The 144,179-nt window shown below is 37.9% G+C and overlaps 1 long non-coding RNA gene across 1 annotated transcript; it reads right to left on the bottom strand.

The window, feature by feature from the left end:
* Nucleotides 1-25,580: 25,580 nt before the first annotated feature.
* Nucleotides 25,581-138,819, bottom strand: LOC129135689 (uncharacterized). The gene is made up of 4 exons (XR_008536693.2): nt 138,636-138,819; nt 135,580-135,686; nt 33,789-33,945; nt 25,581-26,149 (listed from the first exon to the last, which is right to left on the bottom strand). It is a non-coding gene; the product is annotated as an uncharacterized LOC129135689 (long non-coding RNA).
* Nucleotides 138,820-144,179: the final 5,360 nt, after the last annotated feature.

Genomic DNA, 144,179 nt, shown 5'->3' with positions numbered 1-144,179 from the left:
TGAAACAGAATGATTATATAGCAATCACATAAATTCAGAATTACACATTAAACCTTTGTGATTGCTTCCTTGATTCTTCCAGCAAAATGAATTACTCCTTTCTCTGCCCTCTAACAGTCTTGTTTCTCTATTCAGCATCTACTTCTGTCTGCCTTTTGCTATGAATTGGCTAAATATGTTTTCTTTTTTCTTTTGTTTATTATACTCATATGTTTTCATTAGACTACAATCTACTCAATAATAAGGGCCAGGACAGGTGCAGTGGCTCATACCTGTAATCCCAGCACTTTGGGAGGGCAAAATGGGAGGATCACTAGAGGCCAGCAGTTTGACACCAGCCTGGTAAACATAGTGAGACTCTATCTCTACAAAAATGTTTTTAAAAAGTTATCTGGGCATGGTGACCATATGCCTGTAGTCCCAGTTACTCAGAAGGCTGAGGTAGGAAGATTGTTTGAGCCCAGGAGTTCAAGCCTGCAGTGAACTATGTTCGAGGCACTGCACTTCAGCCTGTGCAACAGAATGAGATACTGTCTCTGAAAAAAAATAAAATAAGGGCAATATCTTACATGTGTGATACCCACCTCCAACTTCCCTCTCTCACTAAATATGCTGTGCAATTTTAGAAATAAAAGCTAACCCATTTACTTGTTTGTGTGTGTTGGGGGATGGGGGAGAGGGAGAGGTGTCAAAACCCTTTCATTTTATTTCTTAGTGCCTCTATTTATATACTGGAGCTAAGAATTTATCAGTGATCCCTTTGGGACATTGTAACTCCAAAGATGAAACAGCAATCCTCAATATAAAGGCAACAGGATATAATAACCTCTGAGAGACAGAGCAATTGGCCCAAAGGCATAACCATTTATATGGGAAAAGGAACAATTTTATTGGAACTAAGGGCCTAAAATTGGATCAATGCTGGTTGATATTCATATCCCATCTTTGATTAAAGGAGAAGATAAAAGTAAAGCAGTGCTTTTTTAATTGCTAAATTTATCCAACTTATATTGTGAGTATCCTTCCTAAAATACCTCTTTTTATGGAATAATGATGACAATGGATGGTAGTTTTTAAAAAGTGTTAAAATGTAAAAAGTGGTAGTGTGTAGATGGCAGTTTTTCAAAAGTGTTAAAATTTAAAGAGAAGGCAATATATCAGCCTCTTCATTTTGCTCCTGGAGATTTTATTATCCCATAAAACCTAAATGTCTGGGAACACTGGCCTAAGGTATCTACTTTCATTGGCTGGAACAGCTAGCAGCAAAAGTCAACCAGATATCTGAGCTGATGTCAGGAGGCAGCTATTGGCTGGTGTGCTTCACGAAGACTGCAAGATCTAAGGAGTTTCAGAATATAATTTTCTTGGCAGGAAGCATTCCAAATTCAAAGATAGATACTGAAGACAGATATATTCAGCTTCTCCCCTGTTTTTTTTTTTTCTTTCAGATGGAGATGATGAAACTAGTGTTTTCCATGGTGCTTATAGCTGATGACATAATAACAGGTCAGATGAAAAGAGTAGAAACAAAAGGGGCATAGAATAGAAAAACTAAGAGATGAAGGCAACAGAACATAAAGAAGGATTAAAAGGTCCGGAGGTGAGGGGAAAAGAGAGAACAAAAATGAGAAATGAATCGAATGTTCACGCACTCACATGTATGTACACATTCACACATGTACATATACACAAACCACAATTGACATCATCAGGATTTGAAGCCACAGAGGCAGTTAGAGGAGCCAGTGGTTCATAAATGCTACATTGCTTCTGATTTCTCTTTACTTCCATTGCCAAAGGACAGAAACCCAAGCCTGCAATTTAACCAAAGACTTCCTAGCGTGAAATGAAACAGCTCAGCTTTGTCAATTAAGTAACAGTGAAACTCAAGGGCCAAGAATCCGAAAATGAATGATATTCCTAACGTACCAGTGTTTCCACCTTTGCAAGTTATGTCTGTTTTCTTCCTGGGCAGAGCGGGTAAATTAAGAAGGAGTAGTTAAACACTTTAGGCATCAATTGAAGACTATGACCCCATTCTTAGGGATAAAAAACATAAGATAACATTTCTGAAACTCTCTTTCCAAAGCTACTGGTGGGAGGTGTAGGCAGTGAGCAAGTAAAAGACAATAAAACTCAAACCATGTTTGCGCCTGACTCTTTTCCCCACGTTCTTTTTCTTCTTGCCAAGGATGAAAGCAGTTATTAATATAGCAACATTGATGCTTGTGTTTTTTGCAGGTTTTATACCCACAGAAAGCCTCCCAATAACTTAGAAACAAAAGTCTGCCCACACTTGGAGAGCCAGCTCATCAAAGACTGTGTCGTAGTCTTGTGGGCTCCTGCCAATCTTTAGCAAACAGTTCCCTTGAGGGCTGGAAACTCATTTCTGTTTCTGAAGTCAGTGCTCTCACACATACAAAGGAGGCTTGAGGAAGGGTGTATGCAGGGTATTCAATGATGAAGGCCAAGTTCCTGCCACATGGGTCTCTAGGCTGGAAAACCAGAGCTGAGGACCACTCTGCCTGGAAGGGTTCCCTTCCTGTCTCGCTCTTGTAATTGTTGAACCACTTATTGGATAAATATGATTCATTGATCCTTCCACATCTTTCTACATTTAATTTTCTTTTAAGGAGCTAAATCTCCCTTGGTTCATAGGATACACATTGGTTCACAGTTTCCAGTCAAAGTTGTATCACATTTGGAAGCTGGAAAGAAGTGTCAGGAGACACCATAGAGGAAGGATGTTCACAAGCCTTGTGGTGTGGTTGGTTCATATTGCACCCCTCCTCACCCCTCGATGGGAATGAAGTCTAATGCCCATGTAATAAAGATTTTACCCAGCAGGTGGGAGTAATTACACACAGCTCATATCTCTAGGCAGCACATTTCCTTCAAGCTTATAATCCACAAGAAAACAGCAGTAGATAGCACAAATTTGGGGAACTATGAATTTGCTAACCCACTCTCCAATTTTCAAGACACACAGCATTAATCACAAATTTAAGAGTCTTGAGTTTACATTATAACTCAAGTTTTGCTGAAGATAGGAGTGGCTGGCAAATATTTCCCCTGGATGGGGGTAAGGGGTCTGAGGCCTTTCCTTGCCATCTCTACTATGCCTCCAAGTTTTGTCTGTTTAATTTAATTAAATGGAGTAATTTTGTTCTTAGAGGTTTTTATTTTTCATTCTTTGTTTTTAGTTTGAAAAAAACAATGATTACACCATGAGTCTGAGTTTTGTTGCAATGCCATTCTGTATTTTAGGCAAATTTATAACTGTGCCTATAAAATGCCAACACAACTGAATCCAAGGTGAAAAATGTACGCATGCTTTCACAAAATTAAGATGATCGATCTAACTATTCCTTTTTACTCCAATATTTCAGCAATTTTTAGGTATACATTTGGCTGCCAGCATTCCATCACGATAGATAAAATTCTTTCTGAGATCAAATATTTCTTTCATATCAATTTAGTGACAGATGTATGAAGTTTATAAAGAGAAGTCTTGCCATGACTAGCTCAATTAATATGTTTTTCACATTGCTTCACTACGTAAAGAGAAAAGTGATGCATACATATTTGTCTTTAATCAGTTCATTTTCTGGAATTTAATGAACAGGATTATTTTTATTTTTACTGGTACATTTTTTGAACCAATCTCATCACAGACATTGCCTAGATGATCATCAAATCTATTTCCTCTTCCTGAGCACTAAGCCAGGTGGGGACTGTGTGAGGAATTCTGGCCAATGGAATGTGAGCAGAAGGTTTATGTCACTTTCAAACCAAAGCAGTTAAGTGTATGTGTGTTGGAAGGAATTGTATGTACCTGCTTTTTTCTCTCACTCTTCCCACAGAACACTGTCTGAACAACGTCAGCGTGACCTTGAAGCCATGTATTGAAAATGGAGGAGCCATCTTCCTCTGGAACAGTATAGGAAGAGAATGGATTCCTGAGTATCCTCTTTAAGGAACAACCCAACCAAGAACAATGCAGTGGAATTTATACCAACAAGATACAACTGTTTGTTGCATTAAAACACTGAGATTGGGAGGGTTGTTACTAGAGTTAGCATGGTTTGGCTAAATCACAAAAACAGTGGTTTTTTTTTTTCATTTGCATGAGACACCAACAAAATGTTAAATGCAGATAAAATGTGTTATGTTGCATATTTTTATAATATAGACACAATTATTTTTCACCTGAGGATGCTCCAATATTCTATAACTGCCGTAATTAATTGTATCATTTCAGGTTTATGAGTAGCTCTATTATTACACACATAAGGATGGGTTCTTGACCCATGTAGGTGATATTGATAGCTTGTACTCTGGCTCTTTCTCTTTCCTTAATTAACTGATTCAATGAGTCTCTCTCTGCCAAAGGCTTTCCCATTTCTCATTGTTTATTCATTCGGAATTTGAGATGAGAATTCATCAAATGACTTATCAATTTTAAGTCATGTCAGCTAATTGATTACAGATATATTACCAGTTTTAATCCTTTCTAAGAAAACAATGCTTAATGAGGGAATGAGGGGTGGGGCTAGGTTAGAACTCCCTGCTTGAGAATTCTGGACAAAATGTGGATTTAAATATCTATATATTAGTCTTCATTACTTGTGGCTACAACATTCCCCACCTGTAAAGTGAGCATCACCTTATACATATATGATCAATTTTCAGGATGAGTCAGGAACATCATTAAGAAAAGGCAATAATTTTAGTAGAGTGTAGGTATTCAAGTCCATAAATGCAGCTAGTTGAGTTTTCTTTTTAAAGGCTTTTCTATGGGAATTTAGAAATCACTTACCAGAGGAAAAATAAGGATTCATCTCTCTTTAAGTGCTTGTAAGCAGAGGGCTTCTATAAAAATCAGGGGGATAAAAGTCTTGGATGTTTTGATCTGGTTTTAATACATTTTAATAATGTTCACACAAGAAATTAAATTACAATTAAAAGCTGACAATGTCAAACTATCTTGCTTAAAAAGGAAGTGTCCCTAAGCACTCTGGCATTAGGACCCACCCAGACTTAGGATCCTGTTGGCTTCAAATATTTTATTTTGTACACACACACATGCGTGTGCACACACATCACATGTCCTGAACATGAAGATGTTCACTTATTTCACTTAATGGTTAAGGTCATAGACTCTGGAGTTAGGCTGAATTCAAACCCCAGGCCCACAATAACTACTGTAGTGACCTTGAGCAAGTTTCTTAGCATCACTGACTGTCAGTTTCCTCATCAGAAGAATGAAAATAACAACAATGGTTTGCTTCATGAGTGGTGCGAGAATAAATAAGAATGATCTCTGGGGAAGCATTTAGTTCAGTTCCTAGTCACACAGTAAGTGCTCATCAATTATCAATCAATATCAAATATCAAATATTCTCAATCATTCAATCAATATCAAATATGCTCTTTGTATTTTCCCTCACGCTGCATATTTGAACGTGTCTGCCTTATTCTCATCCCTTTCAATGAAGCCAGCACACTCACAGTGGGGCACGGAGGCCTGAACAACAAACACCTGCACTCGGGATCTGAATTTTGCTTCCAGAAGTAACCTGCCCCATCCTTCATCATCCCACTATTTCTCCCCACTAGGCTTTCACAAGGTGCCTTGCAGGGGAAGAAACCCTCTCTTCCTATGTCAGACTCACATACTTATTTATTTTCCCCAAGATCCTTCTTAGGACGTTTCTTCTCAATAAGACAATAGAGAAAATAATTTCTGCTGTTGTGCCAAATTGACTCAGAATACCTAATGTGTTAGCCAAAATCACTGCTCTCCTATTACCACATCCCATTCCAGCACATCATGAAATGGTTGATCTCTAAAAATATATATTATTTGAATCATAATTATAATATAGGGTGATTCATTCCATTATAATTACTAAGACTATTATACTAATACTACTCAGATTAATTTACCTCCTTCCCATTATAATAATGTAAGCCTTTTTCACAAAGGACATTATGTAATGTATTCAATTATTATAATTACCACACATATTCTATACTTTTCATCGACCAAATGTTTCTTTATTTTAAAAATACTGGGATAAATGTTAGAGGAAATAATCCTATTCCCAACAGCCACATAAAGCCTTTTTCTTAAAACAAAAACTAAAACAATCAATGTACTTTAGAAATTAACCAACATTTATTGTTTTATACAATCGTGGCTAAGCTACTGGTTTTGTTACTAAAGGTAATAATGCTGACTAGTGGATGATCCATTGTGATTTTTACTCTTTAGTCAACTCAAAAGTCCATCCCAAGGGTGGCCTCTATGTGTATGGGGCATTCTTTTCCTCACAATAAGTGTGGTTGATGGCAGATGACATGTCGATGACTCCCTCTAATCCATAGCTAGGCAGCACTGACCCCTGCCAGACAGACTCTGGTGGGAGGAGCCTGTGTGGTGGCTCAGGGGCTATCTCTCAGATGCACGGATTTTACATCGGGATGATGTGACAAAGCAGCTTTTATCTGGGTCCAAATCCCAGTACCGTAATTTTGCTCCCCTCCCTTCCCTCACCCTTACCTCCCAACCCTTCAGAAGGACTAGCCTCTCACATTTCCTCCTTCCCAAATCTATTAAGTCAGACATAATTGAACTATTTATATGTATGTCCCTGGGGAGGGAAGCAGAGGTAGGGGCTGGCCTCTTATTAACTTACTCTCTATGAAGATCCATTCAGTATAGTGTGTATGTATGTGTTTGTGGTGGTGAGGGGCAGCTATTTTCTTATCTCTTGGCCAAATTATTCTATTTTACTTAGGGAAACAAGTTTAATTCTACCAGCTAGCTTGTAATAGTCAGTTTCAAGTGACCTCAGCTTTGTGATCTGTTTTGAGGTAAATCATATATATATACATGATATATATATATATATATCATGTAAACCAAACAAAGAGAAACGAACAACTTTATTTTTGGGGGTGGGAGGAATCCCCATTGACAGGCTGATAGTATTATTTTAATCTTTTTTTAAAAAATTCCTATTCCCTCATTCTTGGCAAATAACACATGGCACCCCAGACGGATAAGTAGAGAGTTTAAAAGTACCCTGGGTGATCACAGCATCAGAAAGCCATGACCAACCCTAGTTGTGAAGGGGGAACCCACTGAGAAGCTCAGTTGTAAGTGAGAAGGGGGCTTCCAACAGGAGCTGTGGCCTTCAGAAGAGGAATTAGCTACTACCCACTGCAGCCAGGCAGGGAGGGAGCAGGGAAATGAATGCCTGCAAATCTCTCCTTCCATCCTACAACCTCCTGCCTGAGGCCTCTCTCTGGGCAAATGCTACTTGAAGACAGCATGTGAGGGAGTCCTGTTGACGTGGTTCATGTCAGCATCCCAGGACACAGAGTTTGGGAAAGTGGAAAGTGTATAAGGAAGAGCTAATGGAGAATAGTCAGAATAATCAATCTTTAAGAAAGAAGCCATGCCGTTTCCTGTCCCAATTGTAATTACCTTTCAAAGCACAGGTCAAATTTGGCCTCTAGGGAGTGTTTCCTAGTTACCCTAGGTTTTACTGACTTCTCTCTTATTTGAATTTATAGCAGTTATAAGTTTGTCTTGGTATCTCTCTCCCTCTCTCTGTGGATACATATTTATTCTCTCTATATATAGATATGTATATAAAATATTTATATATTTATAAACATATATTTAAAAATATATAAAAATATATGTATTTTGAGATGGAGTTTCACTCTATTATGCAATGGCACAATCTCTGCTTACTGCAACCTCCACCTTCCAGGTTCAAGCAATTCTCCTGCCTCAGCCTACCGAGTAGCTGCGATTACAGGCATGTACCACCACGCCCGGCTAATTTTGTATTTTTAGTAGAGACAGGGTTTCACCATGTTGGCCAGGCTGGTCTGGGACTCCTGACATTGTGATCCGCCTGCCTCGGCCTCCCAAAATACTGCGATTACAGGCGTGAGCCGCCATGCCTGGCCTTTTTTTTTTTTTTTTTTTTTTTTTTGAGACAGAGTCTCACTCCGTTTCTGAAGTGCGGTGGCACCATCTCAGCTCACTGCAACCTCTGCCTCCCAGGTTCAAGTGATTCTCATGCCTCAGCCTCCCGAGTAGCTGGGACTACAGGCGCATGCCAGCACGCTAATTTTTGTATTTTTAGTAGAGACGGAGCTTCACCATGTTGGCCAGCTGGTCTTGAACTTCTGACTTCAAGTGATCCGCCTGCCTTGGCTTCCCAAAGTGCTGGGATTACAGGTATGAGCCACCTCTCCTTAGACACACACACACACACACACACACACACACACACACACACACACGAGTTTTAATTTGAAGTATTTCTTTTTGGAGCATATTGAGACTTGGTTGGAGGCAATATTAGCATTGATCTTTACAAACATTATCAACTCCAATATCCTAGAACTTTTTTTAAGAGATAGGGTCTCACTCTGTTGACCAGGCTGGACTACAGTGGTGTGATCACAGCTCACTGAAGCCTTCAGCCTCCTAGGCTCATGCAGTCCTCTCACCTCAGCCTCCAGAGTAGCGGAGAATACAGGCCCATGCCACCATGCCTGAGTAATTTTTAAATGTTTGTAGAGACTGGGTCTCATGATGTTAGCCAGGCACTTCTGGGCCCTTGAACACTTTTAAAAAAGAATTCTGAACTTCCTATCCTGTTAGGCACATCAGTGCTTGCCAGCTTTATTCTTTTAACACCAAATTTTGCCTTCTATGGTTCCAACCACATATATGAGGGAATGGGGATACAGGGCCTGAACTCAGGCACTTCTATTCTTTCTTTTCATTCATTATTTATTCAACAGAATTTTAGCCTGCACCTTCTATGCATTAGATATTATGCCAGGCACTGGAATTACAATGGTGACATAAAAATAGACATAGTATCATAGAGTTTACACTCTGGTGAAGGAGAAGAAAGCAAAGCATAATCTAAAAAGTATGACTTGAGCAAATGTAAAATTACGACTCTGATAAGTATAACAACAGCAAGGATACAAGGCACAATGATGGTGCATGATGGAGGGAACTGACCCAGGGAGGCTGAGAAGGCTGCTCTGAGAACATGACCATCAGTACAAAACCAGAAGAATAAGCAGCAACTAGGTAAATCATGGAGGAGCATTCTAACCCCAGGGAACTGCAAAACCTGAATCTCCAGGAAAGGATAGTGAGGAGGAGGAACTCAAAGAGGGCAAAAGGTCAGGAGCATGTACTATGACACTAGAAACACAGTTAAGGGCCAGGAGCTGCCTACCATGTAAGTTTTGTTCTGGAATCGGGTCTTTAAGACCAGAAGAAAGCCATTCAGTGGGGTGACATTGCCAAATTTAGCACCTGAAACAATCCTTTTGACTGCTGTGTGGAAATAACCCTTTTGACTGCTGTAGTTCAGTTGAGGGGTGATGGTAGCTTAGATTAGGATATCATGGAAGAGAGAAAAGTGGATAAATTTGAAAGACATCAGGCAGATAAAATCAATAATAACTTGGTGAATTATTCAAAAGAAAAGTAAGAAATAAAAAGGCAGTAAGAAAGTTTCTATATTGCATTGGTAAAATGGGTGAAGAACTAGGCATTGAGATAGGAGATATTAGAATACGATCAAATTCAATGAGAGGAAGAGATATGGTGACATACAGTGCTCCATGTTATAGTCATGTAAGAATTAGAACAGCTTATATAAAAAGGTATGATGGAAGCAAGGATGAACAAGCGTCAATGCAGTGTTTGATAATACAACTAGAGCCAGAGACATTGCCTAATGATATGGCCCATGTCTTATTCTAGCTTTAGTGACTAATCCAAAGTCTATAGATAGAAAGGATTTAATGTGATTTCTAAAGATAGTCAATTTAATGCAAGATTATATAGTGTATATATATATATGCTGGGAAAATAGGGGAATGTGTTATTCTCCCTTTCATCTTGGAAAAAAAATGAGATTTATGGCAGTAAATAACTTGGCCAAGGCTATACGCTCTGAATCAGCAGAAAATTGAAGGAAGAAAACTCAAGATTCAAAGAGTTGAAAGTAAATTTAGAGATCATTTGATCTAGTCTCTTTGTGGAGCAAGAGTATTAATAAAAATTTTTGCTATGAGTTGGGATGGGTAGTTAGTAACAGATTTGTGACTAGAACCCAGTCTTGACTCTTAGTCTCACATTTTTTTTTCACTCCAGTGCATTTACTGAGTTTCAGGTTAATTATCCATTGCTTGGTGATTTGGCCTCTCCCAGTAGCCAAAAGAACCCTTTCTGAAATCAGTGGATAGCAAAAAGTATTGTGGAACAATTGAGGACCAGGCATGTTGGGTGAAAATTTAAGCTGATGTGAATTTTGGCAAGTCGATATGCAGCACATATGAGAACAATTATAACAATTCCCTGCGATCTCAGTTTCTTCATCTATAAAATGTGATAGTTGTGAATAATTATGTTCTTGCTCTGTGAAATTATGGTTCTACAAATGATTCCCCCAACATCCAAGTATCCTTGCAGGACTTGTGAAAATAATCCCCCTCCCCTTCCTTTCATTGTTTGGAATATGTTTCCTGATGAAAGGGGATATGTGCTGGTTTTTATCATGGAACATATTTTCATGTTTAAACTCTAGAGAAAGTGAGAGGAAAGCATAAAACAGGAAGCATCTGTATTTTTAACTGGCAGAGCAAGTGGAATTTGATGTGACTTCAACATTTTTCACTGCCTTGTATTAACAGATGGCTAGAATTCAAAAGTGCTTTACATAGGAAAATGGGTGGAAACTAGTAAGAAGGCCTTGCAGAGGAAGGAAGGAAGGAAAATAAAGAGAGAAGGAGGAAGAGAGAAGGGCGAAGGAAAAGAAAGGAAGGTACTGGAGAACAGAAGGAGGGAAGGGAGTGCTGGGGGGTGCCAGGAAGGAAGAGAGGAAGTGGGACTGGGGAAGGCAGGAAGTGGAAGGGAGGAAGGCAGGAAGTGGGAGAAAGGAAGGCAGGAAGTGGAAGGGAGGAAGGCAGGAAGCACTGGGGTACCATCAGGTACTACTAGCACATTAGTCTCTTGAGAGGAAGAGGGGGAGAGCAAAAGGGGAAGGGGAGGAGGAAAAGGAAAAATGAAGAGGTAGAGAGATCGCAAAACTGCATTGGCCTTCCTCAATATGGCCTAGAGATAGGTCACTTGGTTCAGAGCTTGCAGATCTACTTGGAGGTCTTGACTCTTCCACTGCCTGCTGCTTGAGCACTCTAGTTTATACAAACTTCCATTCTCCTCATCAGAAAAATGAAGTGGAGAAGAGAGGACAGGGAAGAGCTTCAGATGAACAAAGCTTCACCAAAGAATCTGCCTGTTATTTGTCCAAAAGCCAATGTTCAGTAGGACTTGTTCCCAGCACCTGGATGAAACCATGTAGTTTCCATCATGTTGTCTTATCGGGAAGCTCAATAGTCAGGGTGGTTACTTGATCCCTAGAACTAAGCTATTCAATTCTCCCACCTAACTTTTCCGACCACCAATGGTTTTTTGGTTCCACCAATGGATTTTGGTTCTCCTGCTTAGATTTCTTTTGATATCCAACAAAGAATACTATTACTTCATCCCTAGTGTGCCCACAGATTCTCAAGTTTTCTAACCTTGCCACCCTCTGAGATACCAGGAATGTATGGAAATTCAGACCTAAGTAGGATTCTTTCATAGCTTTTCATTGGAATTCTTAGTTTCTAGAAGAAATGTATGCAATATTTTGCAATCAGATGAGATTTGGTGCACTCATGGTGATATGGCCATAGACTAATTTTCTATCATCAAGTGGATTTCAGGGAGTTACTGGTTGACATACAGTTAATACATACTTTCTTTGCATACCAATAATTACCTTGAATTAGGAGTAACAACGTCAGCTAATAGACTAGGGTGGCAGGAACTCCATTTTCCCTCATTCTTCCTCAAGGGGACAACTTAGCATTAATTCTCTTCTTTCTCTCCTTGCTTTCTGTACTGGCCTTCATTCTCTGTATTAAAAAGTCAGTCTAGGGCAGATCACAAAGGGCATAGCTGTCCTTACTGAGAGGAGGGATAAAATATCAAGAGTATGGACCTCCTGGGGTTGCTTCTTCTTCCTCAACTGATGGAGCCAGCTGGAAGCTCGCCCCTGTACTCTATCCTACTCCCATTGGCCTTCTGCTTCTCTTCCACCTCTACCTCTGACCCACTTTGATGAAATCCCCCAAATCCCAGCCACAATTTGGCCCCACTGTAGATTCTGCTGAATTGCTATTTTTTTTAGAATTGGGGGAAGCCCCTGGCTCTCATTCCCAGGCACATGAGAGATGAAAAATCCCCTGTCCTATTAAGCACTAGGCATAATACAGTATGCCTTCTCCAAAAGAATTATTATAGGTGGTTATTAGTATTCTCTACATTTGAGCCTCTAAACTTGAGTTCCTGGACAAGTTCAAATGGGTTTCTATTCCTCTTAAAAATGCATGCCTATTTTTGTGTGCACGTGTATATTTATCACAGCAGGCAAATTTATTAAGAAAGGGGATACACAGGTTTTTATCCAATTTTAAAATTGTTTTTGAGTTGAAAGTGGATGAGCAAATTTGCCTAGTAGATGAATTCATGTGATGCGTTTTTTTGTGGATTTAACCAGTTCAGCAGTCACTCTTTGGGACAATTCTTTCTGTATTACAAACAATTCACTTAAAATCAACTTGTGAAACATAATGCCTTCTTGTAAATTGGAGACTGGCTATATTAATGGAAATAGTTTAGTATATATTGATGTGTGAATTACATGCAGTGAAGGCATTTACTATTTAAAAGTATATTATAGGAAGTTATTTCATAATCATTGATCGTCTCCTGAATTATCTGAGTTATAAGTATTAATTAGTTGTCCTTAAAATAGAGTACTTACAGATGACTAAAATCAAGGTTTTAAATCTTTTTCAAGTATGTTTAGTGTCTAACATATAACTCTAGACATGTTTGAGTCTTTTTCAAATATGATGTATAAACTCTTTAAAAATAAAAGTTAAACTTGGAATATGTGACAAAGCCATCAGGGTTTCTTCAAATAGAAGAACCACAAAGTGTTCTCTACAGCTCTACAGCTTGCAAATGTTCATCACTAACACACAAAGTGAAGAGCTATCTCCCTATGAAGACCACAACTTTTAGAAAACAGCATTTCCATTTTATTCCCATCTAGCAATCTTTCCCCTAAAGGAATAGCTGAACAATACATGCACAGTTAAGATTGCTAAGGCAGAAACAATTATTTAAATCCAGTTGTGGAGCTCTTGTGATGCAACGTGAATAGCTAAAATACAAACAACTAGAGTCTTACTTTTAAATTTTGTGCACTTCGCCTAACTCACTGGTAAGGCATGTCTAGATGGGGCTAGGAATTTTCATTTTTCTCTCTCTCTCTTTCTGAAGCGCTCCCACTTTCCTTACTGTAAATATTGCAAAGGGCTTGATGGATAGAGGAGCTTCACTGACAATCTCTGAAACCCTTTTCAACACTGGAATTTTATGAACAACACCCAAAGGCACTGCGCCTCATAGGTAGAATATTAACGTATGGGGCCAGAGAATACAGCTTGGCTCTAGATCTGATCTGCCCCTGTTCTTCCAGCTCCTCCTCTCTGTTGCCAGGTTCCCCCTGCTCAGATTTCTGCTTCCAGCTGCGTCATCTGGCTCTCTCCCTTTCATTTCTTGCTCATTTCCCCAGCAAGTATAGAGACTTACATTTCCGATCCTCATATATTTTCCCCTTCACCACTCAAGTTTTCCCTTGAAGCCATGCTTTCCAGAATCAAACCTTCCACTGCCCTGACCTTCATAGCCCTGTTCTACACCTAACCCCACCTCACCTCAATCCCAGACTCACTTTCCCAATTCATACCTGCCTTTTGCTTGCAGAATCCTTTGCTAAGAGCTCTGCTACCTGGAAGGTTATTTTATTTTACTTATTACTATGGCTTTTATTTTTGTCCAAAATGAGAGCCCAATTTTTAGCTTCTCTGTTCAGTGAATAAACAGAATCCTCAGGCCCTTTTGCTTTTTATTGGTCTTTATCTCAAACATTTTCCAGAACTTCTATCCAGGTAGCCTCTAGACATGTCAAGAAATAATATTTCTCAATCTCTAATTCCTGGGAATCTCTCTGGGCAATGAACATGACATTATTTTCCCTGGTACATGAATCCGGTGCCCCTCCTGCTAATTTTTTATTTTTTACCAGCTGTCTTACCTCATATTGATATACATTCCATTTCATAGACACCCCTTAGCTATTACATTTCTTCCTGAAACAATTTCAAGTTTATGGTTTTGCTATTTCTGGCCCCTATCCTAGTTGACAGCTGAAAAATGACAAAGATAACACAACATATCTTACCTTCTTTGTTGATGCAAATGTTGACCGTAGGTTGACAAATACTGAACTCTTAAAAGTACACTAAAAATTTATGTAACTTGGGTTTTGACCACAAGGAAACAGTTTAGAGGATAATTTGCAATAAATATGGGTATGTTTATTGGGTATGGGCACTTCTTTACACACATTTTTCTCTTTTACTTGAACATGTGCTGAAAGTGAAGGTCGAGGTCCTTTATAGCCTCAAAGGCACTGAGATGCTCAGGAGCCTGCGGGCCAGGGGTCTTAGTCTGTTTGGGCTGCTATAACAAAACTTCTTAGACTGTGTCATTTAGAAATAAAATAAATTTAATTATCACAGTCTGGAGGCTAGAACGTCCAAGATTAAGGCGCCAGCACATTCAGTGTCTGGCAAGGGCTCACTCTGCTTCATAAAGAGTGCCTCTTGCTACGTCCTCACATGGCAGAAGCAGAAGGGCAAGAGGCCCTAGGGTTCTCTCTTCAACCTCTTTTATAAGAGCATGAACCCATTCATGCATATGGAGAACCCCTCATGACTTAATCACTTCCCTGAAGACCTTATCTCTTGATTATATCACACTGGGTACTAGGATCCAACATATGAATTTTGAAGGGACATCAATGTTCAGACAATTTAGCACCAGGCTTCTTGTCCCTGTAGCTACACCGACTCTTAGTGGGAGATGTTCTCAAATTACAATGTGTATTTTCCACTAAATTGTGGCATTTATCACTCCAGAAGGCTTTCAACCTTTTGGGTTTTTTTTCCTTCATGTACATAAAAATGAATACAAATGCAGTTTGTAAATGCTACGTAGTGTTTGTTGCTCTGCATGGTTTTATTTAATTGTGTTTTGAAACTCATATAGGACACATCAGGGTGCCTTCTTATAAGCAAATGGATATGGTAATAAAGCATTTTAATCAATTCAATCAATACATATATAAGGATGATTTTTAAAAAATTCTAGCCCTTGCTAGTGCTGCCAAGAAAACCAGCATTATTAGATGAAATAATTTTAAAGCTGAACTCAGTATTGATTGAACCTTTTATTTAGTATTCCTCTTGAATTTTATGTTTCTAAAGGTTGTACAACAGCGGACAAAATGTATGACCAAACTCTGTTTTCCAAATTGGGACACTGACATCTAGGGAAGGTAATTTTTTTCTATAAGCTATTGCAACGGCTGAATAAAACTATTTTAATTTATTTCTGGGCAGAGATAATTATATGAAGTTCCTGGCAGATAGTGGCCATTTTACCTCATTCTTCCGCCTTTTTCTTTAAAATCAAAACAATCTGAGTGTCTCCTGGGGATACAAAAGAATGCTCTAGCATCAAGAACTTTATAACTTATTTTTAAAGAAAACATATAAGCCCATAAACACAAATCCTCTGTATAAACTACAGAGAAATTTGTATTAAATGATTTGTTCAGTGCAGTGGACATTTAGAACAGAAGGGCATCCCTTCATGTTGGAGTGTTCAGGAAGGCTGCATGTTGAAGCTGGTTAAGTTCCTGAGGGAGGGGAAGGTATTCCAGACCAGAAGACATGCAGGAGTAAAGGCCAGACATCCGAGGGTGCATGCTTCATTCAGAAAACTGAGAAGAGGCCAACTAAGATAGGAAAGAAACTCCAAATAGAGAAAATTGTCTGCATTTAGCATAAAATAATTTTGAGACAGGTACAGTCCAGGCTTCTTGAATGCTAAGACTTATCTTCTTCTCTGTAATTCCTTGTGAAGGCTTATACTACAATGTTTTTGCAAAAGTCACCAACAGAGTGACTAAAATTATCTTTTGGAGAAGCAGGAAAAATTTCATTAGTCCCACTTTGAGAATGAAAAAAGTGAGGTTCATGGTGTTGCTTGCCCAAGTCCACATAACTGGTAGACTCTGTGATCAGGCTTCATGTCCCCAAATATTTATCTTGTCAAAGTCATTCTTAATTACGTTCCTGCAGCACATAGCTCCTGGATGATAGATGCCCAATGTAAAATAATAGAGGTGATCCAGACCCTGATCTTAGGAGTTTAGATGGGCTCCCAACTCTGCAACTTAATAGCTGTAAAGACCTGAGCAAATGACTTAATACATATCTGAGTTTCCTTATCTATGACTGCAACTTACAATTGAAACAAATAACACATAACTTACTGGGGTGTTGTGAGGATTTATTGAAAGGGTGTCTACATATTGCCCAGAGGATATCAAATGTTCCTCAAATGTTAATTCTTCACCATCTCACCCACCTCTAATATTTAAACACATCTATTACATTACTTCCAACAGAGGTCATTTGGCTTGGGATTACTCCCAAAATCATTCATCAGTGCCTGAAAATCTTTCTAAATTAACTGAGGTAGTATAAAAAATTAGCCGGGCGTGGTGGTGGGCGGCTGTAGTCCCAGCTACTAGGGAGGCTGAGGCAGGAGTATGGTGTGAACCTGGGAGGCAGAGCTTGCAGTGAGCCAAGATCGCGCCACTGCACTCCAGCCTGAGCAACAGAGCTAGACTCCGTCTCAAAAAAGAAAAGAAATTCTCTGTAAGGGCTTCACAGTGGCAAGAGTCTGATATATGGAGCTAAGTTCAACATTTGCCACTTCCTGCAGGTATTATGATTTTGGCACAGTGGTTAGGGCTTGGGTCCTAGGGCCTGATTGTGTGGGGTCAAATCCTGCCTCAGCTCTACTGGCTGTGTCTACCTGGATAAATTATTTCGTCCGTCTCTGCTTCAGTTTCCTCATATTTGAAATGGGTATATTTATAGTATCATAGGCTTATTGTGAGATTTAAATGAGTTAAGACACTCAAAATACTGAGGAAATATATTCAACAAATTTTAGTATCTATAGTTATTATTATTATTATTGCACATAATAACAAAAAAAACTTTGTTTTCACATTATAAAAGACTTTCATGAGTATTTGTTTATTTGACCACTATGTTTATCCAGTGAGAAAGGTAGAATAATAGTTATCATCCCCATTTTATAAGTTTTATTTTTGGAGAGGGGTAAATTACACATTATTATTTAAAAATATTTCAAACAACAAGAGAAATTCAAATAAAAAAATAAAGATAATGCTGAATTCTACCACAGAAGAGGAAATCACCATTAGTAGTTCAGTGAACACCTCTCTAGGCACCTGTGTCTTCACATACATACGTGGATAGGTGTGCTGTTATGAATGGAATCATATTCAGAATCCACTTAACAAGTATTAATTGAATACCAAGCTTGGACCAGAAGACAGTGATAGAGTTAGAGGGAAGTGGATGATCTGAAACACACTTAGGAATGAAAAAGACATCATGGTGGATTAGATATGAGAGATGATGAAAATTAGGGGATAGGGATAATATACAGGTTTTGCCTTGTATAATAGGATTTATTGGTGAGGATTTACTTAGGAGGGAACAGTATTATTCTGTGATACTTTTACTCATTCATTTATACGTTATGGTAATTGCCCAGGGCAATCAATACACCTATACATTTTCATTTTTAGTGACTGCATAGGATTACATTGTATGTACAGTTCTATATGCAATTAAACTATTCCTGTATTGACATTTATTTAGATTGTTTCCAATTTCTAAATAATTTTCAACAAAACTATGGTGAATATCCTTATGAAGACATTTGGTTTTTCACTTATTCAATTATCTACTTAGCGTACATTCCAGGAAGGGGAAATTGCATGGCCAAAGGACATCACAATATAAATTTGACGTATATTGTCAAGCAGTCCTCCAGAAAAGCTACCCCAACTTAAGCTTATATCAACAGAACAAGAGAGTGCCCATTTATCAACACTCATTTACTCTTTCCAATCTTGGATACTGATGATCTAAAGAAAGAAAAGAGTGATCTAGAGGTGAACTATAGAGGGAAGAAAGGAAATTAATGTTTACTACTTCTAAGTATGTACACATTTTTCTAGATATTTAATTCTCTTATTAAATTCTCATGATAATATCTCAATCTCTTCTCTTTAGTTTCTTGCTACTTCTTGGGTACATACCCTTTTCTTTATGGTGTTTTACTTTCCTTAGGCAGCTTTTTGGAGAAATTAAAAGTATCCTATATAACTTAAGAGCTTACACCAATTAATACGTAGAAGGAGTGGCAAATAACACCATTTTCAGGAGACAAATATGTAGTAAGATTAACAATTACAATAAAAAATTGCTTTTTTTTAAAAAAAAGAAAATATTATTTCCAGCAAATTATAAAGCTTGAACATGTTGTCTCATGCCCTTTGTTAATGATACCAAACAATCAAGGTTCAAGGAATGGTCAATTTTTTGATTAATTAAAGGTCTCAACTCTTTTGTGCCAATTCCCTTCAAGAAAAATCTTCCTAATACGTATGTCTGTATTTCTGACAGTAAATACAGCATAAAGAAGAGAAATGATAATTTTTTTACATTGATTAGGGATCATTAATATGCCTTGAGTTTATCATTCTAATCATTTTAATGTAGAGGAGGAAGATCCAGGAGATGAAACCTGGTATCATAACATGCCTTGAAATCTACAGCTATGATTAATTCTCATCGAAACAGTTTTGTCAATGTCTATCTTTTCCCCACAGGAAAGTGAAATCAACAAAGCTATTCAGTAGGAAGTTATTCTTAAGTTCCAATTAAACATTTTACCACCTTTCACAAGGTCTCTTAGGAAGACATCAGTTTTTTTAAGACACTTAAAGGAACCAATGAGAAAAAGTTCCCATATAGTTAAAGAGCTTCCCTCCCTTAGTTTAATACAGAAATGTGCCGGTAAAAAACATTCTGGTTCTGACTCTACACTTTGCTCCAGAGGCACTGGGCAATTAGATTTCCCATTTGCTCACATGTCCTTGATATACATCTAAAATTTCCAGGTACAGAAACTCTTCCCAAGAAATTATTAGACTCTAGCTGCCCCTGCTCTGGAAGAACCAACATGAGATTTACATTAGACTTTTGCTGCTGTACATCACCTCCCATAAAAACTGTGGTCACTAGGAGAGTATGTGGCATCTTATGGTTAGCCCAACTTCACAAAGAACCCAAAGGACCAGTGGTTACACTCCCACTTTCCAAAGCCTGCAGAGAAGTAGTGAATTTTAGAACAGGGCATCAGAATACACATCAAAACATCTGTATTCCCAATGCTGCTGATAATAAACACCCTAACACCATTTACAGAGAGGCAGGCTCTCATGATGGCTAATGTCATCTAAAAGTCATAGGATTCTGTTATCTGTATATCTTCAGGGCTGGCCCATTGCAGTAACTTTACAAAAATTAGAAAAGGCACATCCTCTGGGGTAGACACAGCGCCATGCCTGGATTAATTCCTCATAAGTAGAGCACTAGTTGATTTCAGCCCTTGGCTGGGCACTTTGTACAATGCACAATATACCATGATCATACATGGTGGCCAGCAGGCATCACAGAAAAGGGCATATGTTCTAGACTGAGTATTGGACTTGGGGAACAAAAACTTAGATTTAAGATTAATTAGAATTGTGCTAATATATCTTTATGGGAAATATATTCTTTGTCTATATAAGTGCCCTCTTCATCTTGAAAAAAATTTAAGCCATAAGAATGGCATTCATTCTAATAGGTCATAGAAAGTTACACCTAAATACTCAATTGCTTCTGGTTCAGGTATCTCAGAAAACAACCAAGCAATTTTTTCCTTCTTGATTGTTTTTATGCTTTTTCTGAAAAGTCTCTCTTTGCACCTTTCTGGGCCGTCATTAGATACGGCAAAGCACAGGGGAGAAGGTAAAGGCTGTGGTTGAATGTGGTTATATCTAAACCCTTAGTTTTTTCCACGTGGTTGGCTAAGCCAGGTGTCACTCTGAAGATTAGGATATCTCGCAGAGCTTGTGAAACCTCAGTCAAATATAAGATCTCAGCAGCTTTGCTCTGCAACTCCTCACATACCAACAAAGAGGAAAAGAAAAGATCGAATAACAAATCAACAAGAATAAGGGCAATAGTTTTCCCTCAAACTTCATATTCTATATTAAAAAATGAACACACACATACATACATCAAAACCCAGCAATAAACTTAGAAACTAGAACTGAGTAAAGGAAACAGGCAACCCAGGATCCAGTGGAGGTCTAAGAATCTGCTGCAATTATTACATTATTTTCACTTGTGCTTGTAAAACTATTTTAAGTGTAATGAACTTGTTTAAGCGAGCATCTCCAGGGGTCCATCCCAGCTTGACGTTTTTAGATAAAGGAAAACCGAGACCAAAATAAAAATATATAAACAGCAAAAATGCTGAGAATGGTACCAGCCTGAGTCAATGAAGGGAATTCCTGCATGCACTCCGTGGCAGCTGCCTTGCCTAGTGATAGGTGAATTACCTGGTGAATTATGCAAAACAGGCAGCCTGATTTATAGAAGAACAGTAATGGACTTATGAGAATTTAGGCAAACCTCTGGCCACATTCTAGACGATGAAACAAGAATTTCTGGCTAGTGCTACAACTAGGCATGCAGGTCTTCTCCAACACATACACACACACACACACACACACACACCTCCATAAACACACATACTATATACAGCTGGTCTTCAGATTCAGATACTTCACTACCAGAAATCACCATTTGTGACATCCGTAACTAAAAATGATCGTCTGGGCTCAACCATTTTCTTTCTTTCTTCTTTTTTGTTTTCCTACATTGTCATTCAGAATTACTGTCCTTTGCTTTATGACTGAAGAAGCTTCCAGCAGATCATGGTCGGCTTGCAGCTGTGTTGCTTTGTCTCTCTCAGTCTCCAGATGCCTCTGTGTGATAAGGGCCACCCTGTCTCCACTGCCGATTGGCCTGTGATGACTGTCTTGTTCCCCAGCAGGCTCCAACTGGACTCATCATTCTAACTGCTTTTCCCATTTTAGCTCCTTACAAGGCAGATTATAGCCTCATGGGAGGAGAAATTGACGCTAAACATAAATGCACACAAATGACAGGCAGATAATGGGAGCCCTGCATAGCAAGATATGAAATCAAAGTGCGATCAGGTCTGTGTTGATGAGCCAATGCAGCAATTCTCACCAAACTACCACTGCTTCCAAAGAGCCTAACATGTACATATTTTCTGGTAGCACACACATGCCTATGGGCATGAGTGGGTGTGTGTATTTATTTTCAATGGGCATAAACTGTTGACTTTGAAAGAAGAGAAGGTATCTGAAGTGTTGGGTGGAATACTTGTGGAGTGTAAACTTTAGGTAGGGACCAGGCTCAAGTCCTTGCCCTCACTGCTTCTCACATTTCATCACCCTGTTCTTATGTTGATCCCAGAGAAGTTGCCTGAGAATCATGCTTGTCCAGCATTTGATGAAGAACATAGTTTATGTCACTGTAATTTATTTCAACTCAATGGGGCACTGAGAGCTGGATACATGTTCAGCTTGGTAGAAACACTGGGGAGGGGCAGTAAACCAACCAAATAAGGTCACTGCCTCCATGGAGCTCATGGTCTGGGGAAGAACAGACATTTTTTGTACAACTTTTATTATTCTTGCTGTTAGTGCAAGATATTTATGTATAGAATCATCCAGTATCAGGAGATTTCTGGTTCTAATTGACTTTGATTTTTTCATACATTCTATATTATATTATTAGTGAAACATCCAGGAATATTAGCACATGTGAATTATTTCTTCCCCCCCCAAAAAAAAGCCTTAACACCTTGTATTCTAGACACAGGCCACCTGCTCTGTGATCTGCCCAATCAAGGGCAGTAGCAGGCAAGTCACATGGATCCCACTGTCCCCAAGCTGACAGAGGCTGCAGCTTAGAGGCCTGGTGGGCCAACAGTTGACTTCAGCTGCTGACTGACATCTGAAATTCTGCACATCACATAATGGGAAGAAACCTCCGTCTGGAGGCTTTAATGATATGACAAAAGAAGTAACAGGACTTTGGTTTGGCTCATGTTTACCACACTAAGACCTTTCTTAAAGTGTACATACAACTTTGTTTTCTGAAGACGAAGGCAGACATAAGTATACCTTTAGAAACCTAATCCATATTCTAACACGTATTCTTTTCACTGGACTCTATCTTTAAAAAAATACATGCCTGACATAATTCTGTATTTGTACCTATGTATTAGCACTATTTTTAAAACATTTATTTCTTTGTCAGAGACCAAATTCTCACAATGTCATTGGTCTAATGAATCATTTGTAAGTTCAAGGGAACAAATCCCAAAGCTGGATTTTCCTTTTGCTCTGTGCTTCAATCCTGTGTGTAAGAAAAAAGAATTGTTGAGTGGTTCTCAATAGCATTTGAGCTTCTGGCCCCTTCCAATTTGCTAGGCAGATTTTCTCCCTACCAGTAGTTGGCATACCTCAGCTAGAAAACACAATTTCTCCTGACTAAACAATATGTTTAGAAACCTAATGCCTGTAGATTTGGCCTATTGGTGGTCTTCAAAGTTTGATTACACATGAAAGAAGGAATAATCACGCCGAATATTGATTTTCCAAAGCAATGCTCTGTCATGCTCTTCAGGGAGATCATATAGCATAGGAAGTCTAAAAATTAGCATAGCAAAGTTATTAACACTCACACTAACAAGCACAGTCAACTATCTCTGCAATCTGTGACTGGAAATAGTGAAAAAGCAGGATTATGTATACACATACAAATTACTTTCACCATCCTCAGGCAAGGGTCATTTGGACTTTCAACATGCTGAGATGAGCTGACTGAAGAGACCCACCAGATACCCATCCTTCTATCAGTTCAAAAAATGTCCAGGGTCAGGCAGAATGAGACTCCTGGGGTTTTAGGGTAGGCAAGCTATAAGCGTCTTTACATTAAATTTTGTTTTCATGCAGTGCAAATAGACACTAATAGCTGGTTCGATCCCTTGCCCAGGAAACTGATGGAGAAGAACAGCCACTTTCAGGGATAGCAACAGAGTCCAAAGGCTTCCCACGGAGCTGAAGATTACTAGCAAAACTCCTGCAGTGGGAACTTTCCTGAACAGCTTTACAGCATCAGGAAAATTAGGCATGGAAAGCAAGCAGACATCCTTTATCTTCAAACTGGAAAAGCAATGAGTTCTATTAGTCGGAGTTATAAAAGTTTCTTATTGTTTATTGTGCAGTACCCCTTGAGCTGAGCAAGATTTTGGCACAAGTCTCCGTGGAACGAATGTGTATGCTGATCTTTAGCCAGAAGAGTTGTCAATTTTTCAAATGTTATTCAGATATTAGTGAAAAGTTGTGAATATTTTGGATGCATGGAGAGATATCTCTCCATGCATCATATATATATATATATATATATATATATATATATACACCCACACACATAGGATATGTATATATACATAAAGTATATATATACACACACACACACACACACTTAACTATCTCACATCTGACAAATGCCACATTTGTAGACATCAAAAAGGGATATTGCAAAATGTTTCCCTGGCCAAAATTTCATTTCAGAAACGAAAGACGAGAAACATGGCTTATGTCTCTATAAGGTATTAGCAGTTCTTTATTAGGAATACTAACTAACCTACTAATATTTCTCTAGTGAATTCTATACTGCCAAAGAGTTAGTGGCAAATCTGCATTGAGCCCAAATTCCTCTGTTACATACAATGACTACTTTATCGCCCCTTAGCAAGCTTGTTGCTGCCCTGGTAACACATTCCTTGGTCATGTCCTGAAACAGCCCACTGACCTCAAATCCCTCTTTTATTCATTTACCAGTCAATCCACTACTACATATTTTTTATTCCTATATGAAGTTTCCTAAGAATTAGATGAGAAGGAAAATACACATTTCCTGTTTTGAAAGAGTTTAGGATACTAATAAGATTTCTCATAAGTACCAAATACCAGAATAAAATAATTGACAGAGAAAAAGAGAGAGACAGAAACAGAGAGAGACACAGAGATAGAGAGAGAGAGAGTGAGCGAGAGAGAGAGAGAGAAGGTGCATAAACTTAAGGGCTCAAAGGTCAACAGTACAAATCAGAATGTAAGTTCTAACAAAGTGCAGAGAAAGGATAAGAGGAAATGAAATGCTCTGGAGAAGTCAATGGAGGTGGAGGTTGTCACCCTGAGTTGTGACTTAAAGTACTTAATTAGTTAGAAAAGAAGAGAGAAACCAGGTACATGGGTGGCTCATGTCTGTAATCCCTGCACTTTTGGAGGCTGAAGTGGGAAGATCACTTGAGCCCAGGAGTTCAAGACCAGCTTGGGCAGCATAGCAAGACCCAGTCTCTACAAAAAAATTAAGAAATTAGCCAGATGTGGTGGCACATGCCTGTAGTCCCAGCTACTCAGTAGGCTGAGGAAGGATGATCACTTGACCCAGGAGCTTGAGACTGCATTGAGTTGTGATTATGCCACTGCACTCCAGGATGGGCAACAGAGTGAGGTCTTGTCTCAGAAAAAAAAAAGAAAGAAAGAAGAAAAGCATTTCAGCAGGTGGGGAAGACATGAGCAACAAAGAGAAACCAAGAATGACAGGAAGACAGGAGGACTATCTACCTGACTGAAAGGGAGAATTTATATTATCGAGCAGAAAAACTAAGGTTGGATAGGCAGGAAGGATTCAGATTGTCATAGGTTTTGAGTATCAGTTTAGTCTCTGCATTAAAAAAAAAAAATGATACACCACTGTTTAATGACACTGCAGACATTAAAGAGATGTGCAAGTATGGCTGACAGAAATGCATCATCATGAAGGACTGCCCTGACCTTCAGCATTGTGGCTACAAACTCCAGCACTGTAGTATTCAAGCAATTCCTTTCTAGAGTGAGGGACTAGACATAAATGGCCATAGCTGCTGGGTCCCTAAGGCACCTCTCATCAGTTAGGTCAATGTGCCAGGCAGGGGAAGAAGCCTTACTATTCCACTGCATTTGTGGCCTTGAAACTCATAGCTCCTGAATCCTCAAGTCTTTGAGGCAATGCATTCCAGCTACAGATAAATACCTTACGCAGTCACCTCAGGCAGGGCTAATTAGGAACCTCTTTCAGAAGCTACTTTGTATCCCCAAAGTCAGCTACAAGGGTCTTATTGCCAACAATTTATCATGCATTGTCTACATGGTATAAACATGCATTCTCAACTTGCTATTCATGAATCTTACCTTTTTATTTTGCTTTTTATTTTATTTCATTGATTTTGGAGTACAGGTTGTTTTCGGTTACGTGGATAAGTCCTTTAGTGGTGGCTTCTGAGACTTTAGTGCATCCATCTCCCAAGCATTGAATCTTACCCTTTCAAAGCTAAAGGTACACGTGTGTATACTTCTTAAAAAGCAAATGCACATGTTAATATGCCTGCTATAAGTGGCCTCTACATTTTAAATGCATGCCTCAAATATTTATATTATTTGTCTATATGTAACAGTGATATTTCTTTTCAACACATATTACTTTTTCAGAGATCAAAGGTTCCTAATATCTCATTTTATTTTATGGTAATTTATGACTGGTCAAGTAAAACCAGGCTCCTTTTCAACTTTGTTTCATGACTGTGCAAGGAGAAGGGATGGCTAGGCAGTTCTCGCTCCCATTCCATTCTTTGTCAGTTACGAGGTCCTTAAGCAGATCTTCTCCCCCAGGTGCTTGCCTTCTGAAGGGGAGAAATGGGGGTCAAAGGACTTTCCTCAAAGAGACAGTTGCACTTGATCTTGAATAAAGACTGAAATTTCATCTGGCAAAGAAAGGACATAGAAGAAGAAAGATTTCATACCAAGGTACTGAATTAGAGGACAAGGCTGTGATCTAGAAAACTTGACTCTTTGCATGTACCTGGGTACTCAGTCAAAGGAGCATGGAAGAAGATACGGTCAGAATGGTTGCTTGAGGTCAAAATATTAAGGATTATTTTATGCCATGCTAAAAACAAACAATTTAGTCATTCATTCACTCACTGTTGATTGACTGACTGATTGATTGATTGATTTCTCTTTTGAAAAAGTGCCTGCCTGAGGTTTAAGGGAGGAAATCAAAAAGCCAAAATTAGGTCTGATCATATTGCATTAAAAATTGCTGTGAGCTTGCTGGGCATGGTGGCTCATGCCTATAATCCTAGGGAGGCCGAGGTGGGTGGATCACTTGAGGTCAGGAGTTCAAAAACATTGAAAACAGCCTGGCCAATATGGTGAAACCCTGTTTCTACTAAAAAAAATACAAGAAAGTTAGCTGCGCTTGGTGGTGGGCGCCTATAAACTCAGCTACTTGGGAGGCTGAGGCAGAATAATTGCTTGAACCTGGGAAGCTGAGGTTGCAGTGAGCCAAGACTGCACCACTGCGCACTCCAGTCTGGGCGACAGAGTGAGACCCTGTCTCAAAAAAAAAGAAATCGCTGTGAGCCTCCTGCCAGTCACAGCCTAGGAGTTTGCGTGTGCTCTGAGCCAGCAGAATTGTGCATACCAATGTGTCCTGGTTACCATTTCCAGCTCTAAGAAGGGGGAATGCTGTCTTCTGATTGGCAGCATGTCTTTGACATGAAATCCTAAAACTTGTGTTTTGGGAGAAAAATGCTTTGTTTGTATTCCCCTGCTTGAAGGACCCCATGCTGAGCTTTAGATGTTTGCCTTCCTTGGGTGTTGGGCTTAAATGCAGATCCTCATAGAGAGCACAGACATTCTGTCTGCAGTGAAACAATGATATATTCTATTTATTGCATTGGTACATCGCCCCTGATGTTTAAATCCACTCACTATTGTCCTCACTGACGCTGTGTAGCTGCTGTTAGTGTTTGCCAAATCAGCAGATGTGATTGCTAAATATGTAGAGATGAGATGCAAGGAACAGGCAGTAAGAGGGCTTTAAAGGGGTTCTCTACTCTTCCTCTCTTCTCCAACAAGGACACCTAACATTCTTCCACCATAGGAAAATCCTCTATTGTCTTCTCCAAGACGCTTCAACGTCAAAAGGATCCCAGCAGACATAGGATATATTTTAGGTGACTTGCAAATTTAAGAAAACTTCAATCTTAATACAATCTTAATACAAAGCTGCTTTTGGCAGAAGAACTACATATACAATATACACTTAGGAAAGAGTGAGAGAGGATTCACCCAGAATTGAATCAATACTGACTGGCCTGCAGCAGCGCATAGACTCTCAGAAGGGAGGAAAAACAATTTCCTGAAACCCAAATAGAGAGAAATCAACCACATCTCGAGGGATGAGGATGGCTGGCTGTGTGCATCAGGGGTTATCAAGGAAAGCGGAGGTGGAGAAGAGGAGGTATAAACCTAGAACCAGAGACTGGATTTGCACATGGCTCTCCTTTTATGTACCCAACTGTCTATAGAAGAAGCAGATCGTCAAATACTTGGAATCTCACGACACTTGACATATGCATGCAATTGTGCACACACAGAGAGAAAATATCATCTACATTAAATTGCTTTATAGAAAAATATATACTTAACTGCTCCAGATGGCTAATGTCTTTTATTTATTTTTTTTCTTTTGAGATGGGGTCTCACTCTGTCTCCCAGGCTAGAGTACAGTGGTGCAATCTCGGCTCATTGCAACCTTGGCCTCTCGGGTTCAAGCAATTCTCCTGCCTCAACCTCCCAAGTAGCTAGGACTACAGGCATGCACCACCAGGCCTGACTAATTTTTGTATTTTTAGTAGAGACAGGGTTTCGCCATGTTGGCCAGGCTGGTCTTGAACTCGTGACCTCAAGTGATCCACCCGCCTCGGCCTCCCAAAGTGCTGGGATTACAGACATGAGCCACCATGCCAGGCCATAATGTCTTTATATTATACAAGAAGACACTGGTGACTCAGTGGTAAAGGAGCTTCCTACAATTAAATTAAAAATTCATCATAGAAATCATGTTTAAAGAAAAACCCCATGTTTATTGATTCACAATCGAATAAACCAGATATAGAGTATATGCCTCTGTAAAATGTAATTACCTCCTTATATACCCTGAAAGTATATAATGTATTCAGAACTAGTTTCATTAATTAAGTGTAGTTGATTGTCTGTGCTTAGCCAAGTACTATTAATATTAAGGTGTTACATAAGGCCCAATTCTTTAATATGAATTATGACATCTAAGCATAAGAATAGAGACTTTGGTTGTGACAAATGATTGAGGAAAGTATTCATCATTTTAGAACCTCTTAGAAATATCTAAATATGCGGGCTTACCTATCGGCACTTTACCCCACAACGTTCAAACACTGGTCTTCCTGGATTTGCACACTCCATTAGCGGGGTGCCATTGTCAGTGAAGAAAGAAGACATATGATCATGCGTTAAGGCATTCTTATTAAATATCTAAAGCATAAACCCATCTACCTGTACCATGCTTGCATCAAACCAACTGAATATCGGTACAGAAAGATATGCCACCACAACAACAGAGCTCAAGTAGACCATCATAATGGCCTACTATCTGTGAAGAGTAGTGAAGGATCTGAGATTTTAGCCTATCCTGTTTTCAAAGTTCACCTGCCACTGTTTCATGGATGCTAGCAGGGGACATGAGACTTTGGGTCAGAGACCACGGACTTTATGACAATAGCAGTGGTTGAAGTGTTTGCATTTGTGTAGGTTCTCTGGGCCCCACTCCTCACAGGGTGATATGAAAAGGGTCAGGTGACAACAGTACATGCAAGAGGTTTGTATTATGGGAGAGGAACCATGCGCTTAAGGAATCTGAATATTTTATAATGGGCAGTAAGCTCTCTTGATCTTTGCCTCAGTGGGAGACATTATCTTCATTATCCTGAACAGCAACTGAATCTGCCTTTGCTCTGGAACAGGCCACTGTATCTTCCAACCCCTGAACCAAGAGAGTTAGTGATTCTGATTGTAAGATGAGCAAAAATGCAAAGGGCACCTAGAGAATGATCTCCCTACACCACCCTCGTCTGCACTGTGTTTGATTCCTCACCTTCCTAAATGACTGTCAACCTTCTCTTTTTCAAAACATCTCAACAATCACTCCCGCATGGCTGTTTGGTTTTCTTCTACTTCGCTTTTGATCCTTTAGAGTTTCCTTTGATTTCTTTTTTATGCTCACCTGTAAATGTAAGAGTACCCCTGGGCTCTGTCCTTCTCTTTCATATCTATAAGTACTATTTAGGTGATTTCATATAGACCCTTAGCTCTAAATACTAGCTGTGTGTTACAGGCTCACAAAATTGCATCCATGTCCTAATTTTTCCCATGAACCAAAAACTTGTCCAACAAATTGCCCACTTGAAATTTCTTCTCAGATACTCAGAAGATATCTCAAAAAAATGTAAACATGGCTAAAAAATAACAAGTAATCTTGCCTCCTGATACTCCCCTTCTCTCAATCTCACCCATCTTAGTAAATGCCAGCCTCTACTTAGTTGCTCAGGTTGGAACCTTTGGAATTATCCTTTAATTCTGTATTTCCTTTGCGCCCACCCTGCTAAGCCAGTTCTTTAACAAATCTTGCCTCCTCTACCTCCAAAACCAGCTCAGAAACTCCTATGCATCTTCACTACCACCACTACCCTCCACCAGTCACCAACACTTCCCACAAGGACTCCTATAATAATCTTCTAACTCATCTCCGAACTAGTTTCCATCCTTGTCCCATGCAATTCATTTTCCATACACAGTTAGGTAGTCTTTTAAAAATTTAAGTCAAGTCACATTATTCCTCAGCATAGTCTTCTCCAATGTATTCTGCTATATTTAGAATTAAACGTAAACACCTTAGCCTGGCTATAAAGCTCCCATGATCTGGCCTTGGTTCTCTCTTCACCCTCATCTTATACCAGCCTTCTTCCTACCTTTTCTTCTCCAGCCTGTGGTCTGTTCAACAAACAGAAGGAGGTTCATGCTGACTTTAGCATCATCATGTTAGGTATTTGCCACCTGTGAAATCTGCACACCCTACTCCTTGATTTTTGCATGGCTTTTCTGTCATTCAGATCTCACTTTAAGTGTTATTTTATTCATGAATACCTGATCTAAAATAGCTATCTAGTTATTCTCAGGTCAAATCTTTCTACTTTTTGTTTGTTTGTTTCTTTAGAGACAGGGTCTCACTCTATCACCCAGGCTGGAGTGCAGTGGAGTGATCATAGCTCACTGTATCCTGGAACTCCTGGGCTCAAACTATCCTCCCACCTTAGCCTCTAAAAGGCACTAGGATTACAGGCATGAACCACTGTGCCTGGCCTCATTCTACTTTAATGATCTGAGTAATACTTATTAATATCTGGTATATCTTGCATGTGTGAACTTAATTTCTCACGAATGTGAGCTCCTTGAGAACTAGGTGTCTCATTCACTTTGGTATCTCCACCATTTAAATAGTACTTGGCATGATAAATATTTTTTAAATAAATGAATGAAAAACTAACTTAATGCCTTAATAACGTCTGTAAGAATTGGCAGGAATAGGGGTTCCTTGGAGAATAAAAGAGATAATTAAAACAATAGGATTCTTTTTATTATCTTCTGGTACAGTCTAATTGATGCATGTACATGAAAGGTATCTGGCCATCTGGAGGCCTTTATTTTGAAGATGAACTACTTCAAATTATATTTTTTGTCTATAGGGAAATTTTTAAGCCACTTCCCGGTAAATATAGTTTCTAAGCATCCTATCTACTTAATAAGCAATTATACTTAAAATTAAACAATGTTACAGAAATAATGTATAAGCTTGACCTTGCTGCCTTAAATTAACTGCTTCATTCATATATTTAAAAAAATTTTTAGTGTCTTCTATATGTAGAGTCTTCATGCTGTAAAGACTGAAATTTTGACAGTGAACAGGGCAGAAAAGGGAGTCCTTTCTTCGTAGACCTTACAAGTAACAAAATGTAAGATGCAGAACCAACCACCTATAAGCTGGGCACCACTCCTTGGCAGAGTGTAAAATTCTTTTATCTGGACTTTTGTTTTTAAATTAATAAAGTTACAGACATTAGCTAATATATGTTTTCCAAAAAAAAGTGGCTGAAAAATAATCACTTAAATTATCCTGTGGCCCATAAAAATATTTTCAACCTGTGCTTTAACCCATTTTTGAATAATCTGTGAACAGGCCTAAGAAATGACTACTTTTTAATTTGACGATATCTAGTCTACCAATTTATTGCCTTGAGAAAAACTTTTAATAGCCTGCTGCCTCCATTTCTTAATCAGAAAAACATATTAGCAAAACAAACATTTCATTCTCAAACCAACAGGAGATGATATAATAGATGTAAAATCCATGGGCCTTTTCAGAAATCTAGTTTTCATATGAAGCATTAATAATGAGTGATAAAATAAAAAATGATTATCTCCTAAATTAGGTCATGAATGTCTATTATTATCCCTTTAGGAAAGAATGAAAATATTTCTTGGAAGAAACAATACTAAGGTATCCAAACCAATAGCTATTTGAATTGCATAAATGAAATGCTATCTCAGCTCCTGAGTGAGTATCAGTTGAACCACATGGGTTCCTGTCATTTTCTTCCTTGTAACATCTTGTATGGCCCTGATGAAATGTAGTTGGGAAAAATAACCTTGAAATTGGCTGTGGTGGGAGTATTTGCATCACAGAATTTGGCAAAAACTAGAATTCAGGGACTTCTCCATACCCACTTTTTCTAAACATCCCCTACCCACCCTGCCTCACCCTCTAGGAGCTGATTGTTACACCAGCACACCACTGATTCTAACACACAAATGCGTATATGAATTATTTTTCCTGCCATTATAAAAACATGTGCATAGAACTGGGAGCCCTGGGGTAATGATGTTGGAGAAGCTTCAGACAGCTCTGAATTTGACAGGTGTTCTGAAATAAAATCCAGCTTGTGAAATCACACACCATCAATGAAACGTCCTAGCTTCCTAGTCTCTTCATAGGAAGAAAGAGAGAGAGAGTGGGGGGAAAGGGGGGAGGAGTGGGAAGGAAAGAAGGAAGGAAGAAAGGAAGGAAGGAAGGAAGACTGGCCAATTTCTTCCCCAACAGTGTCTATTTCTCATTTACATACTGCAGAATCTGACAGTATTATAAGCCTGTAAAACTTCCTTAGCTGCAAAGATGGATGATTAAACTGCTTTTTCGTTAATTAAAATAAAAAGAGAGTTTTAAGTGAAAACAGGAAGCGAATTCTCTATTTGAAAGTGCACTGGTGCATAGATTTAAACATTATATTCCGTAAAGACAGCCCATTGTGCTAATGGCAAAGCAGTAAACACTATATTATCTCAGATGTGTTCTTCCATCCATTCACACACAAACACAACTATTTATCATAAACAGCCACTTTCTTACACCCCTTAGCCAGAGAATCAAGACAGGACTTAGCAAATAGGAAAGAAAAAGCCAAGCTAAATATTTATTAGTATTTTAAAGTTACAGCACCCCTTTAGTCGAGGGCCAAGTAGATCTGTCACTGGGTATTTCCTCTGCCTCTTGCCTGGGCTACAGAACATTCTGTTCTCTGGCTTGCTGCATTCACATTTATATAAAGGTACAAGTTTCATATGTCAATCTCACACCTTTTTGGAAATTAGTATGGTGTAGAGCAAAGAGCTTATCCTTAAGAAAAGGGCTGTTCAAATGTTGTGCTAAAATGTTGCTTATTTCAGTCTTTTTATGACATCAGAATGTCAGGCACTTAATCTAAAACTTGCTTTTCTCCTTCAGGAAGAAGTCATAATTCGTACCTCACAAGGTTAGCTTGGAGACAACACACATGAAAGAGGCATGCACAATTCCTAATAAGCCTCCCATTGTAGTCCCTTACCTCTCTCTTGCCATATCATTATTGCTTCTCAAACATGAGTAAGCAATCCTTGACCTGTTATGACAAAAACATAGTGGCTTCAGCCCAATTGCCAAAACTGTCCAAATAGCCAAAAAGAGGAATTTAATTTGAATCTTATACACATAGGAAAAAAAACTCTGCCTTTAAATATATCTTTTAGTGCCCTTTAATCATTGTTTTTGTTTGTCTGTCTGTTTCTAGCTTAGGGAAAAAAATCCAGGAATCTTTTTAATAAGAGGGCTGCAGATACAAGTTTAGAGTTTACAGTTCCTGATTAGTGGCTATGTCAATACTAATGCACAAAGAAGGAAATGATTATCATTGTATACTACTCCTATCACACAGGATACTCATTAGGTGCCTTATCAACATTTAAGTGTCTTATCAACAATCCTCCAATATCCATGGGAGTAAGACAATAGCAATAATAACCACAAAGGCATTAATATACATGGCACACACCTTTAATTTACTTTCATGCCCTTTTCTGTGGGATCACACATTAGTGTACCTACCCTTAGAAGAAGTGAAAATATAATTAGCCACAGGTTTGTACACTCACCAACATGGATATTGATGTAATTAGGCAGAGACATTTGGTAGAACTGAAGATCCTATTCTGAAGCTCCTTTCTATTTGTCACACTTGAGTGATAACTGGGTATTAGATTTTCATGGATTTTCTACTCAACATGAAGATGAAAAATATAACTCTCTGCCCTGCAGTTTAAAGAAGGTAAAGTGGGAGGATAGGTGCTTTAGTATGAGCAGAACATGCAATGACAAAACTACAATCTACTTCATTTTAGTCTGAATTTCCAGTTGTTTAAGGATTTCTATATTATTCCTCACTTACATATTCCTCTGAAAATGAGAGCATAACTGCATTTTCATAAGCATGTTTTATTTTTCAAGATATTAATATTTCATAACTGGGAACCATGCCCAGCAAATACACTTAGTAAGTCCCCACAGCTTTATTAAGGTAGACATTTTTGATAACAAATGTATCTGGAAATTAAGGTATTGTTAGTACCTTGTATAGAATTCAGTTAATTAATTTGCTAATTAACCTTCCTCTTTGTTATTTATGGTTTTAGCAACTCTGCCTTTTGCCATATGGTGGTATGCTTCTACACACATGTATGCCCAAGATAGTTGGTGTTAAAGGGCTGTAATTTAGACTTTAAAAATATGAATGCAAGCTGCAAACTGCCTTGAAGCAATGCAATGACCTGAAACTCATCCTTTTTCAACCCTGCCTTCCTTCCCTCAAAGTCTTCTGCACTCCTAAAGCTAAAAGTATATTCAGCCACAAATATTTAGGAAAATTAGGGAAGGGATAAGGCTGGTATTTGGCTAAATGAATCTGAAACTCTAAGTAAGAAAGCCCAAAGGGATGGGATTTGAAAAGTGCCTTGGTTAATAACCTGTAATCTCCTTTGTCTGAGATAGACATTCACATCCTCTAAAATGTCTATTTCAGCACAGTTAGCTTGCAGTATAGATTCCTACGCCCACCAATCTGAAAGATAATTTATGCCTGGTTCCTTGCAGGGATTGTTTTAAGAACTCTAGGCTTGAAACAAGGCAAACACGGACTTTGGGTAATGCCTGGAATTAAATCCTGACCTCAGTATTACCACCAATTCCAATGAACATTAGTAAGTAGTTTCCCAAATGCACCACTTTCAAAGTTATTAATAATAATAAAAATAAATCTCTATCTCAGTTCCTTTTACCCAATGTTAGTTGGTAAAAATATACTTTATCTGAGAATTTTGTGAAATTCTCTGCTTCATTTTAGCACCGCTGAATGCTAGAAATTAGGACATAATTTAGCAATCATTTGCTTTTTTTCATGTAGCTTTGCTTTTCATAATCTGAGGCTTAGGGAAAAGACCTAATGTGTACGTGAATCATTTGGAAGGAAAAGACATCAATGGACAAATGACAGGCCTGAAGAAAAGGAGAGTGATAACGAAAGGAATGTCTAACCACAGAGATCTCCTTAATTTGGAAATCTGAATAAACGATGATGTTAAACTGCCGTCTTTCAATGGCAACTAAAAACTACCACTAACCTCAGAGTTCTTACTTTTTTAAATGATAGAAGCTTATAGTTTATTTGGTGATGGATTATCATAATTTAGTGTTTTAAAAGCTAGCAAAGAAGTAATCTCTTGTCATCCAAGAAATTTACATATGAAAAAGGCAGATGTCTTTAAAGTGCTTTAGACAAACCACACAATATTTCCTATTTGGGATAAATAGCCTTTGGGGTTTTTGTACAACATAATTAATGCATGTGTACATATGTATATATACACAGATGCATGCATATATATTATACATGTGCCTTATTTAAGCAAGCACGTTGATTAGATCGACACAGCTTTTTATCATGATCTGGGGAAGCTTTTTCCACCCATAATTTATATTAATTAGTAATTAGTTAATTGGTTTAGCAATCTGTTATTGATCTGTATCCTCCTCCAAAAGATATGTTAAAGTCCTAACCTCCAGTATCTGTGAATGTAGCGTTATTTGGAAATAGAGTCTTTGCAGATGTAATCAAGTTAAGATGAGGCCATTAGGATAGGCTCTAATCCAATAGGATTGGTTTCCTTATAAGAAGAAAATGCCATGTGCAAATAGAGACATGCAGGAGGAATGCCATATGACAACAAAGGCAGAGATTAGAGTGATGTAGCAGCAAGCCACAGCATGCGAAGGACTGATCGCCACCAAAGAAGCAAGAGAAGATTCTGTGTAGAATATGAGAGGAAGCACAGCCCTGACAACACCTTGATTTCAGACCCCCACCCTCTAGAAGTACGACAGGATAAATTTCTGTTGTTCTAAGGCACCACGCTAGCGTTAGTTATAGAAGCCCTAGGAAATGAATATGCCATCTAATTGGTCATTCAACAAATATTTGTTGAGCTCTTTTTATGAACCTGAGATTGTGCTAGCTGCCAGAGTTACAACACTGGGTTATACAGATTATGACTGTGCTCTTATGGAAGAAAAACAATAGGATAAAACATGGTCCAGAGGCAGAACCGACTATTGTGGGAGCATAAATCAGAGGCTGCTAATAGAGGGCCATGGAAGCATTCCCACTGTAAGTGACTTTGTGCTGAAATTTGGAGGATGAGTAGGAGTTAGCCTAGAAAGGAATGGGGGAAGCTTGTTTCAGACACGAGAAAACCACATGGCCAAGCTCTGAAAAGCAAAAGAGAAGGCTTGAACATTCAATGAACTGTTATCCTATCAGAAGAAAGATACCAATGGTCAGAGATAAAAGGCACAGATTAGGAAGGCTTTGACAGTTTCTTAAGGAATTGTGATTTTTATCCTGTGGGAGGGAGAAGATATTTAGGATTTTTTTTTAAAAAGAGGTTGATATGATCAGATTTCCATTGAGAAAAAACACGCTGGCTGCAGTGTGGAAAATGGATTGGAAAGTGAGAAAGACTAAACATGGGCAGCCTGCACCTTGGGAAAGCTGATAGATTTCAACAAGCATTCTGCTATGGATTTGCCCATTGTTTCAATTCTCAAGGACTTTCACATGTAATTTTACGTGAAACTTCCACCAAACTGAAGAGGAAAGTAGACCAGAGATGACTCTCCAGTTTACCTAGTCAAGAACTGTGACACAACAAAATAAAGCAAATTGCCAGGAATCACACAGCTGGTTGACAATGAAACTGGAACTGCAAACGTGTCCTGTTAACTTCCTGCCATGTGTGCACTCCATTATATAGGAATGCACATTGCCCTCTAATTAAAATTTTACTGCCATCAGGGGGAAGGCATCACTGCATAAAGCCAGGATAATGCACTGGAAAGCTCAATCTCCAACAGCTGGAGTAGAGGGCCTGCTGGGACTCTTCTTTTTCTCCGCAAGCACACATGTCCACAGCTCCACCAAGTGGAAGAAAACACCTCATGTTAGTTCCCAGGTTCAGGGAGGAAGAAATCTCATTCTCTTCAGCCAAAAATGGTGCAGCCAAAAATGTTCAGCCAAATACGTTGCAGGGCAGGGATTGGAGAATAATAATAATCTTATTGTGTCATTACATTTGACTATATTAGGTAAAATATATGTACTTTATTAGATGAGCCATCCAGAATTGCTGGGGGAGGAGAAGAGGAGAAGGATGTTTTTGTTTTGTTTTTAAGAAATGGGGTCTAACTATGTTGCTCAGGCTAGAGTACAGTGGCTAGTTACGTGTTACCATGGCACACTACAGTCTTAAACTCTGGGCTCAAGCGATCCTTTTACCTCAGCTTCCCAAGTAGCTGGAATGGAGAGGGTATGTTCTTAAACCATGAATCACCATCCCACTGATAATGTTGTTAGCTCTAGATGTGGCCACTAAGCAGGAAAAGAGTGTCTTCCTGATTTCAACCTAATCAGAGTTCATGTATTTGTGCACAAATGGGAAGATTAGGAGCTACAGGAGCCTTCATCCTCTGCTAAGAAAGACTCTATTGATAATGCAGTCTTCCCTCTATGGAAGACCAAGATCTCCTCATTTTTTTTTGAATTTCTAAACACACACACACACACACACGTGCATATACACACACATTCCACCCAACAGAGTAGGGTTCAAAAATGGATTAAGGACCAACAATTTATGAAAGGGGCTAAACTATTTGTGAGTATTTTCTTTCCTCCTCAGGTTCATGGTGTGATAAGCAAGGTCTGTAGCCAACCTTCTCTTGGAAGGTCTTTTGCAAGACCATGTAGCTTTACTGCTGTGGCCACAGTATAGGAAGGTATAGAGGGCTCAGATTAGGCTAACACTGCTGTAAGCCCTTTGTTTCCATGGTTTTTGGTGCAGTTTAAGAGGTAAAATCCACAAGGCCAAGTTCAGAATGTTAGCCTAGGAAGAAAGTTCTAAAACAGGTTAGCCACTTGTCCTACATCCTAGGCTTTCAGCTAAAGAGTCAAAGGAAACATAAATAGAGCTTATATGGTCTTGTCCTGCTCTCTGGGATAGGAAACTACATACATACAGATTGGAGACTGAACCCAACTACATTAATACAAAATGGAGACCAAACCCAACTAGTCATAAACTTTTCATTGAACTGAAGTGTCTCCACTGGGCATTTCTTCTTGGTGACCTAACAGGAGATGACTGTGGAGGATTTGAAGATATGAGACATAGTCCATATCTTCCTTAGAGCTCTTCCCCCCATGTCAGTTGAGAAGGTCTTCTACAGCTGTTTGTTAATTAAGGAGAAGCAGTGGAAGCTGGCAATGCACAGCTAAGACTCTGGGATGTTGGAAATACAGTAATTTGTATTTGGCAGAGAGAAAATTGAAAAGCTAAACATCTTACTGAAAACAACAATCAGTGTGATGGAAAATCAGGCTCCTTCTCCAAGTCTTCAGCTTCAAGAATCAATGCCACCATGGGCTGGGTCATTGTTTGCATTAATGAAGGGCTTTAGATGAGCTTATGTCACCACTTGGATAGAGACAGCCAGGGCAAGTCTCACCTATACAGGACACACTGGCTTATTAGGGCATCCCTGGGGAAGAGCTTTTTGTGGAAAGTACTGGCATTTGGATGAGAAGAAAGCTCTAAACCCCAACAGCTGTGACAATGAATGATCCCTTGGTACTCTTTGGGAGGTGAGGAGAGACATTAACCTTGTACTGCAGCCAAATTTCATTTTATTGTATCCTTGTTTCTTAAATCTCTGCTCTCTGCCCCAAACAAGAGCAATTGGACATTATATACTATTTGATTTCCAGCCCCTAAAGTCAAGACATTGTTGTTGCCCAATAGCATCTTAAGGTAGATTAAGTGGTTACACATTCTATCATACTATGTCAACAGGGTGAGGTGGTGGGAAGTGGGGTACTAATTCATTAATAGCCATTATCTTTTGCGATACCCAGAGCAATGGTATTAAATCTACAAAACCTCTTGAGTTCGTTTCTCAGCATTTTCTTTATTCACTCAATAAATTGTTGTGGAGTAACTGGAAAGACACAAAGATGAATACTGCATGGCCCCTGCCTTGGAGTCTGCAGTCCAGTGAAGGCATGCATGTGAAGAATTAGAAAGGGCCATACTAGAAGTATATCCAGGTCATGATGGAAGCATAGAGAAAAGAGGGATCACATCTTCCCAACAAACAGTGAACTCCACATGCAAACTGAATAGAATCCCCTAATCAATAAATTACAAAATATTTATGGAGCCCCAAAATCATATTGTGACAAGGTTTTTCAAAAAAATGTGGAAACTAAGTTATGATACAATCACATGTCAGGAAGATATGTTGGAGAGGAGAGAGCAGAGAAATAGTTGTAAAAAGGAGATCTTTCTTATCAAAAGACTTGGGGAAATGATGTGTGCAGACAGAAACAAGAGGTAGTGATGGAGTGGGTGGGAAAGTCCTCCATCAAGGAAGCAATTGAATAAGAATCAACAAACAGGTAAACAAGATAGGTAGAAGCAGAGAGGCTGGATTGGATCAGATTATCAGGCTGTTTAATGTCAGACTAAGGAGTTTGGAATTGATTTTTCATGGTAGATTGTTGCAGATTTTTGAGTAGGATAGTGATATTGACTCTGGACAGCAGCTGGATTAAATAACTTTTATGATATATGCATAATTAATCAGCAGATTACAGAAGTGATTCCTAAAGACTGAGATTTGAAGGAGCAATGACTCAGGGAAAGATAACTCAGCAATTAAAGTCTACAGAGATAAAAGCCAAGTAAGCATAATAGTAAAGACGGCTTGAGAATCAAATCGACCTGTTATGTGACCTCTGCCAAGTGATGAAAACTGTAAATTTTTCTGTCTGGCTTCATGTTGCTATAACACAATACCATAGACTGGGTAACTACAAATAATATACATTTACTTCTCACAGTTCTGAGACTAAGAAGTCAAAGATCAAGGCACCAGCACGTTTGGTGTCTGGTGAGGGCCTTCTTGCTGTGTTCTCACATGGTAGAAGGTGCAAATGCTATGTCCTCACATGTTGGAAGATGGAAAGGCAAAAAGGGCCTAAGTTAGTTTTCTCCAGCCCCTTCATGAGGCCCTAATCCACTCATGAAGGCTGGCCACTCAAAAAGGCCCTGCCTCTTAATACTGCAAAATAGGGATTTAGTTTCAACATAATTTTGGAGGGGGCATATTCAACCCATAGTAGTGTCTATTTTCCCATGTGTATAATGAGGTTAATAATAGAGCTGATGTCATAGGTTATTAAGAGAATTAACTGAGGCAATGCAGGTAAAGCACTTTGCTTGTCCAGCCCATTGTGAACACTCAAGAAATACTAGTTACTTTTGTTGTGATAACTTTTGTTGCCTTTGAAACACTGAGGAAGGGTTTGGAGAAGTTTACTGGAAAGGAAAAGCTAATAGGATGGGGGACATTGAAAATAGGGGCAAAAATTCACGTTATAGATACAGTGAATGGCCTGGTACATCAAAATGACATAGGGAGCACAAGGGGGTATCAGTGGAGTCCTGGACAAGTACTACTCCAATATACCTTCCTGACATGTGATTGTATCATAACTTAGTTTCTACATTTTTTTTTTTTTGAAAAATCTTGTCACAATATGATTTCGGGGCTCCATAAATATTTAGTGATTTATTGATTAGGGGATTCTATTCAGTTTGCATGGTGAGTTCACTGTTTGTTGGGAAGATTTGATCCCTCTTTGTCCTCAGTGAAGTCCTCAGACTTCAACCGAGTGTCAGGCTTGGAGAATCTTCTATGAGAGAATCAAGTATACTGGATGCTCACCAAGAAGTAGCAATTAATTGCATGGAAATATTAGAACATTGTTCTTGGCTCTGAGGATTCGATTCGCCATTGTTCGAACTTGGTGCATGGCTAAAGAATGCTTTGAAAGGAGGAAAAGTAATGAAGGAATAAAATGGAAGAGCTTTGAAGTTAAAGTATTACCAGGTTCCCTGGCTTCCACTAAATTAGGTTGTCACATGTCATTTATGCAAAATTTCATTATATCCAAGTTTTTATTATGGAAGGTTTCTGAAATAAAGGGAAAAGAGAGAAAACGAATTTAAATGATCCAACTTCTCTTCATAAATAATTTCATTTTTTTAGTTTTAGGATGGTTCACAGGTTATTTTATTGAGAACAAAAGAAATAAATTTCCACTACTTTATTTTGCCAGCCAATAGTCAAACTTCCCCCTTGAGTTCAACTCTGAGAAGGTAGTAATTCACTTGTCTCTTTAACAGCATGGTTGTGAATAACTATAAGAATCCAGAATTAGTGGGAATGAATTTTCTTTAGCTAGTAGCATACTAGCAAAGAGACCAAAAAGAATAAAATTTTGACGGAGGGCACATTTCCTAAAGAAACACTGACTTAATAAGTTATAAATTAACTTAAAAATATAATTTTTAGAATAAATTATAAGACAGAATGAAAAATTACATAATATTTATATATATTATGATATATAAATGCACAATGAATATTTTTATATTATTATATATAAGTATATAATAAATAATATTGAAATATGTTAAGATGCAGGATAACTGTTATAGTCTGTTCTCACGCTGCTAATGAAGAAATACCCAAGACTGGGTAATTTATAAAGGAAAGAGGTTTAATTGACTCACAGTTCTACATGGCTGGGGAGGCCTCAAATTCATGGCAGAAGGCAAATGAGGAGCAAAGTCACATCTTACATGGTGGCAGGCAAGAGAGAACTTGTGTAGGGGAACTCCCCTTTATAAAATCATCAGATCTCATGAGACTTACTATCATGAGAACAGCAGGGGAAAGACCTGCTCCCATGATTCAATTACTTCCCATTGGGTCCCTCCCATGACAAATGGGAATTATGAGAGCTACAGTTCAGGATGAGATTTGGGAGGGGACACAGCCAACCCCTATCAATAACTATACAAGGACACATGGTGAAGTAGAGAAAAGCTTATACCTACACATGGAATCACTGTGAATCTGATCATTACAAATGTACACTGATCCAGGTGCATTCTCATGGGGACTTCAATACCATAAACAGCATTGTGGTCTCTAGCTGATTTTCTAAAGTGAAAAATAACTCTTAAAAAAGTTCTTCATTTTTTACGGCTGCATAGTATTCCATGGTGTATATGTGCCACATTTTCTTATGTCCTTTGTAGGGACATGGATGAAAATGGAAATCATCATTCTCAGTAAACTATCGCAAAGACAAAAAACCAAACACCATGTGTTCTCACTCACAGGTGGGAATTGAACAATGAGAACACATGGACACAGGAAGGGGAACATCACACTCTGGGGACTGTTGTGGGGTGGGGGGAGGGGGGAGGGATAGCATTGGGAGATATACCTAATGCTAAATGACGAGTTAATGGGTGCAGCACACCAGCATGGCACATGTATACATATGTAAGTAACCTGCACATTATGCACATGTACCCTAAAACTTAAAGTATAATAATAATAATAAGAAGAAGTTCTTAACCAAATCAAACAACAATCTTCTGTCAATATGTACAGCAATTTCACACACCCTTGGAAAATTCAGTGTATTAAAACCATGAAAATTTTGTGCATGTTTATCTGTAAATGGAGTTATATTTGAGTTCAATCATTACGAATAGGATTCTCACCCATGTGAATATATTGGGGAGACTACATAGTCATGAGGTATACCAAAAAGAAAAAGAAACAGGAAATCCTAACTCTGCCATCTAAATAGCTATTATAGTACCTCTTAACATTGTGACTACCAAAAACCCACCACAAATTCCCAAAGACCCCCTTTTGGGAGCTGTCCCACCCCTACTGAGAACCAGTAGCTTAGAGCAAGAGAGCAGACAATGTGCTTTGAGTTGCCATCTGGTATTTGGCCTGTTGTTTATTTCCCCCCATAACTATTTATATTTGTTTTTGTGAAATTAAGAAAAGCTTTTGAAATTTATTTCCACATGCTGAGTTGAAGAGTACTAAGAAGAGCTCTTAAAACACAGCTCACCTATTTAGAATCAACTTCCCCAAATCTTTGGTCAGTCTTACCCATTGGATATTCTGTTTTTAAAAGAAAAAGACAAATCAATAAAATATACTTTAATAAAGGAAATAAGTAGCAAGAAACTTCCCTGGCCTATAGAGGAACAAAGTTTTTCATGATTTTAATGCACTTTGAATTGTTTTGAATGTAAATGAAAATTTTTGCTAAGTTCCCTTTTCTCTGTCTATATTTTTATTTGGACAAAATTAAATATTTAGAATGATAATGTCAAAACACTCTATGCCAGGAATTCTTAACCTGGGGTCTATTGCTGGGGCCTCAAATGTGGGCTGCAAGGATCTATAAATTTATGCAGAATTCTCTCTCTTTCTCTCTCTGATTTCTGAGAGGATTATCCATTGTTCTTATTACGGTCTCAAAATAGTTTGTTTCAAAAATGTAAGACAAACAAACAAAACAATGCTCCAAAATTTTCAACTATCAAGAATTAAGTCTAACCCAATATTTTTCTTAATGAAGAAGAAAATGGCTCAGTAGTCTTTTGAATGATTTTTCAACACAAAAGTTAAAGGAAATAGGGAATTCAGAGTGACATTCAATAAAGCAGAAAATTAACTGGAACACACCAGGAAATTGAGGTTTTATGATGTCCCTTACAAAGGTAAAGGTAACACACACACACACACACACACACACGATTTCCCAGGTAAATGATCAGCCTACATGGATTCCCAAAGGAAATGCCTGGCAACAAATCAACACTTAAGCCCCAGTGTTTTTCATGCACTCAAAGTGAAGCTGTTGTTGGTTGCTGTTAAGTTAAAAATGCATTAACTTTATATACACACTGAACTGAGTGGAAACAAAACAAAACAAAAACCTTAACTGTAAACACAATTTTCCTTGCTGTTTCTCAATCATTTTTCCTTTCTACTGAAAAGACTATGCAATGACTAACATGCCTTGCCTATTTTTATGCAACAATAGGGTAAGCCAAGGTGTGCATAATCAGTGCAATTTATAACCACTGCATCCCTTCTGTGATACGAATGAGTATGAGAAACTAATTGACCAGCATCTGCAGTTGTGTAATAAGTCAAATCTCAGCAGGCAAAGTGGGTGTGGAGCCTGAATGTTGTTTGCCTACATGTCTTCCAAATGGAACTCCCCTCTTGCAGAGTTTATACCATGCCCTATTTGAGAAGGAACATTCAAAAAGGGACACTGTGCTAGAGAAAATGAGATCAACTACAACATTTCTATCCCTCAACAAAATTAGCATTGTTTTGTTGTGAGATGGACAGTCTGTGACTATCACTTGCCTGGTTAGGCAGGTGACAACCAACATTTGTCCTTGGTCTCTGGTAATACAGCAGGAGGTTAACTTCTTCCCTTATGATGCACTCCAAATCCATAGGCTCCTTGAGAGAATGAGCTGAGCTTCAGCACTATAATAATAAAAAAAACTTCTTTCTAGAGATTCCAAATTGCTAGCTACTACTGTTCAGTTTTAACGTTTGAAGAAAGAAAGGTGATTGCAGTCCAGCAAAAATGACTAAAAGTGCTCCATATGGAAATCTATTTGGGGAGAGAAGGGAAATCATCAGTGTGCAAGGAGATTTCACAGACTTTTAGCACTTTATTTAATCCTAACAATTCTGAAAGTAGGACTACCATTCTTCCAAAATTACTGATGCTGAATTTGAGTCTCACATAGATGATACCACTAGTAAGTGGTCTAACAGGTATTTTTATCCAGGACTGTGGAATGATTCCAAAACTGATATTCTTTCATTTTACTAGTATTATTTTTTTAAAAGGCATGAAGTATAAATTTGAAAGTTTTCTAATATAAATGTAGAAATCTAAGACATATTTCTTTTGAAATGTTTTCATAATACTAAGGCATGTGTGTTTTAAACAGTGGGACAATTAGAATAAGCACAAATTGATTGCTAGAATGGAATAATTAACAAGGAATAGGATTTTTAAGATAAACTAATTTACTTCTTAGAACAACGCTATGATTGAAGATTATTTTAAAGCTGAGAAAACTGAGACTTGGAGAGATTTAATGAATTGCCCAAGGTCTTATCACTAGAAAAAAACAAGTATAGGACTTTGACCCAGGTTGCCAACTTGTTATCCATGACATCATGGTAATCAATTGTATTTTTTAGAGGAAGCTAACTGCTAGAACTAATAGATCAAAAACTTTCAAATGGATCAAACACAGCAGAAGTTTATTTTTGTGGTCACATTTTTTTTTGCTAGGTGGGAAAACAGATTGTTAGGGTAGTTCTCCTCCACAAAATTATTCTAGAATTCAGGGTGAGCAAGCCTTGTCCATTTTGACATATGGCCTTCCAGTTGTCCCGGGTGTCATTTCCAATTCATCTAGCTGGAGGGGAAAGGGCATGGAGGAGCTCATGTCCATGGGAAGTTTTTACAGGCCAAGCCTGGAGGTGGTATACAACAGATCTTCTCACATTGCATTTACTAGACCTTAGTCATATGGTAATACCTAAGAGAAGATGAGAAATATAGTTTAAACATGAGCCCAAGAAAGACAGGAGAACATGGTTTGGGTGAAGAAACTAGAGTCTCTGCCACACTGACTTAGAAGATGGATTGCCTTTAAAGTTAGAAAAGAATAGGTCCAGGAATGGTGGAAACTACTAGAAATTTTCTGGAAAGGCATTGCAACTGTGTGTATCAGCTAAGAACCCAGGCTATGGAATTAGGTAGCATGGTATCAAAACCAAAAGTGAATAGTCGCTACGTGACTTTAGTTTTACTTTCTCTGTATCTTAGTTTTCTCATATTAAAATGAAGACAAAGTACCGATTTCATGGGTTGTAGGTAGGATTTAATGAGGTAAAAACACAGCAGAGAAAGCTAATTGCCTTGTAATACTCATTCTTTCCTTCTACCTATTAAATAATAGAACCTTCTATGTTTCAGGAGAGCAAATGTTCCCCAGTAAGAGACTATTTCTTGGACTTCCTTGTAAGTATGGCCTTACTTCCTGGGTATGGCCATGTCATATTGAGCAATTTATGAGCTCAATAAATTCAGCAATTTATTCAGTTGGACAATGAGCTATGAGCATAATCCAGACCAGATTCTTAACAAGAAGCTGTTTGCCCTTTATTTTCTCTTTTCTCAGGGATGTCTCTTTGGTCTCTTTTCTCAAGGATGGCTCTTTGGTCTCTTTTCTTAGGGATGGGACCAGATGAGGTACAAGGAGCTGGTTTCAACCTATGAAGAAAGGAACACTTCAAAGGACGGTGAAACAACACCACAGAAGGTATCTGATGCCTTGGATGACCCAAAGATTGCTGCCCTAAGTTGCTACACTGCTCACCATTTTAGACTTTCATGTGAGAGAGAAATAATCAATCTTATTTAAAGCAGCCATTTTAGTCTCTGTGAAAGCACCAAAATAAATACCTCGCTATTACAACTGCCAAAATACCTGTAACAGTTCCTCGCACATAGGAAATGCCCAACAAATAATCAGTACTGTCTCCGTCCATTTGTATTGCTATAAAAGAATACCTGAGGCTCAGTTACTTATAAAGAAAAGACGTTTATTTGGCTCATGGTTCTACACAATGTGTAAGAAGCAATGATCTGGCATCTGCATCTGTGAGGGCCTCAGGCTGTTTGCACTCATGGTAGAAGGTGAAGGGGAGCTGGTGTGTGCAGAGATCACATGGAGAGAGAGGAAGCAAGAGAGAGAGGGGGAAGAGGAACCAGGCTCTTTTTAACAACCAGCTCTGCGGGGAGTCGGGGACAACTCTCACAGAAACTAATAGAGCAACAAGTCACTCAGTTCCTACCCACCCCAGGGAGGGCATTAATGTATTCATGAAGGATCTGCCCCCATGACCCAAACACCTCCCATTAAGCCCACCTCCAATGCTAGGGATCAAAGTTCAACAAGAGATTTGGAGAAGTCTAACAAACCATAGCAATTACTATCAATATTTCATAAGGCTAGTATTTCTAGAGTCAATTTCTCAAGTGTATGCAAAGGAAAGGAGAGGTAACAATTCCCAGAATAAAAGCAGGGATTTGAGTAATAGGGTAAAATGATTTTGAGAAATACTGAATTAAAAGTAAATGAATTTCTCTACTACAGGATTTCTTAGTGCTAAATCTGCTAATACTAATGATTGATCCCAAGGAAAAAGAATGTGCAAGGTTTCCTAAACTTATTAGACCATGGCACTTTTTTTCCGGAAGCATATTGGTGAGATAGTAATCTGTGGATACACTTTGGGGAAATATTTCACTAGAGAATGAATTACAAAAATTGTCAAAGAACCAGGTTAAGCTTATTCCATAGGAATGCCTTATACTTATGTGTGTGGCATTTGAGTACATAAAATGATACTAATTTATATTATTATAATTAAAAACCAAGCTTCTACATTCTTCATACTGTTTTTAAAACAAATATTGTGAATCACTAGCTATAACTTTCCGAGTTAATCATGAATTTCAAAGTCAAGTAATTTATATATCCTAGGTAACCATAGAGAAAGAGAATCAGAAATGGAGAAAGACAAAGGAAACCAGTGGGGTGGGTTCAAGTCATGGCTACCCTTATGTTAATGGGGGGCATTTCTGAGACCTTGATATATTTTTCTATCCAAACCATTCTAAGCTGATGAAATAATAAGTATATATTTGGAAATAATGCATGGAAAGTAAATTCGACAACAACCAAACCACAAAATGTAAAGAAGCATGGATTCAACTGTAGCTAACACGTCATGCTGACCACAAAGTCTTTTATTAATAACAAATATCTGCGTAAAATAGTCATACAACTACATATCTCCCTTTGAAACATTCTCATAGATAAATACTACAGTTGGGGGATTTCACAGGTTATTTTGAGTCCACAGTGTTTAGCTAGGGTTTCATATTTTTTTGTTTGTGTGTCTTTTGAGACAGTGTCTCGCTCTGTTGCCTAGGCTGGAGTGCAATGGCATCATCATGGCTCTCTGCAACCTGGACCTCCTGGGCTCAAGCAATCCTCCCGCTTCAGCCTCCTGAGTAGCTAGGACTACAGGCATATACCATCACACCTGACTTTTTTTTTTTTTTTTGTAGAGACAGGGTCTCTATATTGGGTGGTTTCAAACTCCTGGGCTCTAACAATCATCCTACCTCGGCTTCTCAAGGGTTGAGATTACAGGCACAAACCACTGCACCTGGCCTGGAATTCATCTTTAAGAGATAAAATGACCAAAACTTAAATTATAGAATGAATTACAAAATATGGTTCCATTAAGTTTGATGAAGTAGCCAGCTATAGAAGCATGCTTTCACTTTCTTTCTCTCCTATCATATTAATACAAATTGGAGGAAAGAAAACAGGAATTAAAAGATCCTTACTTAACATTGTAAGATGAGTTTATGTTTTTATGAGCCAGCTGTTAGAAGGGAAACACAAAAGATTCTCTCTGACAGGCACTTATGAGGAACATACTAACAGTTGAATGAAGGTGAGCCAATTAAACCACTTACTCTTGCCTAATAGAGTTCTTTAGAGTCCAAGCACCTGGCTTGGAGTAAACATTTACTTTTTGCGGCATGATATTTAATCAGCTCATCAGGTGGTGAAGAGCTCCATCCAGGAGGGAGTTTCTCTCTGACCTTACACTTCTCTTAATTGGAAACATCATTTAGTGCTGTAGCCCCTCTCCTTCCTTAAGTATCTCCTCTGCTTAGACGAATCCCACTTTTTAATTCAGCACTGCTTTAAGGATGGGTGTGACAAATTTAGGGATTTAGAAAGCTTCCCAGAGTTTCTCCCCAAGTGCTGAAAGACAAAAGACAGTTTTAGGTCGTACAAGAGGAAAAGAAGGCGGGAGACAGAGACTCAGCAGCTGAATATGGGGCCCTTTCAGCCTTAATTAGGAAGTGGAGGAATAAAAAAATATCCCCATTGGAGTTGTTTGGAAAAGTAGAAACTGACGTGTTTGAAATATTTAGGACAACGGAATACATTAATATCATCTTTCTCAACACTAAAGCTCTAAATGGGAGGTGGCACTAAGACTTGAAAATATCTCAAGCAATAACCTTATATTACAGATGAAAAGAGGAGATTGCAGTAGGGTTGATGTGCCCCATCAGTCAGATTGGTTAATGATAAAATTAGAATGCAAACCCTCTGGCTCCCAGTCTGGGTAGAGGTCAAGAGCATTGACTTGGCAGCCACACTATTTTGTTTGAATCTGGGCTCTATGATTAATTAACTGTGCAGATTTGAGCAAATTATTTGCCTTCTCTATCTGTTTTCTCAGCTGGAAATGAGGACAATAGTAGTATCCACCTTGTAGGGATGTTGTGAGGATTAAGTAAATTTATATGTATAAAGTACTCAATATAGCATCCCGGACAATGTAAAGTACCCTTGAACAACACGGGTTTGAACTGCATGGTTCCACTTACATGCAGATTTCCTTCTGCCTTTGCCATCCTTGAGACAGCAAGACTAACCCATTCCCTTCCTCCTCCTCCTCAGCTACTCAACCTGAAGACAATAACAATGAGGAAGACTTTATGATGATCAATTTCCACTTCTTAATGAATAGTAAATATATTTTCTCTTTTTTGTGATTTTCTTAATAACATTTTATTTTCCAACTTACTTTATTGTAATAATATAGTGTAATGTATATATATAACATATGCGTTAAAAGACTCAGTAAGATTTCTAGTCAATGATAGGCTATTAATAGTTAAGGCTGTGGGGCGTCAAAAGTTATCTACACAGCTGGGGAGGCCGAGGCGGGTGGATCACCTGAAGTCAGGAGTTTGAGATCAGCCTGGCCAACGTGATGAAACTCCATCTCTGCTAAAAATACAAAATTTAGCCAGGCATGGTGGTATATGCCTGTAATTCCAGCTACTTGGGAGGCTGAGGCAGGAGAATCTCTTTAACCCGGGAGGCAAAGGTTGCAGTGAGCCAAGATCATGCCACTGCACTCCAGCCTGGGCAACAGAGCAAGACTCCATCTGAAAAAAAAAAAAGTTATAAACAGATTTTTGACTGTAAGGGTGGTTGTCACCCCTAATGCCTGCATTATTCAAGAGCCTGCTATATAAGGATACTGTGTAAGTGTTATCAGTTTCTGTTCTTTTTCTCTGTCACCTGACTTTGGTTAAACTCTATCCTCTGCAGTAGTAGAAACAGACATTTGTCTTGTCAACATAGATGCTCAAAACCAGCACCAGTATGAGTGAGCCCACTGTGCTATAAAACCATCATGAGATAGCTTGCAAGGGCTATCTTCAGCTCCAGGGAGAGTTCTGGGCTCTCTGACTGAGCAGAGAAATCCACATGACCTATAGCTCTTTGTTGTTCCTCAGATCTACCATTCTTCAGAGTTGAAAGGATTCAAGTTGAGTTTCCTTACCTGATGAAATAGATAAGAAGTAGCCAAGGGACTAAAAATTCTTCTGCTCTTCCTTTACCCATGTGAGGTCAGCAACACAGAGCTACTAGCACCCATTACAGCTGGGGTGGCTGTGGGCTCATAAAGTCACTTGCGATTTTTTTTTTAGTTCTTCCATCAGCAGGTGCTGAAAGGCTGATAAACATTTGTCATTTACCAATCTCATGGCCATCTGGAGACACAGTTATCTCTGCAGAGCTTTTTGATACTTCTGAAAAAAGAGGAATGCCAGAGGTTGCACTCCTACTAATGCACTGACTGGGAAGCTGTTTTATCGCATCACTTCCTCCCAGTCCCACTTTCCTGGGTGAGACCTGACCATTTTAAAGCATTTAGCTGCAGGAGAAAGATGTTGCAGGGACAGATTTGCTATGACTCACAGAAAAATAAAATGTTATTTTAAAACTGTTTCTTTACTTTGAACCTGGCTGGCTTCTCTTTCAGCCAAGGCTGGTGACTCAAGCTGGGCCTGTCTAGGTGTAAACAAACAAATGTAATAAACGCTTTGGCCATTTTAGTACAAGTTGGCCCAACTACATGAAACTATTCTAATGAGCTAAAGTGAGTTGGAATGGTAAACTCTTTGGGCTGTCTGACTGCCTTTTGTTTAAACGACATGGTCTTGGATGGCAACAATAGTTTCTACAATTTATTGAGTGCTAATTATGTACCAGAAGTCTTAGACCATTGGCCTTTCTTTCTTTCTCCCACCTGCTAGAAAGTAATACATTTTTACAGCATGAAATGGTACACATCACACATACACACAGAGACAACTAAAAGCTTTATTAAATCATATGTACCTTAATACATACAATGCACTACCATGTTTTCTTATTCTGCTCTAAGTTATTTTGTGTTCTAAACTACCGGTCTTGACCCATCAAACTGATTTTATTACTCACAAATGAATTGCAATGTACAGTTAAAACCACTGCCTTAGACAAATTTGTTCCTTGTAATAACCTTTCAAGGTAGACACTTATATCAGATTCTATGAAGAATAAAGAATAGTTAATAAGGGGAACTAGTTAAAGAGGCTTGGAAGAGCTGAAATGCCTCATAGGGAACAGGGAGGTAGTCAAGATATTAGTTATATCAGGAAGCAGCTAGCACCTGTCAGGCTGGAGGAACCAAGGAAATGGTGGTTTTAGAGCATGAGGAGCTGGGCTGCCTGCAGAGAACTGACTAGCAGTGAGTGGGATCAGGAAAGGTGTGACCCCAGAAGGTGGGCTGTCCTAGGTATGCTGGAACTGAAAGAGGAGAGCAGTTACTATTGGAGATACGTTTCAAAGGGAAATAGAGACAGGGGAAAGGAGAAAAGAGGGAAATAACTTGGCTTCCCCGTGCCTCTCACCATCAGTCTCCTACTACTGCCTTCCATTGGCTAAATCTAGCTAGCAGCCAGTGCAAATGCCATTTTCAGGGATCCACTCTCTGAGATACAGAGATACAAAGGGAAAGATATCTGAGACCCAACAGCCAATCCAGCTGCACAGTGAGGTCAACTTCGTGGTATGTGGCCTGCCCAGTGGTACAGCCCCCATGCTCAGAAGGGCCCCACACCTATTTGATGCTCTGCCATTACTGTCTTGAAGTTCATGTTCTTTGAACAAAAGGGTCCCAATTTTCATTTAGTACTGGGCCTACAAATTATGAAGCTGTTCCAGTACACAGCATTGTTATTCCAATTGTATAGAACAGAATACTGTGGCTCAGAGAGTTTAAGTGGCTTACTGTGGATTTCAGAAAAAAGGAAAATTTGAAACCAGCCTGGTGTGTCTGAGGCCAAAGTCCATGGGTCCCTTTCATCCCCCAAACAGTACTAAAAAGCAGAGAGGAGAATTGTGCAGGTAAATCTTCTCCAGTTTATAGAGGGAGGCACTCATATTCTCCACCACTTCTATGAAGAAAATAATTCCTGCTATTCCCTTTTGGCCACTCCAGGCCACAAATAAACATTAACTCAGCCTTTAGGGGCTTGTTAAGAGCAGTGGAAAGGATGCAAATAGGATTTCTCCTGCACCTCCTGCTGAAGAAGCAGAGCAATTCACTATCAAGAATGAAACACTCGTTTTCTCTTAAAAATTAGCTTTGCAAGATGGATGCAAAGAAGGAAATAAGAAAATATACGGAGACTTGACTTCAACAGTCAATTCTCTTATCAACTCTTACTTCTAAATGAATGGAAGTTGCTGGTGCTGACTTCTGCCCATTCACAACAGCATCCAACTCATTTCCCTTTGTCCAACCTCACGGCTTCAGACACAAGATTTTCCTACAATGAAACCTTCATAGCCTCACTTTCTGGAATAATTCTGATTTTCCTAGCAATTAAATCAGGAATGAAGCAAAACCACTTGGCAGGAGTCATCTCAGAGGAAATATTAATTAATTCAAAGGAAGCCCTAATGCAACTAATGTAAATTCTGTATCTGAATATTTCAGTGATCCTTTGCTGTTACATAGAATTTCTCATAAGATCTGTCTTGTGAGCATTGCTTTTAACACTGGAGGCAGCAGTTTAATGCTGCAGCATTCAATATAACAACAAATTATTACTGTTTAACTTCATGTCACACAATAAAACATTGTTAGTCATCAGTATTGCCACCATTTTTCCCCTTTCATTTCTTCATGATTTCTGGCAATCTGAGCACAAAATAACATTCTAAGTATCAGAGACTCATATAGAGAGTAAGAAACCTCAAACTGACCTCGAAGATCAATTCGACACCAATTCCAGACAGATAAGGAAGTGGAAGCTGGTGTCTGGAGGCATGCCTGGATAGAAGGGAAAACTTACGTGAGTCTTTTACCTCCATTTCCTGTTCTTTTCCTGGGATTCGCTCAATTTTCTCACTCCCCATGTAGATCTTCCTGAGTCTATATTGGGTATTCACTTGACAAACCCTGTTTACTAGGCAAAATACTGAGGACTCAAAGATGAATGCAAAATAGTCTCTAAAGGACAGGGAGTCTTGAGAAATATTGGACAATTAATTGTCTCACAATGTGATTGCAATTCATATGTCCAAGCCTGACATGGAACAAGACAGAAGGGACTAGCAAGTCTGCTAGACAAGCAAAATGAAGATGTGACAGAGTGGAGGTACCACTTGAATACTGACAACACAGACCAGAGAGTCATCCATACAATCATCATCATGAGTGGCAAAAAGATAGCTTACAGCAAGTCCGGGAGCAGTGGCTCATGCCTGTAATCCCAGCACTTTGGGAGGCCAAGGTAAGCTCATCACTTGAGGTCAGGAGTTTGAGACCAGCCTGGCCAACATAGTGAAACCCCGTCTCTACTAAAAATACAAAAATTAGCCAGAAACGCTGGCGGGCCCCTGTAATCCCAGCAACTCTGGAAGCTGAGGAACGAAAATTGCTTGAACCCGGGAGGCAGAGGTTGCAGTGAGCCAAGAGCACACCGCGGCACTCCAGCCTGGGTGACAGAGTGAGACTCTGTCTCAAAAATAAAAAGAAAGAAAAAAAATGATAGCTCAGCAAAATGATACCTTAGGGAAAAATACGAATCCTAAGCTTATTTGTCAAAATGTCACCTTCTATTGTTAGGAGAAAGATGGTGTTATATTCAGAACCACCCAGTCCCTTGGTAGGACACGTTGCTTTACTCGAAAGTTTCTTCATTTCTGTACATTTCACTTTCTAATGATAAGAATCACCTTGAGGTAAGAATCCGAATCTCCAGACAGTAATGCTTCTGGGCTTTTGTATAATCAGGCAAGTTTGGGAAACCGCATCATTCTACTTCATCTGCATCTTATGAGATGGATTTTATACTTTCGGGTAGTGAATGTGGGGACTGTGCGGAAAGGGAAAGGTAATTGTGAGTACCATGATTGGCGATCCAGTCTTTGGTTCAGTTCCCAGATGGGGCAGTTCAAAAGGATCTGTCAAGTACATCATTCAACCTTAGATCAGTGACATAAACCAAGGAGACCCTATTTGATTCTATTGTAACAGAGCTTCAAACAGAAGAGATGTTTAAAAGAAGAGCACGGCCTTGTTCAGGGTCATCATTAGAAAAAGAAAGGAGAGATTCTCACCTTACATTCACCAGCACACAAAAGAGCAAAGATCTCTCTTAGAAGGTATTTCCTTTAAGAGATGAATCAGAAGAAAATAACTGGTGATTTCAATCGCTCACTGTGTTCTTTCTTCCTCTGCTCACCTTCTTCAGTTATCACCTTTAAAAAAACACTGCTGGTTTCTCAGTTCTCCTTCCATTCTTCCCTTCTCTCCTTTCCTTTGACTTTCTTCTCTTAGCTCTTTCTTCTCTGACATTTTTTTCTAGCCTGTCCTTTGACTCTTGGGCCCTTGAAGTTCCTCAAGCATTTCTGTTTGTGTTGACAATCATTTCTCTCTCTCTTTTTCTTTCTTTCAAGATCCAAGGGTCTTACTTAGGTTTTTTCTTTTCCCCCACTTAGATAAATACACTCTTAATGATTTCTAGCAGATTTTTTAAAACTAACAATCAAATAGCTACCATTTATTCAGCACCTGTTTTATTCCAAGCAACAGTATGGGGTTTGCAAATATCAGTTCCTTTAATCCTTACAATAGCTCTCTGACATAGAATTGTCAGTTCCATTGAACAGAGGAGAAAACCTAGACTCAGAGAAGTTGAATTTGCCTAAAGTGCCATAACTAGAAAGTTAAAGAGATTTGGCCATGTCCATACCCAAAGGAGCCCAGAGCTTTCTAGCAACCTAGAGGCTGAGACTGCAACTAATAAACCTAGTAAAATATAAGATCATTGTTCTTTATGATGTAATGATTTGGTGATTCTTTAAAAAAGGTCATATTATTAATATCCATGAATGATGTTGGTCTCAATTACTCTTGAATTGAGGGGAACTGAAGGGGAACTTTCATTTTCCCCTTCAGCTTCTTGGTGTTGATGAGAAAGCTTCAGGGAATCTATCTAGGGAACACACACACAACTAACTATGACCTCCTGGATGTAATGCCTCACTTGTGTTTGACTTGATGGTGATTCTAATTGTGGACTAGTCAGGAACTGAATGTGTGGTTCTGGCTGGAATTCACTATGCAGTGCAACAACACAGAACTAGGAAAAAACAAAATACATGGATTCTCTTCTCAGTTTTACCACCTACCAGCTGAGTGATGCTGGGTCTGAATTTGCTTACTGGTAAAACCAAAGTTTTGGACAGATGGTCTCAAAAGTCTTGTCTAGTTCTCATAATCTGTTTAATAAGCTTTTCCTGGACTCTCAAATTAATCTGCTCAGGCAGCTAAACTGTGAACATGCCCAGAGCTAATCATGATCTATTGTGCCTCTACACTAACAGCGAACCTTGGGAAAAAGGAGAATGAATGATATGTGTGCATGAAAGTGGGAAGATGTTTGGGGTTCCACCACACTGCTCATATCATTGGGCCCTTGTCTTCCTAATGTACTTAGTAGAGAGATCATAAGCTTTTCTATTATCATGGCAATTGGCAGGCACTTAAGTATAATTCTCACTCTGATTCATGGAGGATGTTTTAATTACACCAAAGATGTTGCAGCAGTAAGCTGTATTTAATAAGTTGCTAGTTAATAGATGTTCCATGACTGTGTGGTTAAACAGACGTTATTGTCTTTTGCTGCATGGGTTTTTTATTGCTGCCTTGACAAATTATTACAAATGTAGTGCCTTAAAACAACATGAATTTATTATCTTACGGTTCTGCAGCAGTCTGAAACAGGTTGCACAGAGCTAAAATAAAGGTACTGTCAGGGTTGAACTCCTTTCTGAGGGCTTTTGGGTAGTATTATTTGCCATTTCCAGCTTCTAAAGGTTGTCCCCTTCCTTGGCTATTGAAATTCAGGCCTCCTTCTTCAAAGTCAGCGATGGTGTGTTGAGTCCTGTTCGCATTACGTCACTCTCACTTCTCTTGTGTCACCCTCTTCCACTTTTAAGGAAACTTGTAATTACAAGGGGCCCACCGAGATCATCCAGGATTATCTATTTTAAGGTCAACTGATTAGTAATAATATGGTTTGATTATGCCCCCTCTTAAATTCAGGTGTTGCCCACCTAGTAGTTTTAAGAGATAGAGCCTTTAAGAGGTAATTAGGCCATGAGGGCTGCTCCCTCACGAATGCGATTAAGGCCTTTATAAAAGAGGCTTGGCAGTGTTTGGTAGCTTGCTCTTTTGTTCTTCTGCCAGGTGAGAACATACTGTTCCTTTCCCCTCCCCTCTGAAGATGCAGTACTCACCAGATGATGGAACCTGCTGGCACTTTGATCTTGGACTTCCTAGGCTCCAGAACAGAAAACAAATTTCTGTTCTTTATAAATACCCAGTCTCAGGCATTTTGTTATAGCAGCACAAACGGACTAAAATAGTAACTTTAATTCTACCTGCAATGTTAATTGCCCTTAATCATGTTACAGAGCATACTGACAGGTTTCGGGGATGAGGATGAGGACTTCTTTGAGGAGGGTCATGGTTCTGCCTACCAAATTCCAAGTTTTTTCTCTGGGTTTCAATTTTTGATATGAATCTACATTCACCTATATATATATATTCATATAGATATAATCATAGTACTTTATGAATATATAGTGGGATAATTTATTAGATATGGCATCAATCTCTATCAGAAGCTTTTACAAACTCACAGTGTAAACAGACATTAACATAGGGGTGAAGGATCATTCCTTTCATAGCTAATTAAGCTGAGCTGATCAATAAGTTTTTTAAAAAGAAGCACTTATACATATTTCAAAAGAGCCTTCAGGTTGTCTTTATAGGAGAAAGATGCTGATATTTTTTAACACAGTAGGGTTAAGACCATCTTGGGACCACCTCTGAAATTCACAAGATTTACTCTTTTACTAGAATATCAATCAACAGTCTACTAAAGACTACATATTTTACCAGTTACCTGCAAGAATTTCAGTATGTTACTTTGTGAATTTTTTAACATAGCACTGAATGTGAACACAAATAAAACTCAGTAGTATTGCTATTATTCAGTGTTATGAATAAGGGAACTGACTAACAATAAAAAAATCAAGAATGATTAACTCTAACTCTTAATGGCTTTAGAGCAGCTGGAGCCAAAAAATCAATTTACAAAAGTCAAAGAATGTCAATATGCTTATTTTCCCCATGAAAATTCTCTAGGAGTTTTGCTGGGTTTCTTATTGCTCTTGTCTTTCAAATGCCAAGTGAGAAATAGCTATCATTTTTATCTTCATGTCAGGTAAACTGAAAGCAAATGGCAAAATGGGAAACAAATGTCTAATAGTACTTAGAAAACTACTATGTATTATTTTTGTATATGCCTACATTTGAGACTAAAAATAGATCCCAATTGTTTTCTCCGATAAATTTTAGAATTTTTTTTTCTTTTGAGACCGAGTCACACTCTGTTGCACAATCTCGGCTCACTGCGACCTCCGCCTCCCAGGTTCAAGCGACACTCCTGCCTCAGCCTCCTGAGTAGCTGGGATTACAGGCATGCACCACCACTCCTGGCTAATTTTTTGTTTTTGTTGTTGTTGTTGTTGTATTTTTAGTAGAGACAGGGTTTCACCATGTTGGTCAGGCTGGTCTTGAACTCCTGACCTCATGATCTGCCCATCTCGGGCAAAGTACTGGGATTACAGGCGTGAGCCACCGCAGCTGGCCAAAACTTTAGCATTTTAAACACAATATGTAATTAAATTTTAATAAGATAATTATTTTGTTTTCAAGGGCCTTTAAAATAATATTTACAGAGATGAATAAAGGAAGAAAAAGAAAATTGAGTAAAGTATTCTTAATTTGCTTTTGACAAAAGTCTATGTACAACAGAATAGCCCAGTTCCATTTCTTTTAAAAAGGGAGTAAATTATGTATGCATTTTCAACAACTCTAATCATTAGTTCTAGTCTTTCCTTGCTGCTTTCTTCTACATATTTTTAATTGTGAACATTTTATTAAAATAGTCATATTACCAAAGAGATCTCTGTAACATCAACTCTCACATCTGAAGAAGGCGGGACAGCACATATTTTATGAGCTCATCATATTAAGAAACCTAATTTAAGGCACTGATTCCAACTGTATGGGCTTTTCTTCAAGAAATCAGTGTGAGTCCAGAAATGCCAGACTATCAGATTCATGTATTTACTGTAATCTCAGGCTGAATTCACTTGCCTCTATGCTACCTGAGCCTTCCTGAGATGATGTGCCTATGTGCACAGAGTCATATAATCAAAATACATTTCAACTGACTTCCATATGGTTGCCAGTTGGCCACAAAATAAAACTGCATGTAGTTATATGCACAAGCTGTCTGGATGCTATAAAAAGAAAATTTTGACCAGCATGATTAAATCAGCATGTATGTTAAAATATAATGGCTACATTCAAAGAACAAATTGTGTCTCTCCCATGAGCAAAATCTGGAAAAATTAGAGATACAGGCAAGATTCCACAGGTGTTTAAAGACCAAATATGTCTAAAGCAGTCATCTGTTTGTTACATGCACACACAACGTTTGTACTTTTTCCTTCACAACTCTATTTTTCTTCATATAATTCTGTATCCTAAGAGAGTAGTCAAGTCAGCCTATTTGGCAGAATTAGTGGCACATCAAGAATGGCTCTCTATAGTGGGATAACATTAAGTTTCCAGATGAATTTCCACTGCTCAAAAGAAACCCTGGGTGGAACAGAAATAGAAGCATATAATTTGTCATACAAAGTGGCCATGTTTGAATTCACCCAAGGGTTTTATGATATCCCATCACTTTTTTAAATAAATTATTATTAATGATAATACATTTATAATTTGTGCACATTAATGACAAATATAATAAAAACATCAAGAGTTATAATATACTCCTAAGTCATCTTTCTCTTCCAGACAATATTTATAAGCCTTGCAAATATCCACAGGATAGGCTTGAGTGCCATTTTATAGATCATAAGATACTCAAGGGATTTTAAAAAAAACTATTCAACTGCTATAGTACTGTAGTCACTGATATGGTTTAGCTGTGTCCCCACCCAAATCTCATCTTGAATCATAGCTCCCACAATTCCCATGTGTTGTGGGAGAGACCTGGTGGGAGGTAATTGAATCATGGTGGCGGGTCTTTGCCATGCTATTCTTGTGATAGTGAGTAAGTCTCATGAGATCTGATGGTTTCATAAAGGGGAGTTTCCCTGCACAAGTTCTCTTCTCTTGTCTGCTGCCATATGAGAGGTGCCTTTCACCTTCTGCCATGATTGTGAGGCCTCTCTAGCCATGTGGAACTGTGAGTCCATTAAGCCTCTTTTGCAAATTGCCCAGTGTCAGGTATATCTTTATCAGCAGCGTGAAAACGGACTAATACAGTCATGCTCTACATAATGACATTTTGGTCACTGATGGATTGCCTATATGATGTGGACCCATAAGGTTATAACAGAGCTAAAAAATTTCTATCACTTAGTGACATCATAGCCCTCATAACGTCACAGTATTACTCACATGTCTGTGGTGATGCTAGTGTAAACAGACCTACTGCACTACCACTCGTATGAGTCTAGCACATGCAATTATATGGAGTACATATTATCTGATAATGATTAGAAAAACTGTTATTGGCTTATGTATTTACTATACTGCACTTTTATTGTTATTTTAGAGTGTACTGCTTCTACATGTATTTTTTATTAAAAAAAAAAAGTTAACTGTGAAACAGCCTCAGGCAGGTCCTTCAGGAGGAATTCCAGAAGAAGGCATTGTTATAGGAGATGACAGCTTCGTGCTTGTTATTGCCCCTGAAGACCTTCCAGTAGGACAAGATGTGGAGGTGGAAGACAGTGATACTGACAATCCTGACCCTGTGTGGGCCTAGGCTAATGTGTGTGTTTGTGTCTTTGTTTTTAACAAAATTTTAAAAATTATATTAAAAAATTTAAAAATTCAAAAAAGTTTATAGAATAAGGATAAAAAGAAATTATTTTTATACAGCTGTACAATGTGTTTGTATTTCAAGCTATTATTGAAAAAGAGTCAAAAAGTTTTGAAAAATTAAAACATTTATTAAGTCAGAAAGTTACAGTAAGCTAACATTAATTTATTATTGAAGAAAGAAGATTTTTCTATAAATATAGGTAGCCTAAATATAGTGTTTATAAAGTCTACAGTAGTGTACAGTAATGTCTTAGGCCTTCACACTCTCTCACCACTCACTCACTGACCCACCCAGAGCAACATGCAGTCCTGCAAGCTCCATTCATGGGAAGTGCCCTATATAGGTGTACTTTAAATAAAATCTTTTATACCATATTTTACTGTGCCTTTTCTAGGTTTTGATAGTTTAAACAAATACCACTGTATTAACAATTGCCTACAGTGTTAAGTACAGTAACATGCCGTACAGATTTGTAGCCTAGGAGTAAGAGGCTAGACCACATAAGCCTAGTATGTAGCACGTCTGTAGTATGTTTTGCCATCCAGGTTCATGTAAGTGCACTCTGTGATGTTCACACAAGTACAAAATAGTCTAATAATGCATTTATCAAAGTATCCCTGTCGTTAAGCACCACATGTCTATATTTGGAATCCAGAATCGTCTAGTTCCAGAGACTATTTGGACTACAACAGTAATTTTAAAATGTTTTCCTCTTTTAGCAGGTGAATTCTTTGGATAAAATCCTCCCTGTAAGCCTGGTATAATCAACAGATAAAGGAGGGGCATGTCTGAGACAAGTCAGGGGGGGAGATGCCCTGCGCCTCCAACCCTACCTCCTTTGCTCGCTCCTCATCTCCTCTCTATAGCTCTGCAGCAGCCTCGGTGCATCTCTCCTGAGTCTTAGGTCTCAAAACAACAACAAATTAAGAAGCTTGAAAAAACACTGCATTGCATCAAGCTGCCATATTCTCACCTTCAGCAAAATTTCCATATGGCTCCCCAAGAGGAGGTTCTAGAAAGCCACTAGGAATGTAAATGAGTACAACCACAATGAAGAGCAGTTTGGGATTTCCCCAAAAAACTAAATACAGAGCTACCATATGATCCAGCAATCGCACTGCTAGGTATATTCCCAAAAGAAAGGAAATCAGTATGTCAAAGAGATACCTGCACATCCATGTTTGTTGCAGCACTGTTCACAATAGCCAATATTTGGAAGAAACCTAAGTATCCATCAACACATGAATGGACAAAGAAATTGTGGTACATATAAACAATGGAGTACTATTTATTCATGAAAACAATGAAATCCTATTATTTGCAACAATATGGATGGAACTGGTGGTCATCATGTTAAGTGAAATAAGCCAGGAACAGAAAGACAAACATTGTATATTCTTACTCATTTACTGAATGTAAAAATCAAAACAACTGGACCCATGGAGATAGAGAATGGAAGGATGGTTACCAGAGGATAGGAAGGGTACTGGGGGATCAGGGAGAGGTAGAGATGGTTAAAGGGTACAAAAAATAATTAGAAGACCTAGCATTTAATAGCATGACAGTGTGACTATAGCCAAAATAATGTATTTGTACATTTTAAAATAACTTAAAAAACATAATTGAATTGTTTGTAACACAAAGGATAAATGCTTGAGGAGATGGATACCCCATTTTCCACGATGTGATTATTATGCATTGCATGCCTTTATCAAAATATCTCACATACCCCATAAATATAGACACCTACTGTGTACCTACAAAAATTAGAAATTAAAAATTAAAAAAAAAACTTAGAAAGCCACCAAGACATTGTAATTGTGGATGAAGTTCCAGTGAGCATGGAGGGCATTCAATGCTATTACTCAACACTAATATTCGATACTATTACTGCATATACAGAAACTGAAGCCCAGAAACACCCAGCTGGATTCAATGGCAGGGCTTGAATCCAGGTCCTGTGACATTCAATCCAATGTCCTTGGTATACCTGGAAGACTGATGGGTATGATCAATGGCCTTCCTGATGGGTCAGGTGCCCCTAACAGGGAGCACAGAGATAATGCACATCAATTCTTTTCTATCATGGCACTCGGCACAATTTGTAATCATTTACTTATCAGTGTGTTTGTTTATATTTTGTCTCCTTCCCCAGACTGTAAATTCCTTGAGGACAGAAACAGTGGCACTTTTACTTTTGTATTACTTAGCACCTAACATACAAAAGTCTTCAATTAGGCTGGGATCGGTGGCTTACACCTTGTAATCCCAGCACTCTGGGATGCCAAGGAGGGAGGACAGCTTGAGCCCAGGAGTTCAAGACCAGCCTGGGCAACATAGCAAAACCCCAACTCTACAAAACATACAAAAATTAGCCAGATGTGGTGGCACACGCCTGTAGTCCCAGCTACTTGGGAGGCTGAGGTAGGAGGATCACCTGAGCCTGGGAGGTCGAGGCTACAATGAGTCGAAATTGTTCCGCTGCATTCCATCCTGGGCAACAGAGTGAGACTCTGTCTCAAAAGAAAAAGTCTTCAATTATTCTTTTGTATTGTTAAAAATGTATTTGAAAGCAAGAATCACTTTATCTCCAACTCTTCTTATGAAAAGAAAACATTCCAACTAGATCCAGCAGCCAGATTTACCCTCCGACGAAGCCTGCTAAACTGCTCAAGTCTAAATGCAAAGCCCTTCTCTAAAAAAGCCCTACAAACATCATATAGTGAACTGAAAAGCATATTTCAACTGAAAATTGATTTCACCTGCTTTCCATCACAAGAAAGCCTCAACAGACTATATCTGCTCTAGTTACATATTAGTACAAATTATAAAAAATTCAAAATCTCAGTACAGTTGGGAAGGAAAGATGCACATTAGGGCATTTCCTAATTTCTATAACTATAAGGGAAAATCTTTAGAGTTTGTGGGGTTTTAGTTTGTTTTGTTATAATTTACCTTCCACATTAAACGCAACTAGCATGCTGTTTCTTTAGACATACTTCAACTTTGAATCTGCCCCAAACATCACATTTGTTGTTGCCTTGATGACGAATTAAACTTATGATTTAAAATCAATAACTGAAAAGCTCACTTCAGCTAAACTATTTGTAGATACAATAAAAGAAAACAACACAGTCTAGGTCATATTTCTTTCATGCTCCAAATATGCTTTTACTAAAAAAAAAAAAAAAAAAAAAAGTCTGCTTTCTATAAACAAGAAGGTATGAAAAAGACTGCTGGCCTCCTTCTTGTTCTTTAAGGAACAAGCTTTTCCTTTTTATTCCTCATAGTTGTTTCCTATGTTTTGAGCAACGCTGCTTTGTGTGCATGCAAGGCATAAGGAGTCCTGAGTGGAAGATTGCCTTGAAACTCTTCCACTGAGATTGTGAGCCCCAGGTACTGAAACCTGGGGAAAGTGTGAGTCTGGAGAGGGGCTCAGAATCACTTACATCCCAGACAAAAGGCCAAGTAAATCAGATGAATAAAAACAAAATTCTAAATGCTTCTGATTATTTTCAGTTTCTATTTATGCTGCTGCACTTAATGTAGACCAGAATAGGTTGGTTACATGTAGTTACATATTCTATTTGGGGTATAATTTAATAGTCAGAAATGAGATGCCGGAAAATGCCTAGGAAAAAAAAGCAATATGGGAATAAATACAAATTTTGGCACTAATAACCAGACCTGTCCTTTGCACTGCTTATTATGTCCCTAAAATATGCCATTTATAATCATTTGATGCAATTACAGAGTATTTCTTGTGGTGATAAGCTCAAAATACCATGGCGCATTATTATTTCTTTCAGATTCCCTGAAGTTTTTATGACTGAGATGCAGCGTCATCAGATATCACGAACAACCAAGCAACTGCAGCATCTCTGACATCGCCTACTTTGACAGTTTCTGGATTTAGAATACATTTTATCAATTATTCAGGTTCCTTTGTTCTCCCGTCAATGGCCAATTGCCTTTTAGCTTTTAGCATTGTCATTAGAAAATAAAAAAGGACGCAAATTTGCTCCACTTTCTTATATTTAATAAAAATGGCTTTATTGTGTGTGTGTCTAAAGCCATGAACTCTCTGTAAATACATTAAAAAAAAGACTTTCCCATTTTCTAAAAAAATAAGTATTGTGCTGTATAATGAGAAGAGCATGGAATTTGGAACCAGAAGACCACGGGGTCTGGAGACAGACTTGGCTTGCTCTGCCAATTACTAAGCCCAAAGCAACACATTTAACTGATAAGAATTTCAGCTTCTTCATCAGTAACAAGGTTTATAACTATTAGCCTCAGGCATTGTTGTGATGATCAAATCAAAGGAGTTAATTACATGAAAGTGCTTTATGTATTGTAAAGTGCAATATAAATGTTGTCTTGAGTTTACTACCACTTAACAATCCTGCCCACAGTTAAGAAATCTCTCAGTACACTTTGGGTTCTATCAGCACAGTTTTTGTTTTGTTTTGTTTTGTTTTTTAAGACTTTAAAGGAGAAAGTAAAGGCAGAAAGGAGGAAGAAGAGAGGAGGCAGAGGGAAGGAGGAAAAGAGGGGGAAGGGGAAGAGGGGAGGAATAAAGAGGGAGGAGAAGAGCTGGAAGAAGGGTAGAAAGAGAAATTGACCTAAGCCCTTCTCATTCACAGACTCAACCTCGTCATCCCCAGCTATCCTTCCCTTGCACTCCAATCCCACTTGCCCACTACATATACTCTGTTAGCCCCTCCAGTCCATGCTCCCCCCTCCACCTTCATCCACTGAGTTCTAACACAAATATTTACTATGGTAGCAGGTTGTTTCTTTCTGCAACTATGTACAGTTGAAAAATCTCTCAGTACAACTTCATGCTTTTTATCAGTTCTGCTAAGATTTAATCACAATCTTCCCGCTCTATAGCCCAGCTCTAAATAACCCAAGCAAACCTTGTCATCATTTCCCTTGAGCCTTTGAGGTCCTGGCTGGCCTGTGATCAAGGTTCTTCAACAACTGGTTTTGTAAAGCTCTGGACCTCAGACTCTCACCTTTCAATCTTCAAATTGTTTCAGTGTCTCATCTTTCCATCCACCATGTTTTCCTCCATTCCTGCCATCCTTCCTATTCTTCTTAAGTCCTTCTTGCCCTAGGGTGAAGTCATTCATCTCCATCTTCGATCAGATGGTGATTCCTAGGTTTTATATCCAGGGCATGTTCTTTGCTAGACCTGCACATTCAAACCAACTTCCTTAGATGGTCACCATATACTTTAGAATACATGAGATGCCACACTTGTGAAGTCCTAATTAGAGAAAAGGAGTCAGGTTGTTGGGAGCAGGAGAAACCAAAAAGAAAAAGCAGATAAGCTACAAGTCTGCCTTTCTTCATGGTCCAGGACGCATAGCCCTTCTGTGCAAATTACTAACAATCTTCTCATGCCCAACTTACTATCAGACCCTCAGACAATAGAAAACTGCAAGTTAGCTTACTACAACTTTGGCATTATCGGTAAAGCACATAGCCCTCCCCAGCACAAGCGCCATCCCATAAAATCCCCAGCAAGCCTTTGTCTCCTTGCAGTCAGCTCCTATCTTGCTGATTTGCCCATTGCACCCTTGCAACGTATTTTCATGCTTTCTCTAATCAATATGGCTTTCTTTCCTCACAACTGTCTGGGTAAATTCTCTTTACTTCTGTGCCACTGGCCCCAGATAGATGCTACCAGTGACAACAATTGTATATTTAAAATGCAATTCCTGCTCACTGACTTTACAAATGTGAAAACTGAGGGTTAAAGAGGTCCTATGGCTACCCATGGTTATGTGGAAGGTCAGTGCTAAACACCTGCAACAGGCTCCAGGCTCCAGGGTTTTGTGCCCCAGTGCTATGTGTTTTTACCTCATCATCTTCTGCAACAATTTTAACATATTTTGTTCCTGCTGGTCAAACCCCAGGTGCCCTTCTTCCTCAGTTAGCATCAAACAAGATGCAAATTTTGGATGGTTACACTGGTGAAAGGCTTGGAATAAAAAACTGAGAGTTACAAAAGCCAGGCAGTTTAAAATAGAACCCTCTGTGAAACATTTTACACTAAAAGTGGTCCCTGGCACTAAATTAAAGTATTAAAATGTCAGACAATTTAATGGAGTCATATTTCACCTAACAGAGTCAAGGCTTCAAACACTTCCAGGAAACAAGAACTAACAATAAACCTGATGAGCTTAACACTCTGGGATTTCTTGTATCCTGTCAGAATCATCCATTACCAAGCCATTATTTCTGAGACCTTGTTTAACAGCCACGTATATCTAACAGGAGAATCCAAAGGACAAAACCAAAACTTGCGTGCCAGGCACATCATATGCCAGCCTTCTGTGGCTGTTCCTTTGGCCAGAGTGTGTGTCTTTTACCTTGATGTACAACTTAAACTCATTACTCTCTGGAACTATCCCGTCCAGATCACAAATGTGACCTCCATTGCCAAATGCAATGGAAGTTCTTCTTTCTTCTCTTTAATTAAACACTTTCTCTAGCCTGAAATGCTTTTATGACATCAGGCCCTCTTGGTTTCTTCCCACCGTACTGATTGCTTTTTCTGCCTTTGTTGGTTTCTTTCTCTGGCAACTCTTAATACTGGAATTCCCCAAGGCTTGGTTTTGATCCCTCTTATCTTCTCTATCTATAATCTTTACATGGAGGATCTCATCTGGCCAACTGGCTTTAATTAAACCTATATTCCAATGTCTTCTAAATTTATATCTCCAGCCCTGACCTCTTCCTTGAGTTCCAGACTTTTCTAGGCAATTCTTTTCATCTTCAATTGGAAGCATAATAGATTTTAAATTAATAACATTTTCACCTTTTTCCAAAAATACCACATAAAATATTCCCCAAATATTTGCTGTCTCATATCGTCTTACCCCCATTTATTCAGTTACTTAAGCCACAAACAGGTGTTACCCTTAGTTACTTTCCTTGCTTCCTTAACTGCATCTATTTGGTGAGTTCTGTTGACTCTGTTTCTAAAATAGATTCTAACTTCTCCTCATCTTTTGTACTCATCCCCTGGTTCCCCTCTAATCTAACCCAATGTCATCTCTTTCCTGGAATTATTTGGGAAATGCAAATCAAAACCACAATGAGGTATTATCTTACCCTAGTTAGTATGGTTATTATCAAAAAGACAAAAAAAAATTTTACAAATGCTGACAAAGATGCCGAGAAAATGGAACTTTTATACGCTGTTGAATGGAAATTTGCATAGCCATTATGGAAAACAGTCTGGAGACTCCTCAAAGAACTAAAAATAGAACTACCATATGATCCAGCAATCTCAATTTGGGGACTGATCCAAAGAAAAGGAAAAAAGCACATCAAAGGGATAACTTCACACGTATGTTTATTGTTGCACTAATCACAATAACAGTATATGAAAGTAACCTAAATATCCATCAGTGAGTAAATGGATAAAGAAAATGTGGTAAATGTGTACAACAGAATATTATTTAGCCACAAGAAAGAATGAAATCCTGTCATTTGCAGCAACATAGATGGAATTGGAGGTCATTATGTTACATGAAATAAGCCTGACACAAAAGCACAAATATTGCATGTTCTCATTCATATGTGGAAGCTGAAAAGTGAATCTTATGAAGATAAAGAGTAGAAATATAGTACTGAAGGCAGGGAAGCATGAGGGAGTGAGGAATGAAGAGAGTTTGGTTAATGTGCAAAAACATACAGTTAGATAGAAGGAATAAATAAGTCCTAGTGTGCAACAGCACATTCGAGTGACTATAGTGCTACAGTTTGGATGTTTGCCTCTATACACCTCATGTTGAAATTTGATTCCCAGTGTTGAAGGTGGGGCTTAATGGAAGGTGTTTGGGTCATAGATGTGAAACCTTCATAAATAGATTAATGCCTTACCCAGGGAGTGGGGAGATCGGGAGTGAGTTAATTCCTCTTGCAGAAACTAAGAGTGAGTTCTTCCTCTGCTAGTTTCCTCCTGTTCCCTTCTTGTTTCCTCTCTCACCATGTAATCTCTGCACATACTGGCTCTCTATACCTTCCTCCATGAGGGGAAGTGGCCTGTGGCCCTCACCAAATACAGATGCCCAATTTTGAATTTTTCCAGACATCACAAACGTGAACCAAATAAATATTTTTCTTTATAAATTAATTTTATAACAACACAAACAGCCTAAGACATATAATTAACAATAATATATTTTATATTTCAAGATAGCTAGAAGAACAGATCTGAAATGTTCCCAACACAAAGAAATGATAATGTTTGAGGTGACAGATATGTTAAGTGTGTGATTTGATCATTACACATTGTATGTGTGTATCAAAATATCACATGTATCCCATAAATATGTATAGTTATTATGTATCAACGAAAAATTTTTAAAATAGTCACATCTGGTCTCCTTGCTTCTTCTGGTATCTTCTTACAGAACAACCATTGTAATCTTTTGAAACTATAAATCATATCATACCACTTTTTGCTTAATGCTATGTGTTGGTTTCCTCCTGGTGTTCAAATAAAATGCAAACTCCTTTCACTACCACCCCTCCTAGCCCTTGCATCATAGACTCTGGCTACCACAGCTGGAATCATTCGCACCTGAGCCTTTGTGCTTGCTATTCCCTCTGCCCGAAATACTGTTCCCTGCATGGTTGGCTTCTTCTTGTTACTCAGATCTCCAAGCTCAAAGCCTCCTTCTCAGAGAGGCCTTTTCTGGAGATTCAAACTACATAGCCTCAGCTACTTTCTATCACATTACCTTCTTATTATTTTATATTCCTCAGGCTTCTATATCTTTTATTTCCTCCCATTCAGTGAAGAAGAAGGTTCAGGGTCTATAATAATATTTTTCCTTCTTTAAAAACAAAAGATGAAAATTACTTTCTATTTTTTATCTGTACTGAGTCTATATTTGTATAAATGTTGATATTACTATATCCAAGACATAATAGCATGCACAACAATTAATTCATTCTGTTTTGGTGTTCTTTGCCCAGAACAGAGATATAAATAGCAGATATCAGGACAGTCATAAGGCATAGAGTTATTTATTCTTTCCCAAATTCCCCTAAAATACATCTAATCAGCTAGATGTTATTCTTTTCATATGGACAATTAAAAAGATGGTCTATAAATGTTTGCTATGTGTCATGTTTTCTGACTTTACTCCAAGCCAGTGCTTCTTGCCAAAATCATTGTGAAAAGAATTTAGATTCATTTCAATAATTAATATCATGTAGATAAAATATCCAAATGGATGAATTTTTTATATTTATGCTAATATTTGGAGTTACACAGGCATAGATTCAGAGGATATGGGAAACTCTGCTTGACGAGATGATGAGAGGTTGTCAATGAGCCCAGTCTTCACTCTCAATCCCACCTACACAGTCTCTGCTCATGTTATCTTATATTGAAAACAATGAACCCATAACTGATATCAAAAAATGCTGAAAATGGCAAGGCTCAGAGGCTCACGCCTATAATCCCAGCACTTTGGGAGGCAGAGGCAGGCGGATCACGAGGTCAGGAGATTGAGACCATCCTGGCCAACATGGTGAAACCCTGTCTCTACTAAAAATACAAAAATTAGCTGGGCATGATGGCGTGTGCCTGTAATCCCAGCTACTTGGGAGGCTAAGGCAGGAGAATCGCTTGAACCAGGGAGACAGAGGTTGCAGTGAGCCGAGATCACGCCAGTGCACTCCAGCCTGGCGACAGAGCGAGACCCCATCTCAAAAAAAAAAAAAAAATGCTGAAATTAAAAATAAAGTTCAGAAAGCAAGTTTATAAGTAAATGGAATCCTGGGCTATTTTTTTTTCTTTTTAAGTAATTGTGGTTTGGGTTGGTGCTAGAAACGTTTTATTAAAAAATAAACTTTTGCGGGGAGGGTAGAAGGACAAAAAAGAAACACTTTGTCAAGGTGTTAGTTCTGAGGTGACAGAACCAAAGGATAGGGTGGGAGACAAACAATGGACTTGAATTTTCAGGAATAATTTCAGAAATTAGGATAAAACACATACTTGTTTCACTATAGAACTCATTATATCCCTCTTAGCAAAGTAATTTCAAATTGGGAAATAAGCAAATCTTTTCTTAGGGAGGGGTATTAAACCTTATTATTCTCATTGTTAAAATCAAACAACCAGGAAAATATACGACAGCTTGGGAACAACATACAAGCTATATTATCATTTCAAGTGATAACTTGGTGGAAAGATAACAAGGTCCTTGTCAAAATAAGGTGCCATGCTGGGCAGGAGCACTGCACATCACAAAAGCCTGGGCAAAAGTGGTATTTGGTAATGGGGCTGCCCCTCCTTTGCTCTAAGGAAGTCACAGCTCATCCTAGCGAAGTCGCTTACTTCTTCTTCTTTGACCTTGCTGTTGGCAGGGTATTATCTCAATAGGGTTCTGTTAATTCAGGGGCTACGTAAGCAATGCTGGGTTTGGGCTTTCATTCCATTCTGTTCTATGAAAGCCGGGTTTTTCCAAATTCAGCACTTCACAACTCTCATAATTATGTAGCCAACGGTTCCTCTTTCACTGTTTATTCCTGGATACAGGTATATATCAGAACCAAATCCAAACACAAACCCGCTATCTCTTTAAGTGGAAAATATTTCTGCTAGATTGTCCTGCCACTCTGCTGCAGACATCCTCAGGAACCATCAGCCAATAAGAGGGAAGCTCTGCTTTCAAACCTAAATGTGAAGTCACCACTCATGTTTTTGCATCATATCCAGGCTGAAAGATGCAGTGAGTAAGAATTTCAAGAGAGGCACATCCACATCTTGATGACCAGGAAAGGATACCCATAAGCAACCTTTCAAAGATCTTATCCAAACTACTCTCCTTCCCAACTCCACATCCTAAGTCAACTTTATGCCCTTGTACATATAAAACAAAACCAAGCAAAACAAAGACCAACAAACGTTTTTTGCCCCACTAAATGAATTATCTCATGGATTTTGTTTTATAGTTTATGGAAAATGGGGGAGCAACACTTCTGGTAAACAGGAGCCTCACAACAAACAGAAACACCTCTCCTCAAACTCCACCAGATCACAGCCAGATTAGAGGACCCTGCCAGTCTGTCGGTTCCTATATAGTGAAAAAGAACTTGTACCTTGGAAGGCTCTGGCTTGGTACAAGGATATTCCTGCTGCCAGGAGAAGCACTTGCCACATGAAATTTTGACTTAAATACACTTTCCTGTACTATCTTTGATCCTAATTTTAGCACTAGTTTTTTCATTTCACTTTCTAGGATTGAAATATAAAGGGACCTTTGTCCAAAGGCAAGTGACATAGACCTTATACTTGTTGCTATCCTTAATTTCTTCATTCATGACACTTGCCTTTGAAGGGGTGGCCTGCCCCTCCACACCTGTGGGTGTTTCTCGGGCTATGCACATCCTGCATAGCCCTAAATCCATTAAACTTTGAGTCAACACAGCACATGCCTCTGCGAGCACAGGGTTGGGGCTAGGGTTACAGATTAACAGCATCTCAAGGCAGAAGAATTTTTCTTAGTACAAAACAAAATGGAGTCTCTCACGTCTACTTCTTTCTACATAGACACAATAACAGTCTGATCTCTCTTTCTTTTCCCCACATCCTTAAAGACTAAAATTCTCCTTCCTTTTGTTAAACAGATTCCTGTCCTCAGCCCTGATGGTTACTAGCCAAGATACGTATCCCAGTGGATGAGAACATCTCCTTCATCTCCTTGGTCATTGTCAGGGTGACATGCATATGATCAACACTTGGTCACACAACTGTCCAGCTGTCACTTCACCTAAAGATCCTCACTCCCTGCATCTAGTGAATCTCTGGCTTTGTCGTTGCAATGCATGGTGCACTGGGACAGGTGGCATTGGAACTTCTTTATCTCCGTGGTCCTCAAGGCTTGGTCTTGAGCCAGAGGCATGTGGCAGTCCTCTGTGCACTGCCACACCTGCTGCATAAACACCTGCCTGTCCTCAAAACATCTGGTGCTGAACATGAAAAATTACAACTCCCAGATGTACCTCCCTCAAGAGGCTTCTTTATAGAGTCCACCATCTTCTGAGCCCGGAGCTCCCACAGCTCTGCCATGGCAACCAAGAGCTCAAGCAAATCTTTTTAATGTTCTTCACTAAGCTTCCTATCAACATATACTATTTCTATTTTTTTTCTTTTTCTTTTTTTTTTTTTTTTTTTGAGACACGGTCTTGCTCTGTCACCCAGGCTGGAACGCAGTGTCATGATCATAGCTTAGTTTACTGCAGCCTTAAACTCTTGGGCTCAAGCAATCCTCTTGCCTCAGCCTCTTGAGCAGCTGTTACTACAAGCATACACCACCAGGCCCAGCTAAGTTTTTCTATTTTTTGTAGAGACAAGGTTTTGCCATGTTGCCCAGGTTAGTCTAGAACTGGGCTCAAGCGATCCTCTTGCTTCAGCTTCCCAGAGTGCTGGGATTACAGCCATGAGCCACTGCACCCTGCCATATTTCTTTTTTGACACCCCAAAATATGTGTTGGGATGTCAAGGTATTTTAATGGTTTTACATATGTTGTGAAATAACATATATTTTTTAAATGTTACTGTATTTTTTTTTTAATTACTTCTTGAATTTTTGTGAATGGTCTTAGTGTCTTTGTTTTCAAAATATATGTTCATTTTCAATCTCTGGCTGTCTAAGGCAGGCATGAAGCTTCAAGGAGCATGTTTGAAGGAGCACTGGGGACAAGCAGACCCATCAGATCGAGGCCATAGTCCCCCAAAAGTCTCCCCTACAATAAGCTCTCATCATATTTATTTCCAGAATTTCACCTTAGCTTTCTGACCTCCCTTGTTCTGGCTCTGCACCAGCCCTGGTTGGCCTCATTTCACATTCTCACCTCTAAATGTTAGGCAATTTGCTTTCAGATCTCAGTACTTCCTGTCCCTTCTCCCCTTTGGCTCTTCGTTTCCATCCTCTATTAGTTGGTCAATCCTCTCCAATGGGAACTTGACTTTAGCTCCTACTCCAGTCTTGCCCTTGTAGAGCCCATGACACCCGAAATTCACTCTGGCCTTGGATATGGTACAGCAGTGTGAGAAAAACAAAGCCTGGCATACCAGCCTGCGAGCAAGTGTGGCTACCAATTAACTAAAATCTTATTTCAGCTCCTTTACTGCGATTTGGATGAGAGAAAGTAAAAATGTAAAGTTCACAATATCAACACACGGCACTACCATCTTATTTTACTCATTTTATTATTACTTCACAAATGCCCTTTCTCTCTCCCAACTTGCCACCATGATCATTGTAAATGTCATTGAATGTTGCTTTGTTAGCACTGAGAGGTTGTAGGAATTACATAAATCACCTCATCCAATTACTTTTTTTTTTTTTTTTTTTGAGACCAAGTCTCGCTCTGTTGCCCAGGCTGGAGTGCAGTGGCGTGATCTCGGCTCACTGCAAGTTCTGCCTCCCGGGTTCACGCCATTCTCCTGCCTCAGCCACCTGAGTAGCTGGGACTACAGGCACCCGCCACTGTGCCTGGCTAATTTTTTGTATTTTTAGTAGAGACGGGTTTCACCGTGTTAGCCAGGATGGTCTCGATCTCCTGACCTCGTGATCCGCCCACCTCGGCCTCCCAAAGTTCTGGGATTACAGGTGTGAGCCACCGCGCCCGGCCCAATTCCTTCATCTGACAAAAGAGGAAATGGAAGTGAACTGCCTGATCTTTAGCATGAAAATGGAATTACTTGGTGAAAAGTCGTTTAGATTTAATTTTGGTCATAATGATGATGATGGTTGTGGTAGTGACTAATGTAGAGTATGGTGGGTGAAGTGGAAAGATCTCTGGACATAAACTAAGAAGACCTCAGCCCCTAATCTGCTTTCACTTCTTCCTGCTCATCTTACTGTATGCAAGTCATTTCCCTCTGACTTCATGTTGTTGGTAGTGATAAAAGGAAGGAGTTGGCTCAGAAGAACTCAAAGGTCTCTTTCCTTCTGAAGTTTTAATGTCTCTGATGATAAAGCTCATAGTTTCAAAAATATTCTTGTCCTGGACGGGTGCAGTGGCTCACGCCTGTAATCTCAGCACTTTGGGAGGCTGAGGCCGGCAGAACACCTGAGGTCAAGAGTTTGAGAACAACCTGGTCAACATGATAAAACCCCATCTCTACTAAAAATACAAAAATTAGCTGGGTCTGATGGCATGCACCTATAATCCCAGCTTCTGAGGAGGCTGAGGCAGGAGAATCACTTGAACCTGTGAGGCGGAGGCTGCAGGGGGCCAACATCGCGCCACTGTACTTCAACCTGGACTCTTTTCCTAAGACATATTAAAATTTAGTCCATGACAATGATTCAATGTATTTTCAGCTAGATGTAAATTTATCAATATATGAAACAAAATCAAAGTTAATAAGATTTGCACAGAATACTATAATTTCCTGAGCGCTAACTTACGACTATTTTATTTACATCTGATCTATGTAAGGTATGATTCTATCAGCATTTCACAGATGAGGAAACAGGTTTAAAGAAATGAAATGACTTGCCCAGTATCTTATAACCTTTAAGAGGTGGACTCTATGTATGAACCTGGCTGTTGATAGATTTATGCTCTTGTCAATATACAAGAGCTTCCTCATAATTGTCAGGAAAAGAGTTACTAATGTAGCCACTAAAAAATTAATAATAAAGGAGTTCTGTTTCACCACATACATTATACAGCCAGGTCAAAAGACAAATGAGAAACAGAATGACATTACTTGGAACACATATGACAGAAAATGTTCTATTTCCTTTAGTCTCAAAAAGTATTATCAAAATGAAATCTGTGAAGCTTCCTGTCATAGATATGTTCTTTTTTTCTTTCTCTTTTTCCCACCTATATGTGTCCTCACCAAAAGTAATAGGCTCCTCCCACCTATAACCAATTAAGTCTAATTTTTAGTTTTTAATGTATGAGCGTTTCTGTCACTTTGCTGCTGATACTCTTAAACTCAATCTTCCTTCTATATCATTGCATTTGCTCATTGCACACAGTGCCATATTGCTGAAAGGAGGATTTTTCTATCTTTATGTTGCTACAGAGGATTTTAGTGTGAATTCAAAGTTATACAAGATGACTGTTGCCCTAGAGAGAAAAAATCTGGCATTTAAAAAAAAAATTTTCCGTTTGAAATAAGCACTTAAAATATTTTAGCTGGTATTACTAGTAGTGTTATTATTATTGCTATTCCACAGAAGGGAACAAAATATTCATGTTTCATATGCAAGAATTGCATATTTAACTGTCCAGCAGGAAAAACTCCTGTTAAACATATTGTTTCTGTTGACTAAGTGTGGGTAACAGTAAAAGGTTAAGAAGGTGTTCTTTACAGAGGTTTACTCTTGCCATTGCCAAGAGCCTGATGCAAAACACACACCCAAGATGAAAATAGCACACCAACCCTTTGCAGCAGCTGTTCTGTTGCTGTGGAGTATGAACTTACCATGGCAGAGTGCACTGCGTGCAATGACAGAAGTCTGCAGCTACAAATTGCCTTTCTCTCCCCTCCACCAGGGATCCATGCACATGAGCACAGACACAAACACACACATACACACACATACCTTTTCACACCCAGAAATACACAAACATTTTGACAGGGACCTAGCATCTGTTTTCATGACAGTTTAGAAACCAAAATAGGCCATGTGTGGGAGGCAGTGCAGCTTAGTAACAAGAAATGTGAAGCAGGCTTTAAAATACTTGAGTTCTAGTCCTACTTCAGCCACTATCTAGCATTAAAGAAATCATTTTATTTTTTGGATTACTGTTTTCTAACATAGAGGACTGAGAGGCTAAACATGATGACCTGGGCCAGGCGCAGTGGCTCACGCCTGTAATCCCAGCACTTTTGGACGCCGAGGCAGGAGGATCATGAGGACAAGAGATTGAGACCATCCTGGCCAACGTGGTGAAACCCCATCTCTACTAAAAATACAAAAAAATTAGCTGGGCATGGTGGCGTGCACCTGTAGTCCCAGGTACTCAGAAGGCTGAGGCAGAAAAATCGCTTTAACCTGGGAGGCGGAGGTTGCAATGAGCCAAGATCGCGCCACTGCACTCCAGCCTGGCAACAGACTGAGACTTTGTCTCAAAAAAAAAAAAAAAAAAAAAAGTGATGACTTGTAAGTTTTCTTTCAGACCCAAGTTTCTATGAATTCAAGAAAAAGCTCAGGAAAGGTATTTGCTCAGGTAGCCCATTAACTATGATGGACAACTTTTCACCAGTTACAATATTTCGAAAAGCTTACTTTCCACAATGTTTACCCATATAATCCACTTTATCTGACCTCGTCTGGAATTTATTTTCCATGATTATTTATCCATCAACAGATACTTGTTGAATTTTCGTTAAATTATTAAACGCAAGGTCCCGTGGAGAATGAGGAAGTGAGGAAGATATAGTTCCTGGCTTTGGAGCTTTTATTCTCACTGTAGAGAGACGATACACACACAGTCACATTAAAGGGGTTTGTGAAGGGCTATCATGAGGTACTCCAAAGTGTCATTGGTTTTCAGATGGGGTACGATTGAACTCTGCCTTGAAACCAAAGGAAGCCTTCCTAGAGGAGATGGTATTCGCACAGGACCTTGAAGGATGGCTAGAATACCACCCTGGAGAGCAGGGTGGGAATAGGAAATGGCCATAGTCAAGGCCAGGAGATAAGCTATGAGGGAAGTACCAGAAGCATTCCATTTGACTTCAGCTAAGTCTTAGAACAGTTATTAAAACTTCATTATATGCGACAATGTGGATGTGCCTGGAAGACATCACACTAAAGGAAATAACCCAGTCAAGAACGACAAATGCTGCATGATTTCACTTACATGAGTGTGTTAGGCCATTTGCATTACTATAAAGAAATATGGTTAGGCGCAGCGCCTCACGCCTGTAATCCCAGCACTTTGGGAGCCTGAGGCGGGCAGATCACAAGGTCAGAAGTTCAAGAGCAGCCTGGCCAATATGGTGAAACCCTGTCTCTACCAAAAATACAAAAATTAGCTGGGCGTGGGCGCACGCACCTGTAGTCCCAGCTACTCAGGAGGCAGAGGCAGAAGAATTGCTTCAACCCGGGAGGCGAAGGTTGCAGTGAGCCACTACACTCCAGCCTGAGTGACAGAGTGACAGTCCATCTCAAAAAAAAAAAAAAGAAAGAAAGAAAGAAAAGAAATACCTGAGGCTGGGTAATTTAAGAAATAAAAGAGGTTTAATTGATTCACAGTCCCGCATGCTGTACCACCACGGCTCCAGCATCTATTTCCAGTGAGGGCCTCAGGAAGCTCATAATCATGGTGGAAGGCAAAAGGGGAAGAGATTGGTTGGGGAGGTGCTACACACTTTTAAACAACCAGATCTCACATGAACTCAGAGCAAAAACTTACTTATCACCAAGGAGATGGTACTAAGCCATTCATGAGGGATCTGCCTCCACGATCCAATCGCCTCCCATTAGACCCCATCTCCAACAATGGGAATCACGTTTCTACATGCAATTTGGAGAGGACAAACATCCAAACCATTATCAATGAGGTATGTAAAATAGTCAAACTCACAGAAGCAGAGAGTAAAATGAATGGTGGTTGCCTGGGGCTGGGAAGTGGGAGAAATGGGGAGATGCTATTCGATGCATGTAGTTTCAGTTACGTCAGATGCTAAGATCTTCTATGCAACGTCATATCTAGAGTTAACAATGCTATATTGAACACTTAAAATGTAAAGTGTTAAAAGGGTATATCTCATCTTAAATGTTCTTACTATAATAATGTAAAAAACTTCAAGAAGACTGACTCATTATTTCTTCCCATATAAAAATGTAAGTTGCAGAGCTTATTCTTCCTCATAGGCTATCTTGATTTCAACAAGTTAGTTTGACTAAGTGAAATTTATAACACATCTTTTAAACACAGTAAACAATATGTCACCCGTTCCCCATGCCTGAATGTTCCTAATCACTATCCGTATTATGTGTTCTTCGATCTACTTGTGCTGAAGATGCAGAAATTTTGATCTTTGAAAAATGCAGACCCAAGAAAATAAGTTAGAAAAAGCATGTCAACAAGTTAATATAAGTTGTAGTTATCACAATAAACAGATCTACTCATACAAGTTTATATTGGACTGACAGAAAGTGTGCTGTGCACAAACTGAGATGACCTATATTCATAACTGATGCTCACATTCCCAGAGCTTAGGCAAGTTGCTGAATATTCTTCACCAAGCTCAAAGAAACCCTAGTGGATGATCTCTAAGTATGGAACTAAATAGTCTATCTAAATGCGGAGACACTCTCAGAAACACCTTGTCTTGCCTTTTCTAGCAAAGTGCTCTGAATTATTATTATCACAAAGTGATTTGTGTGGACCAAAAATACATATATATTTTTAATTGAGATAAGAAAGTTTCTTATTTTTCTTTATCACTTTAAAATGTTCACTCTAAAATATTAAGCTAGTTAACATTCTTTAAATTGCTAAAACAAAATATCCATGAACAAAATGTCCATTTACAAGAGTCCCAATATACTCAGCATTAAGCTAATGTAATGAGAGCATAATTTCTACTTCACAGAACCCTTGTGACTCTCAGAAATGCCATTAAATTTCTGTGCTTTGTGAGGATTTCACAGAAGTCTACCTGAAGGGTTCTCTCTTCTACTAAGGAGCACGGTGCATGGAATGACTAAGAACTAGCTAAGAGGCAAAGCATAGGCACATCAAGTATCACACCTGACTGTGGCCATGTCTATCTCTGTGTGATCCAATTCACTTCACATCAACAGAACCCAAGCTGATGACTTCAGACTTCTGGCCTGGACTTCTAATCCCTGCCTATGGTATTAGACCTCACTTAAATTCTGAATAGCATCTCAAATTTGAGAAATAGTTGAACCAAAAATCATCAATATAATCCCAGGTGAGGTACGAGTTTAAATTATATGTTGTAGTTAGAGGCATATTTAACTATTGGAGACACCATCATATGTACAATAAAGACCTTAGGAATAATGAAAGAAAAATTGTCCAGTGAACAGTTAGTCTGAAAGTTAATATCTTCCATCTAGATCCAGGAAGATAGGAAACTATTCTTATAGAAATCACAATGTAAAAGACAGAATTATGATCTTTATTCTTCTGAAGGCATTGACAAGATAGCATTCATGTTAGAGAGGAGCTGTAGCTCCTAAATTTCTAGCATTGCCATCAAACGGTGTAATTAAAATACAAAACAAATGCAGCAAAAGCATTTGTGAGGTAACTAAAATAGTCAAACTCATAGAAGCAGAGAGTAGAATGAATGGTGGTTGCCTGGGGCTGGGCTGAAAAATCTTTCTAGCACAAGGCAGAAATGTTTGGTCCCATAAAGACAAGGATTATGAAAGATACTCAACATTCTCTCTGACTAGCAGACCTGTTCTTATACAAGGAAATAAACAATGAAAGAGTTAAAAGAATCCTATGGGCGAGTGGATATAAATTTTAAATGCCAGAGAATCAATTATGTCAAAAGCAAAGGATATAGAGCAATAATTAGAGATATTTCTTTCCCTCCTTCAAACTAAGGGCAAGGGGTTTCTGGCGAACTCCAGAGCAGCCCAGCAGTTACGCTTGTGCATGTGTGTAGTTGTTGTGCTAAAGGTCACTGGATAATAAACTATATGTCATTCACTATCTTGTCTGGGATTAACTTTTCTCTAGGAATTCTTTCACTTTTCCAATATACTTCTGAATTAAAATCACTCCTTCAAATAGAGAAACATTACTCTTTACAGAAAAGTAGCCAAAAGCCAAGATTAGCCTGTGTTGACCTTGACTTTGCACTCAGTCTCATCCCTCATTTCTGATCTCTCCTTGAAGCAGGGCTGTCACTACCCCACCAGCTACCCAGCCATGTTCCAGCTTGGTCCCGTGAAGACTGGATTTTATGATCTCTAGCCCACCTACCACTTTCACCAGGAATTACTGAGAATAGAATATTTCCTACAAAGGGTAAATTTTACAAACATTAGTGGATCTTACCTATCACAAAGTTTCAAAACAAAACATCTTTAAGTAACACATGGCATCTCTTAAGAATTTTTTTTAAAACTCAATTAGACCAGTGTTTGTATGCAAATTCAGACTTAAAATAAACCATGGGAAGATATGCATACAATCCTGGTTGTGAATAGATGGCACAAGCTATAATTTACATATTAATATTCACGGTCCAACCCAGCTACTTCAAATTACTGACAACCAGCTTTGGTTCCTTATTTATAGAACTTTCCTGGAAAGGATCAGCATTTGCTGGGAAACTAAATGACTATGTTCTAATCATGTTTCTGAGACCTCATTTTGAGATCTCAGAAAAGTCTCCAAAAAAAACTCTGTGAGATAACATTTCCATAAATGAACTCATAATGAAAGCCTTTAATAAGGACGATGGAACTAAAAATAGTTATCCCATGTAAGTGGCAGGCAGTTACAGTACAAACTCTGAGCACTCATTCTATTTTTAGTTTCTATAAGGGTAATGGGCAAAATGATACTAAATTGGTATAATGCTTCACATTGGTCTTAATTTAAAATGTCTTTTTCTTTCTAGTACTATCTATGTATTAAATGATATTAGGAAAACTCTAAAAGAGGGATGTAAGAAAAGGTAATTATTTTGTCCAATTTAAACAGGACTGCTTTCAGGTAAATTTTATGCCTCAGTTTCTCTCTATTACTTTCAAAATTTTGTCAGTCATCTTGCTGGGAAAAATTTCCTTTGAAAGTTGCTAAGATTTCTATAATTACCACTACCATTATGGTCTACATGAAATGTAAATATCCAATTGAACTACAATATATGTCACTTTCTTTTATTAAAAAAAATACATATATACTGTATCACATGACATGAAATAAGACTTAATGTTTTCTAATTTCCCCCTCCCATTATTTTGTTGCTGACCTGTTATCTAATGTAAAATTTAGAACAAACCCAGACTATTTCCAACCATGCAGATAGCTCATTATCCAGGTGTCTTAAAGATGAAGGGATTAGTAAGCATAAGGGTGGTGCTATGAAGGAGCTGGAATCCTGGGAATTGAAAACTAGCCTAAGCCAAATCTTGCTCATGATCCAAATCTCCCATTGGGAGATAAGGTTGGGATTTGAGATAAAATATGCCACATTATCCCAGACACAATCCACCATTCATTTTACCTATTGTATTGATATGTCCCACACCCCACCCTGCAACACACATACCCATATACACAATCTCTAACTCTTTGGCCTTTAAATTTGTAACCGAAGTAGAGTTGCAAGGCCAACCCAACACACTTGGCCTAAAGCCTTTTTTCTCCCGATTTTAATAAAACAGTATTTTTGATACTTCATTAAAAAGAAGAGATGCTTCAGGAATTTTCTGTTTCCTAACCATCACCTGGTATTATTCATTCAACTTTGTCTGCATGTATATGTTTTAACAAGCTCTCATAAATTACACATGATACTAAGCTTGGCCTTTTTATGCAGCTGTTGTTTGTGAGTACGTTGGGTTTAGTGCTGTTAATGGTGGAGGCATACTCTTGACTGCGCCCACATCTCCAGCTAGAAAACAGATTCTTGTAACTCACATCACCTTTGTTGACAGGAAGGTCAGCAGTTTAAACATTTTTATTTATTTATTCATTTGCCCTTTATTTAGTTTTTGATGAGGGAGGAATTGGGGATAGGGAGATGTTGACATATGTATTTATTTATTTATAGTGACTATCAACATGCAGTTTGAGCTTTTAAAAACTGAAATATACTTGCATGTGACAGTTAAACATATATTTTATAATATACAGTGTGACTGTACATAGAACTACTGTGAAATTTGGGAAAATTGATTCCTAGAGAACCAAGCTTATTCTATTCTACTATCTGTTCTTAAATAGATCTTAGAGCAGATACTAAAAGTAGGAGTTCAAATGCATGTCTATGAGGTCAGGTAGCAGCAATGTTCTTGCCAGATTGAGGACTGACAATAGATAAAGAATATATTTAAGATATAGTTTTCTGCCACTCTTCTGTTGTTCTTGAACCTCAAGTTCTAGAGGCATGCTCAAGGGTAGTGCTTTATTTTCCTGTTGTTTTTCATGGCAAGAATGGAGGCCAACATCCTTAGCAAACTGACACATGAACAGAAAACCAAATACTACATGTTCTCACTAATAAGCGGGAGCTAAAGGATGAAAACTCATGGACACATAGAGGTGAAAAAGAGACACTGGGGCCTACTTGAGGGTGGAGGGTAGGAGGAGGGAGAGGATCAGAAAAAATACCTATTGGGTAACAGGCTTAATCCCTGGGTGATGAAGTAATCTGTATTACAAATCCCTATGACATTAGTTTACCTATATAACAAATCTGCATATGTACCCTGGAACCTAAAATAAAAATTAAAAAAAAAAACCACTAGGTTGAAAACATACTCCTATTGATGGAGATAGGATGCTCTCAGGATCATCATCCCTCTGCCTAAGCCTGGTTTTTGTCAACAAGCTCAAACTCAATTTGAGAATCTTCAACAAGATCTTAATTAGTTGATCAGTCTCTCACAGTAGCATCTATATTCCCTTTAAGAGTGATTTCTTCTGCCAGCAATACTGTGTCCTTTGTCAAAGCCAGCCCCAGACCTTGCCTAATGTATCCTGTGGTTCCAAGGCAGATTGGCCAGAGGCTTTAAGACTGCAGGGTATCTACAATCCTCAGGTAAAAATAATGCGATATGAAGAATCAAAGAGCCTCCTGGGTTGCAGATGATAACAATCCACAGATCTAAACATCTCTTCTCTTTTCTGAGTGGCATGACCCATTCCTAAGGACTTAAACACCAAGCTCTTCCTGCTTATTGACTTTGGGACCCAAGGGATATGGCCTGGTTACACCTGATCATAAGCTTAGCTTTCCCAAGATTTTAGTAAATATATATCTATTGGAAAAAAGTAAGTGGAGTCTGTCTTTCCAAATATTAGCTTATGACTTAACAACCATGTTTCAGATCTGTTTTTCCACTCTACAATGACCCTATCTTCTGCCAGTTTCAATTCTGTTTACTTCTTTAATCTCTACTACCCCACTAATCTAATGTTCCTTTGCTTTGTTCTGGGGCTACGTGGACTCAAGTCAGTTGCCCTTCAATCCTTGTTTTGTGCCCCAACTCTCATTCTATTCTCTCCTTAAAGATTAGATGTGCAGGAGAGTAAAATAAATGAAAGGGAACTTTCCCTTTTCCTCAATTGTCTCTGCCAATAGGAATGGAAACAAAAAAATTCTAGGGCTACCTCCATGATGTGGACTACACTGTATCTCCTTGAAATGCATATGTTGAAGCTCTAACCACCAGTTCCTCAGAATGTGACCACATTTGGAGATTAAGAATGGCTTAAGGAGATGTATATGGGTGCCAACTAGACTTGTAATGGTCAGTTCAATGTGTCAACTTGGCTGGGCCATGGTCCCTGGTCCCTGGATATTTTGTCAAACGTTATTCTGAATATTTCTAGGAGGGTGTTTTCAGACGAGATTTACATTTAAATCAATGAACTTCGAGTCAAGCAAATTGTCCTCCATAAGGTGAGTGGGGCTGATTCAATCAGTTGAAGATCTGAATAGAACAAAAGACTGACCTCTCCCCAAACAAGAGAGAATTCTGACAACAGAAATCTTATGAACTTAAACTGCAACATCAGCTTTTCCTGAGTCTCTAGACTGCCAACCCAGCCTGAAGATTTTAGATTTGCCAGTCTCCATAATTGTGAGCCAATTCCTTAAACTAAAGCACTCTCTTTCTGTCTCTCTGTCTCTATCACACACACACACACACACGCACACAAAAAAATTGGTTCTGTCCCTCTGGAGAACCCTGACTAATATTCCCTGCCATATCTCACCTAGCACGCCTGTTCCTATCTGCTGAGTCTGGAAATATCATCTCAGAACTTTGCCGCTACAGTTGGTTTTGAAGGACCTACTCTTCACAGATGGTTAAGTTGGAAGCACTGAGAGTGGAAGGAGCCTCTCTTATATAGATTAGTAGTTACTTCTGTAATTAAAAAATACATCTATCCTAATGCACACACTTTTATTCCTATCACTGTTCCTATAAAGCTTTTCTCCCACGACTGTCACTGTCTGAGCTTAGGTGTAGTCACTTTACTTCTGGAAAAGGTTGAGGGATAAATTAAGGGACATGACTGTGGCACCTTCTGCTCAGCAACTTCAGCATTTCTTTAAAAGGAGGGTAAGGGATGCGACACTTCTCTTTCATCTTTTTCCTTAGTCTTTCCTTCAACTGCCAGGACATGTTCTTACACCTTGCATTGATAGAATCCTAAAAACACTAACAGAATCCTAAAACAAAATATGAGACAAATAATCACGTTAAGAATTCTTTTCTCCCACCATGATTGCATAAGAGAAAAATTTTCCTTTAAAAGCAGGATAAACATTATAATTTATGCTCTATATTCTGATAGTGTTAAAAAAGCTATTGTAGACATTGCTAAGTAGATGCATCAAGAGATTTAAGTATTGTTGTCTTTTTTTAATTGAGTTTTTCCTCTCAGTCCTGAGTCTTGTCCCCTTTGCTATAAATATTTTATTATTACTATTTTATTAAAACAAATACTTGTTTAGCCAATTGTATATTTGAATATGGGTTTGTATGCACGTAATATACAACTTCTCAAATGCTGAAATGTGTAGACATCAAAAATGACCTTAAGAATGACCACAGACACATAATAAATCCTTGATATATTATTTCCACATGTGGCATTTCCCTTCTATATCATTCAGATCACCTTGTCTTGTGTGGGGAAAAACCCATTGCCCTGTAATTTTACTGCATTCACTTTGCAATTGAAGGAAAAAAAAATTCTGTACGTGCCAGTTAATCATCCTAGATGTAAGCACCAGCTGCACTTTCTGCTTTGTTTATGAGCATATTTTATTTCAGGTAAACATGGTAATTCTGGCAGAAAATTGATATGAATCCTGCCATTATGTATTCATTTTTAAAGAACATTTACATTTGTACAAGAAAGAATGTTAAATTTGAGGAAGAGAAACTTGAATTCGTGTCTTGGCTCTGCCACCTCGATTCTAGGTAAGTTAATTAGTATTAGTTTCCATATCTGTAAGTTGGGATAATACCATTTACTTCAGAGGGTTGCTGTGAAAATGAATAGGAGTAATTTATGTAAAGTTTTGCAGTACCTGGACATTGCTTTTGTTCAGTTAATTATTGTTTAACTCATTCCCTCCTGTAAAGAAAATAATTATAATATCTGCTTTATCTTTTAAACAAACTATGATGAAAAAAAATGTAGTACTAACCACAAATACTCTTAGGGATACTTTTAGAGGAAAATGCAAACATAAAGTATGACCCCTTGTATGTGCGTGTATGTGTGTGTGTGTGTGTGTGTGTGTGTGTATTTCATTCTACATGCATAAACATTCTGTGTTAAAACCATTAGTCCTAGTTCCAATCAGCATAACTGGGGATCCTTGCTTCTTTCCATATGCCTGTCCCAGCTTTTAAGTTCAGTTCTAAGCAACAGGAAAAATGTTAGTCAAAATGTTTCAGAAATTGTTGACATATAGTCAAGTCATTGTTCTTGCTGTAAATTAATGAATAACTGCCAGTTAACATCTTATTTCAACCCTGCTGACAGAATCCATACACACAGAATAGCGCGAGCCAGCTGGAATAAGCCCTCACTCAACAGAGAGAATGAGTCATTAATTCCTTTTCTCAGGTTTGGGCAGCTGGAGTACAATTCATGGAACTAAACAGGAGGGAGGTTATATCTATCAGGAGAGTGGGCCGGACATAAAAAGAGAAATGGAGATTATTTGTTCTTTAGAAATTGAAAAATGTTAATGAACAAAGCTCAGCCAGGAAAAATTGTTTGGAGAGACACCCATTCATAAAACTAAAGTTCTGTTTCCTTTGGTCCAGTTATATTAACGCAGGCAGAGCTCACGGTCAGAGTCTTCAATGGATACCAGGGGCTACCCTAGAACAATACCTATAGCAAATCAGGTCCTCTCAGCGTTATTTATTCTGATCTGTTGCTCCGGTATTTGCCTGTTTTGTGTTACTATAAAGGAATACCTGGGACTGAATAATTCATAAAGAAAAGTGGTTGATTTGGCTCATGGTTCTAAAGGCTATACACAAAGCGTGGTGCCAGCATCTGCTTCTGGTCAGGAACTCAGGAAGCTTGCAATCATGCTGGAAGGTGAAGGAGGAAGATATGTCACATGGTGAGAGCACAGGCAGGAGAGAGGGGAGAGAATCACCAGACTCTTTTAAACCATCAATTCTTGCATGAACTAACAGAGTAAGAACTCACTCATTACCACTGGGAGGGAACCTATGACCCAATCACCTCCAATGAGGCCCCACCTCCAACATGAGGAGGTCGCATTTCAACATGAGATTTGGAAGGGACAAATATCTAAACTCGATCACTTGCTTAGGAGGATGTGAAGTTGTTTTATTTTTCTCTCTTGTACATATGGAAAAGGACAAGAATAACACTACCAAATATTTTACTATATGGCCAATTACAATTTATTTGTGGAGAGGACCTACTGACTTCTGAGTGTGTTGGAAGAACTACATGATTGCTTCCTGTTGGCCTCTCTGATGGAGAGCCCAAGGGAATTCAGCCAATAGGAAGGAGCTGGTCTGATACTGACAAAGCCTCATCCAAGCCTCACATTCAGCTTCCCATAATTACAAATCAAACTGCCTACCCTTCTCATAGAGAAACCTGAGTAGTCAGATTTGTTTTCATCAAAAATTCTAAGCATATTCACTTCATCCCGTATAGCACCTGTATTAGGCTCATCAAAGTTCCCGATATCAGAAGTTTCAAACACAGTGTAAAATTACACTATTTCAGCTACAAAGCTTTTTGATGTCAGTTTCTATCGTAATTACATTTTGCCAGGTTTTTTAAAATTTCAAAAGCAATACATGATCAATGTAAAAATTTAAAAATGCTAAAACGCACAAAAGAAGAAACTTAACCATGATCATATGATTCATTCAATTAATCTATATTTCTTACACCGACTATCTGCCAGGGACTGTAGATATAAGCACTGTTAATACTTATGGTCTAGCTTCAGAAATGCAGGTAAGTAGATATTCATATTTATGCTTGTAGTAGTTAACAATTTTTTGGGGGGGAGGGGATGAAGTTTTGCTCTTGTCGCCCAGGCTGGAGTGCAATGTGCGATTTCAGCTCACTGCAACCTCTGCCTCCCGGGTTCCAGCGATTCTCCTGCCTCAGTATCCCAAGTAGCTGGGATTATAGGCACTTGCAAGCATGCCCAGCTAATTTTTGTAGTTTTAGTAGACACGGGGTTTCACCATGTTGGCCAGGCTGGTCTCGAACTCCTGAACTCTGGTGATCCACCTGCCTCAGCCTCCCAAAGTGCTGGGATTACAGGCGTGAGCCAACATGTATGGCCAACAATTTTTTTTAAAAGAGAGAGTGTTTAACGTTGTTTATTAAGTGTAACCTCAATGACATTATGAGCAGAATGTTGAAATAGAGTCAGAAGCCTGGGTTCTAGATTAATCTTACTAGTTGACCTAGGACAAACCAAGTTTTCCTTGTACCCTTTAGTACTTTTTATATCTAACATTCTGTGAATTTTACTACCAGTAACCAATATGTGCAGTTCTTTATAAAGCCCATTATTCAAATGATGCCCAGTGTTAATTCTTTTTCTAAATCAACAATAGACTTTTCTGTCATAATAATTTGGCACAATCATTCACGTGGTTGTACCTCAAAGTACGCATCTACATGACTTAATTTTTTTTTTTTTTTTAACTTAAGTTCAGGTGTACAATGGCAGGTTTGTTATATAGGTAAACTTGTGTCATGGGGATTTGTTGTAAAGACTATCTTATCACCCAGGTATTAAGCCTAGTATACATTAGTTATTTTTCCTGACCCACTCCTTCCACCCACTTTCCACCCTCCGATAGACCCCAGTGTGTGTTGTTCCACGGTCCGTGGAATTTTAGTCAAAACCTGTTACTTACAAACAAACAAACAACAAATGAATACAAACACTCAACGTGAACTATGTTAACAGAATAACATGCCTGAAACACCCCAGAATTATTTTCTTTTTGGTATTTAACAATACACTTCTAATCATTTTGGAGTATTAAATACTTTTTAGTTTATTTGTCCATTTGAAATACGCATACATGATCAGTCACAGAGATAAGAGCCAACCAAAAATGGTCAATAAAACCAAGGCCTGAATAAAACTGCTGCATTTCTAATCAGTGTTACTAACTCTTCAGATCCCTGAGTTTCCCCTGAAACCAGCTTTGCTCATGAAAGGGTCAGGAGAAGCAAACCACACCACTCTGGGTGGTATCAATGGTAAATGCTATCTAACTCTGTAAAGAAGTACCTAAGGCATTTAGGCAGAAAAGAACAGGGGAGAATAAAAGACATGACAATAACAACACACAGCTGGCTCTCCATGTCTGTGGGTTTGGCTTCCACAAATTCAACCAATCATAGATCAAAAATATTGGAAAAATAAAAGTTAAAAACATGTGGCCGAGCGCGGTGGTTCATGCCTGTAATCCCAGCACTCTGGGAGGCCAAGGTGGGCGGATCACTTGAGGTCAAGAGTTTCAGACCAGCCTGGCCAAGACGGCGAAACCCCGTCTCTACTATGAACACAAAAATTAGGTGGGTGTGGTGGCCTGTGCCTGCAATCCCAGCTACTTGGGGGCTGAGGCAGGTAGAATTGCTTGAACCTGGGAGGTGGAGGTTGCAGTGAGCTGAGATTGCACCAATGCACTCCAGCCTGGGTGACAGAGCAAGACTCCCTCTCAAAATTAAAAAAAGGTTAAAATATTGAAAAATAATATTAATTTTAAAAATGCAGTATGGCAACTATTTACATAGCATTCACATTATATTAGGTATTATAAGTAATCTGCTTAAAGTATACAGATACTATGCCATTTTATGTAAGGGATTTGAGCATTTAATTTTGATATCCATGGGGGTTCTGGAATACATTGGAAAAAAAGGAGAGAAATTACCCGTCTAGTAATATTTGTACAACACAGTAATCTTTTCTTTTTCTAAAAAACGTTTTGTTTACTTGTTGTTATAAATACTCAAGTAATGCTATAAATAGAATAACCAATGTACCCCTTTTCCTGACTGGCATGATTTATTCCTGTTACTCTGGTATGATTCTTAATAACTTCCTTGTTAGGGTATAAGTAATATGGTCAGTGATAGAAGAGTTTGGAAGTGTATATTTTGGAGGCATAAAAGGTTCAAAAATGTTTAAGGTTGTCTTTATGGAATATCTCTACCAGAGCTCTACTTTCATTCAAGGACTAACATTTACATGGAGCTTACTCCAGCCAAGCACCGCTCTAGTGCATTACACATAGTAGGTCATTTGACCCACTCACAACAACCCCACAAGGTAAGCTGCTATCAACATTTCTTTTTTACATATGAGGAAACTGAGGCATCCTGCCTAAAGGCACACCACAAAAAAGTAGCCTATTTGAGATATGAACTCAGGCAATCTGAATCAAGGGGCCTTGTTTTAACTACTATACACCTTTCAAATCTATTTTTAAAATTAAATTTGTTAGGTCACTTGATTGTTCATATCGATTGAAAAGAAAAAAACAATAGTTTGTTCATAATTAGTCAATAATTTGTTTATAAATCCCACCCAGTAATTTACAAATATGACAATGAAAGAAATCTACAATATTCATTCCTCTTTTCACATTGCTATTTCCAATGAATTCATAACAGACACTGACTGAAAATGAAATAGCCTAAATTGTCTTTCATTTCCCAATAAACAGGCTAAAGAAGAGAAATATAGCTACTAAATCAACTAGATACTCTTAATTCCCAGACACACCTACCCCTGACCCTCACCCACTGCCCTAAGAATCTTGAGGAACAAGATAAAGACGTAGAGGCTTTCAAGAACACAGTTTCATTTACAGAAAGACAAAAGGAAAATTCAAACAACTTTCATTGGGCCACTTCACTATCAAACCATATCCTTTGATCTGCAATTAAGAGCTCATTAATTCTTTTTCAAACATATATTTACACACATTTAAATATGAGGCTCAAGCTTCTACAATTCTAATCATGCTTGAGTATCTGACCTCCCTGCTAACATCAGGTTTGAAGAATAAGGGAACTATTACTAGGAACTGTTACAGCAGCAAGAGGTGACAGCTGGCTGCTAGAAAGATGACCAAAAAAATCTCAAAAGTAGATGCAGAAGTGTCTTCATTTCAGTGAGGAAAGTATACCAATATTGATATCCCCAGAAGCCATCACAGAAATTAATAAGTTATATTTAGCATCCTTGGTTTAGTATAGTATCTCTTGAAAAAGTTATGTTAATAACTGTGAAATTATTATTAACTGTGAAAGTTTTGTGGTTGCAGTTGAGAACCTTAGTTACCTTAATTAACTTTCTAGAGGTTGTCTTTGTCTAGTGATATTTGTACAATGTAGTAAACTTTTTGTTAATAATAATATCTGATATCCAGTAAGTCATCCACCTTGATTATGGATAAAATATTATTTATTGCTGCATAACAGCATTTAAAAGAACCTGACAATTCAAAGAGGTAGGACATGAAAAAAATAACTTTCTAATCTATGATTGCCTGCATAGTGATAAACTCCAAATGAAAAATTAAAATTTACATGACCTAACTGCATTGTTTACCAAATATAAAACAACTGTATATTTGAAACATCTGGATCATTCAACGAACATGTGACATTTATCCTTCTGTGTGGAAGTGCATAGATGCAGCCTAAATGACTGTTAGCAAATGCCTAGATATGTTTTCCCAGGAGGGTAGCTATAGTTTTCTTAGATTTCCCTTCTGTAAAACAATGGTGGTATTAGACACATCATCTGTCTTTCAGACACTCAATTCAACTTTAGAAAAGAGAGACGCATAAAAACAGAGTATTTATCTTATAATTCCATGATAAGGAATTATGCCACCAAGAAGAGCTGGATGGAATTCTGCTTTTTAAGGATGAAGTCTGCTACGGAGAAATCTGCCAGGACTTTTCCATTTTTATTCCTGTGTTCTATTTTCTACCTCCAAGTTTAGTAATCCTCAGTATATGTTGGCAGAGCATAAGCTTTCTCCTCGGTTCCAACTTCCCCTTATTAACCCGAAATGAAATCCTATAAAGCTCTGTGCAGAAAAATTACAGGACCAAATGGAAACGTTGCCTTAGCTATCTTCTGCCTCAAGCTTCTGCTTAATGCTGTAATGACAAGATAGTGAATGACGCGGAACACCCAAAGGGCAGGAATGGAAAAAAACGAGATGTTGAATGCATGCATGTATCTCTCAATGGAATATCTTCAGAGATAGAGGCCAGAACTTTCATAGTATTAATTTCCCTAAACATCCAACTTCCTAAAAATAACCTCAGGCTATCTCTTTGACCAATTTTTTTTTTTCCCAGACCTGATGCCAGACACTATATTTAGGACCGAAGCTGGTTTAGATGATTTCATCCCATTCATTCAGAATTCCCCTTCACACAAGAGATGTTAACAATAGAAGTGAACAAAGACCAGAAAACTTTGGCAAAAGTCTTGAAACTCGAAAGTGGAGGGGGTAGAGCTGTGTAGGAGTTGTAATTTGTGCCATTATTGTCAACAGTAAACTCCTGGTTTTTCAGAAATTAACACAATAAATTCTTTAAAACTCTCTTATTTGCCATGAAGCCAATGAGGCCTTAAGAAATAGAAATTCAGATTCAATTTAAAATAAATCACCATATAAGCAGTTATGTTATTTGCCCTCCTACCCAGAAGAAAAGTAAAAACAAAGTGGAGTTAGGTCATTTTGATCACTATTACTAATTTATTTTTATCTATGAATTTAATGCTAATCCTTTGTAAAAAAACAATTAAAAGAATTTCAAGAAAGCTATTCTATAATTCAGAGTGGAAAGGTACATGATAGAAAACTGGAAACATTTGTTTTCTTTAATTAGAGTCAAAGGGTGGTAAAGAATCTTTTGGAGACATGGAGTTGGGGGTGGGTAACTGACTTGGCATCACCCTAGATTACTGCCAGCACAGTTTATAACTTTATTTCCCCAGAGGAAATGAAAGATAGAGGCCCAAAAGGGAACAGAATGACTAAGGGCCTCTTTTTCTTACTTTTTTTTTTTTCAATCACAAGGTTTTGGGTTTCTTTTTTTTTTTAGAAGTTAGAGTGGTTCTCCGGTGTTCTTTTGTATTTTGGCAATTCTATACTGAAAAGTGCTTACTCATGATGAAATCTCTAAGAATTCCTTCAGGATAAAGATACCTTGCTTAAGTTTATTTAATGGCGAGAGTCATATTCTGTATACTGTTTACCTAATTGCCAGGATGAATTATGGTTATGTGGCATATCTTTTTCATAAGAAAAGGTTTAAGAAGTTAAAAAAGAAAGAACTCTGCCTTTCTTCCCTTTCTCTTTATTTTACCCTTAAAGAACCTTATATTAAGCTAGCAATGTCCTCATACACTTCGTCTTCTAATTGCCTTGTGTTTTTCTAAAAGTTAAAAATGCTTACCATTTGTTAAGACTCTCATTGTATGAATGATCTAATTAAATCACCAAAACCACTTTGGAGATCAGAGAGTTTAAATACATAGCTTGTAAGCAACAGAGCTGAGATGCAAACCTAGGTTTATTTGACTCCAAGGCCTAGGCTCAACCACTCCATTTATGCTTCTCTCAAACACCACTGTACCTGCTTGAGAATTCTTTCTCACTGCAGGTAGTTTTCAAAAATAGTTATCATGAAAGAAAACCTCAGTTTGATTGCCTCATCCCACTGCCCACATTTCCATGGTCATATTGGGAATACTAATAATGAAATGTTCTAAAGTACTTTATACTTCCTAGTTAACGGCACAGAAGAAAGGGCCATGAATGATTTAGAAAGTTAATCTACAGAATCTACCAATACAGGAATGCATCCCTGATAGGAAGATAGCCAGGACCAGACTAGCTCATGTAAATCTTTAGAAACAGTCTTTGACAAGAAAACTGAGAAGATCGTGTCTAATTTTGAAAGTTCATTCACATATAAACCAAGTGCTAATCTTTAAAACCAGAATACTCTACAACTGCACAGAGTTAACAACTGAACAATCATGTAATCTGCAATTATCTATCATAAAAATATCATTAATTTAAAAAGATATTTAATAAGAGCCTCCTATTGAGTTAAGGATGGGAAATTCCAAGGTGAACACACAACAGATAAGAATTTACCTTTGTGGTGGCCAATGCGCGAGAGAAAACATGTAAATAAGCAAGCACCAGTCATGAGAAGTGCTATGGTGGAGGCTGAGAGAATGATGGGCTGGTTGAGGTAAGGCTGAGGGCAGAAGGATAAGAAGGAGGTGGTTCAGCAAAGAGCACAGAGAAGAGAATCATAGGCAGAGAGATCGGCAGGTGTGAGGCCTGGAAGTGGCACAGAGCTTGGTGCATGCTGGAAACTGAGAACACGGTGAAGCTGAGGTGAGGTGGGAGGACGCAGGGTGTAGAGGTTAGTGCAGGAATGTGATACCAGAAGACATGGAAGAGAATGAGAGAAGTCTGGTTAGGATGTCAACTTCAGATTTGGATAGTAAATGCAATAAAAATCCACTGGTCCTTTATAAGCAAGAGGCCCTTATGATCTGATATATGCTGTAAAAAATACACTCTGCTGCCTTTGCAGAGAATGTGTTGTAAGCACATGGTTACCGGCTATTGCTCTAGGGAGTAAGAGAGCTTGGACTAGGGTGATACAGATGGGAACAGAGAGAGGTGAATAGATTTGAGATGCATTTTGAAGTAGAAATAACAGCAGCAGGACTTTTTGATAGGGTGGCTATGAAAAGGAAAATAAATCAAAATCTGCACTGAGTCACTGGATAAACAATCATGGCCATTAGGAAAACAGGAAAGCCAGTGCAGTACTTTCTAATTTTCCTAGGAGTCTAAATTTCATTTGTTAAAACAATTATGGCTACTTATTGAGTAGCTACTATGCTATTATTAGACACTTTAACAGATATTTGAAAGATATTATATCATCTAACAAGCAGTCTTACAGAGCAAGGTTATAATGGTCATTTAATATATGAGAAAATGGACATTCAGAAAAATTCAAGTAACCTCTCCAAGGCATCAGTCTGGAAATTAGTAGAATCCAGTTCCGTTTGGCTTGAAAACTTGGTCTTAAACTCCCCCATGGTAGATTTTGTACCGCTCTGACTTCCAGCTATAGCTCATACCCAGGACAGTATCTGGCATATAATGTGTTGTTAATATATATTTACTACCTTCATACTTAAATACATGTAATTTCCACTATGGATCAATGCTTCTCAGAGATTCTCAAGTTTACTACCTTTTATTGACATCTTAAATAAAGATACTATTTGAGTAGATTCACAGGGCTATCCTTTAAACTACTGCCCAGCTGGGAACCACAAAGGACTCTCTACCGAGGATGAACTGCTCTAGTTACATTCCTATTTCTGCATCCTTTGTTGAGAAAGATGTGTGGGCACGCCACACTGCTAGGACTTGGAAGGCATCACAGAAGGCTCAACTAGGACTCAGGTTCTCAAAACCACTGCAGGGAGATCTAGAAAAGTCATTCTCAGGTGAAGGATGTCCCTGGGTGGACTGAGTGCCCCTCAGTCTGCCAACACCCTCAAGGTTTTGGTACCCTTGCCTTCTATCATAGGTTTCTGCACCCTTGGGTTCTATCATGGGTTGATGCTAGTCTCAGGGTCACAAGCATCCTTACCCCAAGGTTCAGTCTTCCAAAAAGGTCCCATTCCACTGTCAGGGCTTAGGCCACCCCACTAGCACCATTTAGAGTCTCTCTCTTTTCCAGGAAAATTCCCCATCCCCACAGCTTCCCAATCATGAAGTCTTGATTTTTGACACCCACCCAGTTCATCAACCATTGCTAGAAAGTTATATTTAATTCACAACTTTTCAAAGTATAAGCATTTTCTGCACCTTACTTCTAGGTAGATGACCAAAACAAACATAAGACTGTGTCTCAAGCTGATTCTGTACTATTATACTTCATCATAACTCTAATCCTCAAAGCCCGTGCTCAATGATATTGATGATCTCCCATAACATATGCTTTATTCCAACTTGGATTTTACCTCTCCCTTCCCAACATTATCCAAATGTATAATTCATCTACTACTCTTTGTCTTGCTGTAGGGGATTATATGTCAAACTCAGATAAGTTCACTTTGAACTCTAAAAGACTTCCAGTAAACACAGTTCTGGTATAAGTCTCCTGCCTGTGAGCAGACAGACCCTGAGGACTGTTCATCCCTCCTTCAAGGAGATAGCACCTGGCCCCCTTCCTGCCATTCTGCTTTCCTTCCCATCTATCAAGCTGGAAAAACTTCCTGATACCATTCCTCATGATTGCCATCCTCCTCACGGTTTAAGTTCTGCCATCTCACCAAAGACACCAAGTATTCTACACATGCCTTCTTCACAAAGACAGTGTGTCACCCTACATCTTCATCAGAGTCCCAGCTCAGAGTAATGAACTAGATTCTCTACTACATCATTTAGATTGGACCACTGGCAATAGCACTAAGACTTAGTTATGTAGCTAAGGGTGTCAGAGGGGAATATGATTTAAAAGCATACTTCGATATCAATACTCATAACAAGACAGCTCGCACTGCTATCAGTAGGGCATGAAACCCATGCCTCACCTTGGCCTGGTTAACAAGGGGCTTGAGGGTAGAATACTGTCAGGTTTTCGTAGAGGACTTTTTCTTTTACCTCAGAAGGGGTAATGCCATGCACAGATTGGAACTCTTAGCTCTCGAAGAAACCCTCTAGGATGGAACTACTGCATCACTATTGACTTCCTCTCCTCCACTCCACCAGTCCCTCCGCTTTTTCTCCTAATTAAGACTAGCTTGTTTAAGCCCAGAAACAGCCCTGTGGCCTTTCATGCATGTTTTTGTTGGATCCATCATCTTCTGGCATCTCATCCTGTGCTAAAGTAGTGTCTGACTTTCTCCACATTCCCTGATTTTATTTCCCAGGTTAAGTCTGAAATCATGTCCAGGTTTCTTCACCTTATGACCACTGTTTTTGCAATTACTAATCCCACCTCAGCCTGCACATAAGCCATGATGTCACCAAGATAAAATATCTCATGCTCTTACAGTAGAAACAAACTTTAGCTCAAAGTCTTTCTTTCATATTTTACAGAAGATAAAACTGTAGAGGTCAAGTGATTTACCCAACATACATCACAAAGTTAATTAATGATGAGAACTCAGGCCTTCTGACCTGTAGAACAAATGATCTTTATACAGTAACCATGCCATCCCATTCTTAGAAATCATATTCAGCAAGGGAGGGAAACCCAAGGAGTGTTTCATGACAATCCAAGTTTGGGAACAAATGACTCATCTTGAAGGTTAGGTTCTGTTCTGAAAAACTACACAAGCATTGAAAAAGGATGCTAATAGCCAAAGTTTACAGAGAAATACATCCAGGTGTTTTCATCTTTATAAGTTTCTGAAAAATTTGTCAACTAAATCCTGATGGGATTAAAAAGGTGATTTTTTTCTTTAAAGCCAATTAACCAGTATATGAAAAAATGTTTATATTTTCTTAGTAATCGTGTATGGATAATATATAAGACATAGTTAATATACTTGGAAAAGTAATTTTTTAAACCAAGTTTAATGTCCTCACCTCAAAGGTGGAGGAGATCTCTTGCTGTGTAAAGAGTCTTCCAAAAGTCAAATGCTTGGTAGTAACTTCCAAAGGTGAGGTTCACTCTCAGGGTCAAAAATTGACGGCCATAAAATACTGGCAAACCAAATCCAGCAGCACATCAAAAAGCTTATCCACCATGATCAAGTGGGCTTCATCCCTGGGATGCAAGGCTGGTTCAACATACAAAAATCAATAAATGTAATCCAGCATATAAACAGAACCAAAGACAAAAAACACATGATTATCTCAGTAGATGCAGAAAAGTCCTTTGACAAAATTCAACAATGCTTCATGCTAAAAACTCTCAATAAATTAGGTATTGATGGGACGTACCTCAAAATAATAAGCGCTATCTATGACAAACCCACGGCCAATATCATACTGAATGGGCAAAAACTGGAAGCATTCCCTTTGAAAACTGGCACAACACAGGGATGCCCTCTCTCACCACTCCTATTCAACATAGTGTTGGAAGTTCTGGCCAGGGCAATCAGACAGGAGAAGGAAATAAAGGGTATTCAATTAGGAAAAGAGGAAGTCAAATTGTCCCTGTTTGCAGATGACATGATTGTATATTTAGAAAACCCCATCGTCTCAGCCCAAAATCTCCTTAAGCTAATAGGCAACTTCAGCAAAGTCTCAGGATACAAAATCAATGTGCAAAAATCACAAGCATTCTTATCCACCCATAACAGACAGAGAGCCAAATCGTGAGTGAACTCCCATTCACAATTGCTTCAAAGAGAATAAAATACCTAGGAATCCAACTTACAAGGGATGTGAAGGACCTCTTCAAGGAGAACTACAAACCACTGCTCAATGAAATAAAAGAGGATACAAACAAATGGAAGAACATGCCATGCTCATGGATAGGAAGAATCAATATCATGAAAATGGCCATACTGCCCAAGGTAATTTACAGATTCAATGCCATCCCCATCAAGCTACCAATGCCTTTCTTCACAGAATTGGAAAAAACTACTTTAAAGTTCATATGGAACCAAAAAAGAGCCCGCATTGCCAAGTCAATGCTAAGCCAGAAGAACAAAGCTGGAGGCATCACGCTACCTGACTTCAAACTATACTACAAGGCTACAGTAACCAAAACAGCATGGTACTGGTACCAAAACAGAGATATAGACCAATGGAACAGAACATAGCCCTCAGAAATAATGCTGCATATCTACAACTATCTGATCTTTGACAAACCTGACAAAAACAAGAAAATGGGGAAAGGATTCCCTATTTAATAAATGGTGCTGGGAAAACTGGCTAGCCATATGTAAAAAGCTCAAACTGGATCCCTTCCTTACATCTTATACAAAAATTAATTCAACATGGATTAAAGACTTAAATGTTAGACCTAAAACCATTAAAACCCTAGAAGAAAACCTAGGCAATACCATTCAGGATATAGGCATGGACAAGGACTTCATGTCTAAAACACCAGAAGCAATGGCAACAAAGGCCAAAATTGACAAATGGGATCTAATTAAACTAAAGAGCTTCTGCACAGCAAAAGAAACTACCATCAGAATGAACAGGCAACCTACAGAATGGGAGAAAATTTTTGCAATCTATTCATCTGACAAAGGGCTAATATCCAGAATCTACAATGAACTGAAACAAATTTACAAGAAAAAAACAAACAACCCCATCAAAAAGTGGGCAAAGGATAGGAACAGACACTTCTCAAAAGAAGACATTTATGCAGCCAAAAGAAACATGAAAAAATGCTCATCATCACTGGCCATCAGAGAAATGCAAATCAAAACCACAATGAGATACTGTCTCACACCAATTAGAATAGCGATCATTAAAAAGTCAGTAAACAACAGGTGCTAGAGAGGATGTGGAGAAATAGGAACACTTTTACACTGTTGGTGGGACTGTCAACTAGTTCAACCATTGTGGAAGTCAGGGTGGCGATTCCTCAGGGATCTAGAACTAGAAATACCATTTGACCCAGCCATCCCATTACTGGGTATATATCCAAAGGATTATAAATCATGCTGCTATAAAGACCCATGCACAGGTATGTTTATAGCAGCACTATTCACAATAGCAAAGACTTGGAACCAAGCCAAATGTCCAACAATGATAGACTGGATTAAGAAAATGTGGCACATATACACCATGGAATACTATGCAGCCATAAAAAAGGATGACTTCATGTCCTTTGTAGGGATATGGATGAAGCTGGAAACCATCATTCTCAGCAAACTATCACAAGGACAAAAAACCAAACACCGCATGTTCTCACTCATAGGTGGGAATTGAACAATGAGAACACATGGACACGGGAAGGGGAACATCACACACTGGGGCCTGTTGTGGGGTGGTGGGAGGGGGAAGGGATAGCATTAGGAGATATACCTAATGTTAAATGATGAGTTAATGGGTGCAGCACACCAACATGGCACATGTATACATATGTAACAAACCTGCACGTTGTGCACACGTACCCTAAAACTTAAAGTATAATAAAAAAATAAAAATAAAAAAGAAAGAAAGAAAGAAAAAATCGATGGCCACAAAGTTCTTCCCCATCCCAAGCACTTTTTTTTTCTGTAGGAATCATCACTAAAGGATCAGGAGCAGCCTGGGAATTATTATGTGCATTTTCATATTTTTTAAATATAAGAAACTCTAAATTCCATATATTAATAAAGCAAGTCCACAGAAGAACAGAAAACAAGACTATCTTCAAGTATTCTTCAAGTTTACTTGTATCATGTACATTTGTGGTGCTTTCCAAGTCAAATTTTTCTATAGCATTTTGAGTTTCTCCAATAAATTATTTTGCTATTTCAGTATCTGTACTTAAAATGGACACCTAATATATGACTGTTATGTAATAGGTACATAAAGTTTTATACTAATGTTTATTTTTTCACTAGCAGTTCTTATACTGCTGGTTTAAGAGCTGTCAAAGGTAGAAAAGGGAAGCTGACAGGTATAGCTTATAAGTAAATGAGCCATTTCCCCCAAATTGGTAAGGCTATTCCCAAAAGGATTAGCTTGGGCCAGTCTGGTCTTAGCAAATACTTTTCCTTCACAATAATCTATACATTTCTCAATGAAAAAGACTTTTCTTACCAAGCTGTTAATAATAGACTTTAGCGATAAGTTTTTGAAAATCTATGAGGTTGGATTCTGCTCTGTGCTGTGCATGCTGGTAACTGAATCCCTCCTACCAAGACAGCTGAAGGATGGCAAATTGTCAGCTCAGAGTCATCTGCTAAGTCATCAGTAGGGGCACTGCCAGCCAGCATCACCAGTCAAATCACAGTCTAGGGGACAAATGGTTTTGACAGCCAGATGAAACCTGAAAACTCAGGACACTGGAAGTAGTCTGCCCTAACTCCCTGCTATTCATTGCAGCACTTCCTTGTACCAGGTCCAGAATCTCCGTCCCATCTTGACCTTATAATTCTTATAATTTAATGTTGCCTCAGCATCCATTTTGTTTGGCTATCTAGCTTAGCCGATGACTTCTCCTTTTTGTTACTCTGGTGAGGCAAGATAGCTCTCACCCCAAACCCACACACTCAGCCTTTGGCTCAGCCAGATTTCTAGATAACATTTATTTGCCAGAAAGGGTTTTTAATGTTGGGTTGTTTGAAATTTTGTGCCTGCTTGTTTTAAACTGCCCAATTGCTCCCCTCGTCCCATGACACTTAGGTTTCTCACCCTGGACTCCAATAAATACAAGTGACCCAGGTCCACATTCTCCCTGCCCACACTTCCTGATCTCCTTGTGTGTCATCTCCAGGCATGCCACGTACTGCCCCCACCCAGGACCTGTAAGTAATAAAATGTTTGTGTTTTATTAAACACAATATGAAATGTTTATTAAACATAAAAAACTTTATATAAGTTAATTATGAGTTGTAGGGTAGGTGATATGTTTTTTATTAAACATAAAAAAAGTATTAAACACAATATAAAATGTTTGTGTTTCTCCTAATCATTGATGGAATGCTCTCCATCTTAAAGATCTTAAATTAATACATGACCTAACAAGTCTTCACAGCTTTATCAAAAGTTTTTGACTGCAAGTTTTCTTAGCTGAATGTTTCTTTCATTACTAGATGTTATTTGTGTGCTTATAGCACAGATGCATAATGATTAGGCTATTACCAGGGGGCCCATACATCCTGGTTTTCCCAGTATAGTCTCAATTTTACATCTATTGTTCCAAGACAATTGTTAAAATCTCCCCACTTTCATTCACACCAGATTGAACAATACAGTATATTGTGCAATTACCCATTACAAATAACTAGTAATGTGGAATCTTTCCACCAAGCATTGGCCAGACAAATAATTTGATCACTGAAAGTATTTTTCTTTCTCTAAGTATCATTTTGATTGAGGTCTCTTTCCAGATGGGTTAGTTGCAGCTGTTTTCTTATGGAGCTTCTTTTCTGTGTTGTATATCATTGTTCCCAACTTCACGGATACTCAGTGAAGCCTACATAATTCCATTCTCACCTTCAATGCTCTTAATCAAGTGAAAAATATTTAAAGCTTGATAATCAACTTAGAGCTGTCCATCTTTTGTATTGTCTCAGCCTGGAAATACAACTGGAAGAAACATAAGTCTGACTACTGAAAATAATTAAGGAACATTTACATCTTTACAGTTTACAAAAGTGCCAAAATTCATAGCTTTTATTACATACAGTGCAACATCCTTTTTCCACCTTTCTCACATGTAGTATTTTTTCTCCAGATATTAAATAAGGAAAAGATTGTCCTCAAAGGCTTTTTTAATCTCAACCTAATACACAGTACCAAAAATTAGAGCAATTTCAACCCCTGTGGGTTACCAAAAGAGAATACATCTGTAATCAGGGATTTGTCATTGAAGAGGTTATCAAATGACTTTGATAAAACAAATATGAATTATATCTGCATTAAGTATAAAGACAGAATGAGAATGAAGAACCAGCATGTTTCTTTTAATGGGACCTAAAGAATAATCTGAAGGAATCATTTAGAAGAACATTCTGTCAAGAGGTGAGAAAAGAAAGGGACTACCATAAAATCAATCCCTTCCAAAAGAAAAAAATAGGGGAAAACAGGTACTTGAAAAAATGCAGGAAGAAGGCACTCCCCTCTATGTGACCTACTCTTGAACACTTTAGAAAGAGCCCTCACTTACCCAGGCAATGACCATTTATTCAACTCTCCATGAGGCTGTCAGATTGCAAGAGGCAGCAGAACCTCCAGCATATCTGTACAAGTAATGCTAGAAATTTGTATAAAGCTAAACAAAACTAGTTCTCCCCAACTCTGACATCTGAAAAAAAATTTAATATACTTTTCAAAATCCAGGAGATCCTATTGATTCAGTAGCGAGACAAACCTGGAGAAGACCTCTTTCTGTTCCATCTGAATGACACTCTTAAAACATCATTCTTCCCATGAGGAAGCAGGCTCTGCTCTGAAGAAAGGTTGGGGTGACAGGCACACTTCGTTCCAAGCAAATTCTATGACAGATGCATGAGTGAACTCGAAATATCTCAGAAAGGACCTTTCCCTTTTAAAAGGTCACTGCACAAAACACAATAAAACTGTCTCCTATAGCATGATCTTTTTCCAACTGACATGCCTCGAAAGTGCATGAACTGAGAACTTTTGTGCTCTACACTTGGCTAAGAGACTTTTAGAATTTTGCTTTCTCTTGGGTACTTGTATGTCTGTCCTGTAATATAATTTTCTAGGAACTCTGTTCTGTCCTCTGTTACGTCCTCCTGTTCGTGTTTTGGTTAGGTTTTATTTTTATAATTTATTCTTGTGATTTACATTTTAATATGACGCAACAAAGAATGCAGTTCATGTTTCTCACCTAATGATAAAGACATTTTCTACATCCTCTCTATGTAGCAAGGGTCTTCTAAAAGTTCACCTGGCCAACAGCCTCCCACTATGCCTCCTTCCTTCACTAGCCTTGTTGTGGGCATTCACCAAAACCAAAACACTGAAATGTGACTTTCCTAGTTGTGACAAGAGAAAAAATGTACATTAGGAAACAGCACAGGACTGGGAACCTGTCTGCTATAATTCATGGTCATCTACAATGCTTGTTTTAAAACATCACCAGTGAAAGGGCATAGGGCATAAAACATTGCACATAACCAACCAGTATATATATTTTACAGATCACAAGTGGAAGGCGGGAATGTCTGGAATTGTCTGGTATTGTTGTAGCATCTTGGGAAAAAATGTGTACCTATCGGGTAGGTAAAGGAAGCTCAGAAAAAAAGTCATCACAAAATGATACATTGAGAAACAGTTTTATGAGGGAAGAGAAATTCCAGGGACCAGAAGTTTATTACACACTCAGGGATATGACAATATCAGAGGTGAGTATCATAATAGTTGACTATTGGTCTGGTGCTTTAAAGGAGGTACTTTAAATCCTAAAAATTAAAGACATGTTATCAAAGAATTCAGAATCCATTCATTGATCATAGATTTTGTGATGCTCTAGGTACGTAATTATTATGGGTCGGGAAAGTTTTTGCCTTCACTCCTTTCAGAGATTCTACTAAATATTTATATGTTAAATATTTACACAAAATTTAATTATATATAAATGAATTATTTTGAAAGCATAAGTATAGTATATAATACTTTAGCAGAACACAAAAGAAGTACATAATAACCAAGAAAGGGTGTGCTATTTTGGGATGAAGATGAAGATAGGTGATGGGAAGTTCACAACATTGGTCCCTGAAAGTAAAAAAAAAATCTAAAACCTAATCTTAGCACACTTCTTGACTCAATTTTAACTTAGTTATGTGATCATAATTGTGTTTACTGCTCCATTTTAAAATGTAACAGGCAGAAAACCAGAGTCTAAAATATGCTATAAGGTGACTACAAAATTGGTGGGAGATTTTGCAGAAATAAAAAGAATAACAAAAACTTCAGGGAGTCCAAGGGTAGAAATAAAAGATATGACTGAAAACAAAACCCAATGTAAGCTCCATGTATGAAACAGCTACATATGTTGTTCTCCCATGCAGCCAAATATCTCCATTTGAGATATTGGGAAACAAACAACAGGAACAATTACAAGCAAATAATAATAATCATCCAAGAAAATAATAATCATGCAACCCCCCAAACCAAAAATGAAAACAAAGCAAAACAAAAATTATTGTTTGTTCTTCTCTAAAAAATTGAACTAATTCCCAGTAGAAAAGCAAGGCTTTAGTTAGATGTTGGCATCTGGGAATAGCAATTTTCACATTCTTTTATGGTGCAGGCTCATTGATGCCAAATTTCACCTCTTTAATATATTGGATCACCTGCCCCTCCCTCTGTTTCCTCTATTCCCACAGTTCTCACTAAGGATAAAGATTTTAAGTGTAAATAGTTCTATTAGATAAAAAAAAAAGCAGTCTGCCATTTTTGTTTCCCTTAAATACAAATAGACCAGCAAGAATAATAAATATATTAGGAGATCTGGCAATATTATGGATAAAGACTAAGACAGGCAAGATGAAAACAGGAATAGTGTAAGAAATAAATGAACAAAGACAAAAGATACTCTAATAAACTTACACAAATTGGAGAAACTATTATAACCAAAAAATAAAAACAGAAGGTAAGGGCAATTAAAATAGAGAGCAAGAAAGACTACTTAGAAACTAAAAACACAGTTGTTGGAATAAACAAAATAGAAAAGTAGAGGGAGTAAACACAGTAAAGGGACTCTCACTAATTTGACTAAAGTATAAAGACAGAAGTCATGAGAAAGGATAAGTCTGGAAGATCTAACATCCAGATATTAAAAGTCAGAGAAAGAGAAGAGAGAAAATGGAGGCGAGAACATATTAAAGAAAAGATAGAAATAAAGTTTCCCATAGCTCAATGGAAGACATTAATCTATAAACCAAGAAGTTTCCTTGAGTGTATATTGTAATAAGTGCAAAAAGGATTCTCAAGTAAGTCATTGAAAACATGTAAATACCTAAAATAATGAGATGCTCCTAAAAGTTTTTAAAGGGAAACAGGAGGAATAAAACTAGTACTTGACTTCTCATCAACAACAATGGAGCAGAGCTTTCAAATTTCGAAAGGAAAACTCTTTTCAACCTAGAATTCTATCGTCGGCCAAAGGGTCACACAAATATGAGAGTATGCAAGAAACAGAACATTTACCTCCTGTGTGCTTTCTCTTAGGAAGTTACTTTAGGATGTATTATAATAAAACAAGAGGATAATTCAAAAAATAGGAAGCTACCAAAATATCAGATCTAACCAAGAAGATTGATAGCACCAATAACACCAAACTGAGGACATTAGCGATGCAGCAGGATGTCTAGGAGTTGTAAGTCCAGTGTGGAGTAGGGAGAAAGAGGACTCTAGAAGGGGGATATATTTGGAGTGGGGGAAAGCAGACCAAATAGACTAGATAATATGATAGAGAGTAAAAAAATATATATGAAGATATGATGCAGGAAAATAGAATACATAAAAGAAATGCAGCTTAATTTTAAGCAATTGACTAAATATAAGGAAAAAAACATTTATTTGAACTCAAATGCTAGGAATCTTTTCTTTTCAGTGAGTTAGAGGTCATGACATTGGTCTCTTAAAAAAATGTAATCCTAACATACTTTTTACCTAACATTAAATGATTTTTATGTGGCCATAATAATGTTAATACTGTTTATTGCTCTACTTTTAAAGTTAACCTTTGGGCAAAGATGATTGTATTTTTAGCAGAACATGCAAATATCAACAATCTAAACACAGAAAGAGTGATTGACAGAAGTAGGGCCTGAAATGAGTGAGAAGAAGTTGGGAAAAGCGTATGGGACCAAGATCCTCATTTCATCTCGTGGGGAATAAAGAGAAAATACTGCAAGTAATCAGAACAAGAAAATGACTTTAAGTGTTTTACTTAAAGCTTGCAGCTATGTTACAGTTATATAAATAGAAGGAGAAGATTAATAGAAGAAGGAGAGTCAAGTATAAATGAGCAAAATCCCCATCTTGCCAATTGCAGAGTGGATTGCCTAACTCTGATAGATCCAGAAATTATTGAGTGCTCTACCAGAAAGTCTAAAATAGCCAGTAAAAAAATAAAAAAATAAAAATAATTAAAAACACTTCACTAGGGAGTGAGAATGCCACCGAGGAAAATAGAGCAAGAGACTTCTACATCTCATTGGCAGTATTTTGATACTGCTTCATGTGAGCATTAACATGTGATACCTTGATAAGAAGTAAATATGTATTTGTGTGTATAATAATTTTAATTGTAATTATGGAGTGGTTCCTGTGTGCAATGCATGTGTTGTGCCAGGTACCAATATAAAGTCAGATCCTTATTTATTTTATAGGCTATGTATAACTTTTATATAGAGGGCTTTATAAATAGCCTTTATATACAGCCATGTCCCTTTACTTATGAGTTTGAGTTATTGAAGATTTTCTTCTTCTTTCCCTATAAAATTTCATGATTAGCAATTAAATAATCAAGTTTAAGTATGGTCCTTCACTGTGTCCTTTAAAAAAAATTTAAATTGATATGTAATAGTTGTACATATTTTTGGGCTACACGTGGTGAATTAATACATTTGTATAACTTGTAAAGATCAAGTCGGTATAATTGGAATATGTATCACCTTAAATGTTTGTCTTTTGTTAATGCTAGAAGCATTCAAACTATTCTCTTTTAGCTATTTTGAGATAGAAAATAGATTATTGTAAACGACAGTCACCCTACTCATCTATCAAATACATTTTTCTGAATTGCAAAAACACTATAAAGGTGTAAATACTGGGAACCTGAGGGTAAGGTGTCATTCATTAAAAGAAGGACAAAGCCCAGGAGGACAAGGTCAGGAACCATAAAGATATTTTGCTCACTTCACTATTTCAATAAGGCCCTTTATCTTCATAGGCTTTTAGCTTTAGAACCCAATAAGTACTTAGCTTATACTTACACAGGAAAAGTGAAAAGTTCAAAAAGACTGAAATGATCCTTAACCCAATGACCTAGAAGATAGGGCATGTTTATTAAACCAGTCTCTTGAAGTTAAAAGTTTACAAAACATGGGCAGTGGGGAACAGGAGTGGTAAAAACCTCTGAACATGAAACATTTCACTCAGCTCTCCTGATGTATCTTGTTTTGACAAATTCACACCCAGTGGCCCATATTAATGAGGTGGCAATTAAATCACAAGCTATGTCAGAAGCTGAAGAATGACTTTAGGACAAATGTTTATCGTTCCAGGCCATGTGCACACCTTTGAACCTTTGTGAAGTTCAAACATGCAGAACTCAATGCAACGCACCAGGCCTTTCACCAGTGTAGGACTCAATGCAAAATAAATAAATGGGAAAAGAAAAGCAATAGCTGACCAAGTATAATGTCATTATACAGTTGTAGCTTCAGAATTCCAGATTATCTTAGTATTTAAATATAAACACACTACGTCTATAAAGAGATCTATTCACACAAATCAGAAGTGCTTGCCATATTGGATTAGAAAAAGAAACTGATCATTTCTCATCAAAGGTCAAAGATAGAATGTAATTATTCTACTTTTTGCCATCTTTATGGTGAAGAAGCTGACATCTTTGAAGGAGACCCAGAAACTGTATTTGGTGATTGCGTATCCCTAGTTAATTGTAGGGTAGGTGATAGCAAAAGATTCTGGAACCAATTCACAAATACTTCCAGGAGATGTTAGAAATGAGTCTACTCACTAATGCTAAAGAGTACCTGCATTTCCCAAATCATCTCTTTATCAACTTTACTATCTCTTTGCCATCTCCAAAAGAGAAGAATCCGGCTTTTAGCATTTTTTAAAATTTATTTTTGTACTTTTTCAAAGCAAGCCTTATTTTAGTTTCAATTTGCATTAAACACTAGGGGCAGAGAACACTATATTTCCCCCTGGGTCTCATATAATCTTGGCATTTTTGCCACTTCAGGAAATGTAGTGAAGAAATAGAGGTATTTTCAGTGCCAAGGACTGCAGTGAGTTGATTTACAGGATTTAAAAATAAAGGATATGATTAAACAAATGTGAGGTTAGGTCAGTAAACTATACATGTTTGATTGGCACATATGAACATAGCCCAGACACCAATAAAAAATAATATGGGAGTAATTCTAGGGCTGGAAGGCTGAAATATGACTGAGACTCGATGAATCAATACTATGACAGACAAAAGCCCAATCAATTATGTCATACACGTTTTTGGAGAGAGGTAGTTGGTTGAGAAAAGCAAAGAAAAAGGAAAGGCAGAAAATAAACATTTTATTGCCCACGCTGGTCACAGCGACTAAAGCAGTATTGTTTGACTAAAGCAGTATTGTTTTCTCGGCAAGGCCAGCCAGGTAGAGGTGAGAATGTTAAAACCATCTTAATTGGAAGACAGAAATTAAGATCAACTCCTTCCCATTGTTTTAAAGCCATATTCTCTCGCAACTTTCCAAAAATTTGGCATCCCCTGTCACTAATCTACAGGGAGACAATGAATTTATCAGGCCAACTCAACATTCTCGTCAGACAGATGCATTTCTCATTATAAATTGATAACTTGGCATTCTGATTACAATTTGGATCCCCATGTTGCTTCTCTATGGGGAGAGGAGTCTGTGAATTGTTGTTGACTTGAGTGCCATAGCCTATTTAACAGTTATATTGCTCATTGTAAATAAAAAACTTGGCATTCTGGTTTGTATTTAATACAATATGTGAACTATGTTAACATGAACCTGATTCTGAGGAATGGATCCTCTCCTACCTAGTCTGCTAGCAAAGACACAGTTCTCAGCCTGCAATCCTGAGGGAATACGGCCCAGTATCATATCAACAAGGAAAACACCACCAAGGGGGCTCTATCTGGGTAGCCAGTCCCCGTTCAAGTCTTCCAGTCTCTGAGTATACCTCTGAGTTAAAAGATATAAGAAAGACATGTTATTTTAAAGTGGTGAGTAAGAACACAGCTATTGAAAGCAAAAAAAAAAAAAAGTGTCAAAATATGTAGTATACCTTCCTATAGGCTTTGTGACAAGGGAGGAGGGAGAGAAGAGAAAAAAAATGAACTCAGATTATATAATTTGCCAAATGTCATTATAGTAACTTTAGGTTCTATATTTGTCTTCTGAGAAATGCTTTGCCTTACTGTAATCTCTAAAACAGCAGCTAGATTTTCAATGGAATTACACTTGAAGAAATAGTGTGGAGAAGAGAGCTTAGACAAGGCCCATAAGCATATAATAAATCTATTATATTAATTCCCAGAAGGAAATGACTTAATTCTGAATGAAAATGATCAATGTCAATCAGAAAATTCTTGCAAATGGCACATTAAATAGATATTGAAATGTGTTATATAGAAAGATATATTATTATCCTCAGAGCTCAAATGTTACACACAAAAAGTCACCTAAAACTATCACATATTGTGTCTTTATCCTCAAATGTTTGAGGAAGTATAACAACATTCAGCTACTGCAAAAGCTGGAGCTTCTCTCTGTAATCCCAGCACTTTGGGAGGCCAAGGCAGGCGGATCACCTGAGGTCAGGAGTTTGAGACCAGCCTGGACAATATAGTGAAACCCCGTCTCTACTAAAAATACAAAAAAATTAGCCAGGTATGGTGGCATATGCCTTTAGACCCAGCAACTTGGGAGGTTGAGGCAGGAGAATTGCTTGAACCCGGGAGGCAGAGGTTGCAGTGAGCCAAGATTGTGCCACTGCACTCCAGCCTGGGTGACAGAGCGAGACTCATCTCAAAAAAAAAAAAAAAAAAAAAGAAAGAAAGAAATCTGCTTTTCAAGGGAAATGCTTGCTTTTGAGGCAGTAAACACCCAAGTTTAGGTATACCTGAGATGGAAGATTATGCTGAAGAGACAGAGAAGCCTCTGGGTAGGTGATACTAATTCCTTGATATGTCAGAGTGTTTCTAAATACTTTTTGCCTTCATTACCCAGTTAATTACTACAGTGTAGAACTGATCTATAAAACAGCAATAGCCCTAACACCATAACAGCAGATAAATCAAACAGAAAGGAACTTCCAAAACTTGGTCAAATTTTTCTTGGTTTTGCACACAACTTCCAAACATCATCATCTAAATGCTTTAACAATAACACATGATTAACATACGCATTTGGGTATCCTTGGAGCTTAATGCTTCTGTTGGTGACTGCAGGCCACACTTGTCTTCCTCTTGACTAATTCTTACTGCATTTATTGTCACAGGTAATTGACTTTTTACTCAATAAGCATTCCCTCATTCAAAGTGCTAACTGAACATTTTAGCCAACACCCTTGGGGATACAAAGATAAAGATATTGACCACTGCCCTCAAAAACTCAGAGTCACGTGATGTGCTCTAATTACCACCACTGCACAACATGGTATTATCTTAGCCTGCTAGACACCGAGTTTTGCCGTGAGAGTTCCCCTTGTGTTTATTTATCATTTCCATGTCTGTATTGGGAATTTCCGTATATACCACAGTATACAATGCAGTGGTGGGCAAAAAGGAAGTTTTCTAACAGTTCTTTGTATCTGATTAAGGGATAAAATGCCATCTTCAATTGTAACTGCAGGAATGTACAGCTAACAATGTCATATTTAGGCCATTACATTATATCACATTTTAACTGTCTATATTTTTCCATTCGTTTATTTTTGATAATGAGCCAATACTACTTCTGTAATCAGGAAAATATAACCAATGAAAATTAGAAAAATGGAAGTTAATGAGAAAGAACTGCTGAATGTTTCAAATATGTTTGTGCTGTCCCACAAACAGCACAGATATGTAGTAACATTTATAGCATTTAAAGAATATTTAGCTCAATGTGGGGAAAAAAATTCCTGCTTTGCCTGAGAAGAGAGCTTCTGCTCACCATGACTCCTCATCATTCTTTTTGCTCATGTATTCAACCTACTCTAGAAACTGTTATAACAACAGAGATGCAGTAAAAAGCCCTTTGCAATTCACCTTTAATCTTTGACCCTTGTTATGTCTGTCACTTTTAATACATGTGTTCTCTCCATGGTATTAGCTGACATGTTTGATAACTAAACACATCATGTCAGAGGCCACCCAGTAGCTTTCATGATGAAAAGAGGTTTGATCCCCATAACATGACCCCCTCATCCTGGTTGTTAAGTCCATTTCTAGTGCTGCAAATTATTCCACAAAGCTGAGCAGAAGAGTGTCCCAGAGCATAAAGCTCAATCCAGACTTCCTGGGGGCTCTTCTTATTAATTTTATCCTCAATCCATGGCTAATAGTGAAAATATTATTCTATTCATTTTCTCATTCACTCATTCAATACATGCTTGTGAAGCGTGTATCTGCCTGGTATTCTGACTAGCCCTGAGGACTCATGGCAAATGATGAAATGGACACAGCCCTCACACACCTTTTGGTCAAATATGGAGACTTAGCGGCCACAGAGCATCATTTCTAGAGTCAATTCAGCCAGCCAGGCAATTCATGTCCCCTGGCAGTTAAGGGGTCTCCAAAATAGATCTGCATCAATCAGTTCTTCCATCAGCATTTCTACCAATGTTTTCATCATTCATTCTTATTCTTATGTACCTTAGCCAAAGAATGGTTTTCTGCTTTTAAGGAAGTTCATTCTGTGTTTACTACCACAGTTTTCTGAGTATGTGTGGTGGTAGGAGACACAGTATAGCTAACCACATTGGCCAGATCAAATGTTGAGCTGAAAAGGGCAGCAGAAGCAGTAACCTCACCTTCTCCACATTCAACATAAACATGTAGGAAGAACCCTGGTTCTCCTCAGTTTCAGACTGTCTATAATGAGCATGTCATCCATAGAACTATGAGAGAACATAACTATTAAAAATTATGGCAAAGTGACTGTGATTTAGGATTTTGTCTTTTTGTGCTAACCCATTACAGCTAGCACAGTGCATGCACAAAAGCAAGGTAAACGAAGGGTTCTCATTCTTCCACATTTCTAAATGAGATGAAACTTGCTTTGATTTTGTTTGCCCACTCAAAATTTGATTTCTGGACTTTACAGCTTGCTAAAATATAAACTCTTAAATCTCTAAGGTGAATACGTCCTAAACTATTTTTTTAGATTTGAAAACGTAGAGGTGGGAGGATCACTTGAGGCCAGGAGTTTGAGACCAGTCTGGCCAGCACAGTGAGACCCCTGTCTTAAAAAAAAATACAAATAAAAAATTAATGGGGCATGGTGGCACATGCCTGTAGTCCCAGCTACTCAGTTGGCTGAGGTGGGAGGATCGCTTGAGCCCAGGAGTTTGAGGCTGCAGTGAGCTATGATCACACCACTGGACTCCAGCCTGGGTAACAGAGCAAGATCTTGTTTCAAAAAAAAAAAAAACAGGGAGAAAGAAAATGTAAAGAACTTCAAATAGTCGTATAGCACAAAGCAAACCAACTACCCAACCATATGGCTATTACAGAGATGGAAGCTTAATATCCCTTTTGGGATTCTCTCCTGTGTCTCAGACCTATTTGTATCTTACTACTGACTCTGCTATCTACCTGCATATCCCATAGAAACCCCAACTCAACATTTCAGTCATTTGCATTCTCTTGATAATAACTGCTCTTCCTCCTACTTGTCATGTGGCCTCAACTCACTGAGATGCCAGAAATCAAGGTACTAAGTTACCAAGTCCAGTGCTAAGTCTTCCAAGTCCAGTAAACTCTACTATTTTAATGTCTCAACAACCACTTATCCACCTCCCCGCTGCAAATATGAACTTATCTCTCTTTAACTTAAAATACTATGTTGTAAGGATCAAGTCAAAACTATGTAGTAGGTCACAAACCAGCTCATGTGTGCTGGTCTTTTATTTGAATCCCCCTGCCCTCCAGCAAATCTCCCATCATTCCCCCTCTCACATCTTGTGGCCCAGGAATACTTGATTTGTTGTTGTTATTGTTGTTGTAGTTCCTGAACACTGCATTCTCTATCTCCGTGGAGGCTCTCATGCAAGTGTTTCTCTTTGCCCTTCACCTGGCTGAGGTTGCTGGCATGCCATAATTCTGCTCAGATGTAATTATTTGAGGAAACTTCCTTACCCTTTCTTCCCCACAACTGGCAAACTGTTGGAGTTAGATGTCCCTCCTTTGAGCTCCCACATTTACATACCCTGTCTTTATCAGTATCACAGCATGTAACACATAGAAATGACAGATAGTCAAAGTAGTGGACATCTCAAATACCCTGACTTAATCACTACACATTCTATGCATGTAACAAAATCTCACATGTGCCCCATAAATATGCTTCCTTATCTGTCTCCTAACATAAGACTGTGAGCCCTTCCAAGTTGGGTCCCTGGATTCCAAGTGCATGCACTGGACCTAGCATTGAGTCTAGCAGAGGTTGTTATACATTATTGGTAGTCAAGACATATTTTAAATACATAAACAAATGAGGCATTCCTTTATATTCATTCTAGAAAATACACACATTCATTTAAAAAATGAGGAACAAATATTTGGGTGAAACACAAGAGCATCTCCTGCTCCTCTTGGCATCTTTGGTAAGTCATGAGGTTTCTGTGAATTTTATGAGGGAGAACATCGAAGGATTCCATATTCTACTTTATATTAAACTCTCTACCTACGCAGAAATCAATTCCACTCTCTTATCTCTCCCCTTTGGCTTTTTCATTTTCTGATCTGTAATATTTTCTCTCTGTTATAAATCATCTGTCTTTATATTATACATTACACTTATTCATAGTCATACTTTCTACTTTCCCACAATTTCAGCTTAAATCATTCCCCATGATGGCTATCTCAGTCTCTGTCACATAAACTTTCATCTTCACTGCTCATTGCTTTGTTCCTTCATACCAAATTCCCCAAAGATAACCTCTTATCTTTTCAAACAATGCCATGTCAAAGGTGCCTAGACAGCTTACAAATGACTGGCCACCATAGTCTCAGCTTTGGGTACGGAGGAGAATGAAAGTGAGGTGAGGTCATGTGGTCTGTATACAGTTTTCTTCTTAGCAGAGAGAACACTATGTATGGTTGGGTATGTGTGGAGGGGTTATTCACTAGAAGCTGTCTGTGGAGAGGTGGAAAAGGGAAGGTGGCAGGCATTTATGGTACACCTGCTAAAGACCTTCTAACCACTTTTGATCACATGTTTGGTCAATAAGCACAATTCTTACCTTCTATGATTAAAAAAATACTAGTTGTCAATTTTCTATCATGAAAAGAAATCCCCAGAGTTTCAGAAGTGACAGAACACCACGTTCAGTGGAGGCTCCCAAGGAACAATAAAATAATAACTCATTGAAGGTGTGATATCCTAGAAGTCAGACACGATGTTACCTTCCAGCTGCTTCCTAACCTATCTACTGGCAGAAAAGAGAAAATATATTTTGTTTGTTTACTTGCCAAAAACAGATACCAACTGACGCAATGTCTTTTAAATTTTTCCTTCAATATTTCTTTCCTTCCTGCCATTATGAAGCACTTTACTATATACCTTGCTATATGCTAACTTCTTTATACAAATAACCTTATTTTTTGTTACCACATATGATACAGATATTATCTCAGCTTTCAGGATAAGGAGGCTCTTCATAATCTATATTCCTAACCAAATGCAAGCTTTTTCTTCCTCTATTTCTATGAAGGATATTCTCTCTAGGATGAATGTAATAGAATCATCTTACTCATATTAGGGTGGGTAAGCTTTGGATCCCAACCCACCTCTGCCTGATGTAAATACTCATAGCACTGAGAAGGCTCAGAGCTCATCAGGAGTGTTGCAGAGACAGATCAGGCTGATTGGAGGGTCTGCAATGACAATTTCAGAAATTCTCCACTTCAGGCCACGACCTACATTGAAAATCATAATCTTCCCTTTCATTAGCAAAGGTTTCTAGAATACAGAACTGTCATTCAGAATCTTGCCTTAAATTTGTTTCCTCTGATGTTCTATACACACCCAATTTCCTTTTAATGAAAACAATATTGTATTTCCTACAGTACAAGTATCTGGAATACACCGATTACAAATATTTGCTGTTAGATATCATTTTATGCAGTCAAAATTAAGCTTTAAGGTTTCTTTCTAATGGTAATGAAAAGAAGACAGTATTTCTCAATCTTCTATTTAAACTAAAACTGATTAAATCTGTGACAACTTATCAAAAATTAGCCAGAGGCTCAATGAAAAATAAAGAAAACAACAAGTGTTTCTGGGCTTTTCTATCTGCCTTCACCAGGGCTTTCAATTCTCACTGAAAGGGCAGAAATCTTACACTCAGGTGACTGGACTCTGATCATAACTGGATGGAATATATTTAGCATACGTCACAAATTTTTCATAAGCTTAGAATGTTAATGCTTAGGGAAAGATTAAATACAAGCAATGCCTGATACCAAGCTCTGCAGAGTCGCATGAATAATCCATTTCTCAGGGTTTCCTTAGCTTTGGAGAGGCTTTTATAGCATCAAAGCTGAGCAAATATTTTGCAAATGAACCTGGCTTTAAGTGATCCAGTGTTAAATTCAGATCATTAGCGGAGGAGAAGCTCCTTCTCATCTCAAGAGAAGAAGCTTTGCGGTCTTCAAGTTCTTTAAATATTGACCTGGAAAAGAGCATCCTGAAAAAAGTATGCCAGAATCCACCATGGAGCCACAGAATGCTCTTTTTTTAGGCTTTCCATTAGGCCTCCCTTAAACCATCCCAAACGGTTAAAAATCTATCCTATGGGAAAACATATTTGTAAAATATACATTTGATAAGGGGTTCATATCCAAAATATATAAGGAACTCAAACAACTCAATAGCAACAAAACAACCCGATTAAAAAAATGGGCAAAATATCTGAATAGACACTTCTCAAAAAAAGACATACAAGTGGCCATCGGGCATATGAAAAATGCTCAACATCGCTAATCATTGGATAAATGCAAATTAACATCACAATGCGATATCACCTCACACCTATTAGAATGGTTTTTACCAAAAAGACAAAACATAACAAGTGCTAGTGAGGATGTGGAGGAAAGGGGACTCTTGTGCATTGCTGGTGGGAATGGAAATTAGCGTAACCATTATGGAAAACAGTGTGAAGGTTTCTCAGAAAATTAAAAACAGAACTACCATATAATCCAGCAATCCCACCACCATATATATATATATATATATGTATGTATATATGTGTATATATGCATGTACATATATTCATATTCATGTACGTGTATATATATTCATACATATATGTATACATGCATATATATATTCATATACATACATGTACATATGTATATACACACATATATGTATGAATATATATGTACATGTATGTATACATATATATACATACATATATATGAAATAAGTATTTCAAAGAGATATTTTACACTTCCGTGTTTACCGTGTTTACCGCAGCACCATTCACAATAGTAAAGATATGACATTAACCTCAGTGTCCATCAGTGGATGAATGGATAAAGGAAATGTGTTACATATACAAAATAAAATACTATTCAACTGTAATAAAGAAGGAAATCCTCTCATTTGCAATTAAGATGGATGAGCCTGGAAGACATTATGTTAAGTGAAATAATCCAGGCACAGAAAGACAAATATTGCATGATCTCACTCATACTCAGAATCTAAAAAAGCTGATCTCATAGGAGAGAACAGAATGGTGGACTGAACTGATTGGAGGTGTTAGGAAGATGTCGGTTAAAGGATACATAATTTCAGTTAGATAGGGGGAATAAATTACAGATATTTATTGTACACCATGGTGACTATCATTAATGATATACTGTATTCTTAAAAAAAAAGAGTAAATGTAAAGAGTTCTCACCACAAAAATGGTAACTAATGTAATACATATGTTAATTTGATAAAATTTAGTCATTTCATAATGTATATATATTTGAAAACATCAATGTTGTACACAGTAAGTAAATAAAATTTATTCTGTCAATTAAAAAATAAAAAGGAATCTATCCTTAAAGAGATCTAGAGAACAACTCTGTGACCAACCTCAGCCACACTTTCCGGGAAGGTAAACAAATTTCCTTAATAGGAAATTTTTCCATACAGCACAATTAATCCATCATGGTATAATTGATGCATACTTCCTTTTCTTGTATCCTTAGTTAAGATGACAAATACTTATTTACCATTTACGCGAATGGTTTATATTGTCCTTTCAACCATATTTCTTCTAGAGTAAGTATTCCCAGCTGCCTTTATCTTTTTATAGGGGTATTGGAATCATGAAAAAACGTTCAGGTTGTCAGTAGAATGAAATTCATCCTCGCCTACAAAAGTCTTAAAACCTCACAGATGAGAACACTGATCCCTTTTCAAGTCTTTGAAAACCAAATGTGCCTTGGGTGAATTAGGTAAAGTTCCAACCAATCACATCTGCCAGTTAACCAGCTCCAGATATGCTGCTGGTCTCAAATAATCAGCATTGGTGAAGTTGTATATTATAACTCGGATCTTTAGGGAATAGAGAAAAACTAAAGTGAGTGAGACACTGAGAATAGATTCACAACAATGGTGGGCAAAAAAATACGTTGGGAAAATGAGTGTAGCCAGAGAATGGAAGCCATTCATTGCCTGCTATGGAGTTTAGAGAATAATCTAAAAGCAATAGTCAAAAATTGGGAAGACTTTTTTCTTCTAGTTTTATTTTTAAAATTAATTTATAGTCATATAAATCATAGTGTTATGAATTATATCACATGCATAGATTTATATAATCACCATGAGAATCAAGATGTGGAACAGCTCCATCAGTTCCCCCAAAACCTCCCATGCTATCTCCTTGTAGTCACACTCTTCCCCCACCCCAACCCCTGGCACTCACTGATTTGGTTCCACCATAACTCTGCCTTGTTGAAATTCTATATGATATGGTAGGTAAACTTTTTGAGGTTGACTTCTTTCATTCTGTATAATGCCTTTGAAATTCATCCAAGTTGTTGCACATATCAATAATTCATTCCTTTTAATTGACAAGAAGTAGTCAGATACCACAGTTTGTTTTTCTATTCACCTGTTGAATGGCATTTTGATGATTGTCAATTTTTGACAAATATGAACAAAGTTACTATAAATATTCACATATGGTTTTTTGTGAACATACATTTAAAGTTTGCTAGCATAAATACTAAGGAATGGCATGTATGGGTCATATGATAAGCATTTGTTCACCTTTCTGAGAAATTGCCAACCCATTCTTCAAGCAGCTTTGCCATTTTGTATCCCTATAATCAACGTATAAGAAGTCTAGTTGCTCCACATCCTTACCAGGAGTTGGTAGTGAAAGGGTCTTTCGTTTTGTTTTCTTTTTATAATTATCATTCTAGTGCTATGGCATTATCATTTTAGTTGCATTTCCCTAAGTTAAGCTAATGATGTTGCACATAGTTCTGTTTGATTACCTTCCCCATATCTACTTTGGTCGACAATCTGTTCAAGACTTTTGCCCACTTTTAAATCGTGTTCTTTGTATTTTTGCCATTGATTTTTAAGAGTTTTCAAATATATCTTGAATGCAAACCCTTTGAAGAATATGAAATTTGAAAAGATTTTATTTCTGTCTATAGCTTATCTTTTCACTCTCTTATAGTGTCTTTTACAGAGCAAAAGTTTTAAATTTGTATAAAGTCCAATTTAAATTATCAAATATATACATACATTTTCTTCTTAGATATGCCCAAACTCACTCCCTAACTCTAGGTCATGAAGATTTTCTTCTAAACATTTTATAATTTTGTGTTTTACATTTAAATCTATGATCCATTTTGAGCTTCTTTTTGCATAATATATGAGGATTAGGTTGCATTTTCTTCTGTATATCAATTGTTTCCTATTGTTCCATTAATATTTGTTAGAAACATTACCCTTTCTGCAGTAAGTTGCTTTTGCATCTTTATTAAAGATGAGTTGGCATATTTATGCAGGTCTATTTATGTCCCATTGATCTATGGGACCCACTGATCTCGTCTCTGATACCAGACTCTTGATTACTGAAGCTTTTTAATAATTCTTAAAATTGAGCACATAATTTCTCCATTTCTTTCAAGAAGTGCTTTGGCTGTTCTAGTTCCTTTGCCTTTTCATATGAATTTTAGCACTAGCTTGTCTATATCTACAAAATATTCTACTGTGATTTTGACTGGAGTTGCATTAAAGCTATAGATCAACTCAGTAGAATTAACATGCTTAACAAGTTTAGTGTTTTAATCCATGAACAAGGTACATGTCTCCATTCATTTAGGTCATCTATGATTTTTTTCATGAGGGTTTGTAGTTTTTAGCATACATATCTTGTACATGTTTTGTTAGGTTTATGTCTAAGTGCTTCACATTCTGAAAGCTATTTTAAGTGAAATTACTAATTAAGTTGTGCTTGCTAATTATTTATTGCTACCATACATAAATACACACATAAACTTCTTATGCTTTTAATGCTATGGTGTCAGTAGTGGTGATTCTTCCATTTCTGATATTGTGTGTTTTATCTTTGTTCCTGTCAGTCTTGCAAGAGGTTCATCAATTTGATTAATCTCTTTCAAGAACCACCTGTTGGTTTCATTAATTTGTTCTACTGTTTTTCTGATTTCAGTTTTATTGATGTATGCTCTTTATTATTTTTACTTCTGATTGCTTTGTGGTTTTTTTTTTTTTGCTTTTCTTTATGTAAGTTCTTAAGGTGGCTGCTTATATTATTGATTTGAGAACTTATTTTCTCATAACATGAGCATTTTACATAATAAATTTTATTCCAAACATTGCTTTGCAGACATTCCACAAATTTGATATGCTGTACTTTCATTTCTATGCAGTTTGAAATAATTTTTTTTTGACACTTCTTCTTTGACCGTAGAGTATTTAGAAGTGTATTGTTGAATTTCAAACTGTTCGGAATTTTTTTCCCCTGGCATCTGTCATTTATTTCTAATTTAATTCCACTATGGACAAAAAACAAATTTTGTGTGACTTCAATTCCATGAACTTGCCATAAATTTGTTTTATTATTTAGAATGAGGTCTATCTTCATAAATGTAATATTATTCCACGTGCACTTGAAAAGAATGCCTATTTTATTGTTTTGGAGTAGAGTGAGAAAAACATCAACTATATTCAGTCAGTTGGTTTTTTCCTTCAGCTTTTCTATATCAAGGCATATTTTCTGTTTACTAGTTCTGTCAATTTTCTAGAAAGTACTGTTGAATCTTCAAAGTATAATTGTGAATATATCTGTTTGTCCTTTCATTTTTGTTAGTTTCTACTTCACGTATTTTGATGCTATGCTGTTTGCTACAGACATAGTTAAGGTTGTTATGTCTTAGTAAATTGTTCTTTTTATTATGATTTAATGTCATCTTTATTCCCAGTCATTTTCCTTGCTTTGAAGTCTATTTTGTCTAATATTGATATAGCAACCTGAGTATTGTTTTATTTAATGTTTGCATGGTTTATAGTTCCCATCTTTTTACTTCGGGCATACCTTTATCATTATTTCAAAGTGATTTTTTGTACATAGCATATTGCTGCATCATATATTTTTCTTTATTTATTCTGGTAATCATTAGCCTTTAAATTGGCCCTTTAGACCATTTACATTTAATGCAAGTATAGATATGCCTGGATTTAAGTCTACCATTTCATTATTTGTTTTCTGCTGGTTGTTTCTGATTTTTATTCCTCTGTTTTAGCTTTTCTGTCTTATCTTGTGTTATTGGATTATTTTTAGCATTCCACCGAAGTATATCAGGTTTTTTACTGTATCTCTTTGTGTATATAAAAAAAATATTTTGGTGGTTGCTCCAGGGATTACTATATACATGCTTAATTTTCATGTTATATTTAGAATCAATACTTTACTTTTTCAAGTAGAATGTAGGAATCCTACTACCATCATATAGGTCCTTTTATATTATAGTAGATATTTAAATTAAATATGCATACTGGATAAAAACTGTATCAGCCAATGTCATATTTTTGCTTTTGACTCTCATGTGTTTTAAATAACTCAAGAAAAGGATGATATGTACTATATTTATTTATATAAATATAGTCACCATTTCTGTTGTTCTTTCATGAAACTTGCTCTTCAGTTTATTTTCTTGTGTGTGAAGAATTTCTTCAGCAAACTTTTTAGAGGGTATCTTTGGGTTTTTGTTTTGTTTTGTTTTGTCTTATTTTGTTTTTAATCTGAGAATGTCTTTATTTTGCCTTAATTCCTGAGGAGGTTTTTGTTGGATATAATATTTTTACTTGACAGTTCTTTTCCTCCAGCATTTAAAAACTGTTGGTTGATTTCTTTTTAGCTTCTGTGAAATTTGACAAGAAATTTGAAGTTATTTAAATAGATTTTTCTCCACAAGGAATATATCATTTTTTTTCAGGCTTTTTTCAAGGTTTCTCTTTGTCTTTAGTTTTCAGCAGTTTCATTATGATGTCTTTGGGCATGGATTTATTTGTGTTTATTTTGAGTTTTCTGAGGTCCTTGAATCTGTAGGTTTATGTGATTTGGCTAATTTGGGATGTTTCAGCCATTATTTCTTCAAACATAAGGGTGTTTATATACGTTTGTGTACATGTTCATACACACACACACACACACACACACACACACACACATATTGCACTCTTTCTACCTTTCTGGATTTTCAAAGTCATACATATCAGACCTTTTTATGTTGTCCTTCAGCTTCCTGAAGCTATGTTCATTTTTTTTGAAATCATGTTTCTCTGAGTTGTTCATATGAAATAATTTCTATCAATCTATCTTCAAATTCACCAATTCTTCCTCTGTCACTTTCATGGAGCCTTCCAATGAGTTTTTTTTTAATTGAGTTATTGTGTTTTTTAGTTCTAAAGTTACCATAAAATGTCTGTATTTCTTTTATTTCTTTGTTGAGACCTTCTTCCTTTCAATTCATTTAAAGAGATTTGCCCTTACTCATTGGAACATTTTAATAACAGCTGCTTTAGAGTCAGTCAGGTAATTCCAAGATCTGTCATCTCAGTGTTATTGTAGGTTGGATTTCCCATGCAAGTTGAAATTTTCCTAGTTCTTCATATGCTGAGCAATTTTTCATTATATGCTAGACCTACTGAATATTATGAGACTCTAAGTCTTGTTTTTTGTTTTTTTTAATTTTTAGGTCTTGCTTTTTCCTAGCAACCTGGTGTCACTGTTGGCCAAGCTGGTCTCAAACTCCTGGCCGCAAGCAATTCTCCTGCCTTGCCCTCCCAAAGTGCTTGGATTACAAGAATGAGTTACCATGCTCAGTCTCTAAATCTTGTTTTAATTCAATCGAGAATATCAACTATTTTTTAATCAGGCAATAGATCCAGAAGGGTTATGTCCACAAGTTGTGACCAGCTTTCTCTTTTTCATCTTTATTTTAATATCATTTGCATTTTCAAACTCTTCTGAGCACTATTCAGATATATCCTGTATGTTGTGTCACACAATAGCCAGTCTGGAATCTGGGCAATGATATACCAAAATTCACTTTTCAAAGTCTTCGGTACCCTATCTAGGACCAGACATATTCATGTACAATTTGGATTTGAGCCCAGGCATTAATAAATACCACTTATGAGGTTGGTCTCCTGAGGTTTTCCTTCTCTGCCATTTCCCTGGTACTTTTTGGTTACCTGTGGATCCTCTTTCCAATTCTTTATCCAGAAAATGGTAGGTCTAGTCCTTCTTCTCTGTTACATGCTCTTGTGACTGTACCCATGTTGGAGGCCAAGAAGGAATACACAGAAAGAAAAAAGCCCTTTAGGCTCCTTATCTTGGGACCTACTTTCTCGTCCGGAGAGCTTTAGAAACCTGGGGACCCTCAGCTGCTGTCACCGTCACTGCCAGGTGAAGCTCTTCCTGCCTGTGTTGATGTCTACTTCTGAGCTTCCCAAGTCAAAGCTGGGTTCCTCCAGAGGATAAACATGGTAAACTCACTCCTGGTTTTGTTTTATTTTCAGGTCTGGTCTTTCTCAGTCCATCTGCTACAATTTACTTTTCAGAGTCCTTGAAAATATAATTCATGTGTTTTGTCCAGGTTTGATAGTTGTATTCAGTAGGACAGACAGGGCACAGTATGTTTACTCTATCTTATTCAAAGCTGGAACCTCACTAAAGCTTTTTGAACAGGGTAAATACCATAATAAATGTAGTAATTAAGAAGGAGAAATCTTGTTGTGTGTAAGTTGTCTTTGACTGAAGAGAAAAAGACTGAAGAGAGACAAATAAATTTTAGCCTTTTGTTGTTAACTTCACCCATGATAAGCTTCTACTTGCCATTTTTCTATAAAAATAATTACAAATTAGATAGTCAGCTTCTACATAACGAAGTTATCCATAAGTAAAATGATTTTTAACATTCGGAAATTAATTTGGCATGTTACACATCATCAGATGTCAGAAATTTTTTCAAATAATCATTTATGTAGATACCAAAATAATATAAGAACATCAACAGTAAGAAGGGAATTCAATTTTTAAGGCTCCTATTTTTAATCAATTTTTTTTGCATTCATCTTCTATCACTGAGTATTTCCTAAATAAAGCTCAGCAATACTGAAGGCTCAGAAGAATTTTAGTGCTAAAATAATCCATCTCTGAAAAAAAATCTTGGTACTTTAAGCCTAAACTTTAATATTTAGTTCTGAAATTTAGGCGCATATATATATATATATGCCTAAATTTCATATATATATATATATATATATGCCTAAATTTCTGAACTAAATTTATATGTGTGTGTGTATATACATATATACATACATATATATACATACATGTATATATGTGTATATATGCATATATACATATACACACACACACACAACCAGACAAACACGTTTTTAAAAGCCTACCAAATGAAATTAATCTTTTGTTTCCAACCTGACAAAGGACATAACATATAATGACTAACAGCAAGAAAAACAGCGGGCATTGTGCATACAGCCAATGTCTGCTTCAATTGCACATTCATATTCCAGGCTTACCTAAGTCATGAGTTGGCAACATTTGACTTTTCAAAACACAATAATGTGCTTTGACTTTCACTAAATAAAAGTTATTTTTGAATTCAGATTAATCAATTCCTTGAGTAGCTGTTTATGACAATTTAAATTAAAATACACATAGGCAAATGGTTGCTCAGGTAATCAACTAGGATCTAGAACTTCTAAGGAAGGTCATTTGTAAAATCTTTAGGCTCTTTTTTGGAATTTATTGGTATTATGAGAATGATGACAGAGGTTCTTTAAAGTTGCTTTCTTCCCAGACCAGAATCCCTTTATTGTGAACTCTGAGGGCAAGGACCAGGTGGTAAGCACTGGAATAAAGTCATGACTAGAAAGAGTCTGTTTTTTGTCTGTTTGTTTTGTTGTTTTTTGGTTTTGAGACAGGATCTGGCTCTGTCACCTAGGCTGGAGTGCAGTGGTGTGATAATGGCTCACTGCAGGCTCAAACTCTTCGGCTCAAGCAATCCTCCCACCTCAGCCCCAAGTAGCTTGGACTACATTCACACACCACCATTCCTGGCTAATTTTTTTTTTTCTATTTTGTAGCGATAAGGTCTTGGTTTATGGCCCAGGCTGGTCTCGAACTCCTGGTCTCAAGCGATCGTCCTGCCTTGGCTTCCAAAAGCACTGGAATAACAGGCATGAACCACCACGCCTAGCATTGACTGAGTCTATTTTTACCCTTGATGAGGAGTTGAGGTTAAGATCCATGCCTGGGCCAGATAAGGTACTCAATAATGTTTGTTAAATTCAATTACTTTCTTAAAAGTTTGTTTAATTTCTGACAAGCCCCCATATTGACAACGTTCATCAGTATAGCCTCTCTTTTCCATCTTTTATCATAAACCCTAGAAATAATAGTAAACACTCACATTTACAATAAGAACTGTGCTCAAAAACAAAACACAAAACAACATCTCTGTGTTTCCATTTTTCCAAGTCTCTGAGAGTTGTGTGCTATAGCATCTGAGAGACTAAGCAAACATACCTAGTAATTTTTCCATTGCCTCCTCCTCTATTGGCCCTATGAATTAAAGCAAAAATCTAATGACAGTTTAAGTTATTTGAGACCAACACTAGAATAACAATCGCAGGCTAACATAGACAAGAGGAAGGAAAGATTAAGCATCTGGTGAATGAATACTATATGTCAACAAATATCCTATTTGTTTTATGTACAGTATCTGATTTATTCCTCATAGTAAGGCCTGTGGATTATTATTAACACAATTCTACAAATAAAAATACTGAGACTTAGACATGATAAAAAGAAATTAAATGAGAAAGCAATTTGTTCACTTTTAGTTTCGTAGCTGCAATTATAACACAAAGCCAAAACAAACATCCCAGAATTTGACGATGCTTTGTGAATATAACCATACAGTTCCAGCTTACTTGTCCGGTCAGTGTTCAATGTAATGACATTGAACATTTTTAGATGTGATTTTTTTTCCTTTTTCTGAGAGGATCCAGATCACTTTTGCAATGCTGCCCAGAACAGAAAAAACAGGCACTTGGACAGAGGTTTCCAGGGACAGCATTCCTCTTTCACGCAAGCAAAATGAATTTGAACAACAGGTGGGGCTAGCTTCCTTTACAAAAGACCGTGGCAGGACACAAATTCTCTCTGCAAGCCTGACTGCTTGGGGGAACACCAAGCCCTCTCACAGCCCCGAGTCTTAGTAACAGCAATACATGCTCCCAAATTTCACATCCTTTCAAAGTCCGTATTGAATCAGAATTTCAAAACTTGGGGGTATATTTTTAAAAACAGAGAACTATACAGGAATAATTGATGGTAAATTTAAACACTTTTTAAATACTTCCTATTTCCTCCAATTCTATTAGAAAGCAAAATGAAACAAAATAAGAAATAAACAGAAACAGTTATTGCCATGATACATACTTTCATATCTCTTGTTCATTCAGTTCTGTTTCTTGCAGTGTCTGCAACAGAAACTCAAACTGAACCCTGAGCCAAGATGGCCAAATAGAAACAGCTCCAGTCTGCAGCTTCCACCAAGAACAAAAAGAGCAAGTAAATTCTGCATCTTCAGTTGAGGTACCCAGGTTCCCTAATTGGGACTGACTAGATGGTTGGCGCAACCCACAGACAGTGAGGAAAAGCAGGGTGGAGCGAGGGCCCACCCGGAGCCTGCGTGCGGCAAAAGGTGCTCCCTCCCTGAACCCAGGAAGCTGGTGAGGAATTGTGCTACCCCGCTCTGAAAAGCACGCTTTTCCCATGGATCTCTGCAACCCGCGCCCTTGTGAGCCCACACCACCAAGGGCCTTGGGTCCAAAACACAGAGCTGTGCAGGCTCACAGCGGCTGCTCAGGTGGGCGACCACTTGGGCAGACACTGAGACATAAGAGTTTTTGCATACTCTAGCTCTGGGAAAACTAAGGAGGCAGGAGATCGGTCCGCTCCCGTGGGAAGGGGGCTGAAGCTAGGGAGCCAAGCGGCCTTGCTCAGCGGCCCTGCTCCCTTGGAACCCTACAAACTGAAACCCACTTTGGAATCCCTGTCAGCCAGGGTAGCAGGTTGGAGACAGCCTAAGAAGACCGAGTTCGGTGGGGGAAGGGGTGGCTACCACCGCTGCTGCTCCAGTCAGCCGTTTTTCCCTGCTGCAGGTGCCAGCGAGACTGGGCAGTTTGGAACGGGAGCAATTCCCCACAGCGCAGCACAGCAGCTGTGACAGTTCCTGGTCAGACTGCTTCTTTAAGCAGGACCTTGACCCATTCCTCCTACCTGCGTGGGGCCTCCCTGTGGGATTTTCAGCATCCCCAGCCAGGGGTTTATGAACAGAACTCTGATCTCCCTGAAAGGAGCCCATAGGAGGAGGGGCGGCCGCGGTATCATGGATCAACAATCTTACTCTTTTCTGCCTGCCAGCTCTGGAGAGTCAGGGCAGCCCTGATGAGGCGGATTCTCCTGAGTGTAGGACACCCTCTCCGCCAAGAGGAAGCCAGGCTGTTTATTTAAGCGGGTCCCTGATCCTGTTCCTCCTGACTCGGTGAGACTTCCCAACAGGGGTCTCCATACACCTCATACAGGAGCACTCTGGCTAGCATCAGGTTGGTGCCCCTCTGGGGGAAAAGGAGCACTCTGCCATCTTTGCTGTTCTGTAGCCTCCACTGGTGATTCCTCCAGGTGTGGGAGGACCCCAGGTGAATAGGGTCTGAAGTGGACCCCCAGCAAATGGCTGCAGCCCTATGTAAGAAGGTCCTGACTGCTAAAAGAAAAACAAACAGAAAGCCAGGACAACAATATCAATTAAAAAGACCCCATAAAAACCTCATCCAAAGGTCAGCAGCCTCAAAGATCAAAGGTAAATAAACCCATGCAGATGAGAAAGAATCAATGCAAAAACACTGAAAACTCAAAAAGCCAGGGTGCCTCTTCTCCTTCAGATGATCATAACATATCTCCAGTAAGGGCCCTGAACTGAGCTGAGGCTGAGATGGATGAATTGACAGAAGTAGGCTTCAGAAGATGGGTAATAACAAACTTCATTGAGCTAAAGAAGTATGTCCTAATCCATTGCAAAGAAGCTAAGAACCATGATAAAATATTACAGGAGCTGTTAACCAAAATCACCAGCTCAGAGAGGACAGAAATGACCTGATGGAGCTGAAAAAACATAACATGAGAACTTCACAATGCAACCACGAGTTTCAATAACTGAATAGACCAAGTGGAAAAAAAGGATATCAGAGCTTGAAGACTATCTTGCTGAAATAAAGCAGGCAGCCAAGATTAGAGAAAAAAGAATGAAAAGGAATGAACAAAACCTCTGTGAACTACGGGATCATGTTAAAAGACTGAACCTACGGCCGACTGGGGTACCTGAAAGAAACAGGAAGAACAGAATCAAGTTGGAAAATATACTTTAGGGTATCACCCAGGAGAACTTCCCCAACCTAGCAAGAAAGGGCAACATTCAAACTCAGGAAATCCAGAGAACCCCAGTAAGATACTCCATGAGAAGAACAACCCAAGACACATAGTCATTAGATTCTTCAATGTCAAAATGAAGAAAAATACGTCAAAGGCAGCCAGAGAAAAAGGCCAGGTCACTTACGGAGAAAAGCCCATCAGACTAACAGCAGACCTCTCAGCAGAAACCCGAAAAGCCAGAAGAGATTGGGGCAATAGTCAACATTCTTGAAGAAAAGAATTTCCAACCTACAATGTCATATCTGGTCAAACTAAGCTTCATAAGTAAAGGATAAATAAAATCCTTTTCAGATAAGCAAATGCTGAGGGAGTTTGTCACCACCAGGCCTGCCTTGCAAGAGTTCCTGAAGGAAGCACTAAATATGGAAGGGAAAACCTGTTACCAGCCACTATAAAAACACACTGGAGTACACAGACTAATGACACCATGAAGCAACTTCATCAAAAAAGTCTGCAAATAACCAGCTAGCATCATAATGACAGGATCAAATTCACACATAACAATATTAACCTTAAATGTAAATGGGCTAAATGCCCCAATTAAAAGAATGGAAAGCTGGATAAAGAGTCAAGATTCATCAGTGTGCTGTATTAAAGAGACCCATCTCACATGTAAAGCTGCACAGAGACCCAAAATAAAGGGATGGAGGAAAATTTACCAAGCAAGTGGAAAACAGAAAAAAGCAGGGGTTGAAATCATAGTTTCTGACAAAACAGACTTTAAACCAACAAAGATCAAAAAAGACAAATAAGGGCAGGCATTACATAATGGTGAAGGGGACAACAAGAAAAGTTAACTATCCTAAATATTTATGCACCCAATACAGGAGCACCCTGATTCATATAACAAGTTCTTTGAGACATACAAAGAGACTTAGACTCCCACACAATAATTGTGGGGATACTTTAACACCCCACTGTCAATATTAGGCAGATCATCAAGACAGAAAATTAACAAAGATAATCAGAACTTGAACTCAGTTCTGGATCAAGTGGACTTGATAGATATCTATAGAACTCTCCACAACAGAATATACATTCTTCTCGGTGCCACATGTCACTTACTCTAAAAATGATCAAATAATTGAAAGTAAATCATTCCTCAGCAAATGCAAAAGAACTGAAATAACAACAAACAGTCTCTTAGACCACAGCACAATCAAATCAGAACTCAAGAAACTCACTCAAAACCACACAACTATGTCGAAATTGAACAACCTGCTCCTGAATGACACCTGGGTAAATAATGAAATTAAGGCAGAAATCAAGAAGTTCTTTGAAATGAGTGAGAACAAACAGACAACATACCAGAATATCTGGGACACAGCTAAAGCAGTGTTAAGAGGGAAATGTATACCACTAAATGCCCACATTGAAAAGCTAGAAAAATCTCAAATTGACATCCTAACATCACAACTAAAGGATCTAGAGAACCAAGAGTAAACAAACCACAAAGCTAGCAGAAGACAAGAAATAACCAAGCTCAGAGCAGAACTGAAGGCAATAAAGACACAAAAAACCTTTAAAAATAGTCAATGAATCCAGGAGCTGTTTTTTTTGAAAAAAAAAAAAATTAAAAATAGACCACTAGCTAGACTAATAAAGAAGAAAAGAGAGAAGATCAAATAGACACAATGAAAAATGATAAAGGGATATCACCACTGACCCCACAGAAATACAAACAACCATCAGAGGATACTATTAACACCTCTATGCAAATAAACTAGAAAATCTAGAAGAAATGAATAAATTCCTGGATACATACACCCTCCCAAGACTGAACCAGTAAGAAGTTGAATTCTTGAGTAGACCAATAACAAGCTCTGAAATTGAGGCAGTAATAAATAGCCTACCAACCAAATAATGCCCAGGAATAGACTGGTCTACAGCTGAATTCTATCAGAGGTACAAAGAGAAGCTGATACACTTTCTTCTGAAACTATTCCAAACAATTGAAAGAGGGACTCCTCCCTAACTCATTTCATGAGGGCAGCATCATCCTGATACCAAACCCGGAAGAGATAACAGCAAAAAAAGAAAACTTCAGGCCAATAACCCTGATGAACATTGATGCAAAAATTTTCAATAAAATACTGGCAAACCGAATCCAGCAGCACATCAAAAAGCTTATCCACCATGATAAAGTTGGCTTAATTGTTGGTATGCAAGGCTTGTTCAACATATGCAAATCAATAAACATAATTCATCACATAAACAGAACCAATGACAAAAACCACATGATTATTTCAATAGAAGCAGAAAAGGCCTTCAACAAAATTCAACATCCCTTCATGTTAAAAACTCTCAATAAACTAGGTTTTGAAGGAACATACCTCAAAATAATAAGAGCCATTTATGACAAACCTACAGCCAATATCATACTGAATAGGCAAAAGCTGGAATCATTCCCCTTGAAAACCGACACAAGACAAGGAAGCCATCTCTCAACACTCCTATTCAACATAGTATTCAAAGTTATGGCCAGAGCAATCAGGCAAGAGAAAGAAATAAGTGGTATTCAAATAGGAAGAAAGGAAGTCAAATTGTCTTTGTCTGTAGATGACATGACCCTATATCTGGAAAACTCCATTGTCTCAGCCCAAAAGCTTCTTAAGCTGAGAGGCAACTTCAGCAAAGTCTCAGGACACAAAATCAATGTGCAAAAGTCACAAGCATTGTATACACCAACAATAACAAGCAGAGAGCCAAATAATGAATATGAACTCCTATTCACAATTGCTATAAAGATAATAAAATATCTAGGAATACAGCTAACAAGGGAAGTGAAGGACCTCTTCAAGGACAACTACAAACCAATGTTCAAGGAAAAAAGAGAGGACACAAACAAATGGAAAAACATTCCATAATCATGGATAGGAAGAATCAATATTGTGAAAACAGCCATAACACCCAAAGTAATTTATAGATTCAATACTATTCCCATTAAAATACAATTGACATTCTTCATAGAATTAGAAGAAACTACTTTAAAATTTATATAAAACTACAAAAAAGCTCATACAGCCAAGACTATCCTAAGCAAAAAGAGGAAACGTGGAGGCATCATGCTATACAACTTCAAACTATATTACAAAGCTACTGTAACCAAAACAGCATGGTACTGGTACAAAAACAGACACATAGACCAATGGAACAGAATAGAGAACTCAGAAATAAGACTGCACATCTCCAGGCATGGTGGTGGGTGCCTGTAGTCCCAGCTACTCGGGAGGCTGAGGCAGGAGAATGGTGTGAACCCGGGAGGTGGAGCTTGCAGTGAGCCAAGATCCTGCCACTGCACTCCAGCCTGGGCGGAAGAGCGAGACTCTGTCTCAAAAAAAAAAAAAAAATAGACTGCACATCCACAACCATCTGATCTTTGACAAACCTGACAAAAACAAGCAATGGGGAAAGGATACCCTACTTAATAAATGGTGCTGGAAGAACTGGCTAGCCATATGCAGAAAATTGAAACTGTACCCCTTCCTTATACCTTACACAAAAATTAACTCAAGATGGAATAAAGACTTACATGTAAACCCCAAAACTATAAAAACCCTAGAAAATCTAGGCAATACCATTTAGGACATGGGCACAAAGATTTCATGACAAAATTGCCAACAGCAGTTGCAACAAAAGCAGAAATTTAAAAATGAGATCTAATTAAACTAAAGAGCTTCTGTACAGCAAAAGAAATTTTCATTAGAGTGAACAGGTAACCTACAGAGTGGGAGAAAATTTTTTCAATCTATCCATCTGATAAAGGTCTAATACCCAGAATCTACAAGGAACTTAAACACATTCACAAGAAAAAAACTAACAATCCAATTGTGGGCAAAGGACATGAACAGACACTTCTCAAAAGAAGATATTCATGGCTGAGTGAGGCAGCTCATGCCTGTAATCCCAGCACTTTGGGAGGCTGAGGCAGGTGGATCACCTGAGGTCAGGAGCTTGAGATCAGCCTAGCTAATATGGTGAAACCCCGTCTCTACTAAAAATACAAAAAAAGTATCTGGGCATAGTGGCAGGTGCCTATAATCCCAGTTACTTCGGAGGCTGAGGCAGGAGAATTGCTTGAAGCTGGAAGGCGGAGGTTGTGGTGAGCAGAGATGGTGCCACTGCACCACTCCAGCCTGAACAACACTGTGAGACTTTGTCTCAAAAAAAGAAAAAAAAAGAAAAGAAAAGAAGACATTCATGCGGCTAACAAACATATGAAAAAAGTTCAACCTCACTGATCACTAGAGAAATGCAAATCAAAACCACAATGAGATACTATCTCATGCCAATTAGAATGGAGATTATTAAAAAGTCAAGAAATGACAAGTGCTGGCAAGTTGGGGAGAAATAGGAATGCTTTTACAATGTTGGTGGGAATGTAAACTAGTTCAATCATTGTGGAAGATGATGTGGTGATATCTAAAACCAGAAATATCATTTGACCCAGCAATCCCATTACTGGGTATATACCCCCCAAGATATAAATCATTTTATTACAAAGATACATGCACGTGTATGTTCACTGCAGCACTAGTCACAATAGCAAAGACATGAAATCCACCCAAATGCCCATCAATGATAGGCTGGATAAAGAAAATGTGCTACATATACACCATGGAATACTATGCAGCCATTAAAAGGAATGAGATCATGTCCTTTGCAGGGACATGGATGGAGCTGGAAGCCATTATCCTCAGCAAACTAATGCAGGAACAGAAAACCAAATACCACACATTCTCACTTATAAGTGGGAGCTGAACAATGAGAACACATGGACACAGGGAGGGGAACAACACACACTGGGGCGTGTCACAGGGGCCAAGAGGAGGGAGATCATCAGGATAAAAAACTAATGTGGGTTGCTGCCTAGTTATAAATGAAAGTCCCACAAAATAGACCACAGAGACTGGCCTGCCATCTTTAGACATGTGGCTACAAAAAGCAGAAAGGGGGAAATAGGCAGTGTGGGAGGTGCAGCTGCCAGTGCGGGGAGGGCAGATGGCACCAGTCACGTGCAGCGAGCTGCAGGGGCCTAACAACAAAGTGAAGAGTAAGTCTGGAGTGACTGTGCAGCTGCTGCCTGCATCATCCCAGGAGAAGCTTCAGTTATACAAAGTCAAAAACTAAAGAATGGGAAAAGGCCACCTACCTACCTTTGGAAAGAGAGATGGGCCTGAGGTCCTGGGGTGGCCTGGGCACAGAGGCTGCTGCCCATGGAGACAGAGCTTGGTGATGGATGGTAGCCACGGTAGCAGAAAGCTTATGACAATGTGATGCTAGCACAAGGGGCCTGTGCCGATGGCCTAACCCCAAACAGACCACGGCACCACCTCCCCAAAGAGACAGCTGCCATCAGGGAACCACTGAAATGACTTGAGAGCCAGAAAGCAGTTCTTGTTGTAGCCTTTAGGGTCTTCTATGATCCTGCTAGAGGGGCAATGCAGTAACACAAAATAACTGGTCCTACCAGATGAGTTGACCTGGGGAAATATCTTTCATTGAGTTGTTAGTATTATATGCTGGCTGTTTATTTATGTCTTGGGGGCTTGCATTTTATTTAAAAATAATTCCCTGACTAGAATTTTGTTTTTTAAAAGGAGGGAAGCTCTCAGCATTTTGTTTGACCCATCTGCCTACCTTTGCTCCATGCTTCTAATCTGAAATGATGCTAAAGCATGGCAGACGTATGCTGGGAACTTATTCCTTTAGTACTGCCAACTCTCATTTGTTTGAGCCACAGACTTTGTGAAGGGGATTAAGCAGAGGCAAAGGGACAAGAATAATTCTGCATATGATCATCCCCAACGGAGTCTCTAAAGGATATGGTTCCCTCTGTAGCTATGTAGTATTCTTTAGTAGGTTAAAAAAAATCATCCTCAGTAGTAAGTGAATATTTTATTTCACATATGAAAGAGGCTGAGGAAAGGGATACAGTTGAAAAGGTGAAAAAGTTGCTAAAAATAAGGTAATTTATACCTTAGAAGCAAAGACAGCATCGGGGTGACTTTAGCATCAGTGTCTGGCCAAAATCTACTCTTTGTCTTCAAGTTTATTCTTAGCTTATGAAGAGCAGAATAGCCATATTCCTATACTGATGGCATTTCTGAGATTCCCAAACCCAAATTGTCATCATATGATTACATAGATCCCCATCCTATCAAATCAACCACATAACATTAACATGCAAGGCTGCCCCTAGGATTCACTGCCACTACAAATGTTAACGTTCACATATGTAGTATGACAGATCTAGAGAATGAAGATCTTCTTATGTGCATTGTATTTTGAAATGTATCAATGAGTCATAGTATAGACATATATTTATTATTCAAACAGTATAAACTATAATAAGTAATGATGATTGTGAAAGCTATTAAGTTATTGTAAAAATATTAAGGACTTTCAATATAAATAAGCAGGCAAATAGTTTAATAGTTATAATGAATACAAAGAGAATGTTTTATATAACTTTAAAAAGAAAAATATTTAGAGTCCAGAGATGTTCATTAAATTTTAAAATGATAATACAAAGCTGAATACCAGATATTAGATTATATCAGAATTTTAAAATTTGTGGCTTTTTTTTTTTACAAACCAGCATTCATAATTTTAAACATAATTATTATTGAGACAAATTCAATTGTTAAGTATTTAATACCATTCAGGTCATGAGGCTTTCAAAATGTTTCTGCTTAGTAATTCTTCACATAGGTAATGTTAAATCGTATTAGGTGTGGGCTTTAGAAGCCTCGATATGAGTCCTAAGTAACAAAGTAAAACCTAACTTAGTACTTAAACAATTTGAAAACTTAAATTAGGAATTTGCCTTTGTAACAAATAGTAAAGTATCAGCCAATCACAGCAGCCTAGCTTCAGTCAATCAACTGTTCAAACCATGTTCAAACAAGGCAAAGGCTGAGCTGTAACCAATCAGCTATCTCTGAATCTCACCTCCAGTTTCTGCACCTCATTTCCATTTTCTGTCCATAAAACATTTCACACCACACTGCAGCCTGGGAGTTCCTCAGAACTGTTTTGGTTCTAACGGCTGCCCGATTCTGGAATTGCAAGTAAAAGCCAATTGAGATCTTTAAATGAAATGTGTTGAAATTTTGTCTTTTAATAATAAGAATATATTAACAATGGCAGAATGTTAACTTTGCAACTCAAAATTTCATTAGTAGGAAAAACCACAAAATTGTGCATAACATTTAAATCATATTTGATCCACACATAATCCAGAATATGGGAAATGCAAAGAAAAATGTGTTAGAGAAAAATGAGGTATGCAAATAATACTTTGTTTTCTTTAATCAAATTTGAAAGCAACAGACTTTGATAGAATGACTTAGAAGACACTTTCCTAAAGTGTGTTAATGAAGGGGAAGGTTTTAACAAAAACCTTGTTAAAATGACTACCCATAGAGATGAATGCCACTTTCAGGAAGTAATGATATTCTTAAATCAGTATACACAAATTATGAATCCTGCTACAAAATTATTTCTGTTCCAGTAAAAAATATTTACTAAAAAACTTTTTCATCACTCATTTCACTATGAATAGGAAGGTTAGTGATGTTATTAAATGTATCAATTGAAAGTGAGTATCTATTTAATACTGCAAATATCTCATGTTCCCCTTTCCACTGCAGGAAGCATCTAGCAATTTATAATCTTGAAAAAATATTCTTCTTGCAGTTTTTGAATGTCTAACTTTTGAAAGTTAGTGAATGAAATCATTAATTAAAATCTATAGTTATTAATTTTAGCTATTATTCCAAAACTTCAACTTCACCAACCCAATATTTATTTTAGCAAGACATTTAACATTCAGTTATTCAGTACACTACTATAAGATGACCTGAATGTTAATTCCAAATGAAATAAAATAATGCAAAACCCTGAAATGGTCTTGGAAAAATACATAAGCAAAGCTCTTATTATACAGATGAGGAAACTAAGTCCAAAATCAAATACTAAATGGCTGAGCTGATGCCATCATTCAGTTCTTTAATATTTCTGTCCTGCCATTTTAACATTAGGTCACATTCATCCTTACAATCAGAAAATTATTTGAAAAATTCTTATAAATATTTTTTCCATTGAACCATAAACCATACATATCAGAAATACCATTTTAATTCTGAGATGCACAGTCCTAGTCCCCTAAAGTTTGCTCATTAGAAGAAAGAAACCACATTCAGGAATAGTGAGGCCAAAAAAACGGTATGGACACAAGTCATTTGCGCAATTTTCTTTCCCTAAACATGAGAGCCATGTTCTTAAAGATTTGGGTGAAAATTAATGAATTAGTAATATAAAAATAGTAGTAAAGAAACTGATTATATTTTTAAAATGTTAGACAAACTATAAACACTAGTTGATTAAGAACCACAATTTAGAAGTCACTGCTCCCCAAAAGTCACGGCAATGAAATAGAGGGAAAAATATATGAAACTTTACCCAAGCAAGAAAAATGTCCTTTGTTTTTTAAGCCACTGTAATTTGTAGCTTTTCTGTTAGTTTAGTTTAGCTGCTCCTACCCTGAATGAAACAGTGGCTTAAGTCTCTTTGAAGAGAGTGAAGATTCAAGAATACACAGCAAATTTGAGAAATTATTCATTTAGAGTATTTCCCAGGGGATTGGACAAAAACCCCTCTCCCACTGCACAGAAAAAATATCTTAGGAGACAGAGAAAAGGCTGCAGAGTATCTAAGACTAGCTCCCTGCCTTCATCACCCAGTATTCCCATAGATTACAGACAAACAGATAATCCATGAAAGTAAATTCAGTTCTCAGACTGTATATTAAGTAAAGAAAACAAACAGTATGGTGAGAAGAGAGTCAAGAGGCCACCTACAATATATCCCACCTAACTTGGCATCTTAGGGACACACAAGCATGAGCAAAAAGAAAAGACAATGCTATGGCAACTATAAAATCCTCCTAGGTTAGGGAAGGAAGGAAGGAAGGAAGGAAATTTATAAAAAACCTACAGATTTAGCAAATTAAAATATAAAAATAGAGACACCCAGCTCAATCTGAACTTCATATAAGCAACAAATAAATTTTAGCATATACATGTCCTAAATATTCCATGAGACATCTTTATACTAAAAAGAAATATTCACTGTTTGGCAAAATTATCACAAGAAACATAAAACTACTACTCAACCCTACTTGAAACTACCCTACTCACAAACTCATGAACCAACCTACTCAAAACTGCTCATTCTAATATAATGTAATATAATAGAGGAATGTAAGTTCACTAAAACAAAATTCAAAGACAAAATAATAGAATAACAGAATTAGATGATAAAGGAGAGTACTGATATAACTGGGAAAAAACTCAAAACAATAGCCTTATGAAACTAATACATAAATTAGAAAAAGAATGGATGCAATTGAAAATTAAGTTACTGATACAGAGAAATGGGGATTAAGATAATTACAGTGAAGGAAGATGAACAGATAAGGAGATAAAAGCAATTAAAGTGAATACTTTAAACAAAAAAATCCAACATAATGTTAACAGATATTCCTGAAGTAGAGAATTTAACAAGTGAAAAGAAATATTTATTCTAAGATCTAATCCAAGAAATTTCCTGAAAAAAAGCTAAGTAAATCTTTAGGTTGAAGGAGCACTCTTTCTAGAAAATGTGGTACAAAACAAACCCTCAATTTCTAGACCTAACTAAGTTAAGCTATTATGTGTTAAGGGTAACTTATTTTTAGGCATCTTGGCACTAAAAAGCCATCGCCTATACGGTAGAAACATTTTTTACTTCAGATTTGTTTTCAGTAAAGTTGACTGCAAGAATAAAATGGAAAATTCTCCACAAATTCAAGGAAAGAAAATGTGAAGGGAGGGTATTATATGCGCCCAAGGTATGATGAAAGTAAAAAAGTAACAAGTAAATATTGTCAAGTAGGAAAATAATTCATAGAAAAAGACCCATGTAAGCCCTTCTTGGGGGAAAAAATAAGCAGAAAACTACTTTACCATAAAATCCAGCCAAAGAGATGAATTCAGCTAAAAACTCAAGAATGGAAAGTAGCCCGAAGACTGAAGAGTTGTGAGCACTGAATCCATTTGATTTTATTACCGGTAGTAGACAGCTGGGAAATGTGGTTACCATAGAGATTGCACAGGCGCCTGTAGTCCCGGCTACTCCGGGGTCTGAGGCAGGAAAATGGCGTGAACCTGGTAGGCGGAGCTTGCAGCGAGCCGAGATCGTGCCGCTGCACTCCAGCCTGGGCGACAGAGCGAAACTCCGTCTCAAAAAAAAAAAAGAAAAAAAGAAAAAAAGATTGTATATGCTCTAAACTTGATAAATGTAAACATAACTGATAAAACTAATAGAAAGTGAAGCAGGGAAAGAGGACCTGAGACCTGTGGCAATATCTTCACTTTTTTTTTTTTTTTTTTTTTAGACGGAGTCTCGCTCTCTCGGCCAGGCTGTAATGCAGCGGCGGGATCTCGGCTCACTGCAAGCTCCGCCTCCTGGGTTCATGCCATTCTCCTGCCTCAGCCCCGAGTAGCTGGGACTACAGGCGCCCGCCACCAGGCCCGGCTAATTTTTTGTATTTTTTTTTACTAGAGACGGGATTTCACCTTGTTAGCCAGGATGGTCTCGATCTCCTGACCTCGTGATCCGCCCGCCTCGGCCTCCCAGAGTGCGGGGATTACAGGCGTGAGCCACTGTGCCTTCACTTTTATGAGAGGGAGTCAATTGAGCTTGATAGGTTAAAATAAAAATTAAAAAAAAGAATCGACTTCCATGTTTTTCAAGTTAACTTTGGATCTTTTAGAAAAATATACGTCTTAAGGAGAAAATAAAACATTTATTTGAGGTCAATAGTTCCTCTAAAAGCGAAATTTCAGTTTTATCCTTCTGTTAAATTAAAATATCAATTATACTATGATCTTACTGTCTGCCTACATCGATGCATGTCTATATATCCATCTATCCATCAGTTCATCCATCTTGCCATTATTTGATCCAGAAATGTACAAAGAAATATATCATAGAATTTTATGTATCTAATGGTAATTGTGAGTCTTTCTCTGTGGTTTGACACTTTTTTTTTCTTACTAGTTTGATGCATTGTTTTAATTGTTTTTAGCAAAACAACATAATGAGTTTTTCAAAAGAAAAAATGTAAGCAAGCAAAAATGACCAAATGGTAAGTCAGATTAATTCTGAAAATAGGAATGTAGATTAATTACATTTTAACCTATATATTTCAGCATGTTTAATATTTACAAAGTAAGATGCTCCCTTGATCTCACCAGAGAAATATAAAATGAAAAGTGACAGATCTGTCTCCTCCAACATCCCATTCCCATTCTTCAGAAGTAACCACTGTTAATTGTGTACTCTTCCTTCTAGAAATTTTATTTGTATGTATTAATATATACATAGACATAGATACAGATATATCTTTTTTATATAATCAGGATCAAACACTTCTCAAATTCTTTCTAAACAGGTTAAAAAACAGTATATAAACTGAATTAATTTGCTTACTGTTCTTTATTTTCTCTATACTTTTGGGATCATTTTCACTCACAGGTTCAATGAAATGGTGGAAAGTTCCTTTTGATCTGTAGGAGATAATACATAATTAAAGAATATTTTACTTCTTATTCTTTTGTGACTGGCTTTCCATTCAGATTTTCAGTTCTTTCTTGATTTCATGTTTCTGAATTTTTGATTCCAGCTTTCTGGCTCCCACAGGAGTCTCAGAGATGCCAATTTACTATGGTGGCTGGTAAAGATGAAAAATCAAGCTTGAGGTCATTTTTATTTAATAAATCTCCATTGGCTCCCAAGGCTATTTCCCAGCCATCTTCCAAAATATACATAGTGTTATGTAACATTAGTTCCACTCACGATAACTCCATGCCAGAGCACATTAGAACACAGCCAAACACTGTAGCCTTGCTTCCTTCCTCTGCCCTTCCGCTCCCCTTTGCATGCTATGTGGTTTCCCACTCTGTCCACCACTCAAAACTTAGAACTGTAGTTCCAAGGCTTGGGCTCATTTTCATCTGTTTTCTTGAATTCAAAGGCTCACTTTGCAACTTTCCACTCACTTCCCTTTAATACAGCAGTGATGCTCTTACAGTTTTGCAGAGGAACAAAGTATAAGGCTCTAACTCTCCCGATTCAAGACATGTATGTAATGGAAGTTTTCAACTGGAATCAAATTACTGTATTAGGCAGGATCACAGAATGTAACAGGAACTTCCTGAGAAACTGCTTGGAAACCACAGTTTAGGCAGGGCAATGAAGCCCAGGATTGCTCCCAAAAAGGACCTGAAAGACCCATTGATAAGAGGCAGCAGCCAGTGTAACCTCTTGGCTGCATAATGTTAAGTGCTCTCTTCTGCCTCCTGCTAGGAGTTACTTTTCTATGTTTGGGATCCAAACTAACCCAGCGGCATTCCAACGCAAGCAGGGAAACAGGTGAATGTCAAATCAGTGCTGGCTGCAAGGTCACTCCCTCACAGCTCATGTTCTTTTAGGGAGAGGTTACTACAAATCTGCAGCTATGCTTTTCTGCCAGTCCCTATTTGATCGTAATTAAATGAAGCTTGAGAATCCTGCCTCAAGCCTTTTCTTTCTTCCAGAGAAGGCTGAGTGCTGGTTTCTCCACTGCCAGGCATTCTCTCTCCTGGTGTTTTTGAAATCTCAGGACCAATGGGCGTCTGTCTGGGACAAGGCACCGCTTCCTTCTCCTTAACCTTTCCCCTCACAATCTGGAAGGACTGGAGCTGCTTCTGATTTTCAGTCCCAGCAGCTGGCCACCAGTGGGTTCACCTCAGCCATTAAAATGCCAAGTTGAGTTTCTGCAGAAAACCTGGTGACGCTTTGGCCTGCAGCTGCAAGTGGAACAGATGAACTGCTAGCCCAATGCAGAGTCGTCCATCATACTTACTTGCAGCTGTTCCCAAGTTCATTCACTTCCTTTCCTGCACATTCCAGGATTTTTCTTTGTGGCACTATAAATCAAGTTTCATTCCACTTTTGTGGAATTTTCACTTTTTGTATTTTAAAGGAAAACTTGGAAACTCAATGTCTTATAACATCCTTCTACTCTTGGCCATTTCTTGAACTGCGTGGCCAGGAAATCAGAACAGTGTGATTCAGAAGGAATTTGAAGGGAAATGTAAGGTAATGTGTGTAAAATTACATTACATAGCTAAAATCAGTTAAATGTTCCAAATGCAAGCTCTAATGATTCCATGAGATGGGGTGCAGGTAAATATCCAAATCATTTGATATACATGATTATGAATTAATTTCCAACACTGAATATATGCACATAAATATATTGCATATGCATCCATCTCAGTAGAGTAAAAAATCAGATGATCTATTTTATGGTACAAATATATGATAATCCAAAAGGTTGTACTGAAACAAATTTTGAAATCTATGCTCCCGTGCACATTAAACTGTGAGTCTGTTAAATCTCCTTATTGTTGAGTTATAGAGATAATAGCATTTAGCACAGACTCTGTGGTTCAATGATTAAGTGAATTAAAACAAAATGTTCAAATATTGAGGTATTGTGGACTCATTCATTTCATACATGAAATGATTGTACCCGGTACAGTGAAAAAAATATATACAATTATGAGGTCTTGAGCTACAATTATTTTTTATCTAAGGACTAACATTAAACAGGTCCAGTTGATTGTATATGTCATATAAAATGGAGTTGTCAATTAATGTGTCAATAAAATTTCAGATAAACAATGTCCTATTTACCCTGAATAGTTCCCTCTCCCTTGCTGTTAGTAGATTGCATTAGATTTTAGAATAAGTTGCATGTCTTGTAATTTGAATATACTTTAGACCACTTAATAGAGCTCTCTGATACTAGATTTACCTTTAAGTATCAAAATTTCAGCATTACAGGTCTATTTGCATGTGCGGCTCATGTAAAATAAATCATCTGATTTTTTAAGCTTGGCATAGAGGAAGAAATAAAGGCTCTGGTAACATGACTGACAGACTCACTGGAAGCAGTCCCATCTATGTATTAGGCACATTGATTAATAAATACTTTCAAGTGAATTAAATTAAGAGTTAGAAGATTCGGAGAACTCTCCGACTTAAGCAATAAGTCAAGCAAAAAACTCTCTCTTTTCCTAATGTCTACCTCTGAAATTCACAGGGACAATTTTACCCTTTGCATAGAAGACTTAAAGCCCATAAATAACAGTCATGAGATTAAATGCCCTTTAGTATATATGACTAAGAATTTATAAAGGTATAGTTTAAGACCTGATATAACAACAACAACAACAACAAAATACCTGGAAAGTTTCACTTATAAAAGTGCTCAGACCCAAATCTAGAACAATAAATAGAAAAACACCAACCACTTCTGCCTCTGAGAGCCTCCAAATTGCCATTGATAACTACGGATATCTGGCAACTCAGTTAATTTACAGGTAAGAAAAAAAGCAAAAGAGAAGAAGGAAGAAGGAAAGGAAAAAAATGTTAACATTATTTTCACTATGTTGTGCAATTAATGAAAATAATACCAATGAATATTAATTTGCATTCTATTTTAAATTTAGGGTAAATGTTGTAATGTCCATGTAGCCAGGTAAAAATAATTTGAGTTAATAAAATATTAAGATTGATAGATACATTTTTTATGATTCTGAAGGCTTTTAAGTGTCGTGCTATGTCTCAAAGTTATATATGTTCACATGTCTGGTTACACATTCATAGAGCTTTTTCAACTTTTTACAATGCTTTGAATATGGTTGGTTTGTTCTCATCAAAACTCATATTGAAATTTGATCCCCAATGTGGAGGTAGGGCCTATTGGGAGGTGTTTGGGTTATGAGGGCAGATCCTTCATGAATGGCTTGGTGTTGTTCTCCTGGTAGTAAGTTCTCACTCTCGCAAGACTAAACTAAATTAGTTCTTGAGGAAATGAGTAGTTTCCACCAGAGTGGGTTGTTACAGGGCTAAGATGCCTAGCAAACTTTCCCCTCTTCGCACATGTCTGCATCCTCTTTGACCTTCTCTGTCATGTTATGATGCAGAATAAAAGCCCCTGCCAGAAGCCAGGGTCATGCCGTTGAACTTCTCAGCCTGCAGAACTGTGAGCTAAACAAACTTCTTTTCTTACAAATTACTCAGTCTCAGGTGTTCTTTTGTAGCAATACCAAACAGACTAAGGCATTTTTTCTGAAAAAAAATAAAAATCAACTTTGAATATACTTGGAATGTTAACTATAGCAAAATTATGGCAAAATGTAGTGCTGTTTAAATGGCAGCTTAAACATATAACGCAATTTCAACTTTGAAAATAGTAATGGACTTGTTTTCTCTAAAGCAATAAACATATATTTATTGAGACAAGCCATTATGCTAGTTGCCTTAAGAGATTCAAAGAAATTTAATACAAATACAGGCTATCTTTGAATTTGTGTTCATAGTGTAGAGTAGAAGCAATCCATATAAAAATTGCTTAAAATTTAAAGCAATACATGGTAAATCCCAAATAAATGAAT

This window comes from Pan troglodytes, chromosome 7, assembly GCF_028858775.2.
Source record: "Pan troglodytes isolate AG18354 chromosome 7, NHGRI_mPanTro3-v2.0_pri, whole genome shotgun sequence".
NCBI classification, from domain to species: Eukaryota; Metazoa; Chordata; class Mammalia; order Primates; family Hominidae; genus Pan; species Pan troglodytes.
The sequence above is the reverse complement of the archived record's forward strand: the minus strand, read 5'-3'. Positions and strand labels throughout refer to the sequence as shown.